The sequence below is a fragment of the Schistocerca piceifrons genome, chromosome 6 (genome assembly GCF_021461385.2).
Source record: "Schistocerca piceifrons isolate TAMUIC-IGC-003096 chromosome 6, iqSchPice1.1, whole genome shotgun sequence".
In the NCBI taxonomy this organism is placed as follows: domain Eukaryota; kingdom Metazoa; phylum Arthropoda; class Insecta; order Orthoptera; family Acrididae; genus Schistocerca; species Schistocerca piceifrons.
Genome location: NC_060143.1, coordinates 412,624,437 through 412,768,615, shown reverse-complemented (window position 1 = coordinate 412,768,615; position 144,179 = coordinate 412,624,437). Strand labels below are relative to the sequence as shown.

Genomic DNA, 144,179 nt, shown 5'->3' with positions numbered 1-144,179 from the left:
ATACTCAGTAAGGCATTCTTTTCATGAATTTTTTTATTTGACATTTCCATATTTGTGTGAGAGGAAGTTAGCAGTTGACTTATCCACTTCACAGATTTCACACTTTCCTGGATTTAATTGCTCCCATTTACTAAGACACTTTTTCATTTGTGTAAATCAAATCATAGGACTGACAGCTAAAACAGTTTAAAAATAAATTATGCACGTTCTCCATGTAATACAAACTCATTTTTCTATTCTAAATAAAAGTTTTCTTAAATAAATAAATCCCCTTCCTTGTTGCTGCACACTAGATACTTGTATGGATGAAAAATCTACGCTTTTAACTTTTTTACTGTCACTTGCATTTCTACTATGTTTTTTTCACTTCATTTATGAGCTTTTAGTACAATATACATTTCATGAAAAAGAAATTTGGATATATAACCACTTTTAGGAACACGTTTAAAAATATTACAAAATTAGATCTAAAGTTTTATATTAAATGGAGTGAAAAATGAGATATTAATTACTAGGATTTGTCAGTGGATGGAAAAATTTCCCACTGGATTTTAAAACAGTGAAAAGATAAAATAAACTATGGGAAAATTTCAATATTCACTTCGAATTTGCCTAAAAATATTTTATCTAATATATTTTTCTATACAAATAGAATTAATTGTAGATCTCATCAACTACAACATTACTTATAATGGTCTGAGTGCATATATGATTATTATAGAATGTAATAATCGTTGGCTCAAAACTACAGATGTTGCAAAACTTTCAGAATTTGCAAATACAAGAAACAGAATATAGATCATGTTAAAGAAAAATATAGTTTGAAGTATACGGATTTTTAGGGTAACAGTTTGTTACTCTTGCATTCAGACAAAAAATTTTATTAATGAACATGGTCTACATACATTAATCATGAAATCAAAAACGAGATAAGGAGAAGACTTTCAAGACTGGGTTCATGAAGAAGTTTTACCTTCAATTCGTAAATATAGGGAATACCAAATTTTTAAATAAATGAAATAAATGTACCAGAATCAACAAGACCAAATTACTCACTAGGAAAATTTAAATAAAATACGAGATCACATACGAAACTTGCATGGAATAACTGATAATGCTGAGTGAATAATACAGGGAAAAAACAAAGAAAGAGAAATAATTTTACCATGCGTTGTACTTGAGACAACCAATTGAAATTTAAGACCGTCTTTCGTTCATTTAAACTTAGTAGATGACACCTGGCAGTGTAATTATTATGTTATTAGAGTACAAAGAAGAAATTTGCAGAAACAGTTGAAGAATACTAGATGTAAACATACAAATTTTAAAGAAATGTTAAGACTTAATTATGATCCCAACTCAATAAACTTGTACCAGAGAATGAGAGAAAGATTGAATGCTATTTGTTACCACAATTATTTTAATCTTATGGATGGCTACACACAAGAAGAACTGATTAATGATATAACAGATTTTATATAATATTCGTAACAATTTTATATACATCTCATAAACCAAACATGTTAAAACTATCTGATACAATCAACTCAAATTTAAAATCCTCAAATAATTCTGAACTTATATCGTTTTTGTTGACTCTTGTTTTAATATCAAAATATACTTCATCTTCTATAATAAAACATAACTAGTATTTCAATCAATACCAAACAATTTCAAAATTTTTTAATACAAATTCCATTTTTATATAAAACAGTTTTTATATATTTATCTACCCAATGTGAATTATCAAACCCCAATCATTTAACACATGCCTTATCTTCATCCTTCCTCAGGACCTTCTCCACAAAACAGACAGCAGGATATTTTATCTTATGCAAGTCTTGCTAATAAAAATTTCCATTCACTATTTCTCCATACAGTGCCTTCAATTTATATGTGATTGGATAAAAACGAATAACACTTTCAATTTCAAAAATTTTTGTTGAAAAATACACTGTGTCTCCTTTTTCAAAAATTCATTTAAGTTTACTAATTCTGACTTCCTTTCCTTTTTTTAAGTTTTGGATTATCATTATCACAATTTGCTCATAACTTCTATCATTAACTTCTGTTGGCTTCATTTCTGTTGATGAATGTTTTGTGTTATTGTATTCATAACTAATTTTAGAACTATATCTATCCATTTATAATTTTCTTGTAACTCACATTTTTTCCACATTTTATCTTTCATTAGTGTGTTAAGTCCTTCTGCAAGAAATGCTTTTATTTCTGAAAAAGTTGGGTAATTTTAGTGTTATATTTTTTCATAATTTCTTTTAAATCTTTATTGTGTGGTTCTTTTCCATTATCTGTTTGCTGATATCTTGGTGTTCTTACTGTAAATATTTCTGATATTTCTTTCAAGTTCCCAGAATCCATTTTTGTTAGATCAGCTTGCCATACATCATCTACTGAATCAAACATTTCTTCTTTTAAAATTTTTTCTCATTGGTTTATGTAGTTCGTTTATAATTTCGTCATGAATATTCAGGCAGCGACTGCTTAAGCAGTCTCTGGACTGTGTCCCACAACTAACAAAAATTTTTAAATGAATTTGCTCTTTTTACTCTTGTACACTGTGCAAAGATCTTCAATACTCTGTCTGCAATTTTTAGCTGTTAGTCTGTGAGGATTATGTCTTTTGTTTCAGTAAATTTTCTGCACTTCAAGCACCAGATATTGAAATCCACTTACATAGATTAGAAATTTCATAAATTTTAAGTTTGTTGTCAAATATAGTTAACTCTACATCTAGTGGTACAGTTGTAACTCTATCTTTTATCTTAACTGGCAGAATATTTGATTTGTCTACTATTTTGATTGATTACTATTTCTCTACTTCATATTGTTTATCTGATACACTTAGTGTAATAACATAAAATTCAAATATCAGTCTTTGTTAATATTCTCACCCACAACAATAATTCTTTTAACCTTGATAACGTATACGAAATTGTGCATTTTTTGTTGATATCCAGTCATAAAAGTAAATACAATTATTTGTCTATCATTTACTGTATTTTCTAGTCTATTAGATCAATCTAAAGCTAATGTAAGACTTGTATTTACGCTATTTTATCTTTTTGTCTGGCTGCATTATAGTCGTTATTGTCATGAAAATGTTATGTAGTGCCATAATTAGTGAATTGTGTAAAAATACTTCAGTATTCAGTTTTGCTAACAAGATTGCCTAATTCATATTCTAAGTATTGTTTAAATCATAACCATTTGCAGGATATATTATATCTACCAGTCATCTAACTTTTACTCAGTAACACTTTTAAATGCTTTAAAAATGTTTTACAATTCGTTCTGAAATCGCTTAATGACATTCTCTATTTTTACATGGAGTAATGATTTTGATTCTGCATACATATCAAAAACATCACTTAGATTGTGGTTGAATGGATTATTTCTTTTTTTGATAATTCATTGAAAATCTTTGGTTTTTGATTCCAATTCTTTTCTATTTTTTCTAAGTTTACTTTTCAGTGTTTTTTACATTTATCTTGCGGCTGTATGGGTGCACCTTATTTTACAAATGAGCACATATTATTTCATTAAAATTTTGTATTCTCTTATCAGTGAAATACAAGTCATTTTTTCACAAATATTTAACTGGTTGTTTGCGTATAGTACCAGCAAATGTTCAATACAATTTTTTTTATTATTATTCTTATAATAGCATATACAATGAGTGATGACATAATCAGATGTATCTAAAGTATATTTTTTGGTTTATTAGGTAGTTCATCAATTATAAAAAATGCCACAGAAGTGTTTAATATTAAATTTCAGCAAATTTTTTGTATCAAAATTACTTGATGCATTAGGGTCCATATCGATTATTTTTGGGAAATTTCTCCATAACTAAAATGCAGCTAACAGTGATGGAAGAAAAACCACCTTCATGTTTTGTTACCCCTAAATTTTCTTTATGTTTTGTTAGATATTCAGCAATCTGTTTTACATTAGACATACCTAATGTTACAAGTAGATTACCACCAGTTTTTTTATCACCCTGATGAGCTTGTAAAACTTCATTTCTGTGTCTCTTTCTTTTTTCTGTATCAGTCAAAAAACCATCAGTACTGTGTAACTGATCATTATTGATGTAATTGTAATTATTTTTGTTTAGTTTTTCCACTAGTTAGCATTTATACAGATAAAAATTTTTATAAATCCCAGCCATTATCATCTATACCCATTCATAATTTTCTCTTTCCATACATTATTCCTCTATCTACAGTTGCAGCTAATTTCTTTCCTAATGTCGGATCAGAAGCATGGACTCTTTCTTTTGCAGATAGCTAAAATTCTTTATGTGCTTCAAGTCTTTTTTCTAAATCTTTATTATCTCTGTAAGCACCTTCACATCTATTGTAAGCTTCATCTAATGGATTTATGCCTTTGTCATCTTATGCTAACCTTTTATCTGCTTTAGTAAAAGATCCATATTATGCATAGCCTAGTAGATACTTCTCTGGCATTGGTATATTATTTAAAGTGCAGTTTACTAATCCTTTCCCATGCTTTTCACTTTTCAAATATGTCTGTGTTACATTGTTCAAATTTCTAATCAGGTATGGAATTCCTTTTGGATTATTGATTATAAAATCGTTAAATTTATTTATTAGGATAAGCATTATTTCAACTTTTCCATTATAATAATTTTCGATTTCTGTTACTTCTTTGTCACGAATTATTGATAATCTGGCAGTTAAATCTCTAACACCCCTCATCCAGATATACTCAAGTGGTATTTCTGTATTTCTTTTTTTATCTGGCATTCACCAAAACTTGATTCTAAATCTGCTTTTAATTTAGGGAAATAAATATCAACAATTTCCTTTATCAGTCTACTATATTTTGTACCTCTACTTGATTTGATTTGATTGTTGTTAAAAAAGCGAACTGGTCCTCATTCCAAAATTTATAACGTTTATCTTTAAAATCATCAAATTTAGGTTATCCCATACCAATTGTTATGATTTTTTAATATACCTGAGCTAAACATAAATGGTCTATTCATTTATGTCTAGCATTAGAAAAATATTCTCTAACTGCATCCTGATTTTCAAGAACGAAATCGTCAAATATAACAACTGAGTTATCTTCACATTCGTTGAGTGGTACAATTTCATCATTATTTTCAGTAAAAGTAGCAATTTTTATCTTTTTATATTCAGTTTTTTCATCTTTTTATAAATTCTGAGTATTTCGATTGACTAAAGCTTTTGAATAAAGACACAATCGATTTATCTTATTCCAGTTTAAGGATGCTGGAGCTAGAATATAATTCAATAATTAATGCTGTTTCTCCACAAGCTTTAGGTCCTAATAATTGCACATTGAACAGAATTTGGTAAAAGCTTACGATGTTTTCTTTTTATTTCTTCTCTTGGAATTCTTATTTTTGCTTCCCAATCAGTTGTCATTTAATGAAATAAACTTGTATTAATATTACATGAGTCACCTATTTCCACTAAGTGGTGAGTCATCTCTTTTAAAAAAAATATTGACTGTACCTATATGTGAAAGTTACATCGATAACTATTAAATTATTTTGCGCTAAAGAAACAATAGAAATTCCTGTTGGTCAATATAGTTTAAAAAGTTAAGAAAAATTTATTCATTCAAAAAAGCCAAATATTAACATTAAGTAGATGAAACTTTAAATGGAATTGTTATTGAGAGCGATGTTAAATTATGTTTGGCAATAAACGATAATATAAGAAGTGTGCTTTGTTTTATTGATCAAGCTATTGAAGCTAACAAAAAGCTGTTGCTAATTACTACCTAAATGTATTCCTTTCGAATTAATTAACACAATTTCTAATTTATCTGATTGAATGTCTGGTGAGTATACTGGTCATTTTCACTAAGAAATCAATATTATAGCTTCTTTCAAGTCTAATGCTGAATTTGGTGGACCACTAATTCATGAAACACGTTATCCTGTATTTACTCCAATTTTTGTTCCTGTTCAGGATTTATAAATAACTATAACCAATGAGCATGAGAATTTGATTGACTTCAATGGTGCTACTGTAATAGCTACTTTATAAGAGCTTAATAAATATTTATCTTTAGTAAATAATGAACAAAATAGATAGCTATTAATTTTACCGATTCCCTGTGAATGTGAAAATTAAGAATAACCTAAAAGCTTCCAACAAGATCACAGAGATTAATACAAATATTGGAGATGGTTGGTTTCATATGAGTCATGCTTAACTGTGGATGCTCATCTACAGTTAAATTATAGGAGTTGATGGTATGTATTGCCCTACATGTGATGGAAAAATCACTAAAAAATGTATTGACAAATTTGTGGCAATGCTGTTTGAAATTATCACCATGAAGAAACAACATTTTATCTACAATGGAACACCCTTTTATTTCTTCATCTGTCCTTATGCAATTGACTTCATCTCTAGCCAATGTGTTAACCATGGAAACACAAATCTTCAATAACTGTAAGATAAAAAGTAAGAAAAATTGAGTCCTTTATTCTTTATAAATATATTGGTGGATTTTTCAAAGATTATAAAGAAATTATTTTTTTGAAAGGAGATTTAAGAGTAGTTTTTACGTGGTCTTCAAGTGCTGAAGATTCCATTGATCGATGGGCTGACCATAATTGAGCTTGTGTTGAAAATGTAATCACAATTCCTATGGAAGGTACTGTTGTGTGTTCCTGTGATTAGATATGAACCAGAATAGCCACTCAAGCTAAAGTAAGAAAGACAAAAAATTTCGAAGATTCCCATAACTTCCATTGAACCAAAAAGCATAGAGATTGCTGAATTGAATGGAAAGAGAAATTTTGAACTAGATGTCACCAATTACTATAATTCTGTAGAATTTGATATGCCTCACTTCATCTTCATTGTTTTCCATACAAAAAGGAACAATAATTGACCCTTGTTCGATCATATCAAATTTCACAATATCTGTATAGAGAATAGAATAAATGAAGTTTTTCCTAAAGAAGTATGGAATCCACGTCCACCAAATAATTGTCTGAAAGCATATGAGGCTTTCCTACATTTTGAGAGAGTCACACTATTGAATACTAATGCCAATAAAAGTCCCTTCAATTTTATTGAAAATAATTGTATACATACAATAAACATGTCCAGGAGCATGAATGAATTAACTACTCAGAAAACGACAATAAAGCTGTGTCCCACATTCAGTAATAAAATTTCGAATGATACAATTGCTTACGTAGTCAAGTATGGCAACAAAAATTTCACGCATGGTGCTCAGCATAGAATTTCGTGTGAAAAATTTTAATCTTAATAAATTTTTAATCTATTTAAATGGAGGCCCTACTAATAAAGCTCAATAATGCAAACAGGTCTAATTCATTTAAAAAGATTAGTGAGTTAGAAATAAATAATTTATATTACATTACAGTCTGTGAATATTTAAAAATTAAATATGGTGAAAAAAATTGTCTCAAGCATGATAATAAATTTAAAATAATTTCGCCAAATAGATATTTGGAATTAATTAGTGGTTGCGAATTTCAATTTGTTTAATATGGAATTATTAAACTGAGATGTAAGGGAATGATTAAACACAAAAGTAATGATAATGAAATTCAAGATCCGAAATTTTCGGTTTAATTGCAATTGGCAGCCGCCATCTGTTTCTTTTACTATTTTTATAGTTTTTTAGCTATCCATTTTTAATATTTTTGGTCAATAATTAATCTTTTTGTTAATTTATGACAGTGTATGTAGTATATAGGATGTTGTTGATTCTTATGTAGGCGATATTGTTTGCTCAGTAATTTATGTCATAGTCCACTCTAGCTGCCCACTTAGTAGACAAAAGTAAAAGTCGATGAAGAAATTTAAGTGAGAAATTCAACTATAATAATGGATAAAAATACAGTTGTTTGTGACATTATTAGTCACATAACAAAAAAACGTAATGGGTATAAAAACAGACTCTACTTATTGGCTGATAGGTATTGTTTGATGTGTTTGTATACATACATTTTTGCTAGCCAATAAATGTTGATGTTCTGAAACATTGTTTCACTTCTGAGCATTTTACCACACAAAACTGATCAATAACATATGTTATGAAATTTGCTTCAATCATTAATAAACTTTATTGTTGTTAGTTCCTCAGTTCCAATGCTATACTTCAATTTTTTGTATCATGGATGGTACTCGTAGCCTCACTTTCACTGTTCAGTACTGTGCTAAGTGTACTGACATGACATGAGAGACATTGTGAATACACCCTGATGTGATTGTGCCTTTTGAATGCTCCAGTGAATTTTATAGTGTTGCTGTTTCTTTGGTTCATTACAAGTTCTGAGAAAACTATATAGTATCTTTCTTGTTCGACTTTTGGCAAGCATTCTGTTCTCATTTATTATATTTTAGCTATTTGTTAAAATTGTACTTGTAGCTATTAAAATAGAAATAATATTTCTTGTATGCATCTGTTAAATGTACAATTACACAGTCAGTAACACTACTTTGTTTTTGATGTGCAATGAGGCATCTATTCTAGAACTTTAGCCATAGATCTGACAGCTACCTCTTGTTACCGTGATGAAGGCTCTGGCTTGTTTAGAGCAGGCTACATTTTCTCACTAGAAGCATAGCCTGCTCTACACAAGCCAGAGCCTTCAAGATGACAACACCATGCAGTTGTCAAATAGGCCTCTGTATTCACAGAATGGACTTGTCACTGCACATTAAAAAAAGCTATTTTACCCTCTGATATATGTAAATGTACATTTAACACATGCACACAAGAACGAAATACTGATATCTTCATATTAAGATATCCACAAATGTCATTTTTACAAGTGTCGAAAATTATAAAACAAGAAAAAACATTGTCCAAAATGCAGAAATCAAGCACTGTGTATAACAGGATGCGCCATGTGCTCATACATGAACACAATTTCACGATTAACGAATGTGCACACGAATGAATCAATGATATTATTCTCATTTAAATGGGCAAGAATGGAATTTTAACAAATGATGAAAATTATGATACACAAAAGCTAAACACTGTGCTGCTGTCAAGTATAGTGAAGAATGTACGTATGATATGCATATATTTAATGCATCAAAAAATTTCTTTTCAATGGCAGCAAATGTAAACGATGATGATAAATTGTTTTCATATGTTAAAGGTAATGTGCAAAAAATCATATGTAATATTATTATACAATTGCTTAATTCAAAGGCCCAGGTGTTTGTATACCCAGAAACAATTACTGAAAAGGAAATCTAAAACATTTTGGAAAGCAGAGCAAATGTACAGTGTGAGCACAACTTTCATTTAAGTGGTAGGATAAGGTTTAGTGTGGAGTTGTTGAAAATGGTATATATTTCACCTTACGCTGGTTATTGCCACAGTTCTTTTGTCACAATAACCAACAGGTAAAAATTGGAACCATATGTACAATAACAAGGTACGAGATTAGTGGAATATATGTGTATTTGATTTACTTTCAACTCTACTATGTAAGGAAATAATTTTATTACTGTCAAAACTGGCTATAGTTTCAGTTTTTAAAATTTCTTTTACTGCTCTAGAAAAATAATGAATTGTTTATTACAATATGGTAAAGTTTTCTCTTCCTACAATCTTATGAAAATTTGCACAAATGCCCATAGGTCTTTTAATCACATTTTCTGCAACTGCATTTCATTTCTCTTATGACAATCTGGCCCTTGATTCAGTGTACTTTCATTAGGATCTTTCCCAAACTCAGATGTTTGTCGGTTTATTTAAATAATATGGCGGCTTGGGGAAAATTCTTCAAATCGCACCTTTACATAATTTTGATCAAGTTCTTGGGTAATACTACTTCTTGGTTAATACTACTCATTTACTTGAAAATCATCAAAGGTACTGTTATTAATGCACTTATCTTTGAAATGTTTTGCATAGACCATGGCTCTCTTGGAAATTATCCAACATTTCCTTGGAATTGGTGTGTGTATGTCTGTATCTGTTGAGAACCAGAATACTACAGTGTAGCTCTTATCGTCACTGTCTCAACATCCGTGTGTGCATACTGGGACAATTTATCTGTGTAGCATGAGAAAAATGTTATTTAATTCACAATAATACCCATTTACATTACGTAAAGCTGGGTCCCCACAGGTATGAATTTCTTATACATACATTCCCTTCCACGTCTCATATTAGTCAGCTTAAATGTGGAAACACTCAATTCAACTTCCACACTGTTATGCCAACTTACATGACGGATACAAAAGTTGAAAGGTGTTCTACTTTCTTGCATTATGTCGCTTCCGCCATCATCACATAAAGCTTCAGCATCTGCTGAATGGTGGGTTTGCCCTCATTTTGCTTTGATTTGTTCGATAGCACAGATCTAGAATCGTTCGTTTCTGTACATGAAAAGTTAGCATAGTACCAAAATAATGGGCTTACATGAGGGTTACGAAAGTTAAAAAGTGTTTTATTTCTTGCATTATGTCGCTTCTGCCATCATCACGTAAAGCTTCAGCATCTGCTGCTGGGTGGGTCTGCTCTCATTTTGCTTTGTTCGATGGCGCAGATCTACAATCGTTTATTTGTGTACATGAAAAGTTAGCATAATACCAAAATAATGGGCTTAGTCTTCAATTTAGTAAATAAATACTTTATAAAGTGACAAAATGTTCTTAGAAAGTGTGATAGGGAAGTCATTCAAGCATACAGCAACTCTTTATAATCACTTATTTGTAACGAAGTAGCACACCATCATTTGAAATGACAAAGTGGATTAAAAAGTATGTAACTGACAGTTGAACTTTAAGAGGCTGTATTATTGCACAACAATTAACACTGTAATGGTATTTTTATTTCAGTATAATGATCAAAATTTTTTGCTTGTCATTGAGTGTAAATATTATGGTGAAATGGAAAATTTTTGTGACTTAAGAGATTTACAACTGCTATTGATCTTCATTAAAATTCTATGTAAATATAACAGAGGTCGAATTGCAGCTATCATTGAATAATGATCGTTCTGCACAATAGTACAAAGTTTGTTTATGGACTTAAGTGCCAAACTGGTAAAAGAAATGTATAATTATAAGTGTCTGTGAGCTATCAGAACCTTGACTAACTCTAAAAATAAAAACAAAGCTGAACTGTTGAGACAAAAACCTTTCTGATATAAGTTCTGTGTATTGCAGATAACTTAAAAATTTAGAAATAGTGCTGTTTAGAATGTAATAATTCTATTGCAGTGCCTCCAATTGCCAGCTATTTCAATGTTGCATGTTATTTAATATGAGCTGACAGAGCATCTCACATGCATTGTTAGACTTTCCTACAGAGACAGAAATATGGCTCAAAAAGATTTCAGAATTGATTTTATTTATTCAGAAATGTTTTCTGTGTGTTACACAATACTTGACAGATAACTCCCTTATTAGCATATTGGATACTCCCAAACGATTCCTACAAGATACTCAATTCCATCTCTGGAATTTGTGGGTCGGTTTTTTCTTTGTCAGCGGCACTATAAGCTCTTCAGCTATGTGCTGCACAACTACTGTAAGAATAATATCCCTTGCCACCAGCTTCAAAGTCACCTAAGTAGCATATCCACCTTCGATGCGTGGAAACGCTAATCTGCCTGTAAATTTAGTGATGGGCAGATGCACATGTAAAAAACACATACCTGTGGAAACACAGTTTCTCTTACAACATTTTGCTAACATGTTGCAGCTATGCACTGTAGTCTGTCTTCACACTATCACAATATCTCTTACGTAGAGAGATCAGAGGTCTTTGGACGTCTAGGGGGAATTGCCTCAGTATATGTTGAAGTTGAAACGATAACAAATTGTATTTCCCTGAATAAAGTCTGCATCGTCAGCAAGCCGTCTTCGCAGCATTGCCACTTGTCATGCCTCCAGGTTGTGTCAGTTGTACCAGGAAGCTTCATATGTACTATGTTTACATGGGGCTCCCAAAATCGGACTTCGTAAATCGATTTCACAAACCATTTGTGGTTGGTCATGTAAACACTCCAGAATCGATTCTGGAAATCCGTTTGTAGCTGCTGGTTTTCCACTTTCACAACACATTTTGTTTCCCATGTACGAGTAAACACACAACCACTTTTGAATTGTGATTGGATTGTCAGGTATGCCTTATTTTCAAAATATTCGACTAATTCGAATGGGGTATCTTGCTTACCGTGCAGTAGAAGATTAGCAGATATACTGTAGTAGACTGAGTATGAAACTGACTACCTCCAACATTTAAGTGAAGAGAAACAGCGATTGTCCTGACTAAATCAGAAACTGGAACCGCTGTTTTTCAGACGCCATATTTAATTGGGCTAGCAAATTCGATTCAGATCTAAGTATGTAAACGCAACAGCGAAAAACGATTTTTGAAATACAGTTTCCATCTTTTGGAAGATTATCGCATGTAAATGTATTCATTCGATATGAGATCCTGTTGCAAACAGAAACAAGCAGGTTAGAATAAGCATCTCCTTGGTATGAAACATTTTTAAGGGCGCTCCACACTTTCAATACTTATTGACAACACTAGTTTTCAAACCTTCATTATGATGACGCAACCTCACACTAACAATAATACTGACAAAAACTGTCAGTTGACAGCACGGTTTTACAACGTTAAGATGTCGAAAACCCAAAGGGAAGTGTGTGCTGCAATTTCATTAGCTATCAACAGGAAATATGTCTGAATGGTTGAAAGAAGGAATTGCTGATCACTTTTTAATTTATTGACTGAAATCAGAACTGCTGACCCAAAACATTTCATAAATTATTTTCTAATGCACCCTGTATCACACACCAAATTATTAATGCTGATATGAGATAAAATAGGGAACCAAAGTATGTTAATGAGAGAGGCAGTGGCAGTCGACAAGAGATTAGGAGTAACTTTGAGATTTATGATGACAGTTGGGTCATTTTAATGCTTGAAGTTTAGTTATGTGATATCAGCAAACTCAATTAGCAACATTCGATGCAAATCTGTGATGCAATTATATCTGCCTAGGAAGGATATGTTCAAACAATAAAAATTAAACCTTTGTGATAATTGGGTGAAACTGACATGCATTTTTCAGACCTCTTACTAGTCATTGCCGATAGGTGTATAACGTATTTTTTCTGAGTCGAGGCGTTTCTCAAAATTGCTATGTAATTCAACAGTTTTCACTACATTTTCGAATTAAAAAAGTGAGCAGTGTCATAGAGCCTCCTCCATTAATAATCTTAATGTGGCACATATGGTACAATGGATATCCTTGCACATGTCTATAAATATTGTTTTGTCTTAGAAGACTACTCATAATGTGTAGGAGAGAAAGTATGCTGACTCCCCTAATTGACTGATTCTGCCCTGAGGTGTCAGTTCCTCTGCTTGTGACTCAAGGAATCACACCTTAAGGGATCCTCACAACTTCAACAATATTATCAAATCGTGAACATATTGACATTTTGAGGGAACATATTGATATATTGTCAGTACTAGAAATAGTTCTTCAAACTATTGTTAGTATTATTAATAGATACTGAGTGTGTGAGGTCAAGTATTGACGATTTTACAATATTCTCCGTTTAGATGTTGACAGAGTATCATTAACCAGCCACATGGTGTAATGGTACACTGTTTACATTTCCAATTCGGTGTTTCATCACACCTCAGATTCAGTTTTTAAATAGTCCATAGTGAGTAGAAGAGGAAGTGTACAGACTCCCTCCATATTATCACGGGTAGCATGAGACAGGTTGACTGTGAACTAGGAGTAGCACTATCGCTTCAGACTCAACTTGATGCGCTTCTGCTTTATGGGATAGAGTATTTCATATGCATATTTTGTGTGTTTGCTTATAGTGTTGTGTGTGAAACGTTGATAAGTTGTAGTCTGTGGTTACAAAATGGTGTTAGGACTTCTAATTACTTGTATTTAAATAAGAAAAAGAAGAGAAAAGCACACATGCAAGTTCCAGCATGCAGATCTGTTTGCACAGAAAATAAAGGCAAAGCACTCCAAGTGACAAGGAAGCGGTCACATGTGTTATAAGGATAATGTTTGTTTTTAATTATTTTCTACTTAATTAACAGAATAGTTGTTACTTTTGCATTCCGGGAGTTAGAAAAGTAGCAAGATCCATTAATTATCGTGAAAAACAGTCGAATAGCACTGATTCTATAACAAATCATTCCTGAAGCAATGCTTTCATATATGTTTATATTTTCAGCTTATTCCGCTGAAACAAGAGATTCCTGTGAACGGTCTCAACCCTAATTTTAAAAAGACCCAACACATTCAGTTATGCTCATCTAGAGGTACTACACCAATGATAAGTATAACACGTGGTGAGGAAATAAAAAATAGGCTGGAAACTTCAAAATTCTTAGGGGTCCATAATGGTAAGAATTTAAATTCGAGAATAACCCATTTTGGTACTCTTAAAACATCTTAGTTCAGTCACATTTACACATAGAATCATTGCAAATCTTGAGAAGAGACAAATGAGTAAGTTGACATATTTTGCATATTTTCTTTCAATAATATCATATAGGCTAATGTTCTGGGATAACTTATCTTTAAGAAAGAATGTCTTCATTACACAAATACGTGCTGTGAGTATAATATGTTGTGCTCACCCATGACCTTCTTGTAGACATCTGGTTAAGGAATTGGACATTCTGGCTACTGCTTCACAGTATATTTATTTCCTCATGAAGTTTGTTGTAAATAATCCACTACTGTTCAAGTGGAACAATGACATACATAATTAGACAACCAGAAGGAAAAATTACATTCATTACTCCACATTAAGGTTGTGTTTTGCACAAAAAGGGGTGCACAATGCTGCAACAAAAGTTTTTGATCATTTACACAGTGATATAAAATATCTGGATGACAGCAAAGTATAATTTATAAGAAACTGAAAAAGTTTCTCCTTGAAAACTGCTTCCATTCCGTAGAAGAATTTCTATTACTGTAATGTGTAAAAGGGTGGTGGGTAGAAACTACCGAAATTACTAACTCAAATCTGTATATCTTTTCTTTTCTTTCTGCAAAATAAATTAGAAATGTTCAAAATGTAACCATATGTACAAATTAATTTGCTATGTGAATTTATAATTATTTCTTCCACATCATTACCATCTGTTGTGCAAAATGATCCATGGAACATGTTACTAATTAACTAATTAACTCATACACTGTGAAAGTGTATTCGAAATATGGAGCAGAAGAGCATGATTTTCAAGTTTGTTCTTACAATAAATTGTATGGAGTATATTTCCCTAAATTAACTGAATCAGTAAGTTTCAACTAAGTGTAACTGAATTGCAGTTCTTGTTGGAATATTAGTTCGTGAAAAATCGGCACACATATGTGCGTATTTACTACTTGTAATAATTCTCAGTTGCTTCCACAGAACGCATATTTATTCCATAAGCTCATCTGATACATTTTAGCAAATTTCTGAGATGTTTCCAAAGGAAGTGACAGATCGTGCTGCATACAATACCTGCATCATTTGTGCGACTTCGTTTTAAGAGTAGGATGCCAATAACAAACACACTATAGTACTGCATTGCTTATCAGTTGTCATCTCCTTGATATTTTGTAAACTATGTACGTTTCTTACAGAGTTTAGAATGACATAGGCCTCTTTGAGTCGTCTTATGCTTTAAACTGCAGGCTGCTTTTGCAGTAGATTTATAGGTACCTCCTCATTCTGTGTTCTCAGTTTACACAATTTCCAGTTTCTTACACTTTTGTGTTCTTTTTACTGAAGGTACTGCTGTGTGCAGCATTGGTTTTTTTCTGTGTTTTCATGGACTGAAGCCACTTTGGCGCACGTCACAACTTCCTCTCGTTTACAGTATTATGTGCTACACCTGCTCTTTTGCGAGTGTTTTACTGGTAATTTTCTTTTGTGCAGAATTTTAGATCAGGCCTAGCAAGGCGTGGCTCGCGTGATAATCCCCTCCATTGAGCGCTTCCCCCTCTAAATACTACTCTGGCGGTGTCGTCACGGCCTTTGGCCGCAGTCTTCCGTTCGTTTGTTTATCAGCAATCGAGTGAGGCAGTGCCTCTTCGACTTCGAAGAGGCATCGCGGTTTCGTCATTGTGCTTGATCTAGGCGTAATGTTCAGATTTACTCTCTTTAACGCTATTGTACAAGTTGTTTTTGTGTTTATTACTGTGGCTACAATTCTAGTTTTGATTGTGGTTATTTCTCTGGCTAAAAACATCGAAAAAAATAATACTGGAAAGCTTGTTTTTCATGTGGAGTGCGAGATTAACATAATTCTGATGAAAAATCTCAATGTTTAATATGTAAAACATGCTTGAGTCAAAACAAAGGCAGAATACTTACTTGACATTTCTCTTCACACCATGCAGTAATATACTGGCGTTAGTGTTATGACATTAACTTCAAAAATGAGGTACAAGAGTTACCTGAACTATCGAATTTTAAAGAAAAAAATTCAACTACATTGTATGCCTTGTGCTTAAAATTAGCAAAACCTTGGAAATGCTTCAGCAACAACTTACACGTGAAATAATCTGCAAAAGAAATGGCAAAAGCGTTTGGTATTGATGATGCCACAATACATTTTAAAACAGGTGCAATGCCACGTAATACTGTGAATTCATGGTATGGGACATAACTTAAAAAATAAACAGAAATTTAGTTGCTAACTAATTTATTTTTTATGTTTGACAAGAGTACCAAACGAACAGATGATAGTCAATCATTAATTTATTGGCGTAATGAAGGATGACCTTTCTGTATATGAAAAGTTACTCGCTGTAGCTCCAATGCTCGGAAAAAAATGATTTGAACATTTTAACTGCAGTTAAAAAGTGTGCTGATAAAACTGGTGGTTTTAAAAAATTCCCTGCAATTTGTACCGATGGGGCACAAGCTGTGGTTGGTAGCGAAAATGATTTCGTTGGTCAATTAAGAATGGATGGAGTAGTTTAGTTTTTCATTGCATTATTCATAGGGAAGCACCATGTGCGAAAAGTCAGACTGATGTCTGCAAGGAAAGATGTAACGAAAATTACGAATATAATACGCTTTGGAAATTCATAACTATTTCATCGAAAATTTGAACACTTTTTCGAAAAAGTTAACGCAGAATGCCTAGACATACTTCTTCATTCCGAAATTCGTTGAATCAATACAGAAGGATGTTTAGCTCAGTTTTTTTTCACTTAGAATACAAATTTTCAAGTTTTTAAAGAGAACTAAAATCAAATACTAAAGAATTTGAAGATGAGCTGAATTATTTCACTTCTTTATCAGAATTAGCATTTCCAACAGATTTTAACATCATTTCAGTAATCTGAATCTACATTCGGAAATTTGGCCTTAGGTGTGAGTCTAAAATGGTTCTAATGACTCTGAGCACTATGGGACTTAACTTCTGAGGTCATCAGTCTCCTAGAACTTAGAACTACTTAAACCTAACTAACCTAAGGACATCACACACATCCATGCCCGAGGCAGGATTCGAACCTGCGACCGTAGCGGTCGCTCGGCTCCAGACTGTAGCGCCTAGAACCGCACGGCCACTCCGGCCGGCGCTTCGGTGTGTGCCCGAGGTCTCTCGGTGCCCTGGTTCTCTGGTGCTGACGTCGTGGCCGTTGCTGGTGCAGGAGTTGCTGTTGCTGGACCAGGCGGTGGTGCAGGAGTTGCTGTGTCCGGGCCAGGTGCTGCACGAGGCTGTGTATGTCGAGCGTCAGTGGCGGGAGGGGATGGATGGCGGCTCGTTGAAGACATATGCGCGGCTTGAACCTGTCTACTGTAACGGTAGTTTGCTTGCCATTGACCAGAATATTCAGAGTGCGATCTCCTCTCTTGACGACACGATACAGCGCAGTGTATAGTGGTTGTAGGGCCGGTCTAACGCCATCAGTATCCAAAATCATAAGTGTGCACATATTGAGGTCTTCGTGGACAAACGAGGCAACAGTTACGTGTCTGGACGGCTGTGGACGTTGAATCTTCTTGACATGACCTCTATGGCTATGGCGACGGTAGATCGGGCTGTGGAGACACATCTACAAATTCACCAGGCAGTCGTAGTGACTATCTATGCACCAGTTCTGCAGAGGAACTGACCAGTTCTGGTTTGTACATATTCCGTAAGCCAAGTAGAACCGTCGGAAGAGCTTCTTTCGACCCGGCGGCGTGGCACATTAGAACTGCTTTTAGTGTTCGGCCTAATGTTCTATCATTCTGTTGCTGGCCGGTTGGTAGTTGGTTGTTTTGTGCTGATTCATGCCACAGAATACTGCCAACTTGGCGAACAATTTCTATTCGAGCTGATTGCCATGGTCTGTTGTAAAGTGCAGAGGACAGCCAAAACGTGAAACTCAGTTTAGCACGAAGGCATACGCCAAAGTTTCTGTGGAGATGTCATCCACAGTTACCGCTTCTGGCCAATGGGTGAATCGGTCAGTCATTGTCAGCAGGTAGTGTTGACCATTCGAAGGCGGTAGTGGTCCCACGACGACCACGTGCAAGTGGGTGAATCAAGTAGTATTGTCGGAACAGTTGCCGATCGGCGCACATACGCGCTGACTGACCTTGCAGCACTGTCGTTGTAAGCAACATCACGTCCACTCAAGGCAGTCTTTCTTCATTCCTGGTCATACGAAGCGATCTGTGGCGAGGCGCAACGTACATCGCGCGCCAGGGTGACACAGATTGTGTAAAAATTCGAAGGCGTTCTTCCAGAATCTTGCTGGTGAAAACGGCCATGGTTTTGCTGTTGGGCCGCCACTGTGGCCGAGCGCTTCGAGGCGCTTCGGTCCCGAACCGCGCTTCTGCTACGGCCGCAGATTCGAATCTTGCCTCAGGTATGGATATGTGTGATGTCGTCAGGTTAGTTAGGTTTAAGTAGTTCTAAGTCTAAGGGGCTGATTACCTCAGATGTTAAGTCCCATAGCGCTTAGAGCCATTTGAAACATTTTGCTGTTGATACATCACAGTATAATTTGATGCCAGTGCCAGGAACGTCGAAGAATTGCAAGTCTAACGACGAAGTTCTTTCTTATAACAGCTCTCGCAGTTCCTGGTCGATGCATTGTGCTTTCGTGAGCTCTGAGTAGTCAATGGCGGAAATGCTACTGACTTGGGACAGACAGTCTATTATCACATACTCGATCCCGGATATGTGTTTAATGTCCATGTTGAACTGTGTGATAAACATAAGCTGGTTATGTTGCTGTGGCGAACTGTTGGCGTTGTTCTGCCGAAATGCATACATGAGCAGCTTGTGGTCAGTGAAGATTACAAACTCACTGGCTTCTAGTTAAGGTTGGAAGTACTTGATTGCATCGTACATCGCTAACAGTTCGCGGTCGTAAACGCTCCACTTCTGTTGCGATGTTGACAGTTTCTGTGATTTTTCTCACGTAGAGGCTGCCATGCATCATGCGATGCTGCAACACAGCACCCTCCGCCACCTGGATCGCATCTACCACCAATGCTGACGGTGCTCCTGGGTCAGCGTGCTCCAACAATGCAGCGTCCGCTATCGCTTATTTTGCTTGTTTGAACACAGCAGTTCATGCGGTCTCTCCCAGTTATATATATGCGTTCCCTTCTCATTTCGGATCTGCGAGCACAGTCGTTAATGGTTCTTGAATTGATGCTGGCCGTGGTAGATGCCGACGAAAAAAATTTAGCATCCATAGAAATCGTTGCAGCTCCTTAACTGTGGAAGGCTTGGGGATTCTCAAAATCGCTTCCGCTTTTTCAGATAACGGTATGGGGCCTGATTGGGCAATGCAGTGTGTAAAAAAATCGGTTTGTGGTTGACCAAAAATATACTTCACTGTGTTCAGAACAACGCCATATTCGTCCAGCCATTTGAAAACTTCTACTTGATGCTGGCGATGTTCTTCTGGTGAGGCTGAGAATACCAATACGTCGCCAAGGTAAGAGAAACAGAATGGCAACCCTTGAAACACTGAATCGATAAATCTCTGCCTTGTCTGTGCTGCGTTTCTGAGACCAAATGTCAAACAGCTCAAACAGTGTAATTATAGCCATTTTCAGGAAGGCTTCCTTGGTGACGGGTATCTGCATGTATGCTTCGGTGCAACCCAACATACTGTACAGGTGGACACCACTCAACACTTCGTTGAAATCGCAGAGTAACAGCAGTGGACGACGATCTGGCACTGTATGGGCTATAAGTGCTCCGTAGTCGCTGCAAGGGATCAATGCACCACACTTATTTGGCAGCAGATGCAGCGGTGAAGACCAAGGAGTTCTGGACAGTCTCGAATCATACTGTCGAATTCTACCTTTGCAATTTCTAAGCAATCCGGCAATAACCATCGCGGCCTACAAGATATAGGGGGTCCCACAGTGTGTTCAAAAAATGGGTTGAATCCTTTGAGAGGTGTCAGTACTCATCAAAACAAGAAAAATACGTCCAATAAATATGGGTCTGGAAATGCATACTTCTCGCGATACACAAGTATTTACAGGAGGTTTTCACCACAGCGTCCATCCATGACAATGCACTCCTCTGCCCTCTGGTATAAGAAGTGATGCGTCCTTTGAAATAGACCCAGCTGTTGTACCTGCTGGCACACACTGAAGATGCGACCCTGTAGTGCCTGCATGTCATTGATTGGTATGGTGTAGCCCAATTCCTTCAAGTGTCCCCAAGGTGTGAAGTGTAACCCGCCCCCCCTCCCCAACCAGTTCAGCAATCCTGAAATGTCTGTGTCAGATGTTTGTGCACATTTTGACGAAAGTGTGTTGGTGTGCCATCATGTATGAACCACATCTGTATTCTTTGCTGCAATGGCACAGCCTCCAGCAAGGTAGGCAACACATTAATGAGAAAGTCCAGATAATGCACCACAGTTAACCTTTGAGGTAGTATGTATAGCCCTGTTAATCTATCACCAAGTTTGCCTGTCCATTCATTGATTGAGAATCGGTGTTGATGCCCTCTTTCCTGAATTGCTCGGGAATTTACATCTGCCCATACATGCTGGTTATGGAAATTCACAAGACCATCTCTTGTGAACCGTGCCTCATTACTAAATAAAATCTTGAATGTGAACAGTGGATCTGTGGCACACTTCTGCAACAGCCATTGAAAGAACTGCCATCTACCATGATCATCCTGTGACCTTAGGGCCTGAACGTGCTGTAGATGATATGGGTACAAAAATTGTTCATAAAGTAACCTCCCCCTCCAGATAAGGGAGTGAGACAGCCCTTCTGCTGCTGCTAATCATCGCACACTGGTCCCAGGGGTTTCTTCCACCGAACGTAGCACACACCCCTCCATGTCAGGTGAGCAGACTGTGCAGGGCCTTCCATTGCAAGTCATGCGAGGTGTGAGGGTACCTGTGTCCCTCAGATGCTGGAAAACTCTGTCAAACAGCTTACCCGAGGGCACTCTGCGCTGTGGATATTTTTCAGTGCACAGGACATGGGCTCACAGGCTAGTCCATTTGATAAACCATATCAGAATGGCTCATCCGCCATTTCACTTGTCGAGTGGTGAGTTTCCATTGCTAACAAGTGGTGGGAGAGAAAAAATGTAAATGTACTACACCATTTACACGTACGAACAGCGCAGTAACAGTAAATATATAATTTAATCCGCATTTGGAAGAAGGTAAAACTCCACGATACGTACACAGCATTGACATCACTGTACAATAAGGCACACAAACACGACTCGAACCACACAATTGATGCAGTTCACCTAATGGTAGGTAGAATACTGTGAGTAAGACATCATAATATCCTGCCGACACATTTTTGAGTAAACTCAATCTTTTTTCGCTACCCATTTGAATTGCATCCTCTCCTTCATCATTGGCATCATCAGTGTCCTCTTCATATTCCATATTGTCTTTAATTTTACCAGAAGTTTGTCAGTGTTGGATAAATAGTAACAAGTGTTGGTAGTCATAAGTTTTCGTCCCACTATCTATACATAATATGTTGCAGGTTGCTCCTAACTCCGCTTCTGAGTATGGTGCTTCAATGAATGGTGCTTCACCAGACCGTGACTGAAAACTAAAACCAGAATTTCTCTCAAGCGTTTCCAATGTCTTCTGCCATCTGTAACTGTTCCAGAAAGTAATTTATGTGGATATTTGAAGGTTTTAACCGGGGCAGAGGTTATATTTTTATTTATTTTTCCGATTTCACCCAACGTTGCCATTTTTAGATTTTTTTCTCCTTTTTGTCGGCTGTTTCTCCTTCCGTCACGCTTAAAATTTCTCATTGAGTCGCTCTGCTACTGTAAATCGTCGTTAAAATGTGAATCATCGTCATAAACGCCAAATGACCAGAATTACATGTCGCTGCATCGTCGCAGGCGAAACGGCGCTCAGAAAAGTTCGTCGTAAATGTCGTAGATTAGGCAGGAAAAGTGCGTCGTCATGTCCCAGGCGTGCCCCTAAAATTTGTAGGAAAAACGTTGCTGATGTTCATGAAGAACTATTCATTAATCTCCAAATAACAAAATTTGGTACCGAACTATGAAAAGAAAAAAAATTAATCAACAAACTCGTTTTTTTACATGAGTATTGTTTCTCGATGAACATACAAAATAATTGTTCAGTATTGACCTTCTCTGGCGTGTCACCAATCTCGTCAGCAGGGAAAACATTAAACCGCGCATCTGGATCCCTCGTTAGTAATATGACCGTAGACTTTTTGTCTAATACAGGATGGAGCAAGGAATTATGCCTAATTTTAAATTGGTACTGCGGAGAAAGAGACAGTGATGGAAGAGCGGGGATGGACTTCAAGGTCAGGGTGGCAGTGGACTTACACGTTAGTACCGTTGACAGAACGGTATTACACTATCATATTTCTATCACAAATAAATATAATAAAATATTAGTCAAATTTCTTTGACAGAGATCTTTGACGTGGCACTAAAAAGGGATATTATACTGTCGTCATATTTTTTATGAAATTTTACGATGACGGATAATAACCTGTCATTATGCGCTGCAGTTGCTAGTATCACAATTGCATTATGTGTGTATTTGGAAGAAAAACGGCGGAAGAAAGGAAACATACTTGGATGTAGCCATAGGCATACATCGAGATAATAAAAGCAGCCAGCAAAATGTGATGTGAGAGCTGCAAGTGGAAGACATCAACTCTTATATATAAATTACTTACGAATGAATGAGAGTGTATTTCAGTATTTGCTCAGTAAAGCGGCTTCTCGTATTACAAAACAGAATACTCTCTTGAGAAATATTATATATGCAGGACACAGGCAAACTGTGACACCTGTATGTCTTGATACAGGAGAGAGCTACTCTAGTTAACAACACAGCACTCGAATATCACATTGCAGATTAACCAAAATAATTTCAGAAATGTGTGAAGCAATTTATGAAGCCCTGAAGGGGGGATATGTAAAGGTAAATAAATGTTTAGTACACTACATGGGCAATAAGAACTATTTTTATTTTTGAATAATTTAATTAATGGGGTTAGTGTTCCACCAACTACGACATTAATGAAAAGTACGAAACAGATGAAGCGCTTATTAACTTCTGGCTCCCAGAGTTCAAAAATAGACAAAGTAGAAAGGAAAGCTAGGAAAGAATTTTTTATTTTACAGAGTGACCGCGTCCTCTATTCTGGCTTGCTGAAAAGCTGACTGGATGTTTCCAGATGTGGAGTTGGATGGCAGTAACTGCTTGTGGATATATGTCGCCTGCAACATATTCCACCTGCCCATCAACACACAATTAATAGCATGCACTGTGCCCATTGCTCACCCTCTCCACCCTAGACGAAGCAAGTTTGAGTCGAAGGAGCACACCTACTTTGAAGCCATGTTTACGAACTCATTACAGAGGCCTCAGATAGCTGTATCGACACCAGCGCTCAAAGCGGTTGCATTTCACGTTGCAATGAACAGAAGACGAACGACTCTTATCATCAAATCTACGGCGAGGCCCTAGATTTGATCATATTTATTTGACAACAGGCGAGACCAGCGCTCCAAGCGGTTACATTTCACGTTGCAGTGAACAGAAGACGAACGACTTTTAACATCAAATCTGCGGCGAAGCCCTAGATTTGATCATATTTTTTGACAACAGGCGAAATTATACAACGTTCCCTATTACACCATCAGATTTATTTGACATATCAACTTTGACAGATATGCCAGTGTAATATTGGCCTTAGTAGCAAACATGGTGTTGTGGAACAGACACTGTGCTTTTACTGTTGAAATCTATTTATCCGAAAACTGGTCCATAGGGCAGTACAGCGTGCTATGAGTACTCTATATCAAATCCTCCCTTGAAACCGTGTTCCTTACCATAAATCGATTCTGTTATTGGTAGTGAATATTCGTTGATGTGGCTATGTTATGAAAAAGAGATCTGGAGCCCGCATGAACACAGAACTCCTGAAAACATGTCGTGTAATAAGGTCTGTATTTCAGTCCCCTAAACGTTCTGTTCGCAAGCGTCTGTCTTTGCTTGCACTTTCTAGTCGTACTGTGCGTCGGATTCTCTGCAAAGACCTCCAATTTCATCCGTATAAAATGGTGATCGCTTAAGAACTGTCACCACAGGACTGACAAAATTGACGTTCAGCCTGTGAAGATTTGACTGAAAACGTTCCTCAAGATGCGCAGATTTTCTTCAGTGATGAAGTACACTTTCACTTTCCTGGCTGTGTTAATAAACAGAATATGTGTTATTGGAGTTATGTTAATCCTGGGGAAATTCATGAGAGATCTCGTCACAGTGATGGGGTCACAATCTGGTGTGCAATTAGTGCGGAGGAAATCAGTGGACCTTATTTTTTTGAGGATAACAACCATGCTATTACCGTCAATAGTGGATAGTTTGCGAACTTGATCCAAAACATTTTTGAACCACAACTTCAACAAATGCATATGAAACTCGTTTCATTTCAGCAAGATGGTGCCACAGCCCATCTTTTGAAGAAGATTTTTTTTCAGTCATTTGATCTGTCTGTTTAGCGACATTCCATGTCCTTCAAGCTTGCCTGATTTAAGTCTGTAGTACTCTTTCCTTTCGGGTTATCTCGAAGCTGAAATTTATAAACACTGTCCAAGGACCCTGAGAACCTTGAAGGATGCTATACACAGGGGCCATGTTCCACAACAGACGCTCTACAGAATGATGCAGAAGCTTAGAAACCGTCTGCAGCTGTGTATTGACAACGAGGGACACAGTGGCAACTGATCAGAGGAGACAAGGGTCAGGCCTCCTCACTTCAAAAAAAATGTGTGTTTGTGAATTCATAAGGGACCAAACTGCTGAGGTCATCGGTCCCTAGACTTACACACTACTTAAACTAACTTAAAGCTAAGGACAAGACACACAACCATGCCCGAGGGAGGACTCAAACCTCCGGCGGGAGGTCCTCACTTCACTGTGGTAAAAATATGATAGTAGAAGTAGTAGTAGTAGCAGTAGCAATAATGATTTTACTGTAAAACTTTATGGCCTTTTGTCAATGAGCGCAAAAGACATTAGCTTGTGTTTTTTCTTCTAAACCACTAGCACAACAGAGTAAGTCAAAGTGCGAAAGCTTAACCCTAATCTAAAGCCGCCCATTCGTAGCCCGACTATTGCACCAACTTGCTCACTGACCCATTTGATTGTGTGTGGGCAACGGCGACTGCTTCGCGGACTCTAGGCCTGCCTGCTCTGATGGAGTGTGGGCTGGCAGGTAGAGCTTGGCCAAGGAGGCCAATCACATGCCGGGCCATCTGTGAATGCTCAGTTGCTGTGGTAACCTTGATGTCGTTACTAGTAACGGAAAAGGGGGAACAGACTGTCGCAGCTGTGTTATTGCGTAATTCCATGACAAAGGAGGCCAATAACTGTGGTGCCACTGCTGTAGGTTGTCTTGTGTGCAGTAGTTTTCTCATGTGCAGAGAATATGGATGGAGCCCAACCTTGTACAACTACTAATGTAACGCTTTCGAGCGACAAAATCGTTACTGCAGAAACTGACGTTTTCAAGGAGATATGAAATTGAATGACATGAAATTTTTAAGAAAGGACGTCCAACACCGGCACTGCACCTTCTTCCGAAAGATAAGTCCAAAAACATGTGCATTCCAAATTCCATGGTATGAGCAGGACAAGTGGTTATGTGCTAGCCACACAAAAGGAAAATTATTCTACTGGCCATGTTTGCTCTTAAGCACAAGAAAAACTGTATAGTACGCTCAAGATTTCGACGACCTGAAGGCTCTGTGTAGAGGTTTAGCATGGCATGCTTCTTCTACACCACATCTAAGTAGTTTCATTGCACATAGAAACTATCCAAATAACTGTTTAGTATTACAATGAAATGAATACCCCCAGCTGCATACAGGCGTTGATGTAAGTGAATGGGGACAGTTGAAAATGTGTGCCCCGATCGAGACTTGAACCCGGGATCTCCTACTTACGAGGCAGATGCTCTATCCATCTTTTTTTTTTTAATTGTTTATCTCATTTTGTTCTATATCATTCGTGGAATTTATTCGCGTCGGACGTTCGATAACATTCGCTTAGGTTCTTCGTTGATCCGTTCACTCAGTTTTTTTTTTTTTTTATTATTGTTACAGAGTGTAGCCAGCCCTCTGACCGAACACGCTGAGTTACCGTGCCGGCATCCATCTGAGCCACTGAGGACACAGAGAAAAGTGCGACTGCAGGGACTTATCTCTGGTACGCCTCCCGTGAGACCCACATTAGCAAGTTATCGTCCCGCACTATATTCATAGGGCCCCTGTCCATTATACTCATTACTCGCGGCTTTACTGCCGATTCCCATAAGAGTTCGGGCACTGTTTGTGCATCTGCACAGAAGAAGATGGTCAAATGGCTCGTCAGCCTTAACTATATATATATAGATTACGGATTCGAGTCCTGGTCAGGACATGCATTTTGAACTGTCCTCGTTGACTTACATCCACGCCTGTATGGAGCTATGGGTATTCATTTCATTGTAATTTCATTCTAACGAGCTGCTGGTCTGAAAGAACAGATACCATCTTCATATAGATATAGTTAAAGGCTCACCAACCACATGACCATCTTCTTCTGTGTGGATGCACAAACAGTGCCCTAACTCTTACGGGAATCGACAGTAAAGCCGTAAGTAATGAGTATAATGGGCAGGGGCCCTATGAATATAGTTCGGGACAATAAGTTGCGAATGTGGGTCTCACGGGAGGCGTGTCAGAGATAAGTCCCTGCAGTCGCACCATCCCCTGTGTTCTTGGTGGCTCAGATGGATGAACGTTCTGCCCTGTAAACAGGAGATCCCAGGTTCGAGTCCCGGTCAGGGCACACATTTTCAACCGTCCACGTTGACTTACATCAACGCCTGTATGGAGCTATGGGTATTCATTTCATTGTAATTTCATTCTAACGAGCTGCATGGTCACTGATGGTATTTGTTCTTTCGAACATGTCCGAAAGAATAGATACGGTACCATCTTCATATATATAACTGTTTAGTATTTCAAAATTACTTAATGAACATCACAAACTGATGAAAATCAGCCACAACAGTGAACTGAAAGCTAACAGAGACATCATGAAAATTCTGACTGGTGTCGCAAGTCTTTTCTGGTAGCTTTAACATGTCATGATGACAGAAGATTCCCTGAATCCCAGAAATTTCAGAGAAATTTTTATCCTCGTGTTAAACAGAGAAGACGAGTTGAAAGCACACTAACAGAAAATGGGATATTTCCATGGATTTTTCAAAAACTATACAGAATGTATTGATTGAATGTATACATGAGGAGATTTGTGAATATGCAGAGTGAGTCAAAAAGGACTTTCCAGCTTTGAATGACATAGAAATTTATTGAGATAACTCACAGAATCAGTAGATGTGTCATGTTGTAGGAAACAACCTCAAGTTTGATTCATGTAGTGTACTAATACCCTGTTCGGCCACCAGGAGCGCCAGAGTAGTCCACAGTTAAAATCGCTACTTTCACTGGTGTGGAGCGTGCTTGCTCTGCGTCGGTGTGTTTAGGTTTCATGAAAGGATCTCTTCATCAACTATTCGGCGTAAATTTCGCACCGAAGACACTAAAGAACCTGCAGACAGGCCTACAATTTACCTTTGGTTCAAGAACTTTGTTGAGATGGGTTTTTCACTGCGATTTAATAAATCACCAGGTCGCCCGTGTACTGATGATTATGTCGATCAGTTTAGAGAGAGCCTTGCCCACAGTCCACACTTTTTAATTCTGCAGATCGGTGAAGATGTCCTTAATGGGATGGTTCGCTACCAGTAAGATGGTGCACCGCCTCATTTCCTCACAGAAGTTCGAGGTGTCCTCGGTAATCGCTTTTCAGGTCGGTGGATTGGCCGTGAAGTGCCAATAGCATTGCCACATCGCTCCCTAGACTTGACACCACTGGATTCCTTCCTCTGGGATTTCATTAAAGACCGTTTGTCTGTTCCTCCCCTACCAAATAGTTTAGCCGACCAAAAAAAAATCGAGTCTATGCTGCCGTTGCACAAATTACGCCCGATTTGCTGCAACAAGTGTGGGAAGAAATTGATTACTGGTGGGATGTTGGCCGCATGACAAATGGTAGTCACGTTGAACCAAAATGACACTTGAAACTCTGACGTGAAACTTGCTGTTGTTTGCTACAGAATGACACATCTAATGATACTGTAAGTTATCTCAATAAATTTCTATATCGTTCCAAAGTTGTAAAGTCCTTTTTCCACCCTGTATACATTCAAATTTGGATAGAACCTTATTTTATGTCTGCATTGTGGACAAAGCAACAGACGCTTCAGACAAGTCCCATTTATTGCGGAACTAGTAGATTCCATCTGCGACATTTAAGAACATTTTCTTAGTTTTCATGATTTTAGTGAAATTACAGGGTTATTACAAATGATTGAAGAGATTTCACAGCTCTACAATAACTTTATTAGTTGAGATATTTTCACAACGCTTTGCACACACATACAAAAACTCAAAAAGTTTTTTTAGGCATTCACAAATGTTCTATATGTGCCCCTTTAGTGATTCGGCAGACATCAAGCCGATAATCAAGCTCCTCCCACACTTGGCGCAGCATGTCCCCATCAATGAATTCGAAAGCATCGTTGATGCGAGCTCGCAGTTCTGGCACGTTTCTTGGTAGAGGAGGTTTAAACACTGAATCTTTCACATAACCCCACAGAAAGAAATCGCATGGGGTTAAGTCGGGAGAGCGTGGAGGCCATGACATGAATTGCTGATCATGATCTCCACCACGACCGATCCATCGGTTTTCCAATCTCCTGTTTAAGAAATGCCGAACATCATGATGGAAGTGCGGTGGAGCACCATCCTGTTGAAAGATGAAGTCGGCGCTGTCGGTCTCCAGTTGTGGCATGAGCCAATTTTCCAGCATGTCCAGATACACGTTTTTTTCGCAGAAGAAAAAAGGGCCGTAAACTTTAAACCGTGAGATTGCACAAAACACGTTAACTTTTGGTGAATTGCGAATTTGCTGCACAAATGCGTGAGGATTCTCTACCGCCCATATTCGCACATTGTGTCTGTTCACTTCACCAGTAAGAAAAAATGTTGCTTCATCACTGAAAACAAGTTTCGCACTGAACGCATCCTCTTCCATGAGCTGTTGCAACCGCGCCGAAAATTCAGAGCGTTTGACTTTGTCATCGGGTGTCAGGGCTTGTAGCAATTGCAAACGGTAAGGCTTCTGCTTTAGCCTTTTCCGGAAGATTTTCTAAACTGTCAGCTGTGGTACGTTTAGCTCCCTGCTTGCTTTATTCGTCGACTTCCGCGGGCTACGCGTGAAACATGCCCGCACGCGTTCAACCGTTTCTTCGCTGACTGCAGGCCGACCCGTTGATTTCCCCTTACAGAGGCATCCAGAAGCTTTAAACTGCGCATACCATCGCCGAATGGAGTTAGCAGTTGGTGGGTCTTTGTTGAACTTCGTCCTGAAATGTCGTTGCACTGTTATGACTGACTGATGTGAGTGCATTTCAAGCACGACATACGCTTTCTCCGCTCCTGTCGCCATTTTGTCTCACTGCGCTCTCGAGCGCTCTGGCGGCAGAAACCTGAAGTGCGGCTTCAGCCGAACAAAACTTTATGAGTTTTTCTACGTATCTGTAGTGTATCGTGACCATATGTCAATGAATGGAGCTACAGTGAATTTATGAAATCGCTTCAATCATTTGTAATAGCCCTGTATAAGTGCTGCTGCGTTATTTACTGTGCTGAGTCACGTGTTTCGGAGTCATGATACGGAGAATAAACTTGTTGCCCACACCTATGATGGTGCTTCCGTACTGGTAAGAGAATTAAATGATCTGCAAGCTAAGATCGGTGAAATCGCCTTCCAAGCTCTTTTTACTTTTGTTTTCCACATCGTTTAAATTTACTTTTGCAGCAGAGCTGCTCATGTATAAAACCAATAAGGATTTCATTCTGCACATTTCGGGGTATTCCTGATTTCTTCCACGGTGTTCCAAACGTATACAGCATGTCTGGACAGTATTGTTGGTAAACGCATTCTGTCGAACAGAGGAAAGATATGAAACTGTAACGCCAGAATATTATCTAGCGTTCACGAAAACCGTTCGGGGCTAACTGAGATATCAAATGCAATAATTGACAGGCCAGACACTAGTGAAATGCCTACAAGAGAAGCCTGTGGTTTGAAAAATTGCGCCCTAGACTTTGACTTCGTTTTCCTTCTCTCTATTTTTCAAATAATATTATTAAAGAGTGAACTGCTTTGCAATATTCTTCAGAAAAAAAACAGTGATGTGTAGTTCAGCAACGATACTGTCTCAGAATGCATAGCTTACATGAAAAACTTAAATGAAGATAAATTGATCGACTTCTACACTACTGCCCATTAAAATTGCTACACCACGAAAATGACGTGCTACATAAGCGAAATTTAACTGACAGGAAGAAGATGCTGTGACATGAAAATGATTAGCTTTTCAGAGCATTCACACAAGGTTGGCGGCACCTACAACGTGCTGACATGAGGAAAGTTTCCAACCGATTTCTCATACACAAACAGCAGCTGACCGGCGTTGCCCGCTGAAACATTGTTGTGATGCCTCGTGTAAGGAGGAGAAATGCGTACCATCACGTTTCCAACTTTAATAAAGATCGGATTGTAGCCTATCGCGATTGCGGTTTATCGTATCGCGACATTGCTGCTCGCGTTGGTCGAGATCCAATGACTGTTAGCAGAATATGGAATCGATGGGTTCAGGAGGGTAATGCGGAACACCGTGCTGGATCCCAATGGCCTCGTATCACTAGCAGTCGAGATGAGAGGCTTCTTATCCGCGTGGATGTAACGGATAGTGCAGCCACGTCTCGATCCCTGAGTCAACAGATGGGGACGTTTGCAAGACAACAACCATCTACACGAACAGTTCGACGACATTTACAGCAGCATGGACTATCAGCTCGGAGACCATGGCTGCGGTTACCCTTGATGCAGCATCAAGGACCGGAGCACCTGCAATGGTATGCTCAACGACGAACCTGGGTGACGAATGGCAAAATATCATTCTGTCAGATGAATCCAGGTTCTGTTTACAACATCATGATGGTCGCATCCTTGACTGGCGACATGGCGGTGAACGCACATTGGAAGCGTGTATTCGTCATCGCCATACTGACGTATCACCCGCCGTGATGGCATGGGGTGCCATTGGTTACACGTCTCGGTCACCTCTTGTTCACATTGACTGCACTTTGAACAGTGGACGTTACATTTCAGATGTGTTACGACCCGTGGCTCTACCCTTCATTCCATCGCTGCGAAACCCTACATTTCAGCAGGATAATGCATAACCGCATGTTGCAGGTCCTGTACGGGCCTTTCTGGATACAGAAAATGTTCGACTGCTGCCCTGGCCAGCACATTCTCCAGATCTCTTATCAATTGAAAACATCTGGTCAATGGTGGCCGAGCAACTGGCTCATGACAATACGCCAGTCACTACTCTTGATGAACTGTGGTATCGTGTTGAAGCTGCATGGGCAGCTGCACCTGTACACGCCATCCAAGCTCTGTTTGACTCAATGCCCAGGTGTATCAAGGCCGTTATTACGGCCAGAGGTGGTTGTTCTGGGTACTGATTTCTCAGGATCTATGCACCCAAATTGCGTGAAAATGTAATCACGTCAGTTCTAGTATAATATATTTGCTCAATGAATACCTGTTTATCATCTGCATTTCTTCTTGGTGTAGCAATTTTAATGGCCAGTAGTGCAAATTTCAACTCATTTGCAAGCTGAAGGCTCCATGTATAGAACTGAAATGATGGCTGAATGCATTGGCAATCCATTGATGTCAAAATACTAACAGACATACTTCGAGGTATTGGATAATACAGGGTGTACATAAAGTCTGGGAACATTTTTAATTATTTATTGCACAAGAATTGAACATTGTACAGATGTCATACATATTGCACTTTGAACAAACATTCGATATGCGAACCATGAGTAACCCAGCAGATGTCAATAAGGTAATCGAATTCTTGCTATACCCGTCCCAGCAAGGTATCGTCGACTGTAGCAGTCGCTTCGCATATTCTCACCCGGAGCTCTGCAACATCACATGGTACATGCGGTACGTACACCAGATCTTTAATGTGTTTCCACAAAAAAAGTCACACGGAGTGAGATCTGGTGATTGGGGAGGCCATTTCATGAAACAGCTCACTCCGCACCTGAACTCGCCATGTTTGCGACTAGCACTGACAATCGGCAAATTACCGAACTACACTGTGGTGTTATATATTCTCTTCAAAGTGACTTATCTGTGATATCTGTACAATGTGTGGTTCTTGTACAGTAAATGATTGAAAGCGTTGCCAGACTTTATGTACACCAGGTATTGTAACACAACTGGAATCAAGATTTTCTCATTGTGAGAAACTTCTCATCCTTAAATTAGGCAATACTACTCAGTTCGCCCTTTATGGTCAGCATTTCCCTGTAAACAGGGTGGATTCATTATTAGAAACATATAGTGTCTCCTTCAGTAGCTCGCAGTTGAATGAAGAACTGAAGACTGTTTTATTCCCAACATATGCATTTCACTCCAATGGCATACCAATTATTTCCTTAGAAAAAGGGGGGGGGGTCAAGCAAAACCATTTACTGATTTCGTCTTTCAGCAAAACTTTTAGGAATACATGCACACCGATAGTGTGGGAAGGTGTGTTAGGTAACCAGCACTGTGTTGTTCTACAGAGAGAAACAACACATTAACACTAACATGGACCCAGTTTATAGATATTGCTCTTGAAAACTATTTCGTTGCTTTAATTTTTAAAAAGACTTCATTTATATGAGATGACATTTGTCCTGCTTTGTTTTGAAACCATCTACGAAAAGGAATTTATGTTTACCCATTTACTGATTTCGGCTTTCAGCAAAACCTTTAAGAATGCATGCACACCGATAGTGTGGAAAGGTGTGTTAGGTAACCAGCACTGTGTTGTCCTACAGAGAGAAACAACACGTTAACACTAACATGGACCCAGTTTATAGATATTGCTCTTGAAAACTATTTCGTTGCTTTAATTTTTTTAAAAAAAACTTCATTTATCTGAGATGACATTGGTCCTACTCTGTTTTGAGACGATCTACGAAATGGAGTCCATGTTTACTATAGACTGCAATATCAATCGGCCAGAGAGAGACCCTTTGTTAGCATTACTATTTTACAAACACTGTGCGTCACATCTTAATAAAAACAAAACATGATTTGTGTGAAAAAGAAGAAGACATTTTTTTTTGTATTTAAACTAAGAAATTTTACATACAGTTTCCAAATGTAGTTTTCCTTTTGGCAGTTCTGGAGACATATTCATTCATGACATCCATTAAGATAAATTTTTCTAGCCCTATATTGATGAATGCAGAGGAGGAGTAGATGGGTGAGTCTCAACTGAGTCAGTGTTGTTCTGAGGCAAGTTTCAAGTCGTCTCAAGGCGCTGAATGACCTCCCAGAGGATGCTGACGATACTGGAACTGTCAGAATCAAAATGCACCCCATACCATCACGCCGGGTGATACGCCAGTATGGCGATGACGAATACATGCTTCCAATGTGCGTTCACCGCGATGTCGCCAAACACGAATGCGACCATCATGATGCTGTAAACAGAACCTCGATTCAGCTGTAAACGTCGTCGAACTGTTCGTGCAGATGGTTGTTGTCTTGCAAACGTCCCCACATGTTGACTCAGGGATCGAGACGTGGCTGCACGATCCGTTACAGCCATGCAGATAAGATGCCTCTCATCTCGACTGCTAGGGATACGAGGCCGTTGGGATCCAGCACGACGATCCGTATTAACCTCCTGAACCCACCGATTCCACATTCTGCTAACAGTCATTAGATCTCGACCAACGCGAGCAGCAATGTCGCGATACGATAAACCGCAATCGCGATAGGCTACAATCCGATCTTTATCAAAGTTGGAAACGTGATGGTACGCATTTCTCCTCCTTACGCGAGGCATCACAACAACGTTTCAGCGGGCAACGCCGGTCAACTGCTGTTTGTGTATGAGAAATCGGTTAGAAACTTTCCTCATGTCAGCACGTTGTAGGTGTCTCCAACCTTGTGTGAATGCTCTGAAAAGCTAATCATTTTCATGTCACAGCATCTTCTTCCTGTCAGTTAAATTTCGCTTATGTAGCACGTCATTTTCGTGGTGTAGCAATTTTAATGTGGCCAGTAGTGTATTAAGCAGGTGCAGAGGATAACTGTTAACAACGTAAAGAGACAGCAAAACCAGTTTTTTACAGTTAAGATTTCTGCTTTAACTGTGGTGCTCCTCTCCTAAAATCGGCGCACTGGCTACTCTGTAGTTCGCCCGTACGACTTAGGCCTTACGCCTATACGGCCTGAGGACCCTATCATCTCAACTACTGTTCGAAAGTGATGTGCAGAATTTGCTACACATGCATACAGAGGTCCCATTAGGAGCCAGATTGAAAAATGGGACGAGGGGAGAGGACAGAATGTAGTAGACATTATAAGATGCTTCGTCAAAAGCAAAACTGGTGCCAACAAAAATAATGATCCTATGTTTCTTGACAGCAACAGTTTATTCACTGGCTCTGCCTGTAGATCTAAGAAAACTCCAAATTAATTTTGAGGGGGGGGGGGGGGCAGAAACCGTATCTCACCCTCCACACAGTTGAAGCAGTGGTGGGGGGGGGGGGGGCACTGACCCTCTTGCACCCTCCCTACCCCCCCCCCCCCCCCCCCCGATTGATACGGCGTGGTTTCACTCTCTCAGTTTGGGAAACACTATCAAAAGAATGATTGTGAATGAAATGGACTAAATTCTTCCAGAAGCTTTCAAACTATTTGCCTAATTGTTACTATTCCTGCAACAAGTGTTTCAGTTGAAAGGAGTTTTGCTTTCCTGAAACGTGTAAAAAACTTATTTGAGGAACAGTGTGGCCTATAATTGCTGATCAACTCTTGCGTGTACCTCTACTGGAAAGTCAGTTCTGAAATGCTTGAAGACCAAGACACATGGTATGACGATGTCATCAAAAGATTCGAGAAGAAGAAGGACTGTCGAGTTAACTTGTTTTACAAGTAACAGCGCTCAAACGCCCAATCTGCCAGTAGTAGTGGTGGTGGGGATGGTCGTTAGAAACGTTAGGTATGCACATTTCAAAAGAGAAAAAAGGGGATTTTCCAACTTGTTTCTCCAGAATGTAGGCCCATGATCCGCTACTAGAGGGACGTCACTTGCGGAATTTGGTCTCCAGAATCAAAACTTAATAAAATTAAACTTCCAGCTGAACTTTATTGAGGTAATAAATAAATTTTTCTAGAATTTTTCGTTTCTGTTTTACTAACTTTTAGCGCTAGGGGAAATTCCCTACCCTACCCTATATCTTGACGCTCAGGGCACCACACTTCATATTTTTATTCAAATAATCTTTAGAAGCGGCATTCCATATACTTTTATTAGTCTGTAATCATCTATAAAAGTCAGCGAGCTTCCTTTGGAGACAACAGTCTTTATTGCACATACATTGCTTCACAGCATAAATACGGTACACTGGAAAATCACACATGGGCCCCATCTGCCTGTCGTCTGCTAAAATGCGCAAAAATTTCCACCGACAGAGGGAAGCTAGGCGTTTCACGCATGGTCTCCCTTTCCAGTAAAGCACAAATGCGCATGTGTTGTTCCACTCCTGGAAATTTATGCGCATGTGCACAGTTAAACACGAAAGATGCGTCGTGCGGACGAACCTATGAACCGCTTACAAATTGAATGTGAGGTATGATACAAACAATGGTGAATTAAAAACTTAAACAATGCACAGCACACTAATGCCGTGTGGCTGGTTCATGAGAGTCTGTCAACATCTAAATGCAAAATATTGTCAGACCATCAATACTTGACTTCACACGTTCAGCATGAATGATTTGAGGGGTTATAATACTGCTCGTCAATATTTCTAGTATTGGCAACAAGTAAATTAAGCTCCATCCGACGGTCAGTACATTGACAGTTTTACAATATTATTGAAAGTGAGAGGACCCCTGATGTGTATTAGTTTCGACCATTTAGCATCTATGGTCGAAGTGTCCTAGCTATTTTTGAAGATCTTAGGACATTTGTTTGCACACTAAAACAGCAGGACCGCGTGTTGTTATGGTTCGGAGATGGCACCTGTGAACGTGAAGAGAGCGGTGTCAGCTTTTTCTGTTTACTCCAAAAAGAATGTAGGTTACTCAGATGAATGTGGAAGTCTGTTGTTTATATGACTGGATTTTTCAAGACAGTAGATAGTTCTGTAAATAATGTTGAAGCTTATAACTTTTCTGTTATGCGTTCAAGTGATCACAGAAATAATACCACAAATTTAGAACCAATGACAGTGCTATTAACGATCATTCAGTGGTAATTAAGCAAAACTTGTATCGTGAATGTATTTCAAAATTCTACCTTTCGTACAGAATAATTCCGCAGGGAACTCTGTGCTAGTTGTCAATCGTTCACCTCTCCAAGATTTTATTTAAATTTACAGTCAGCGCGCACATGATTTGAGTAGATATCAGGCTTGTTTACATAATCGTGTTACGCATTTATTGTCTCAGTTTCATTTCCCAGTACCTTTAATGAAGCACCATAATTCATATCCGTTTGCAATAGTGGCTGTTAGTGAATGATACAGTATGTGATTTCAAAGTGGAACTAGTTTATTCTATATATAATTAGTTGGAATAATTTTTTGAGAGGGGGAGACTACAAAGACAAACCTGGTGTTCTAGAAATGCCTCGAGAACAACTGTTTGCAGATAGATTACATATCATGGTTAGTTTCATTTTTCTTCACAAATATTTCTCATTTTTTAAAGAAATGTCTGCAGCGCCCTCAAGGGATTAACATTAAATGGGTACACATCTATTGAACAACTTTCCAGATGTGTTATAGTGATGTGATGAAACTTAAGACTAAAAGGACTTTGTTGGGCAACTCTAGTGAAGGGTATCTTCACAGGAACTCTCTTACTTTTAGTTTATTTTATAATAAAACTTAGCCCTGTAATACAGTTATGTGTTTTAATGTTAAGTTATTGCATCGCACATAAAGAATGCACATATTCAGATTTTTCCTCATTCCAGTGGCCCACTCCACAGAACCTGTGGAATATGATTGGTCTAATGTAAAATATTATCATGATCTTCTTCATAATGTGTTTTATTGACTGTAATGCAATAGTGTAATGTCAGCTAGGGTAGTGGAAAAGTCAGTTTTCATTGAAACATTCCCAGGATATGAATTCACCATTCTTACCTCATGATGTAACTGTATTACAGGCAATGGTATTGGCTTCACATGAACATCTATTTTCTTTGCTGTAATACCATCCCTTTAATGGGGTGCATGGGAAGGAGACATAGATTTACATCTTTGTGTATTCTCTCTTCCCTCAAATTTTTGCAAGGAACTTGGACTTGGTACAGGAAATAACGTATTTACGTGGGAACTTTTCTTTCATGACCTCATTTATACAGAATATAAATGTGGGATTTGTTGCTTTTCTTACAGGCACTTACTGCCAATTTCTATAAAACATATAAGTTTTCAAATTTCAGATTGTGAAAAAGAAGAAGAAACTAGATGTACTTAAGAAAGACAACAAAAGACTGGAAGTGCCAAATCAAGATACCTTGGAAGACATCTCTGTAGTAACTAAGAGGCAGTCCTCTGGTAGGTATGAAATACATTTGTGTATATTTAAGCGCCACCATGATTTGAATTTGAAGTTCTGATAGCACAGTAAATTGAAAAAGTGACTGCCAAGATTGCTCAAACCACAACAGTAAGCTACTTAGGCCGTATTAGGCGTGGTTCTGTGAGAGGTGGTATGCCCTTTCCTTCTCTGACATGAAAAATTAGCTGACACAGCCACTGTTTGTCTGAACTCTCTAACTTGGAACTTCAGTCACATGTTGAGCAAGCTAGTGCAGTAGTTGCCTCTGTATAAATCATAGAGGAGTGAGATTAAACCCTCTTCTAGTTATCTAGGTTTTTGTGGTTTACTGGACAAGACAGGAACCAATTTTCCATTCCAAGTTTGTGCTGTGATGACATCATCACTGAGACATTACAATCTTACTTACTTCCGTTGTGTCATTTAATATTTTTATAACTAAAGTTAAGAATAGTGGCTGTGCAGCCTGGGCACTTTTCTTGTATGTTACATAAGTCTGCAGTGTGTCAGTTTTGTGTAACTAATGTGAGGATAGTTTTAGGCAAGAAAGTGAGCAAGATATATTCTTTATGACTTGATGAAATGTAGCTGTAAACTTTTAATTGCTTCAGATTGTTATTGTTGAGCAATTTGCAGTGTAATGGGAATACAGTGGATTAATATATGCAGCCCGTATTTACCAGAAACAAGTGAAAGTGTGGCAAGTACACTGCAAACAGTTAACAGTCTGATGATATTTGTTGTTCTGTTTCACACAATGGAACTAAAAAATGGTACAAATGGGTGTGAGCACTATGGGACTTAACATCTGAGATCATTACTCCCCTAGAATTTAGAACTACTTAAACCTAAGGACATCACATACATCCATGCCCAAGGCAAGATTCGAACCTGCGACTGTAGCGGTTGCGTGGTTCCAGACTGAAGAGACTAGAATCGCTCGGCCACAGCGGCCGGCCACAATGGAACTGATATGTAGCATAGTGAAAGGTGGACTGAAAGGTGTGAGGTTAGTTGTGTATTGTTTAAGCTAGTCAATGTACTATCATGAGAAACAACTTCGCTATAGTTACTGAATAGTTCAGGTAGTGATTCAAAGGAAAGGGTTACACACATTTCTTATTGCTCTCCATTGCATGTTTGGCTTTATATACCATGTGACAAAATTATATTCAATGCAATGACAACATACACTATGTGATCAAAGGTATTCCGACACATGGCTGAAAATTTGTGGTGCCCTCCATCGGTAATTCTAGAGTTCGATATTTGTGTTGGCCAACCTTAGCCTTGATGACAGCTTCCACTCTCATAGTCATACGTTTAGTCAGGTTTCTTGGGGAAAACAGCCCTTTCTTCATGGAGTGCTGCACTGAGGAGAGGTATCAGTGTCAGTTGGTGAGGCCTGGCACAAAGTTGGCGTTTCAAAACTTCCCAAAGGTGTTCAGTAGGATTCAGGTCAGGACTCTGTGCAGACCAGTCCATTACAGGGATGTTATTGTCGTGCAACCACTCCACCACAGGCCGTGCATTATGAACAGATGCTTGATCGTGTTGAAAGATGCCGTAGCCATCCCCGAATTGTTCTTCAACAGTGGGAAGCAAGAAGGTGTTTAAAACGTCACTGTAGGCCTGTGCTGTGATAGTGCCATGCAAAACAACAAGGGGTGCAAGACCCCTCCACAAAAAAACATGACCACAACACCACCGCCTCAGAATTTTACTGTTGGCACTAAACACGCTAGCAGATGACGTTCACCAGGCATTCGCCATACCCAAAGCTGCCATTGGATCGCCACTTTGTGTACCATGATTCGTTACTCCATATAACGTTATTCCGTTGTTCAATCGTCCAATGTTTATGCTCCTTACACCAAGCGAGGCATTGTTTGGCATTTACCGCCCTGATGTGTGGCTTATGAGCAGCCGCTCAACCATGAAATCTAAGTTTTCTCATTTCCCACCTAACTGTCATAGTACTTGCGGTGGATTCTGATGCGGTTTGGAATTCCTATGTCATGGTCTGTACAGATGTCTGCCTATTACACATTACAACCCTCTTCAGATGTCGGCAGTCTCTGTCAGTCAACAGACAAGGCCGGCCTGTACGCTTTTGTGCTGTATGTGTCCCTTCACATTTCCACTGCACTATCACATCGGAAACAGTGGACCTAGGGATGTTAAGGAGTGTGGAAATCTCGCGTACAGACGTATAACACAAGTGACACCCAATCACCTGACCACATTCGAAGTCTGTGAATTCTGCAGAGCACCCCGTTCTGCTCTCTCACAATGTCTAATCACTACTGAGGTCTCTGATGTGGAGAACCTGGCAGTAGGTGGCAGCACAGTGCACCTAATATGACAAACGTATGTTTTTGGCGGTGTCCAAATGCTTTCGATCACATAGTGTATATCTTGTGAACTACTGGGATTTTGACTGCCATTTATTTGAATAAATTGTGCATTCCATGGTTATGGCCACTCCTAGACTACTTACAAGTTCTGGTTGACACACACCGTTGTTCATATCACATTTCATGTTGGGTGCTATCAACACTGCTGTGCAAAAAATGTGATAGAACTGTCCCCATTCTAGCGTCTTACTGTTATTAATTACGAAAAGTTCAGTCCAAGATGAAAGTCATTTTATAATTTGACAATGAGGTATGTGCCAGCCATCAGGGCAGGATTACGCTGTTGTGTAATGAAAGGAAACAACTGTAATAATCTGTGTGCACCATGAAGTTAAATGTGTAACAAAACAACATATATAACTACTTACTCGATATTCATTTCCACACAGAAGAAGGAAAATGAGAAAATAAAAATCAGAAATGCTCTGAATTTCCAAGATCTCATGTAGTTCCCCAGTGTACCATTGGACAGGATAAGGACTGATCCTCAAACCATTTGTGTGTTTGGATCAACTTTGTCCCACCAACTCACATCACTGAAATACTTTTGATGAAGTGCATAACAAGCACAATATTTTAAGTCGTCAAAAACAAATCTGCCATCAAACCACACTGATTTCTCTTTTGATTAGATTAGATTAATATTTGTTCCATAGATCATGAATACGAACTTCATAATGATGTGGAACACGTTAGTTTCTGTACATGTCACAATTCAATTTTTTCATTATTGCAAAATTATAAATTTGTATCAAAAAGTTTGTCTATTGAGTAGAAGGAGTTGCCATTCAGAAATTCTTTTAATTTGTTTTTAAATGCTGGTTGGTTATGTGACAGATTGGTAAATGAATATAAACTTTTGTGGCAGCATAATTCACCACTTTCTGTGCTGAAGGTAGATTGAACACAGACTAGTGAAGATCAGCCTTTCTCCTAGTTGTAGTTATGTACATTGCTATTGTTTTTGAACAAGGAGTGATCTCATAAGTGAATATTATATTTCAAAGCTCCTGTGAATACCCGTTGTATATGTTTGCAAGATGATCTTGGGTCAGCTCCAGCTGTTATTCTGATTATATGCTTTTGTGTAGTGGGTTACCCCAAGATATATTGCCATACAAAAGCAGCGAGGCATAATAAGCTAATTTACTGCTATGTTTATCACCAAAATTTGCAATAATCCTAAAAGTAGCTGAACTCAAATGTTTCAGTAAATCATCAGTGTTTCTTCCAGTTCAATCTCTCATCAGTACACACACTCAAAAATTTTGAATATTCTACCTTAGCTACAGACTCGTGTGCAAAGTTTATGTTTATTAATGGTGGTGTGCCATTTAATGTCATAACTGTATATGCTGTGTTTTATCAAAATTTAATGAAATATATTGCTTACAATTTCCTCAGTTATTTTTTTGTTGTTGGCTGTGGTCAATATATTTGTAACATCAGCAAAAAGAAGTAGCTTTGAATCTTTGTGTGGGGTTTCTCCAGGAACATCATGTAGAAAATTCCTCACACAGTTAGGAATACTGACAGCAAGAAGTCAGTACATATGCTCTCTGATGAATTTTGTCATTAAACTATGCTCATAATGAAATAAATTGTTCATACCACAACTATAACAGTAGGGGTAAAGATGATCTCCATTTTGAACTAAAAAATTGTCACTTATACAGAAGAGAGTAAAGAATGCTGCTATTAAGACTTTTAATGCACTGCCTAATTATATTAAATGTACAAGAGAAAAGGAAATGCTATTCAGATGTATGTTAAAAAATCCTCCTTAACCATCCACTGTACTCCTTAGGTGAATTCTTTTCCAGAAATAATTTAAAGTTCCCATATACAGTTTTAACGCAGTCCTTGAAGAAAAAGATATATCTTGTTATTCATGTGTTAGATGAAAGATACTATACTGTGTTAATCTCAGACAGTGAATTACAATACTAGATAAATGTTAGCTAGTAAATAAGAAAAAGTTATATTATCGTACTAAGTTGTTATTATTCTGTAGTATTAATTGTATTTTTATAATTGTATTAACATGCTCCACATCCAAGTGTATGACTTGCGTGTATGGATCCGTGGAATATGCATACTAATTACATAAATAAAATTATAATTTAGCAAGTCATTAATGTATGCACTGATGGGGAAAAACTCCCCAACATTAAAAAGTAATTAATGCTGTAATGAAACTCCAGGAATACAATTGACTAGATGACATATTTAAATGATCCATAAAATTTCTGGCATGCTGCCGCATAAATTTGACTTCTTCTTCTGCTTTTCATGCACCCACAGTTGGCTTCATTTGTAATGCCTAAGTGCTGTGGAGAGTACCTGTTGGCTTCAAAAACTCTTCTCAAGTGTAGAAGCTCTTCCTCCAAACCAGTCCCGTCAGCAATGATGTGTGCTCTGTGTACCAGAGTTTCGAGTACACTCATTGTCTGCAAAGGTTGGTGGCAGCTATTTGCACATAAATATAAATCCTCATGGATCGGTTTTCGATATACTGCGTGTCCCGAAGTGCCATCGTCTTTGCACCATACTAACACATCCTAAAATGGAAGGCACCCATCTTTTTCAATTTCCATCGTGAACTGAATTTGTCTGTGGATGGAATTCACCATGGGACCACCCTACAAATGTGTCATGAACGTACCTCCAAAACAGTGTGGGCTTCAAGCTAGCAGATTCCAGCATCTTCTCTTCAAAGTCCTCCCTAAGAAAGTTGGCTAGCAAAGGTGAAAAGGGACTACTCATGGCAACAATGTCAGTCTGTACATAAAATTCGTTATAGAATAAAAAAATATGTTGAGGTCAAAACACGTTCAACCAAAGCTGAAATCTCTTTATCGAGAGTTTTTTCAATGAGAAACAGTGATGCTACATTGAAACTGATGAACATATCAGAATTGCGCAGTTTGAGTGATTTCAGTTTGCCGATGAAATGAACGATTGCCAGGTGCAAGTCTTTTGAGGTGACGCCACTTTGGTGACTTGTGTGTCAGTGAGAATGAAAGAATGATGATGAACACTATATAAACACCTAGCCCCTGAGTGGAGAAAATTTCCAACCCAGCCGGGAATCAAACCCGGGCCCACTGGCATTAAAAGCTGGTGCGCTGTCCCCTCAGCTACAGTGGCAGACAGTTTTCCAATAATTCCACAGAGATATGTATGTCATGAATGCATTTTCGCACCAGGGGTCTTAATAATTATGCTAAGTGTTTGCACAATCGTAGGTAGGAGAGCCATTGTTACTCACTATCGGATGCAGAGGAACACCATTCTTGTGAATTTTTGGAAGTCCATAAAGTCTTGGAGGAACCACACAACTTGGTTTCAATCTTCGCACAACTTCTGGTGGAAGGGAGGTGGTGTTCAGAAACGAAGCAGTCTTGGTTGGTGGGGTCTTTACTAATCTTCCAGTATGTGCTGTCACCCAGAAAACTGTTCATTTTATCATGATAGTCATCATGTGACATTAAAACAGTGGCATTTCCTTTATCAACTGGAAGAACTACCATCATGGTATCCTGGCAAAGTTCACGTAGTGCAGCCCTCTCTGCCACAGATATGTTACTTCTTTGTGGGCGAGCCTTCGTAACTGCTCGACAAGATTTGCTTCTTATTTCTTATGCTGAATCCATAGAAAGAGGATGAACAGCTTCTTGAAAGGCACTGATGAAAGCTGGTATTGGTAAAACCTTCGATGTGAGTGCAAAGTTCAGTCCTTTATTTAAAACCATCATCTTATTGTCATCCAAATATTTATCCATTATACTAATGAGGGAGTGTCGAATAACGGTTTCTAGATGTGAAGACGTCTCAAACCGGCTAAATTTTTCCTTCTGTCTCGATGTGTGTACCTCACAAACCCAGTCTGACTTAGCCCACGTTGTGCCATCAATCCAGTGCCATGAATTGTAGGGTAACTCCTCAGATATCCTTAGATGTAGGTGATAGTTGTTCCAAAACCAGGTTCCGTTAAAGATGATTTGGTGCTTTGGAAGCCTGGGGTTTACAAGATCCCCTGTGAATGCAACCATTCATACATCGGACATACGACACGTACTGTCCAGGAGAGGTGCACAGAGCACTGCATGTACACCCGACTCTTACAACCTAATGAATCAGTGGTGGCAGAGCACTGTATTGATGCTGGGCGCACTATGGTGTACAGTACAGTACCATCACTATTTTAGCCTCAACTTCATCTTTCTGGGACTCAGTTGTGAAGGAAGCAATTGAAAATCGGTTGGCAATCAATTTAATTAATAGAGATAGTGGCTTCAGCTTGGAAAAATCATGGACTATGGCAATTTCTGTAATAAAATCACAAAGACGTCGTGACAGTTCAGCTCGCAGTGATACATCGGTGCCACCTTGCGGATCGACTGCGCAGCCGTAGATCTAATTCCATGCATATGTCATACCTCTGTGCCGCCAATCAATGTCTCTGGTGCCTTGTGCATGTTTGGCCGCATGCGTAGTGGTGCGGTCCGCTGGTTTAAAAGGATGGAGCAAGTGCTGGAGCGTCAGTCACCTCAGCTAACTCTGAAGGGGCTGGACGGTATTCAGCCAAAATATTAGAAGAAGAAGAAGTCGAATTTATGCAACTGCACACCCAAAATTTTATGGATCAGTCTTTGCAGCACGAAAATATGAAGACATATTTAAATGATCAACATTGCAAGATCGCAGGTTAATGTAAGAGCAAGATAAGCCATTGCAAATTTGAAATGTTGGTATACTAGTAACTGGTATAACCATTAGAATGTCGAATGCAAGCATGCAAATGTAGATGCATTATGTTGTACAGTTTTCAGATGCCAGCTTGTATAGTGGAGTTCAGCACCTGTTGCACTTGGTCGACCAATAAAGGGATGGTTAATGCAGTTTGTGGATGACACTGGAGTTGTCACCTCATGATGTCCCACATGTGCTCAACTGGAGCCAGATCTGGAGTTCGAGCAAGCCAAGGCAACATGTCGACACTTTAGAGCATGTTGGGTTACAATAGCGGAATGCGGGCAAGTGTTATTCTGTAGGAAAACAGCCCCTGGAATGCTGTTCATAAATGGCAGCACAACAGGTTGAACTACCAGACTGCTGTACAGATTTGCAGTGAGGGTGCATGGGATAACCATGAACATGCTTCTGCTTTCGTACAAAATTGCGCCCCTGACTGTAACTCCATGTGTAGGTCCAATATGTCTACCACGCAGACAGGCTGGTTGCAGACCCTCTGCTGACCTCCTTCCAACCAACACATGGCCATCACTGGCACCGAGGCAGAACCAGCTTTCATCAGAAAACACAATAGACCTTCACCTTGCCTTTCTATGAGCTCTCATTAGACACCACTGAATCACAAATAGCAGGGGTTTGGGGCCAGTGGAATGCACGTGACAGGGTGTTTGCCTCAGAGGTGACCTTGAAGTAACCAATTTGTGACAGTTCACTGTGTCACTGTGATGCCAACAGCTGCATAGTTGCTGCTGCAGATGTGATATGATGCACCAGAACGATATACCGAACACAGTGGTCTTCCCTCTCAGTATTGCCACATGGCCATCTGGAGCCTGCTCTTCTTGGGACTGTACATTCTCATAATCACCGCTGCCAGCAGTCATATTCAGTGGCTGCATTTCTGCCAAGTCTTTCTGCAGTATCACAGAATGAATATTGAGTGTCTCGTAGCCCTATTACACGACCTCATTCGAACTCAGTGAGGTGTTGATAATGGCATCTTTGTCCCCGTAAAGGCATTCTTGACTAATATCAACTCACCACATCCAATCTCAGAGGTAAGTAACACTCCCTACTGTTACAACGTGTATTTAAAGGGAACCTGATTTGCATCCTCAAAGTGGTGCTACTAGTGCCACTTATGCGACTGGCACAAAATTTGAACGATGTAGGAAAAGACAGATTGCTACTTACCATACAGAAGACATGTCAAGTTGCATACAGGCACAATTAAAAGACACTTGGCGTGTCTTATTTATGATATATAGCAAACTGTCTTTTCATACATTGTTGATATTCTCACCTGTAGTTTCCATGTTTCGATTGGCTTAAAATTTGAATGGATATCATCTTTCGGATGTAGAAACACACCTACCAACACAACTTTATCTTTGTGTTGCAATATAATTTATTTACTTTTCTGTCAGTCTGTTAAGAACAATAAGGGACCAAAGACTAATTCGTGTGGGACCCCATTCTTGATACCTCCCCAGCTTGAAGAATCTGCAGATCTTTGCACATTATATGAACTTTCTATTTCAATATTGTGCACTCTCCCAGTTAAATATGAATTATACTGTTTAGGCACTGTCCCAATTGGATCGCAATGTTTAAGCTTATCTAGCAGAATTTCATGATTTACACTATCAAAAGTTGTCGAGAGATCACAAAAAATCCCAATGAGCGATGTTCAGTTATTCAGAGCATTTAATTTTTGATCAGTGAGAGCATACATAGCATTTTCTATTAAAAGGCTTTTCTGAAAGCCAAATTGATATTTTGTTAGTAACTTATTTTTATGGATTTTTTAAACTAGTCTTGAATACATTACTTTTTCAAAAATTTTGGTTAAAGCTGTGAGAAGTGGGACTGAGTGGTAGTTGGCGTCAGTCCACTCCCACTTTTTATGCAATGGTTTCAAAATAGCATATTTCAGTCTATCAGGGAAAATGCCCTCTTTCAGTGAGCTATTATGTACACTGATTAACCAAACGTTATGATCACATACCTAATAGCTGGTATGCCCACCTTTGGCACGGATAACAGCTGTGACATGTCATGACATGGAAGCAGTGTGTCATTGGTAGGTACTTGGAGAGAGCTAGTACCACATCTGCACACGCAAGACACCTAATTCCTGTAAATTCAGTGGAGGGGGCAATGATCTCTGATTTCACATTCAATCATATCCCAGATGTATTTGGTTAGTTCCACATCTGGCGAATTGGGGAGCCAACACAACAATTGGAAGTCACCACTGTGTTCCTCGAACCCCACCATGTCACTCCTGGCCTTCTGACATGGCACATAATGTTGTTTAAAAATGCCACAGCCATCGGGAAACATGCTTGTCATGAAGGGGTGTATGTGGTCTGCAACTAGCATACAATACTCCTTTGCCATCATGGTGCCATGCGTGAGCTGGATGCCCACATGAATGTTTCCAAGAGCATAATGAAGCCGCTGCCAACTTGTCTCCGTCCTGCAGTACAGGTGTCAAGAAGCTGTTCCCCTGTAAGAAAACAGATTCGCATCCTCACATCAGCATGATGATGAAGTTATCAGGATCCATCAGACCTTGCAGCACTCTGCCAATGCACCAACATCCAGTGGCAACAGTCACATGCTCATTTCAGTCAAAGTTGCCAAGTAGTGTTAACATTGGCACAAGCATAGGTCATTGGCTGTGGAGGCCTATTGTTAGGAGTTTTCAGTGTATTGTGTGTTCAAACTCTTTTGTGCTCTGCCCAGCATTAAAGTCTGATGTTAGTTCTGTCACAGTTCGCCACCTGTCCTGTTTTACCAATCTGTCCAGCCAACAACATCTGACATCTGTAAAGAGGGGTGGCCGCCCAACCCCATGACCTCTGGACTTGATTTCAGCATGTGTTGAAGACACTCACCACAGCACTCTTCGAATACCCAACTTGCTGTGCACTTTCCAAAAATGGATGTTCCGAGCCTCCAGGCCATCACAATCTGCCCTCAGTCAAACTCAGATAGGTCACGCGCCGTCCGCATTCGAGACACGGACAGCATGCTCACTGATGTTGCCTGGACAGAGTTATATCGATAGTAGGTCAGTGGTCGTAATGCTCTGGCTGATCCGTGTATGTGGCTGAGAATGCTACTTGTCTGTTGGGAACAAGCTTTTGGTACTCTGTTGGAATAACTGTCAATTCCATGCAAGCTTTTGCTTTTGAATGAGTTTATTCAGTTTATTATTTTCCTAGATAATGAACATCTGTACCCCATTTTCTCCACGACATTTTAAAAATGATTATGAAAAATATTTTCAACTTTTGACTTTTTGTTGATAAACTTTTCATTCATTTTGTTGATAATACAATCTTCATGCACTTTTTGTTGCCCTATTTCCCTTTCAACAATGTTCCAGATTGTTTTAATTTTATCAGAGGTGATAATCTCAGACATAATATGCGTACATCTAGACGTAATACGCGTGCATCTGGCCATCTTAATGTAGTACAGAAGTTTTTATAATATTTGAGTCTTTCTGAGTCATTACACTTTTTTGCTATTAGATACATTTCCAGTTACAACATTATGTTTGTCCCTTTAGTAACCCATGGGTTTTACATGGTTCATTACAATTACATTTCACTGTTTTGTTAGAGAACCTGTTTCCAAATATACCCAAAAATGAGACATGAAATAAGTTTATTTAAAATTGGTGTCAGGCTCCTGGTACTCCTAATCCCAATCTTAACTGCTGCAAGCTCTTCTGAAAATTTGCAATAGTTAAATCATTAATTGAATGCAACATTTTAGGAACTGTTTCTCACTACTGTATGGAGCTACATCATGCACTGTAATTAGCTGTGTGTCGTGATCAGAAAGACCCTTCTTAATCCTAGTTGATTAAATTTATCTTGGTCTATGAAAGTATTATCTATCAGTGTGCTGCTTTTCTGTACTACTTAACTACAAAAATCAATAACTGACGTCAAATCTGAAGAACCGCCTAATACTTCAAGGTATCAGACTCGTTCAGAAAATCTGCACTGAAATCCCCACAAATAATAATTTGCTTCCCATGTCTGACAGATAGCACAACAAAGAATCCAAGTTTTCAGAAATAGCTAAAAATTTCCCAGTAGGGACCTGTATATAGTTACAATTATAAAAGTACCATTATTTTGTTTAAACTCACAGGCACCTGCTTCTAAATGTTGCTACACTTTTTTTTTTTTTTTTTTTTTTTTTTTTTTTAGTGTCTAAATATTTCACACTGTGATAACATTTAACATAATATATAACAAGTCATCCTTAATCCATATTCTCTCTTCTTATACCTATCGTATGATGATCATATAGACATAGTATATTTGTTACATCCTCAGTTTCTAAATCTTCTGAACAAACAAGAACCTCATCTACTTTGTTTTTTAAATCTCTTACAAGAGTCTTGTAATATTTTAAGATTACCTGCTTGCCTCAGCTTCTTATTAAGCTGAAATTCTTTTCAGTGTTGAATCTCTAAAAATTTTGCTATCACCCAGCCAATAAACCCTTTCCTTTCCTGTTGAGAAGCAGACCATGCCTAGGGAAATCCCATCTACCAATAGCATCAGCAGGAACCAAACCAATATCGGTTTATACATCTTAATTATTCCTTGAGTGCTGGCAGCCTAGACTTTAACTGGGTACTGAATTAATGATTAATTGCAGGTAGATATTCAGGAACATGTAAGAGGAGACCATCATAACTTTAATGAAGTTTGGGAAGGTAATAACTGTGTGTAAGGGGGCGGCGGGGGGGGGGGGGGGGATGCATCTGATCATCTGATCAAAATTAAATGTAGAGATTGTTAAATGCAGACATTGTTTTAAAAATGGCTCAGCTAATTTAATAAGCTGTTATTGTCCTACTCATGTTTGTGCTCCTTCTCTAATGACACCTTCATTGGCATTATGTTGAACTATAATCTTCTTTCAATTAAACAATGTGTATATCGTTTAGTTGTACACCATGATTTGGATTTCCTGTTATGCCACTAACAATGTAGCCATGGCCACTTCTATGCTCATAAAAACTTGGTGTTCAGAGTTATGCAATATTAACGTAGTCACCACCCCAAGCTTTCCTAGCCACTGTAGGAGACTAGAATTAGTTGATCCGAAGATCTCACTAAACGAGGGTGTGAGAAAATAACAATTGTCCAACCATAAAGAACATATGTTTCAGAGATGATTATCAGTTGATACTTGTGTCTGCTTGAATTTTAATTGACTGAGCGCAGCTGGCATCTGACCTCGCAGCATCCACTGCACATGTTGTAACAGGGCAAACTTTGTACAGAAGGCTTCGGCAGAGTGAGCTTTACTGTCAGAGACCTGCTGTATGTGTACCTCTGCCACATCTGCACAGAAGGCAATGTCTGGACAATTCAGCTGCACAGTTGAACAGTAGGCCAATGTTCTTTCAACTGATGAGTCCCAGTTTGGTCTGGGGAGTGGTTCTTGATGAATTTGCATCTGGAGGGAACATAGAACACAATTTTGGGACCCAAACATTGTGGAAAGAGACTGATATCAAGGAGGATCCTTAATAGTGTGTGCAGGGATTATGTTGACCACTCAAACACCTCTTTGTGAAATTGTACATGTCAATCAGCAAGGCTAAACTGCTGTAAGGTCTCAAGACTTCTTGGGAACTCACATGCAGTTGTTGTGAGGTACTGTGGGTCCAGTCTTAGAGCTGGTGGGCAGTAATGCTCAACCTCATAAAGCACAGGTGGTTGATGTTTTCTTGGAAACTAAAGATATTTGCACACATGGTGTGGCCTGATTGCTCTCCCGATTCAAATCCCATAGAGCATGTTGAGGGATGTACTAGGCAGACAGGTTGCATCTCGTCAGCATCCTCCACCTGCGCTTAAAGACTTGTGAGCAACTCTGCAGGAAGAATTGCTGTTATTGGCTCAACATGAGATTGATGACGTCATTCACAGCATGCCCTGTCGACGTAACGTCTGTATTGCCGCCAGAGGTGGTCACAGCCCATACTACTGAGCACATTAACCAGTTGTCAGTAAGTTGGGAAAAAGAACATTATTTTTGTGTACTATTATGCATGGCACAATTGCTTACATTCTGTGTTCTTCGTTTCTGCTTTACTATCACCCATTTATACTATTTTGTGGCAAAATAAATACAGCCTTCAAAATTTCTGTTTGTTGCTTTAGTATTGGACGCCAATGTATATTGATGACTGGCAAATCCATTTAAAAACAAAAACAGGCTATTCTTTCCTCTTAATAGAGCTCCCTACACAGCAACTCTATCCCCTCCACAGCACTGTAATACTTCTTGGCTGCCCCCTTTATGTAAAATGTTCCCATCATCTGCTGTGGCAGACTGATCAAGTCGTATCATCAACTACAAGGTGTGGTGTCGTGTCCTTGATAAGACACTACTGGCCATTAAAATTGCTACACCATGAAGATGATGTGCTACAGACACGAAATTTAACCAACAGGAACAAAATGCTGTGATATGCAAATGATTAGCTTTTCAGAGCATTCACACAAGGTTGGCGTAGGTGGCAACACCTACAACGCGCTAACATGAGGAAAGTTTCCAACCAATTTCTCACACACAAACAGCAGTTGACCAGCGTTGCCTAGTTAAACGTTGTTGTGATGCCTTGTGTAAGGAGGAAAAATGCGTGCCATCACGTTTCCTACTTTGATAAAGGTCGGATTGTAGCCTATCGCGATTGCGGTTTATCATATCGTGACATTGCTGCTCGCGTTGGTTGAGATCCAATGACTGTTAGCGGAATATGGAATCGGTGGGTTCAGGAGGGTAATATGGAACACCGTGCTGGATCCCAACGGCCTCGTATCACTGGCAGTCGAGATGACAGGCATCTTATCCACATGGCTGTAACGGATCGTGCAGCCACATCTCGATCCCTGAGTCAACAGATGGGGACATTTGCAAGACAGTAACCATCTGCACAAACAGTTCGACGAAGTTTGCAGCAGCATGGACTATCAGCTCGGAGACCATGGCTGCGGTTACCCTTGATGCTGCATCACAGACAGGAGCACCTGCGATGGTGTACTCAACGACGAACCTGGGTGCACGAATGGCAAAATGTCATTTTTTCAGATGAATCCAGGTTCTGTTTACAGCATCATGATGGTCGCATCCGTGTTTGGTGACATTGCGGTGAACGAACATTGGAAGCGTGTATTCGTCATCGCCATACTGGCGTATTACCCGGTGTGATGGTATGGGGTGCCATTGGTTACACGTCTTGGTCACTTCTTGTTCACATTGACAGTACTTTGAATAGTGGACGTTACATTTCAGATGTGTTACGACCCGTGGCTCTACCCTTCATTTGATCCCTGCTTAACCCTACATTTCAGCAGGATAATGCATAACTGCATGTTGCAGGTCCTGTACGGGCCTTTCTGGATACAGAAAATGTTAGACTGCTGCCCTGGCCAGCACATTCTCCAGATCTCTCACCAATTGAAAACGTCTGGCCAATGGTGGCCAAGCAACTGGCTCGTCACAATACTCCAGTCACTACTCTTGATGAACTGTGGTATCGTGTTGAAGTTGCATGAGCAGCTGTACCTCTACACGCCATCCAAGCTCTGTTTGACTCAATGCCCAGTCGTATCAAGGCCATTATTACAGCCAGTGGTGGTTGTTCTGGGTACTGATTTCTCGGGATCTATTCACCCAAATTGCATGAAAATGTAATCACATGTCAGTTCTAGTATAATATATTTGTCCAATGAATACCCGTTTATCATCTGCATTTCTTCTTGGTGTAGCAATTTTAATGGCCAGTAGTGTATATGGCTTGGTTGGGGATGCACAGTCATATGACCATAGACAGTGTTCCATCTCATGTAAAGTAAGTTTCACTGATTGATCAGGAATTAAGCAAACAGAACTTTTACAGGTTCCTCTTATTTAGCTTGTCATGTATGTTTCTTTTGTAACAGTTCTGCTCGCATTTATCACGTAAATTATGTCATACATTGCATTCTGCTGTGAGAGTTATCTGTAAAAGATACAAACACAGTTTTTTTTAACCAGGATATGACGCACTAATGTGCTAATATTTATCGTGATGTATTGAAGGTGTCCATGATCATTGATCAAGCTGTTGTTATTCTCATTTGCCACCCGCTCTGCAGGAAGTACAGTATCTGTCTTTATCCATCCACCTGACTGCGAGTGGCATGTGAATGTTAGATCTAGGCATCCCGGGGGACCAAGGAGGACTGAGGATATTGTACCGATCCCTGTAACCAAAGAGTTTGAGGTGCTGTCTTACTCACTTCAGCTATTCTGGGGAAACTTGTTTTGTCAGGAGGAGGGAAACGCAAAAGGGTCGGGGTCTATTAATCATCAGCAGGTCAAATGTATAGTGACTGTGCAACCCGTTAGGGAAATGGCAGAAAGGGACAGGAAAAGACACCGTGTGCACTCAGTATGTATGCCTGGAGACCTCATACAACTTGTTGAAGAGGCTGTTCTGGAAGCCACTAAGGGAACGGGGTGCATCCAACTGCAGTTTGTGGCAGATGTCAGAAAAAATGATGCCTGTCATGTGGTCTCCAAGGTCAGTCGTGCATCATTCCAGCGACTGGCAGAGAATGAGGAGACCAGTCTTGCATGTGGAGTTTCAACAAAGTTCACAATTTTCAGTATTGTCCCCAGAACTAATCATGGTCCTTTGGTTCCGAGTCAAGTGGAAGGACTGAACCAGAGGCTTCGAAGGTTCTGCGACATGCTAGACTGTGACTTTCTGGACTTGCACCATAGGGTTGAGAACTGTAGTGTCCCCCTAAATAGTTCAGGTGTGCGCTACACAGCAGAGGCTGCAACTCGGATAGCTAACTGTTTGTGGAGAGCACACAAGGTTTTTTATATTAGATGGCTCTCCATCCAATCCAGACAACAATAGCTGTAGGAAACCTAGAAGTATCAGTGTAAGATAGAAATAAATTCCTCCCACAGGTGAGAGTATTAAAATCCTAATGGTAAACTGTTGAAGCATTCGCAACAAAGTGCCAGAGTTTGAATCGCTCCCCAAAAGCAGTGAATACTAGGTACAGAAAGCTGGTTGAACCCTGAAATTGATAACTCTGGTACCACGCGCCGCAGAATTTGAATCCGCGCCAGACGTCATGGACGTCGAAGACCCATAGAGATCTCTGCACCATAAGCTTTGGCGGCGCGCGCCTCCTGGCCCACTTTTAGTGTGGGGGCGCCACAGTGGAACACGTCCCAGCGGCCAATAGCGGCGCCCCTGAGAGTGTACTTAAACGCCGGCCACTCGCTCATCCGGTCAGCCTAATCTCGCTTACGTCAGTTTACACCTCGGTTGCGCTAGACTGCTTTCTTCCTGGTTCATGTACGAGTTTGTTTCCTTGTGACTCTGTTGTTCGGTCTTGTCGTATTCGTTCTGTCCTACGTTGATCGTGTTCGTCCTTTTACGTTGTGTTGTTGTTCGCGGGTATCTCTGCGGGTCCCGCCATGCCTTCTGTCAGTGATACCCCGCGACCGTCCTGGTCGCAGTTACAACAATAACAGTGAGATTTTTTGGGAAAATTTAAGCATATATTGAAAGGACAGGCAAATGGGAAATGGAGGTGGTATTTTTGTCACAGTAGACAAGAAACTCAAATCCACAGAGGCAGAAATTGAAGCTGCATGTGAGATTGTTTAGGCAAGACTCAGTATTAGGTGTGGGCGCAAAGTGAAAATTGGATCCTTCTATCACCCACAAGACACCTATGTAACCGAAAACTTTAGAGAAAACCTCAGTTCACTTGTATGTAAGTTCCCCAATCACACTATAATCATTGTTGGAGACTTTAATCATGCAACAGTTTATTGGAAAAATTACAGTTTTGTTAGTGGTGAGCATGATAAGACAACTAAATGCCTTCTCAGAAAACTACATAGAACAGATAGTTGGGACCGTCACTCATGATGGAAATATATTGGATGATCTAATGGCAACAAACAGACCTTGACATCCTTGAAGATGGCCACATCAAAACTGGTATCAGTGACCATGACATCATTGTGGCAGCAATGATTACCAAAGGACAACTAAAACAAGCAGAAAGATGTATATGTTCAGTAAGCTAGATAAAAAATCAGTAATGTTATGTCTCTGTGAGGAACTTGAAACTTTCACCACAGGTTGGGAGCATGTACAACAACTCTGGCTCAAGTTTAAAAGAATAGTTGACCACATACTGGATACATTTGTACCAAGTAGAATAGTTAATAATGAGAGAGGACCTATATGGTATACACTCACTGTAAAGAAACTTCTAAAGAAATAGAGATTACTGTGTAACAGGTGTAAAATAAAGTGTAGGGCCATAGATAAAGAGATGATGGATAAAACACTTTTGGCTATCAAGGGAGCTATGCGTGATGCCTTCAGTGACTACCGTAGCAGAGTATTGTCGGTGATCTTTCGCAGAACCCAAAGATATTCTGGTCATATGTAAAGGCTATTGGTGGCATCAGAGTTAGTGTCCAGTCCCTGGTGAATGAGACAGGAACTGAAACTGAAAGTAGCACAGCAAAAGCTGAAATGCTTAACTCCATTTTCAAATGTTCATCTACAAAGGAAAACCCAGGAGACTTGCCTCCATTTAATCCTCGTACTGCTAAAAAGACAAACGAAATAAGTATTAGTGTCAGTGGCGTTGAGAAACAGTTGAAATCATTAATATTGAACAAAGCTGCAGGTCCCAATGGAATCTCACTCAGATTCTATACTGAATTTGCAACTGAGTTAATCCATCTTCTAACTATAATTTATTGTAGATCATTCTAACAAATAATTGTGCCCATTTCTTGGAAAAAGGACAGGCCACACCAGTCTGCAAGAAATGTAGTAGAAGTGATCAACAAAACTACCGTCCAATATCCTTGACAATCTATTTGTTATAGAATCTTGGAACATATTCTGACTCCAACATAATGAGGTATCTTGAACAGAATGACCTCCTCTGTGCCAGACAGTATGGATTTCGAAACCATTAATCATGTGAAACCCAACTTGCACTTTTCTCACATCACATACTAGAAGCTTTGGATCAAGGCAACCAGGTAGATGCAGTGTTTCTTTATTTTCATAAAACATTTGCTTCAGTACCCACTTATGCTTATTTTCAAAAGTACAGTCATATGGAGTATCAAGTGAGGACCTTTTGGTAGGGAGGACACAGCATGTTATCTGATGGAGAGTCCTCATCAGATGTAGAAGTAACTTTGGGTGTGCCCCAGGGAAGTGTGTTGGGACCCTTGCTGTTCGTATTGTATATTAATGACTATGCAGACAATATTAACAGTAAACTCAGGCCTCTTGCAGATGATGCAGTAGTCTAATAATCAAATTCTGTCGGAGAGAAGCTGCATAAATATTTAGTCAGATCTTGATAAGATTTCAACATGGTGCAGAAATTGGAAATTTGCTCTAAATGTTCAGAAATATAAAATTATACACTTCACAAAATGAAAAAAAAACGTGGTATCCTATGACTACAATATCAGTGAGTCACCGCTGGAATTGGCGACTCATACAAATGCCTGGGTGTAATGATTTGTAGGGATATAAAATGAAATGATCACATAAAATCAGTAGTGGGTAAAGCAGGTGGCAGACTTTGGTTTATTGGTAGAATACTGGGGAAGGGCAATCAGTCTAAAAAAGATATTTCTTACAAATCACTCGTGTGACTGATTCTAGAATATTGCTCAAGTGTGTGGGACCCATTCCAGGTAGAACTAACAGGGGATATTGAATGTATATGGAGAAGGGCAGCACGAATGGTCTCTGGTTTGTTTAGTCCATGGGAGGGAACTGCACTGGCAGATTCTTCAAGGCTGACAAACTATCCCTAGAAAGTCTGTTAATGAAGTTTCAAGAACCGGTTTTAAATGATTACTGTGGGGATGTACTACAACCCCCTAGGTATCGCTCACATAGAAACTGTGAGCATAAGATTAAAGTAATTACTGCACACAGGGAGACATTCAAGCAATCCATTTTTCCCAAACTCCATTCATGAATGGAACAGGAAGAAACTCTGATAACTGGTACAATGGGGCATACCATCTGCCATTCACCTCACAGTGGTTTGCAGTGTGTAGGTGTAATGCCCAAGGCTTGTATCTTTTTGGATTCTGCTTTATCCCTCTTTTTTTTTTTAAATGAAATTCCAAAACACATTACCTGTTAATTTGATCCTTTTGTTCATAAAACTTTGCCAAACCAGTAATAAACTGCAGATCCCCATAACAACTTCTTCCACCTGCACCTACAACAACTACTTAACAATTCTCTCTCTGTGATTAGCCCAACATAGTCCCTTATGTGTTTATTTACAATGTGTGCTTTCTGACAGTATAGTTGTAATAAAGACTTATCATAATTTACAGTGGATAGAAACTAGTTCAAATGAATTTATCTATGCAGCATGGTAAGCAGAAAGTACAAATATTTTACATAAATTGTTTTGTGAAATGCAGAGTTTTGCAATGCCAAACTTCTTAAGATTAATATTTTGACATTAATAGTGATCAATGTAATTGCAATAATGATGATTGTTAATGCTAAAGCTTTATCATTTTATATGAAATACACTGTTCCTGTGTGTATAAAAGTCTAGTAAATTGAAGATTGTTCACAGTGCAAACAAATAATGGCCTTTAATGTAATGTATAGAAGTTACTTTCCTTTTTAGCATGATTATTACTGTTCATGGCATACAGTGATAGGTGTAAATTGAAAATTATTACTTTATATGTAATGTAATTATTGTGTGTCATGATGTATGTTAGTCGTATTTTACTGGTCAACAGGCGAATCTCTATTTCATTACAATGTACACTTAATAACATTATCTGGACATGTGACTTTTCACATATTTAAGAATTATAAGCAGCGTTAATATGATACTGTTTGCAGCAAACACTGAGAGCCTTAAATCAAAGAGAAAAAAGAAGAAGAAAATCTCAAATCGTACTGTAGAGCTGGAAGAAAGAGATGGAGATGAAAACAATGAAGAAGATACGGCTGTCAGTGATCAGTATCTTGAAAAAACAAATGGGCATGAGGAGTCAGAAAACATGGGAAGCATTGAGGAAGGAAAAATAATGTTTGAATGGCTTGTTCATCCTCTCCGTTTTGATGAATTCATGAAGTACGTATGTATAAACACACTAGCAGTCTAATGTACATGATAGACCACTGTTTAATCAAAGCAAATTTCTTTTTGTCACTAGGGATCCATGGGAAAAGAGGCCATACCATGGACAACGGAATAATCCATCCTATTATTCAGCTGTGTTATCTACAGAGATGATAGATAAAATGTTACGTAAACACAATGTTAAGTTTACGAAGAATATTGATGTAACAACATATTCAGATGGAGTTAGAGAGACTTTGAATCCTCCAGGGAGGGCAACTGCAGAAAGAGTGTGGGCATACTATGAAAATGGATGCAGTGTTAGATTATTAAATCCTCAGTCATTCATTCCACAGGTTGGAATGATGGTTGCAACACTCCAGGAATTATTTGGATGTATGGTGGGTGCTAATGTGTATCTTACTCCTCCAGATTCACAAGGATTTGCACCTCACTATGATGACATAGAAGCATTTGTCATGCAGATAGAAGGCAAGAAACACTGGCGTGTCTACTCACCCCGGTTGGTTCTACAATCACTGTGGATTTTACAGAAAGTTCTGATGTACTGCCGAACATTTTCAGTCAATATTTTATGTTGCAGGTCTGAAAAAGAAGTACTTCCACGATTTTCAAGTCAAAATTTGACTCAGGAGGAACTGGGTGAACCTTTACTCGATGTGGTTCTGACTGCAGGGGACATTCTGTACTTCCCTCGTGGCTTCATCCATCAAGCAAATACTGTTCCAGGAGAACATTCATTGCATATCACATTATCAAGTTATCAGCGACATTCATGGGCTGATATTCTTGAAAAGGTACTTTTTTTAACTACCTCTGTTAATTTTTCTCCTTGTTTTGTACTGTATATTAACGGTGCAGAAATATTCACACATTCAAACTTCACAGTGTGATTCCTTCTCTGCTGGCTGTACAAAAATATCCGTGACAAAATTACATCCCTTGCATATTTTGAATAGAAGATGGGCATCAAAGAATAGTAATTTACCAGCAGTGTAATCACATGTATGTTAAGTATCTTAATTCATCTTAGGATGACAGCACTGCCCAGTTAGTGCAGTGGGTTAGAATACTCGAGGTGGAAAGATTGATTCCAGATATAGGTGTAATTTTTCCTCATCATTTGCTAATTTTAGACTCCACGGTATGGTATCTGGCTTATTAATAATTATGACACTTACAGCAAGTCTTCAATAGCCACAACACCCACTATTTCAACCAGCACAACTCCAAAAACTGTATACATCAGTTCTGCTTTAATGACAACATGTTTCCTGCATTAAAACGACACTTTGGTTGACAGTATTTTTGTAGCTTGTTTATTATACTCCATCGACAAATGTCGAAGAAACTGGTAGTGCCCTTGCTGATCCTGTAACTGTGGATGCATACATGTTGTGAGGAATTCAGAACAGCATGATGTAGCAAATTGCTACATGTTTAGAGATTAGGAAGTTTGTTTAGAGCATCTGTTTTGAAGTCAGTGTATGTCTTGTGAAGACATGGTGCCACTGATAGTGGATTTAAAATATTTTAGGAGATTTCTGATGTATTACATTTAGCCAATCATACTAAATATAGCAATGCAATGAAAAGGATGGTTGCTACTCACCATATAGTGAAGATGCTGAGGCACAGAAAGGCACAACAAAAAGACTGTGGAAAGTTTGCTTTCGACCAACAAGGTCTTTGTCAAAAAAATTCGACATACACTCATAGAACAAAGATACTTATATCTACCTTATGTTCAAAAGTTGGCATAATCACTCTGTTTAGATGCTACACAACTTTCAGAAGACTAAAAGCAAATTTGGGAAATCGTTTTTTAGTCCTCATGTTTACATGTTACAGACTGAAGTTGTTTTGCTAGACAGGTCAAATATGTATTTCCTTTGGAAATCAACTGTTATGATTTTTGATGTAGTCTGCACAAAGCTTGCACCTGTTCAGTGACATATTAGAGGTACACAGCTTCATATTCAGTCTAATGTTTCTACTTTTTCTTCATTGGACAAATAGTCACACCGTGCACATTAGCTGAAATTTTTAACAAGTCATAAGCACATAATCCAAGAATATTTCAAAGTTAGTTGTATGTTTACATGGGAGCAAAAATCGATTGTGGGAGTTGAAATCCAACAACTAGAACCACATTTCCAACATTGATATTGGAGTATTTACAGTTCATTATAGTAAAGATATCATGACCAATCACAAGTATTTTCAAACTGTCTGTACCACGCCGCTAGGTGGTAGTTGTGACTGTCATGATATCATTGCGTTACACAAACACATATTCTGTTTTTCATTGTCTGGCCACCTGCAGTGTGAACCTTCTTTTGATGCCATGATGGATTTCATTGTTTCGAAGCTAAAGTGCCACATTTGGTTATCAACATATTATAATTTGTATACTAAGAAAATATCATTAATAATGGCACTTACACATAAAAGATCTATCAAAATCACATGATCACATTATTTTTGGTGCAACATGTTGCAGTAAAAATGTGGAAATGCCATGTCGATTTATAAATGTGTTATCTTCATCTGCCAGATGAAGCTACTTTTAAAACTGTAAAGCCTGATTCCATATTTGCATGTGTACAGTAGTCATAGAATAGCTACAGAAAGCAGGTACAATTGCAGCACAGTTTTAACAGGTCAGAACAATGTTCAAATACACATTTTCTTTGTACTGCTATTTCTCTTTTGGTTCTCCAAATCGTTTTCCGAAAAGATATGCACACCTTGATGTACCCAAAGTGTGCGTATTAAGATATGACAGGTGTCACAATAGATGACAGTGATTTCATGTGATGATAAATCCATAATATTCATGGAGCAAATGAGATATCACATAATTATGTAAAAGGCAACAATTTGTTACATAACAGAAATTCACTCACATAGATTTTGTACAATTGCTTATATCTTTTATTCTTGCATTTGCTAATGTCATATTTCTTTGATCTTATATGTCAATAAAGATATATATTTTAAAAACAATTAACAAGCAAAAAGGCTTTAAGATTCTCACTAAAAAAAGAATGTATTTTATTTATTTTGAGAAGTTGTATATTTTTATTTTTGGTTGAAGAGGGCTATTTTTATAAAGATAAACATTTCTCTTGTGTAAACATGGAGATTCATTGTATATTTTATACTTTACTTTGGGCATTCAGTTGATTGTTATTATTTCCAACCACTTTAAATGTTCTCAGTATTTATACACAGCCAGGATATGAACTATGAGAGTATTGAATGAGAGATGCACTATGTATGTATGTATGTTGACCTTGTACTGGTAATTGCTCTCATATTTCTTTTATTAGTGAGGTGATTATCATCATGATAGAACACTATACACTGCCAATCCATAATTCATGAAACAATGACATTCTGTATATTTAAGATGTAAACAACTCTAATTAAGAAGTAACATGAGGCCTAGAAAATATAACATACAAGTATCAAAATGTGTCTCGTGAACAGGGTTTTATTCCATGTTGCTGACTAATTGTGACTGCTTGGTCACTTTCAAATAAACTTGCATCCATGTTCTTACATGCAGTAGTAACATCTTACATGTCATACAAGAAACAGAACTTGAGAGAATACTGCAAGAACAGTGGAATTTCAAGAACCACATTAAAAAGCACACCAGTAATTCAGGTTACAGTGTGCATACATATGGACAAATTCACAAGAAGGTGAGCTGTCTGATACTGTGCTTTACATTGTGGTTTTTGGAAATATTCTCTCATACTTCATTATTTATTACAACATCACAAATGACATGTTAATGCCATATGAATGAAGAAATGAAAATGGATACTTGAAACTGAATGAACTGTTGAAACTGAGGAATAGTGCAGAATGTAACATTGTATTTCAAATTGACAACCTGAATAGGCCATTTTAGTCGATTGATGAAGCCAAGTATGAGAAAAATCAAATTGGTAACAACACAATATCATTACCTGCTCTGGTTTTGGCTTTTGAGGAAGAATGGCCAGCCATTCCTCCATAGACATTCAGATACCTCACTGAAAAACTGTAGGGGGCCCACCATTCTCTGGTGAGTCTGTTCTTGGCTATCACTGGTCCTCAGATTTTGCAGCACCTCATCCCTTTCTGTTCTTTAAGTCTATCTTCATGCAGGAAAACATGTCCTGGGTATTTTTGGGAATACATTCAAAGTTTCGGTAGCCTGGCATCAAAACAGTCCTTCATCTGTATTTTCTTTCTTTCTTCATTCTCCATCTTTTCTCCTTCCTCCACCTTTCTGCTTGAGGTCTCTCTTTGTTTCTTCTTCCTCCTTGTGCACTCCGGAAGAATGGCCCATGCGTTTGATACATAACGGGTGACAGGGTAAGGCGTAATTCCCAGCTATGGGTTAACAGGTAGGGATCACATGTAACCGCTGGTATAGGCCAAGCCCAGGGAGGAGTTGTTACCTGAGCAGTTACCTTCCCAGTTGCCAATTGGTCCCTCTGTCTGGAGTTCAGAAGGTGTGAACAATTACCTAAGGTGAGTGGGGCCCCCCATATGAAGGGGATCCCCAGACAGAAGGTGCGTGCCATTGGAGATGCTGGCAATTGTGGGAGATTTTTTCACAGTGAGCCAATCATCTTCATCTCAATCCCATTGAACAAACGTAAATGGAATGAGGCTAAAGATTCAATTGTTCTCCCAGGTGCACCTCAATTCCTCTTTGTCACATACCGAAGGATGTCAGTCTTCCATTACAGTTAATCTGTTTTTATTTGGAAAGGTGTTGATACAAGTACAAGCTCTGTGAAGTCCTGCCCTCGCTTATGTATTGGGACTTTGCTTTTGGAGATCAGTTGTGATTTTCATGCACAACTACTGCTTATTTTGCTTCTCCATGTCTGTACTGTTCGTGTTGATGTCCATTGTATGCTGAATTCTCTTCATGTGGTGTTATTTATACTCGGGTGCTTGATGGTGTGACCGAGGGTGAAATTCAACATTATCTCTCTCATCAGGGCATCACTGCGGTCCATCAGGTAGCAAAAAAGGTTGATGCAAACTTAGTGCCTACAAGCACTCTTCTTCTCACATTTGATCAAGTAGTGCTTCCATTGAAGATTAAGGCAGGCTATGAAGTTCGCCCGTATATTCTGAATCTGATACATTGCTACCAACATTATAACAACACTTGTGTGTCCTGTCAAAATATGGCCAAATGTGTTAGTTATGCTAGAGATGCTCACGAGATGCGATTGCTCGCCCTCTCCTCCCAGCTGTATCAGTTTTAATGGCAAACATGCTGCTTCATCCCATGAGTCTCTCTCTATCTCAATGAGCGGGCCATTCAGAAGGTCTGAGTGAAGGAAAAAGTACCTTACCCTCTCACTTGCAAGTTGATGGCTAGTCGAAAGTCCTGCATTGTATCATCTGGCACTTAGTACTGTCATTGACATGCCTCAATCCACGAAGGAGCTCCAATTCAGTACTGCAGGTATGAAATCACCCAGTATCCTGGTAGCATTGCCGTCGTCTTCTCCAACAGCTGCACAACCAGCCCCCAAATCTTCACTCCCAATGGAAACATGAATATCATCCCAGATAGCCGAAAGAACCTTCCCAGTATTTCAAGAAAAAACAGACCTCAGCTGAAAGATGTCAACAACAAATTTACAGAAACTCTACACAGCAAACCAAATAAAACAGACTGCAACAGAATTAAAGAAGCCATGGTACAATCAGCCACTGAAACTATACTGACCAATAAAAAATACAAACACCCGTGGTGGAATGAAGATTGTAATGAAGCAATTGAAAAGCGAAGACAGGCTTGGATAAAATGGAATAGCAAGGAAACCTCCGAAAATCATGAAAACTTCTTGAAGGTTAGGAAAGATACATCAAAAGTATTGAGAACAACTGAGAGGCTATTCAACAAAAACCAAATCAATGAAATAGAAACGAATTTTAGAAGACATCACACTCGGGAATTTTATAAAGCCTTTAAATCGCAACTATTGCCGTTTAAACCTCCTACATTACATATAAGAGGACTTGATGGAAAACTAAATTTGAATGACAAATTATGTGCTGCAGCTTTTGGAAATTACTTTTCATCCCTACTGAATACTGAAAATACAAACAAAAAGCTTGATTTCTATCCTACAGTTCCTCCTGCAGATTGTCCTCCTCCCACATGAGATGAAATCATGAAATCTATACAGGGCTTGAAAAATAACAAATCTGGAGGTGAGGATCACATCTTGGCTGAAATGTGGAAATATGCAGCTCATGATACAATAAAACATCTCCATGATATCATAGTGAAGATTTGGGAAACTGAAACTCTACCTCCAGATTGGACCATAGCAATTATTCACCCACTTCATAAAAAAGGCGATACGAGTGATCTGAATAATTACCAAGGAATCTCTTTGCTACCAACGACGTACAAGATCTTTTCCAGACTGTTGTTAAACAGAGCTGAATCAGTCTTAGATCAACAGTTGGGCGAATATCAAGCTGGTTTCAGGACATCACGATCCTGTGCAGAGCAAATCCATAACCTGAAATCTGTTATATCATACGCCAAATTAAGATCAAAAACGTTTGTTGTGACCTTTGTCGGCTTTCAAAAAGCATATGACTCAATTGATCGAGAAACAAAAAAGAACACACTTGCCGAATTTGGTCTAGATAGGAAAACAATCAATCTGATAAGTGCCACTTTAAATAACACAGTGTCAAAGGTAAAGTTCAGAGGCGAACTATCAGAACCATTTGAAATCTGTACAGGGGTGAGACAAGGTGACCTGCTCTCTCCGTTGCTTTTCAACTGTGTCCTGGAAAAGATAGTCAGAGAGTGGAAGACAACCGTACCGCCAGGTTATGGGATTCAAATTGGACACAAAATAAATGGCCTCAGTGGAAACTGTTTGGCTTTTGCTGATGATCTGGCACTCATTGCAAATAATATTGACGAAGCTAAGGTTCAAGTGTCCAGCCTACAATCAATTGCTGCTAAGACTGGCCTAAAAATAGCATTTAACAAAACTGAATTCATCACAAACATCAAATACGCTCCTCCTCATATTGAAATACAACAAGAGAAAATCAAGCAGTCAAAGAAATTTAAATATCTTAGAGAAATAATTACACCTGATGGTTCAGAAAAAAGCAGCTGTAGAAAGTAGGTGTTCTAAACTAGAAGGTGCTTTTCATCTGTGCAAAGACTTATACAAAAGCAAAAGCCTGTCTTTAAATCTAAGACTGTCATTATAACACCGTAATTAGGCCGTCAGCTTTGTATGCATCAGAATGTTTAAATGTGACAAAGAAAGGACCACTATGAAAACTTGAAATAAAAAACCGAAAAATTTTGAGAAAAATCCTTGGCCCTATCAAAGAAAATGGAGAATTCTGCCAAAGACACAGCTGTGAATTATACAAACATACAGAAGACATTGTTACCAGCATGAGGAAGCAGAGAATGATGTTTTTTGGTCATCTGGAAAGAATGAACCCGCAAAGACTTACTCATTGCATCCATTCATCAATTTCAAAAACAAAATCGCATTCAAAATGGGCAAGCCAAGTTAAAAAGGATTTACAGGAAGCTAAAATTTCATTTGATGACATTCAGGATCGAGAAATTTTCAGAGAAAAAGTCAAAATTACTAAAAACCTTATTTTGCTTACTACACCAGTTCCACGTCCTGCCTGCAAATGGTCAAAACAGAGAAAAGAAGCACAGTCAGCCAAAATGAAAATCTACTGGCAAAGGAGTAAAACACAATCATCAGGGAAGAGAGAAAAATCTTCGTGGTCTGAAGCAGGCTGAAACGACAGCAAAAAAAAACCGAGCCAACAAACATCTGGGTCTTCGTCTGCCCACTGTAAGGATGTAAGAAATCAAATAAAGACAAACAGTATTCTTCTTTTCCACTTGTAGATTCTCTTCGCCGCATGATACCCTTCCCTGGCTGACCTGCATTTCACCGGTGCACACTGCGAACTGTTTTTCTGCCCTGGAATCTGCAATTCGACCAAGAGAGACTGCAAACACCTCTGTTGATTTCATGGAACAGGACCCTCCGGCCTCCTTGTGCCATAGCAGTGAGTCTTTGAAGGCTAGCACTTGGCAGCTGTCGAGGTGACTGCCCTACATTTGTTTCGATTAGATTAGATTAGTACTTGTTCCATAGATCATGAATACGACACTTCGTAATGATGTGGAACGTGTCAGGTTAATAAAAGGTGTCTATACAAGATATTACATTAAACAAAATATTACATGACACTCAATATTATTATTATTATTATTATTATTATTATTATAACGATTGTTCCCCTTTAGGAGAGCGATTGAACTTGAATTCATAATTTCATCTTCAGATGTTTTTCTTCTTTGCTTCCCAGAACCTCCTCATTCTCTCAGAATGCTCCTTCTTCCGTTCCTCTGTCCATTTTTTACCAGGCTGACGCGATGTTCTTTCCCCAAACTTCACACTTGCGATTTTATGCCGGCACTCAGTGCGATCTTCGAGATTTTTTATGTTGATCTGCTGTAGATCCCTCTGGACTTGTTTCAGCCATTCTGTGCCACATTTACTCCTTGTTATAATATTGAATAATTTCTTTGCTGTTCTGGAGTCTTCCATCCTGTAGATGTGTGTGTAAAATTTGGCTCGGCACTTTCTGATTTCATCTGTCACTATGTTGATCTTTTTAAGGAGTTCGTTTTGTGGTCTCTTCATCCAAATGCCATTTTTGTTGATTGGACCATAAATCTTCCTGAGAATTTTTCTTTCCTGCTTTTCTGTTTCCTTAATTTTTGAATGACCATCAATCACCATTGTTTCAGCTGCGTAGATTGCTTCTGGAAGAATCACTGTTGTATAGTGCCTTAATTTTGCGTCTGTCGAAATGCACTTCTTGTTGTAATGCGTCCATGTTAGCTTGTAGGCCTTCTGGAGCTTGGTGATTCTTTGTTCATTGGCAATTCGGTTTAATCCTGAGGACTGTATAGTTTCACCGAGGTATTTAAAATGGCAGACTTGTGCAATTTTACCATATTTTGTTATTAAAGGGGATTTTTTTTTCTGGCTGCCTTTCCGTATATTGGGTTTTTTCATAAGATATCTGTAGTCCGTTTTTTTTGTGAAATTTCATGTAGTTTTTCCACTGCGTGAATCACTTCTGTTCTGTTATTGGTGATAATTGCAATATCGTCAGCGAAAGCAAGGCACTTAATTCGGTTCTCTTTCTTGATACCAATTTGGATACCCTTTACGTGAGGTTCCCATTCCCTGATTATCTTTTCTAGAACAATATTGAAAAGGATTGGGGATAGTCCGTCCCCCTGTCGGACTCCAGATTTGATTTCGAAGGGTTCTGATACTTCGCCCATGAATTTCACTTTGGCCGTTGTTCCTGTAAGTGTCTGTTCTGTGATTTTTCGTGTCTTTCGGTCGATCCCAAATTCTTCCATGATTTTTATATATATAAAATAGAGGGAAACATTCCACGCGGGAAAAATATATTTAAAAACAAAGATGATGTGACTTACCATACGAAAGCGCTGGCAGGTCGATAGAAACACAAACAGACGCATACATACACACAAAATTCGAGCTTTCGCAACAAACTGTTGCCTCATCAGGAAAGAGGGAAGGAAGTGGGTTTTAAGGGAGAGGGTAAGGAGTCATTCCAATCCCGGGAGTGGAAAGACTTACCTTAGGGGGGAAAAAGGACGGGTGTACACTCGCGCGCGCGCGCGCACACACACACACACACACACACACACACACACACACACACACACACACACACACACATCCATCCACACATATACAGACACAAGCAGACATATTTAAAGACAAAGAGTTTGGCAGAGATGTCAGTCGAGGCGGAAGTGCAGAGGCAAAGATGATGTTGAATGACAGGTGAGGTGTGAGTGGCGGCAACTTAAAATTAGCGGAGATGAAGCCACATGTGAAAGCACCCACGTGATTTACCAACTGACCTGCCTACTCTGTGATGCATTCTATGTGGGAATGACCAGCAACAAACTGTCCATTCGCATGAATGGACACAGGCAGACAGTGTCTGTTGGTAATGAGGATCACCGTGTGGCTAAACATGCCTTGGTGCACGGCCAGCACATCTTGGCACAGTGTTACACCGTCCGGGTTATCTGGATACTTCCCACCAACACCAACCTATCCGAACTCCGGAGATGGGAACTTGCTCTTCAATATATCCTCTCTTCCTGTTACCCACCAGGCCTCAATCTCCGCTAATTTCAAGTTGCCGCCACTCACACCTCACCTGTCATTCAACATAATCTTTGCCTCTGCACTTCCGCCTCAACTGACATCTCTGCCCAAACTCTTTGTCTTTAAATATGTCTGCTTGTGTCTGTATATGTGTGGATGGATATGTGTGTGTGCGCGCGAGTGTAAACCCGTCCTTTTTTCCCCCTAAGGTAAGTCTTTCCGCTCCCGGGATTGAATGACTCCTTACCCTCTCCCTTAAAACCCACATCCTTTCGTCTTTCCCTCTCATTCCCTCTTTCCTGATGAGGCAACAGTTTGTTGCGAAAGCTTGAATTTTGTGTGTATGTTTGTGTTTGTTTGTGTGTCTATCGACCTGCCAGCACTTTCATTTGGTAAGTCACATCATCTTTGTTTTTAGATATATTTTTCCCACCTGGAATGTTTCCCTCAGGTCGATAGACACACAAACAAACACAAACATACACACGAAATTCAAGCTTTCGCAACAAACTGTTGCCTCATCAGGAAAGAGGGAAGGAGAGGGCAAGACGAAAGGATGTGGATTTTAAGGGAGAGGGTAAGGAGTCCTTCCAATCCCGGGAGCGAAAAGACTTACCTTAGGGGGAAAAAAGGACAGGTATACACTCGCATACACACGCATACCCATCCACACATACACAGATACAAGCAGACATTTATAAAGGCAAAGAGTTTGGGCAGAGATGTCAGTCGAGGCGGAAGTACATAGGCAAAGATGTTGTTGAATGACAGGTGAGGTATGAGCGGCAGCAACTTGAAATTAGCGGAGGTTGAGGCCTGGCGGGTAACGAGAAGAGAGGATATACTGAAGGGCAAGTTCCCATCTCCGGAGTTCTGACAGGTTGGTGTTAGTGGGAAGTATCCAGATAACCCAGACGGTGTAACACTGTGTCAAGATGTGCTGGTCATACACCAAGGCATATTTAGCCACAGGGTGATCCTCATTACCAACAAACACTGTCTGCCTGTGTCCATTCATGCGAATGGACAGTTTGTTGCTGGTCATTCCCACATAGAAAGCTTCACAGTGTAGGCAGGTCAGTTGGTAAATCACGTGGGTCCTTTCACACGTGGCTCTGCCTTTGATCGTGTACACCTTCCGGGTTACAGGACTGGAGTAGGTGGTTGTGGGAGGTTGCATGGGACAGGTTTTACACCGGGGGCGGTTACAAGGGTAGGAGCCAGAGGGTAGGGAAGGTGGTTTGGGGATTTCATAGAGATGAACTAAGAGGTTACGAAGGTTAGGTGGACGGCGGAAAGACACTCTTGGTGGAGTGGGGAGGATTTCATGAAGGATGGCTCTCATTTCAGGGCAGGATTTGAGGAAGTCGTATCCCTGCTGGAGAGCCACATTCAGAATCTGATCCAGTCCCTGAAAGTATCCTATCACAAGTGGGGCACCCTTGGGGTTCGTGTGGGAGGTTCTGGGTTTGAGGGGATGAGGAAGTGGCTCTGGTTATTTGCTTCTGTACCATGTCGGGAGGGTAGTTGCGGGATGCGAAAGCTGTTTCAGGTTATTGGTGTAATGGTTCAGGGCTTCCGGACTGGAGCAGATTCGTTTGCCATGAAGACCTAGGCCGTAGGGAAGGGACCGTTTGATTTGGAATGGGTGGCAGCTGTCATAATGGAGGTACTGTTGTTTGTTGGTGGGTTTGATGTGGACGGACATGTGAAGCTGGCCATTGGACAGGTGGAGGTCAACTTCAAGGAAAGTGGCATGGGATTTGGAGTAGGACCAGGTGAATCTGATGGAACCAAAGGAGTTGAGGTTTGAGAGGAAATTCTGGAGTTCTTATTCACTGTGGGTCCAGATCATGAAGATGTCATCAGTAAATCTGTACCAAACTTTGGGTTGGCAGGCCTGGGTATCCAAGAAGGCTTCCTCTAAGCGACCCATAAATAGGTTGGCGTATGAGGGGCCCATCCTGGTACCCATGGCTGTTCCCTTTAGTTGTTGGTATGTCTGGCCTTCGATTTGTGTGTCTATCGACCTGCCAGCGCTTTTGTTTGGTAAGTCTCATCATCTTTGTTTTTAGATGTATTTTTCCCACATGGAATGTTTCCCTTTTTTTTGTGGGAGGTTGGGAAATTACCCACTTTCTATATCCAGAAATTCATCTAATGAGTAGAAGGAGTTGCCATTAAGAAATTCTTTTAATTTCTTTTTAAATACTATATGGCTATCTGTCAGACTTTTGATGCTATTAGGTAAGTGACCAAAGACTTTTGTGGCAGCATAATTTACCCCCTTCTGAGCCAAAGTTAGATTTAACCTTGAGTAGTGAAAATCATCCTTTCTTCTAGTGTTGTAGCCATGTACACTGCTATTACTTTTGAATTCATTCGGATTGTTAATAACAAATTTCATATGTGAATATATATATTGTGAGGCTACAGTGAAGATTTCTAGCTCTTTAAATAAGTGTCTGCACGATGATCTTGGATGAGCTCCAGCAATTATTCTGATTACGCACTTTCGTGCAATTAACACTCTTTTACTCAATGATGAGTTACCCCAGAATATGATGCCATACGAAAGCAGAGAATGAAAATAGGCATGGTAAGCTAATTTACTCAGATGTATATCACCAAAATTTGCAATGACCCTAATAGCATAAGTAGCTGAACTCAAACGTTTCAGCAGATCCTCAGTGTGTTTTTTCCAGTTCAACTCCTCATCAATGCATACACCTAGAAATTTTGAATATTCTACCTTAGCTACCGATTTCTGATTGAAGTCTGTATTTATTAATGGGGTCATTCCATTTACTGTGTGGAACTGTATATACTGTGTTTTGTCAAAGTTTAATGAGAGCCCATTTGCAGAGAACCACTTAATGATTTTCTGAAAAACATCGTTTACAATTTCACCAGTTAATTCTTGTCTGTCGGGTGTGATAGCTATACTTATATCATCGGCAAAAAGTACCAGCTTTGCATCTTTGTGAATATAGAATGGCAAGTCATTCATATATATTAAGAACAGCAGAGGACCCAAGACCAAACCTTGCGGCACCCCATTCTTAATTGTTCCCCAGTTTGAGAAATCACCAGTTTTTTGCATATTATGTGAACTGCTTACTTCAACTTTCTGCACTCTTCCAGTTAGGTACGATTTAAACCATTCATACCACAGCACTTGAGCTTATCTAGAAGTATTCCATGATTTACACAATCAAAAGCCTTTGATAGATCACAAAAAATCCCAACGGGTGACTTCCTACTCCCATTCCCCATTATGACTCTTCTCCAGTGGGAACATTTGTGGCATTAGATTCAACAAGGAGGAACTACAGTTGCTCTTGGAATCATATTGTCCAGTTGTTTTCTGCTTCCAGGAAATGAAGCTGCATTCTCACAACTGCTTTAACCTCTTGCATTTCCTTCCAGTATGCTTTGACCTCCCCCCTGCCCCCCACTGCCTCCCCCCCACCCCCACCCCCACCCCCACCCCACCCCCCGCCCCACTTTCCCCATCATATGTACAGTCGCAAATGGCACTTTTCCCTGATGCAGGCATGAAGCCACTGTCGTACACATACCTAAGCCCTGTAAAGACAAACCCCTTCCTTCTAGCTATCACCCCATTTCCCTCATCAGCTGTTTCGCGAGATGATGGAACATATGATTCACTGTCGGCTGGTATGGTGGCTTCAGTATCACAGTGTATCAACCACTGCACAATGCACATCTTATGCGCGTCGTTCTGCAGTTCACCATCTCATCACTTTGTAAATCCATGTCATGAATGGTTCTCTGCGGAAATACCAGACTGTGACCATATTCTTTGATTTGCAGAAAGCCTAAGACAACTGCTCAAGGACTGATGTCCTCTGTACTCTATACACAAAATATCCTCTGTACTCTGTACACAGAGGAATTCCAAAGCCACCTGCCCATTACCTTCACAAACTTTTAAAAGACCAGCCTTATCGCACATCTTTTTCCAAGGGAATGGAATGCCTCAAGACTCTGTACTGGAACATTGTTCTCTTTACTACAGCCATTGACCCTACTATGGCCTCTACGCCGCCAGGCATTGCTGGCTCCCATTTTGTGGACAACTTTGCAATCTATTGCAGTTCTCCACGGACTTGTCTTTGAATGGTACCTTCAGCGAAGTCTCGATCTACTTTACTTGTGGAGAATCAACAATGGCTTTCGCTTTTCCACTGACAGAACAGGAAATGAAGCTGCTGTCCTGCTGCCAAGGTTGTAGTGCTCCTCCCTCAGCCTGCTAGTTTTTCCATTCCTTCAGATGATCACCGTGTTGCCATCTGTTGGCAGATGGTGTCACTTTGGCATCACTACTGGTCTTCTCTTCATGGGAACGCGCTACGGGGGATTAAACCTCTCCCAATGGCTTGGCTGACCTCCTCTCAGCCCTCAAGTCACAAGGAGATCATTTTAGTTAATTTGCGTATTGGGCAGTCTTTTCAGCCATAACAATTTAAGTGGTGATCCCCCACCACTTTGTGCTCATTGTCATCAATATTTCACAGTTCGCCGTATCCTGACCCAGTGCTCTTTTTTTATCCACTTACATTTCAGTGTGTGTTTGTCGGCTGAGTTGCCTGCTGTTTCAGTGATCAACATGCAGGCTGTCTATTGCATTTTACTTTTTATCCATTCTAGCAATATGGCAAAGGACATTTAATTTTTGGTTTTACTTATTGGCATTGTAAGGTTATAACATAGGTGCTTACGGCCTCAGTTGCCTAAAAGAAAAAAGAAAAATGTATTTTCCCCATCACGACATTCGTCCACCATGTCACCAATGGCATTCAGTCTAGTGGTGGGAAATGGTCATAATGTTTTGGCTCATCCGTGTGTCTCCAATGACAATATCCTTGTTTATTTATTCCCCCTGTACATTACAAAGTGTAAGGTCACAAGTGTTCCTATGACTGTTTACGTTGAATAAAGTGGAACTAATTGCAGTGCAATCCCTTGTCGAAATTTTTATAATATTGTGATCATCATGCTCGTCCAGTACTTTCCGTATTTTCTGGCCTTGTGTTTCAGTTTTGGGGGAATGCTTTTCTGAAAATGGTTCCTGTCTTGTTTTGCAGGTTAAGATCATGAGAGTCACTTTATGTACCAGTGTCCAGTAATTTTAATAACACTGATGCTAATTTAATTCGCTCACTTTTGCTGACTTCTTTTGGCTCAGATCATTACATTCTCTTCCAGACTTTGACCATTTTATTGAATCACTGTTTCTTCCATGTAAATGTCCTTTTCCTCTAGCAAGCTTTCATGGTAGCTCACCGCAGTCCTACAGACTTTTGGTGTGCTAGTGCTAATTGCCTCAGACTCCAGTGTCTATGCTGAACAGAGGTTTTCTGTCTAGTTTAACACCTTTAAATTAATTTTTGAGAAACAGTTTGTGTACATTGTTAATTCTGTCAATTACAATATCTGTTTCAATTTCTTTACAGCTCCCTGAAAACTATTCCAGCTATGTTTATTTCTGATTCCTGTTGATCTCATTCCCAAGTAATCTGTGCTGCAGGATTTAGATTGTGTACTTTGCTTTCTTCTAGTTTCTTATAAAATTGAGAATGGAATATCCATGATTTCTTTCTGTCCTCCTGTGGTTTCTGTACCAATGGATCTATTTGACCTAAATTGTTCCCATCTGTATTATATTCCACTCTTCTGCTATGGTTTTACTTGACTCATTGGTCATTGCCTCAAAGAATTTCCACTTCATCGCAATCCATTTTGAGTTTAAAATATAACTCTTTGTAATGATGTTAAAGTTTGGGTGGAATTCAAGTAATCAAAAAAGTAGTCCAAATTGAGATATGAAGTTCCCATATAAGTGAGCATTGTGCTGAAATTGAGGAACAGCCACAAACCGGCCATTGTCATGGTGCAACATGATACATATAAGACCTGGTCAGCCCCAGTCCTCAACTGCCAATCTCTTTTCTAGACAGTCAGTAGAACACCCATCTCGAATGCATAAAAAAGGACTTTGTCTGGAAGCTAAAAATGTTTCTAGTGCTCTTTTTCTTTGTACCTTTCTGTGACTCAACTACTCCTCTGTGGTGTGCAGCCTTTCCATAATGTTGTTATTCCCTTATGGACTTTCCAGTGCAAGAAACCAATGAGGCAGTTTAAAGTTCAGTCCCGGGAATAAGACATCTGTGTTTGACAAAGCTGAATTTTCAAGATAGAATTGGAACAAATATCCATTTTTCCTACTAGTGAGTTGAAGGTTGTTTCTGACCTTGGCCAAGTGCAAGCAACCTTATATGCCAGGCTATTATCTTTAAACAAGGCTGTGTAGACGTTTCAGAACAGAAGTACATGATGAATAGCAGAATTAAGTCCATGCAACTGGGGACTCAGATGGAGCATTCCTCTTGTGCTGTCTGTTGAGTTCTCAGTTGATAAATAGACAAAGGCACTCGTATTGAGAGAGGGGAGCTGTGAGAGAAAGTAGTGATGTCCAAATAAGTGGCCCAAGAGGTATCACAGATAGGGCTTAAGATTGGAACTGATACCTAACTTCAAGCCACTGTCCTGTTTTCCTTTCTCAAAGTTGATAATGACAACCAGTTCTGTTGCCTATCCTACAGAATCAGAGGCCAGTTGAATATGAGGTTGTTTGCATGCTTGAGGCCCCCACCTACGCCCAGAGCATGTCCTCTTGTGATAGTGAGGGGCAGCACCAGAGTGGCAGGTATGCGAATATGTGATACCATGTCTCCCATATTCAATCCTGCAATGACCAAGAATGTAGGGTAACCTGGGCACGACTTCGGGCTGATAGTAGAGCTGATAGTGGGTGGGCAAGGCCAACTCAAATCCTGTGGGTTCTTTGATAGTGCTACATCCTCAGGGTACCCCATGCTCATCTGTTAGCAGTTTTATGATTACTAGGTGTGACTAAACATGCTCCTCTTTTGAATATGGATTTTTTGTAAGTGACAGGCAACAGACAATTACCCAAGATGAGCTATTTATAAAACTATTTAAATTGTTTGGACTATTCTCTCATATGACATTCAGGGGGAGGGAGGGGAAAAATCGGTTGTTTCTGTTTAAAATTCTATCTACATTCTCTAATTGTGCTTGAATCCATATTAAGTCTTTGTTCCCCATGAAAAAGTCCAAAGAAACTGTGTACAAGTGTTTAAGCAAGTTTTTAAAATCACAGTATTGTCTTTACTGTGTATAGTTTTCATCTCCAAAGTGAGCAATGGTGACTGATTAAATTGAATGCTATTGAGGCCAGGTGAAACAGTTCCTGATATGGCACTGTAAGGTTTTGATAGCAATGCAATTTTGTTTTTGTTTTAAGTATGTTGCAAAATGTAAATAGTGTGAGTGTGATCTTGATAATAAGATTCCTTTTAGAACATTGTAAAGTAGCTGTGGAATGCAGTACCATGGCAACATTCTTCCTTTGGGTAATATATCACTAGGGACCTGAAAAAATCTCATTTGCAATAAACTTGAATATAGATGCAAGTTCTGCCTCAAAATGTAAGAATGCGAGTTTACCTAATAAATAATCAAAAAATCGATGATGGAATGTAACAATGTAATTCAATCTATATCTGATAAAATAATTCATCTGGATACAGTCTGCTATGAAATAGCATTTACTATGTAAAGGATAGTTGTTACCATATAGCGGAGATGCTGAGTCGCAGACAGGCACAACAAAAAGACTGTCGGAAAGTGAGCTTTCAACCAAAAAGGTGTTTGTTGAAAATAGACACACACCCCCCTCCCCCCCCCCCCCCCCACACACACACACACACTCTCTCTCTCTCTCTCTATCTCTCTCTCTCTCTATCTCTCTCTCTCTCTCTATCTCTCTCTCTCTCTCTATCTCTCTCTCTCTCTCTCTCTCTCTCTCTCTCTCTCTCTCTCTCTCTCTCTCTCTGTCTGTCTGGTCACGTGTGTGTGTGTGTGTGTGTGTGTGTGTGTGTGTGTGTGTGTGTGTGTGTGTTTTATATTTTCAAGAAAGGCATTGTTCACCAAAAGTTCACTTTCAGACAGTCTTTTTGTTATGCCTATTTGCGACAGCATCTCCACTATATGGTGAGTAACTATCCTTTACATAATAAATGCTATTTCATAGCAGACTCTATCCAGATGAATTATTTTATCAAAGATAGTTTGAAATACTTCTATTCTCTGTGTATAAATATCAAAAAAGTAACCAGTTTTCAGATACTTGTTTTGACACATCGTCTACCAAAGCTCAATTCTGATAGAAAATGTGTGTAAGATTGCAAAATAAAGAGCACACCTGTACATAAACACAGTGATGTATTACTGAGTCATTAAATTATGCTCTGATGCCATATCAGCTGTGCCCATTGAATCATCAATATAGGCACCCTTGCATGCTCAATAATTACTACACAATATACTGTACCATGTGAGGGCAATATTGTGCAATACATGTCACTTGCATCACCGAGGGAAATTCTGTTTGCTCTGAACACATTTTCGCAAAGAACTGAGAAAAGGAAATGACAGAAGATTAGAAAGTGGACTGGAAAATGTATAGAAAAGCACCAGGTCATGCTGTGGATAGATTAAGTTCGCGATTAATCTGAAAATGACGGATACCTCATTGTCCGCAACAGCAGAGGAAACTGTAGATCATGATGTTATGACAGTTAGCAGAAATGTCTGCTTTCTTGAAACTGTTGTTACAGCACAGGCATAAGATCATGTAAGTTATCAATCAGCACAGTTGTTACAACAGAGAGCAATACATAGAAAATGGTATACATGCAGAATAATTTATACAGTTCACTTGTTTAATTTTTAATTAGTTTTTGGGGTTATGATTCTTTGCTGCCTTGAGAGAGTTCCTGGTCCATTGAAACGTTCACAGAAAGCTTCTCAGACTTGTTCATTCATTCTGCATAATTTCTCCTGCGTATTGCAAGGCATAATATTATGCCCTTCTTTGCCTTGTAATTTCACAAGATACATTGACACAGCATTATCATGTCAATAATTTGAGGCTGCAAGGGCCCTTAAGATACATGTCAAGTATGGCTATGTGGGGCTCAGCTGTGGGATTTCTGCCTGTGTGAGAATAACAACATGACTGACAACTAGCCATGAAAAAGGACAGTGATTATGATTCACTGTTATCCTACGCCAAAATGGTCACGGTAGCAGCAGATGTAAAATTTAGTGCTGAAGTCCACTGAAAGTTTACCGTTAATCAGCAGTGATAAGTTTCCCTTGGCAGATCTTAATAGCCTAATCACTCTGCTTCTCATTTTGGCTATTAGCTGCAGACATTCTTGTGCATATTATAAAGAAGTTAACAAATAGAAGCAAAGCACAGATGAAAGCTAATCACCACAGTTACTGTGCATTAGCAGCCATAATTGTCATCCACAGAGTGATATTACAAGGGCGAAGCTTACTGGGAAGTGATGTCCAAAACATTGTGTATCTCTCCAACTCATTTGTAGACTACTACCGAGTTTTGTGGTCTTGTAGAGTTTTACAAAAGTAAGTTGTGTGAGTGGTCCCTCAGAAATTGTGGCATTTTCAGGGAAAAAATAAAGATAAATGCTTGTGACAAGCAAGGATGTAATTATCATTGTTGCACATTTCAATCACATTTTGATCTTTCATTTTTTAATCAGACTAAAGTTACAAAATAGAACAAATACTCTCCTGAGAGAGAACGATCTTGTATGTAAACAACATTGAATATTGCAGGATATACCTGTGTTACAAAAATAAGAAAGTCCTAGAATCTTTCAGAAATGTAAAGATGTATGAAAAAATATTTGAGTATAGCACAACACACAACTACATCTTGCGGCTTCGTAATTCCATATCTCTAATCGCACACCACTGTGAACACACACAGCACCCATCAACAATGTCTTTCATCATAGAATATCCAGAAGGTTTTTGGTGCTGATGTGTCATTAACTGACATCTGATTAGAAGAAATAGTACCACGAGTGACATGTTTGTGATAAATCTACAATGTATAGCTACCTTGAAATGGCACACTGTAATAGCACACCAGTTATAACATGAAAATAATGATATCCAATAAGATGTCTCCAAGGTTCTTCATTACTTGAGTGCTATGGATTTTAATGTTTGTATTTAGTTTTATGGAAGCATGTCATTTTAACATCACTTCACAGGAAGCATTAAGTGGCACTAGTTTCCTCTGCTACAGCAATGAGGAACAAATAGATAATGCGACCAAGCTCATACTCTGACCGATTGTTGCTGTGATAGCTGTGTAAACAACTAGCTGCCTAATTGAGGTATAGCATTTTAAAACAAATGAATACATATCTTCGCTAGTATGCATGAAAACATGGCAGGTTTAGGGTGGGAGAGGGATATTTTGAACTATGATTCTGAAAGATACTATTACCATGGAAGTAGAAAAGGACAAAAAACTACCACTTCTAGGTGTGCTGGTCACAAGGGATGGTGAAAACCTGGGGCACAATGTGTATCAAAAACCGACATACACAGACCAATACCTGCATAAACTATCAAATCACCACCTGAGCCAGAAAAAGAGTCAAATTAATACACTCGTAACATGAGCAAGGCGAATAGGTGAGCCGCAGCACCTCTGATGCGAAATACAACACTTGGAAAATGGTCTGAGGTGCTGTGAGTATGCCACAAGTTATATTAGAAGTATAACAACCAAACACTTGGTGAAGTGAGAAAATAGAAGAAAAAAAAGTCAGGTATGGCCTTTCTGCCATACATTCCCAGAGTGACAGATGGAATCAGCCATATATTGCACGAACATGGCATAAAGACTATGCCCAAATCAACAAAGATCAAAGAGTGTCTCAGATCAGCAAAGGAGAAAAGAGACCCACTTCCAGTGTTGGGAATACAGGGTGATTCAAAAAGAATACCGCAACTTTAGGAATTTAAAACTCTGCAACGACAAAAGGCAGAGCTAAGCACTATCTGTCGGGGAATTAAGGGAGCTATAAAGTTTCATTTAGTTGTACATTTGTTCGCCAATAAAGTTTTTGGTCCCTTTTTCTTCGAAGGTGCTACTGTAACTGGACTACAGTATCTGGAGATGTTAGAGGATTGGCTGTTCCCTCAGCTCGAACAAGAAGCACAACAATTCATATTTCAGCAGGATGGAGCGCCACCACATTGGCACTTATCTGTTCGTAACTACCTGAATGTCAACTACCTGAGGCGATGGATTGGTCGCCAGGCAGCCTGTGACAGAGCACTTCATCACTGGCCTCCAAGAAGCCCTGATCTTACCCCCTGCGATTTTTTCTTATGGGGGTATGTTAAGGATATGGTGTTTCGGCCACCTCTCCCAGCCACCATTGATGATTTGAAACGAGAAATAACAGCAGCTATCCAAACTGTTACGCCTGATATGCTACAGAGAGTGTGGAACGAGTTGGAGTATTGGGTTGATATTGCTCGTGTGTCTGGAGGGGGCCATATTGAACTTCTCTGAACTTGTTTTTGAGTGAAAAAAAACCTTTTTAAATACTCTTTGTAATGATGTATAACAGAAGATTATATTATGTTTCTTTCATTAAATACACATTTTTAAAGTTGTGGTATTCTTTTTGAATCACCCTGTATATTGCATACCATGCACATGTGGAAAAGTTTGTTGGAATGACTAGACGATCAGTTAACACCAGAATCATGGAACATAAGTGACACTGGTGATTGGGGCAGGTGGGAATATCAGCTGAAGCAGGGCACCGACCACATAATAAAATTCACTGAGATGGAAGTTCTGTCTGTAGAGAAGAACTATCACACCTGCTTGTTCAGAGAAGCTATAGAAATACACGAACACTAGAAAAGCTTCAATAAGAAAGTAGAAAGCCTCAAGGTAAACGGATCCTGGCCCCCTGTGCTGCAGCGTATGACCATTACAGGTAGGAAGAGAACCACGCCGGAAATGACAGAGAAACACTTGGACCTGGCGTGCCAGATGCATATAGTCTGCGGCTGCTAGCTCGACTCCAGTCCACAACCAGAAATGGAAAGTGAAACTTCGACAATGCCAGCCACTCATGCTGTAAAAATGTCGGAAAAATGATTAGACAAACGTCGACTGAAGAACCCGAGATAGAAGCCAACAGGCAGTTTGTCAACAAGTGGCCACGAAAGCCTTAACAATTTTGTATACCAGTAGAGGTCGTGTCTGAACTATGTCATTTATGTCACAGCCAACCTCAGCAAGCAGTCAACCTGTAACCGTTACCAAGTGCTTTGTGCACTCCATTTTGCCGTGGGTTGTGCATTGCTTGTTGTTTTGTTATTTCAAGTTCAATGCCCATGGCACCAGAAGGGATCAGTTATCCCTATGGCAATGTACCAGCTCTGCTTTCACAGAAAAATAGAATGTGATTTTAGGCTAGCCGGCCTGCGAGAGGGAGGCTGGATTTGTTCTCCCGCGCTGCTCCTCTCACTTCAGCCGATCAAAATACTCATTTGTTTACATTTGTGGCTGACTGCCATGTTATAGTGTCTGCACTTAAAGCGACCAGAAAACAAAATTAGTCAACATTCTTCAACCAGCTGAGGATAAAAGTCTGCTTCTCAACAGGAACAATCAGTTGTCAAAATCTTAAATAGAGCCAAAAGTAGAGGAAAAGCAAAGACCATTTTGGAAAAAGCTCTTGAAGTTTTAACAAAAGCAAACAATCCACTTATTATAAAGATGAGAACTGTTTATCCTCTTTCATTGTTATTTTTTTACCTCCAATCGTTTTTCATGGCCAGTTTCATCTTCAGGCACATAGAATGACAATTTTTTGAATTTATACCCTCAGTTATTTACAAAAAAATGCTAATTTTGCCAAAAACAGATGCTATATTTTCAGGTCCCTATATCACCAGTTGAAATTATTCCTAATTGGAAAAGGTTTATAAGGAGTCAGTTCTGTCATGTTCATCATTGAAAAATTGGGCAGCTGAATTCATCTTGGCTGTATACGTCTTCAAGATATTCACCTGATAAATGTCCCATAATGGTAACCAGAGATGGAAATATCAACACAGTGCACAATATTCTGTTGGAAAATGGGCAATTAAAGTTTTATGCAGTAGACGACATCACATGCGTATCGAGATAAAGATTACAATACATTTTGCATTGTGGATTAACTAAGAGGAAGTATCATGCAAGGTGGGCACTGCAAATGTTTATGCTAGTTGTAGAAGAATCCAGTTGTATTTGTAATTTAAAATGTTACTGTGGTAGATATGCTGGTCTACTGCTTCACGTTAAAAGGAACTTGTGATACTAACGGTTCATGAAAGCCAGTCGCTCTGTGCCAGAAAATGAGTAGTAGATTTCATTTGTCAAAAAAGATGGCTGGTGTTTTCTGGGATGCTTTAGAATCTTTGTTGTTTACCTTGCAGTGCCTAAAACAAGTGGCAGATACTATAAAAATGTTTCCAACTAACTATGTTCATTAAAAAGTTCAATGGATGGCATCTGCATTGCATTAGAAAGAACACAAAAATCATCTTTCATGATAGCAGTTAAGATACCTCACCATTGAAAATACTCAGAATTTGAAATAAAAGTTGTTGGGGACATTCAGTCTATTCACTTGACTTGGCACTTATTGCTTTCCAGCTATTATTAAGCTGAAGAACTTGTCAGCTGTATGTGGGTATTTTACATAAGTAAACAGCTTTAATACAAGTGTAGCAAGTACAATTTATTTGATGTTGTATGTTCCTTAGATTCATAGTAAATTCAGACAGTGTCCTAAAAACAAACTACTTTTTGTGTTCGCAAAATACTACTAATAATGTAGAGTCATTCTTAGTGCCAGCCTATGTAATCTATGAAAATCTATTCAGGGTGATGTGGGTGGTATGTGCCCAAGTGACCCAGCCCAAATTGGCTGCTTCCGCTCATTTCACTTATGGTTTACTTGTGAAAATATGGGCTACTTAGAATCTTTCCTTAGTAGAAAAGTGCTTGTAAGGGGATAATGACAAGCTACATGTGTGTTTGGATTCATGGCAAACACAAAGAACCTCACAGAGTTCAATCATTGTTATCCTTATTCAGGTTTGGAAAAATTGGGCTTTCTGTGTATGCCACCAGTCCATCATTATCACAAACTCTGGACATGCTTCAGTGATCACTGCATATCTGACACAGTCATGTAATATTTTGTCACAGGAAAGCTAGATGTATGCTTACATTGTAAGTATATTACAAACCTTTAAGAAAGTATTATTTTAAAAAAGGAATTCAACCTCAGAATAAGCTTTATTCTGATATAGTGCCATACGTGACCCATCATAGTGTCAAATGTTGCATCCTTGTTGGTTTAGGCTTACTCAAGTATGCATGGATTTACCATTGGTAGCTTACATATCTCTCATTTCTGTAACATCAACAGAGTCTACTGTTCCAAACAGTAACATACCAAAAGTGTTTACTATTATTACATGAGAGTAGAGTTTTTGGGAGAAAAAGCAATCTTTCTACATTGGGAAAGTGTTAGTGGCACATGCTCACTCGGAGGTTGTATAAAAGTACATAATAAAGAAAGTTTTCAAGTTATATGAGATTGTCTCCTCCTGCCACAGCAACAGGGCAAGGATGTGTGATTCTACTGGATATAGGACCATATAAGAATTTTTGAAAATCATTGGGAGGAGTGGCAACCAAATGACCATTCAAGTTGGTTTGTAGAATCTGCAAGTATGGAGACATATCATCAGGTTTTTGAAAAAAATCCACAAAATCTCGAAGATAGCGAGGACCTTATATAGTCAATAACCTCTTGTCATGGAATGAAAGATGAAAATTTTTTATCTTACTTCGATAGGCACAGAACTCATATTCAGCAAGTTTTCTCTTCAGATTGCATGGAAAATCCTCTGTAGAAGGGATAACTGCACCTGTTAGATGAAACTTCATTTTGTACAATTCCCGAGCAAGTTGAGGGCTTTTGTAGAACCTGTTGGGGGAAAATATGATAGTGTGACCCACCTGCACAGGCTTGCAATTAATGTGCCAAATGAGCTACTATTCACTTTGCAAAATATAAATAGGATGAATTAAACTTTCTGTAATTGTCTTTCCATAATATGGAATGTGACAAAAAACATAAACCTTTCCTGAATCATACAGACATTCTATATAGGCAGGTGATGGTGAAGAAACTTGTAAATGATATCTGGGAATAATTTCTGTAAATAAGTGTGAGTGAATCAGCAGGAGGTGTAATTTGTTATAATAGGCCAGTAGAGCAAAATTAAAAAAGTAGATGAGTCAGAAGTAATTGCTACCAAAGGTTTTATTGTTTTAATGCCTTCATTTGCGGTCCAATATGACTATGCGGGTTTTCACCCTTGGCAGAGTTGTGCTTAAGTGGTAGAGGGTAAAAATGTTTCCCCAGAAGGGATTTTTTTTTGCGGTTTTACAGTTATATCTTGTAAAGAACTCAAAATATCGAAAGCATGGTCCTGTTAAAATTGGTAGGGCATTAAATTCTGCATTGAGTGAGACCAGGCACGTATTTTGTGGATCTCCTGTTCCCATGCTAATGCTCATCAAAGTTGGACAAATATTACATATTTATGAAAAATTTTCATTTTAACTTCTGCTCTTTGGTAATATCATCTGAACTAACCCTCCTATCAGTGGTCTTTACAAAAGTTATAGAGAAATAAATTCTGTGTTCAATGAGGCCAAAATTGAATTTTTCGGACAACCTGTTTTTGTACAGCACCACCTTAAACTTGGACCATTTCATATCATTAATGAAGACTGTTTAAACTGTAGTTCTTCAATAAGTGTTATTTACCGTATATTAAGCATAGCTGTAACACTCCATGGTACTTGCATTGTACTTAGTAAATATAATAATACAATAAAGTATTAAAATTTTAGCATACATGAAAAGATAATATTAAAAAATGGTTTCGTATAGAATGTGATGAGATCTATTCAATTGATGTGAAGATGGAGGCAGAGAAAGAAACACAATTATTGAAATCGATTAGTGATTGTATTTCATAGTAACAAAAATTGTAGTTAAAGATATGAAGATGAAAAGGGGAAAAAATAGGTAAGTACACAAATTTCACAGATGTCGATGTTTGACTGTCGTTGCACCACTGGACTCCTCAAAGTCTGTAATTTCCTATTCGGAGTCTGTCGCCCAATCACTCAGCTCCTGAAGGTCTGTAATTTTCGCTGCTCCATACATGCAGTCCAATGTCTGGTTCATCAATTTCATCTGGTTTGGAGGGGATTTGTACAGGAATTCTGCCAGCCGCAGTGGCCGTGCGGTTCTAGGCGCTACGGTCTGGAGCCGAGCGACCGCTACAGTCGCAGGTTCGAATCATGCCTTGGGCATGGATGTGTGTGATGTCCTTAGGTTAGTTAGGTTTAATTAGTTCTAAGTTCTAGGCGACTGATGACCTCAGAAGTTAAGTCGCATAGTGCTCAAAGCCATTTTTGAACAGGAATTCTCATTGTAGTTGGTACAAATCAGTGAGCACTTAATCCCAGCCTTCCAACTTCCACAACCACCTGCACGCCCTTGTTGCATTTGCAGAAATTTGTGGAGAGAAGAGACTGTGGAGAGAAGAGACTGTGGAGCTGGCACCTTGTAGGTAGGAAAGGGTTAAAGACCAAACTCTGACGCCTCCCATCTGCAGAGGAATGAATTCATATGGTGTCCTAACCACATGTGCACTTGTGGGTCAGTTCTCAAGCAATGTTGGCGGGCTGCTTCTGATGTTGGTGGTAGGGACACCAGGTTAAATTTGGATTTCTCGAGATCTTTGGAAAACAGGTTGAATCGCAATTTATCTAAAATACCTCCTGCCCTACCTCCGTAGGGGTTGTTAGTCTTAGCCCAGCTTTGGCAATAGCTTCAGATCAAGCGTCGAGCTCAAAGAAAGGTTTGATTTCTTTTGGAAGACATTTATTTTCAACCAACAGCTTGACCAACTTCTTTGCCCTACTTGAAGAATGCTGAGGTCATACCACACACACTCATGGTGTGGAGAAATATAAGTGGCCTTCTGATGTCGTCTGCCAATTTGAAGCGTTTGCGACCAAATACTTGTTGTACCTCTTTCAAGTTTTGCGAAATATTTTTGTTGATGGTGTGACTAGGGCATTGAGCATGATGAGAAGTCTGCATCCTCATCAACTGTCACAACTGTCTCATGCTCCTGTGATACCTCAAGGGCTGTGGCAGAGTTAGGTGGTCTGTATCTTCATTGGCTTGCTTTACTGAGAAGCCTTCACCTTCAGGCCTCTCGGTAAGCAAGTTAATGAGAAGCACTTTATTTCTATCATTGGAAAGGAATTGCTTCTGCGTCATGGTCAGCATCATTAACTCGATAAAGATGATCCCAGGAGCAGTGTGTCTTTGGCTTCGACAGAGATGCTCAGCTTATTTGATGCTCTTGGTGGGCAGGTCTTCTGGGTAGCCCTCAAACACCACACTTGTCACACTTCGTTTGTAGTATCTTTTTAGGTAGTCAACATATTTAACTGGAATGTTTCACCATTCTTCCACACAACTCTGTGGAGAAGAAATCCATCATTGATGACAAAAGCTGCTCCTTCCACGTTTACCTCATTCAGTGGTGTCATATAACACTAACTTGGGAGTGTTACTCAGTCCCACTGCATCAAACAGAGAGAGGGAATAGGGTGTTAGCTCATGATGGAAGAATTCTTTAAGCTATTCATTGGTTTTCTTGAGGAGTACTATCTAATGGAATACTGTTTCAGTGTTCGCTGGTACATTCCCCAATCAATGGTCACCTGAGATTTGAATCATTGTGGGGTTTTTTTTTTTTTTTTTTTTTTTTTTTTTTTTTTTTTTTTTTTTTTTTTTTTTTTTAAAAATATACAAACTTGTCAAAGGTTTGTCGAACCAGGTTGAACATTGACGAATTACCAATTTCAAAGGCTCTTCGGCAGTTGATTGAGTCATCTCTGATAATTCCTGTACTGATGGACATAACAAAATTAGTAACAGGGGAAGGATCCTGGGATTGAAACCACTCAATAAACTTCTGGAGGTCTGCATTATCACTCTGCACTCTAGCATTCCTCACATCAACATGTTGCTCTGAAGTAGTGAGTTATACGCCACAAAACTCTTCCACCTGCCGAGTCACAGTAATAACAGTTGGCATGGTCAGGATCCATCTACTCTGTCTGAAATGCTGCGACCATGGCTGGGCCCTCTAGAACGTTACAGTGAGTGCGTTAGGGTCTGCCAGTCATAATGTCAGACCATAACCCACTCCAAAACTTACCAGACCTTCTGACTGAAACCACCTGTTTAGTGCAAACTGTGTATAGTCTTCCTGAGATATTTACTTTTCAAGGCCCACCATGTCTTATGAATAGAGTTTCGCAAATTTAGCATACAGAAAAAGCCCACTAGCCTGAAAATAGGGTAGCATTTTCTTATCAGTGGTGAAGTGCAGTTCCCAGTTGCCACTCCACTCAGCCTGGATGAATTGCTTCATCAGAGTAGTCATGTCAATGCAGAGTGTCCATTCAGCTCCAGCTCTTAAAGTTTCTGTGCAAATATCTGCTTCAAAGTTTCATGATCAAGGGCTTCCAAGGGACTTGTTGAGGTAGACCCCTCTTCAAGGTGCTGATCTCTTCTCTCATTGTCACTCATTCTTGTGAGTATGACACGTTTTACCCTTTGCTTGACTTCAGTATGAAACAGGCTGCAACAAAACAATACCCTATTCTTCATTACAACCTATACAATCAATGTGAGTTGGTCCAAATTTAAGGTGGAGCTATGCAGAAACAAGCAGTCCAAAAAAATTCCCTTTTTGTCTAGTTGAATGCAGAATTTACTCCTCTGTAACTTTATAAGAACCACTTTATTGATAGGTGGGTTAGTTCAGATGATGTTACCAAAAAGCAGAAAATAAAACGAAAATTTTTCATAAATGTATAAAATTTGTACAACTATGTTGAGCACTAGTGTGGGAACAGTGGTCCAAAAAATATACATCTGGTCTCATTCAATGCAGAATTTAATGTCCTACCACTTTTAATGTATTCTATATAATAGAGGGAAACATTCCACGTGGGAAAAATATATCTAAAAACAAAGATGATGTGACTTACCGAACGAAAGCACTGGCAGGTCGATAGACACACAAACAAACACAAACATACACACAAAATTATAGCTTTCGCAACAAACGGTTGCTTCGTTAGGAAAGAGGGAAGGAGAGGGAAAGACGAAAGGAAGTGGGTTTTAAGGGAGAGGGTAAGGAGTCATTCCAATCCCGGGAGTGGAAAGACTTACCTTAGGGGGAAAAAAGGACAGGTATACACTCACGCACACACACATATCCATCCACACATTTGGTGTGTCTTAAATGTGTGGATGGATATGTGTGTGTGCGCGAGTGTATACCTGTCCTTTTTTCCCCCTAAGGTAAGTCTTTCCACTCCCGGGATTGGAATGACTCCTTACCCTCTCCCTTAAAACCCACTTCCTTTCGTCTTTCCCTCTCCTTCCCTCTTTCCTGACGAAGCAACAGTTTGTTGCGAAAGCTAGAATTTTGTGTGTATGTTTGTGTTTGTTTGTGTGAATAACGACCTGCCAGCGCTTTCGTTCGGTAAGTCACATCATCTTTGTTTTTAGATATATTTTAATGTATTCTTCATGAGATAAACTATAAAACCTCAAAAATACCCCTTTTGAGGGTATATTTTTACCCCCCCCCCCCCTTTTTCCCATCCCCACCATTTAAACACATCTCTGCCAGGGAGGAAACCTAGGATAGTCATATTGGGCCAAAAATGCAGCCATTAAAACAATAAAACCCTTTGTAGCAATTATTTCTGATTTGTACTTTAAGCCTACTGGCCTATTAGTGCATTTTTTAAGTGACTGATTCTCTTGTGACAATGTGTAACATGAAATGCTCCATATCCCTGAAATTTCTCCTTCATGATGAGATTTATATGTTGATATTGCAGATGCTGCCTGCAGCACTTAGCGTTGCTACTGAGGAAACTGTAGATTTTCGGCGAGGCTTACCAGTTGATTATCTGCAGTATATGGGAGTTGCACACAGCGATAAAACTGGAGATCAACGTAGAGAAGCTTTCATAACACAGCTGCATCAGCTGTTTGATAAGTTGTGGGAACATTTGCCCATTGATGCAGCTGTTGATCAGATGGCAAAGGAGTTCATGCATGATGCATTTCCTCCTGTTCTAACAGAAGGTGAAGTTCTAGCCCACACATCATTGATGATTCATTCATTCATTCATTCATTCATTCATTGCGCTTTTCTTGCAGTGTGGTCTATTACCAGATCACAAGATATAATGTTAAGTCAGCTCTGTACTGTCGTGAATACAGTTTATCAGCTGTTAACATAACTTTTCTCTATAAATACTTCTATTGCAAAGTGTTTTAGTAAGTAAACAAATATCTTGTTGCCATTTTTTATGTTTTCCGCTGTAGCTAAGTTGCTTCTGTACTCTTGGAATGTGATTCATCTAATGCACCTAAATAAAGGCAGTTTTTATTTTGCGGTACTCATTTTACATCATTTTATCTGTGAAGCATCTGCAGGTGCTTGTAATACAGTTTGTTAATGTGTATAATATTTGTTACATAATTATTATAGATTTGTTACTACATTACAGTTTTTTGTTATTCTATTGTAGTTAGGTGAGAAACAACTTTTTGTAGCACAAGTTTCGTTCTGTTAAATTAATATTTGTTTCATAAAATGCTGAAAATTGGACATCTTGGGTACACAGACCACCTAAGTACAAATCCAGGTGACACATATGTACTAATAAGATCAGAGCTATTGTAAGAAGATATAAATATTAATTTAATTTCACAAAACTTGTGCAACAAAAAGTTGTTTTTCACCTAATAACAAAAGAATAAGGAAAAACTGTAATCAAGTGACAAGTCTGTAATTATTACGGAACACAAATATTATATATAAACTATATTACAGGTTACAGAAGATGCTTCATAAATAAAAAGAAGTGAAACATGTATGGCACAATAAAAACAGCTTTTCATTTAGTTGCATTAGATGAACCACATTCCAAAAATATCTTCTGTCCACAAAAAATTACTAGATTTCATTTTATAACAAACTGAAATACTCAGTGGTAAGCTGATCAGTATTTGTAGTTAGACTTGCCTTGCACTTACAAACTACTTTCAATTTGTTAACATGCTACTATTTTGCATACTTTCAATCCTTGCTCTTTCACAGAATAATTAAGTGTCTTCAAGAACATTGTGATTTGAAAATGACATGCTTATTGTTTATGTTTTAATACAATTTGTTGCTAATAGTGAGTTAGTATCATATAATCTGTTACATACAATCACAACATTCTTTATAAAAATAATTATAACAATATGTACTGTAGAAGAGAGGCAGCTACACGTCAAATGTCATGAAAGGAACTGTGGAAATTGTGCTGAGCAACAAAAGTGTAAAAAGTAATTGAAATTGTTTTTTTACCTCCAGCTTCAAGAATAATGTAGCAAACAAGAAGGAAAAAGATAATATCTGCAGACACCAAAGGAAGAAAGTCAGTCACAAAGTTTAGCAGTTACAAACAGTCTTAATTGGCAGCAACTTCTATTTTCATGCATAATGTTTAACGTAACAGCCAGGGTACTTCATAAACCATTAAAATCATTTGGGCCTGCTCCCAGTATTGTGCTTCCCTACTCAAGAGATTTGTACTCTCTCTCCAGTTATATTTTGCTACTACAATTGACATAAGTTCAATTTACTCTAGTTTGATTTACTCCATTCTCTTCCAAAGGCTTCATTCCTCTAATTTTCTGTTTGCATTCTACATACTTTTCCCCATCTCTTCACCATTGTTACGTTCCTGTTTGATATGTTTGTATCTTATGTACAAATTGTAATTTCCATAGCTTCTTCTTTGTATATTTTTTCGTTATAGCAACCACGAATATAAAGAAGTCATTCATAAGCCATGTAAAACTTACATACTCAAGTTACCAAGGATCATAATATTGTTTTCATCAAAAAAAGATAGAAATCAGAATACCAGTATGTGCATTGTAAGACTTCCTTAAATTCACAGAGGCCATTGCTACTATCATAACATTATCACCAGTTGTAAAAGGTCATACAAAATTTTTTAACTGGGGCTTGTCAGTGATGATTAGCAGTCACTTCAACCACTGAATAAAACTAAGACAGTTTGAGAAGTGTGCTGTCTCAGAAAACAACATGACAAAGGAACACAGAATAGTGTTTAATAGCACTAAACTCCTGTGATGCACATGTACCTAATATCAGCAAAATTTAGTAATTGCATTAGAGTGCCAGACTAGAAATACATCTATACCAGCAACCCCAAAAGAGATAGTCTGCTTGTGTTACATGGAACGAATTGCTTCGTGTAGTAGAGCATCAGAGGGGGCAACATGAGACTAAAATGATCCTGGTGGTTGTGGCCCTGATACTGCGTCTCTATGAGAACTAAGCCATATTTTTCCAGCTTGAGTACCTGCCTGTGGGCACATTTGGCCAGTCAGGAAACTAGGCCATAGCCTGTAAGATTGTATGTACCAGCTATGTGCCCACTGGCAGGTATGGGCAAATGGCCCATACACACAACAGAACAAGATGTGAACATCATTCAGTAGGGCGATGTGGAAGATAGTCTGTCTTCTGCACCTGCCCTCTGAGTGAGCTGTGGGTGCTTGCAGACATCTCTGCCTCATGGGGTAGAGTTGAAACAGCCTGGAGTGAGATGTGGGCATACTTATATGGATATGCTGTCTGTTCTTTCGGACATGTCCGACACCATATCCATATAAGTATATAGTTCTGGCAATACCGGCCATGACCTCCTTCTTCTGTGCGGATGCACACACATTCCCGAACTCTTACGGGACTTGGTAAGAATGTCTTCCATGAGTAGTGAGTGTGTTGGGGTGGGACACTACGAATGTAGTGTGTGGACATACAAGGTGAGAATGTGGGTCTCACGGGAGGTGTGCATGAAATAGTCCCTGCAGTTGCTCTATCCTTGGTGGCTCAGATGGATAGTGTGTCTGCCATGTAAGCAGGAGATCCAGGGTTCGAATCCCGTTTGGAGCACACATTTTCACCTGTCCCTGTCAGTAGCTGAAGGTATTAATATAATTCTAATTTTGAGCCGTGGGTGGTCATATATGATCAATCACAGTGTAAACAGGCAGCAGAAATTTGAATTTGGGAAGTCTATGATTTCTGTGGAGTCTCTCTCAAACATTGAGTTTTAAATTTGACTTGTATTATATTCAGAGTTTATCCTGCCCCATCCCCCCTCCTTTCTCAGTTGACTGTGCCTCCATGTATTTTTTATTTTTCTGCATTTAATTATGATTTGTTTCTGTTTGCAATTCATTATTTCTTTAGCATGTCATTTATCATCTTTTGACCTATCCGCTAAAAGCATCTTGTCATGTGTAATACTTAATATTTACTGTCAGTTCATTCTCACACGCTTATTGTTTCTTATGTTAGTCCCTGTCCTGATCAGTAATTTTGGGGCAATTTCATCCCTCTCGTAAGCACTTATGCAGTTCAGAGTTCAGCTTTACTATGTTTATGGTATGCCTCATTAGTTTGTTTATACAGCTCACATGTTGTCCCCCCTCCTCTCTCTCTCTCTCTCTCTCTCTCTCTCTCTCTCTCTCTGTGTGTGTGTGTGTGTGTGTGTGTGTGTGTGTGTGTGTGTGTGTGTGTGTGCGCGTCACAAATCTTGGAAATCATCACCCTTTACTTTAATTTCAAATGAAACTATTTCCCTCCCTCAATGTTGGTCATGGTGTAAAGTTAAGAATAGAATTCACTGTTGTGATGAAATAAAACGCCTACAGCCATCCTTATGATTTTATTTTATTTTGTTGCAACCAGTTTCAATCCATCCAGTAATGCTGGCAACTGATGTGATGTATATAGGGATCGTATCAACCTGTACAGCTTCAACAACGGCTTGAAGATGACGCATTGAAGCATTGAAACTGGTTGCAACAAAATAAAGTAAAATCATAAGGACGGCTGTAGGTATTTTATTTTGTCAAAATAGTAAACGGCCATCAACAAAATAAAATAAAATCATAAGGATGGCTCTAGGTGCTTTATTTTGTCACAATAGGAAATGGCCATCGTCCCAGAGATCTCCTGCCAAAAGGATGGACATACAAAGAATTCACTGTTGTTATATCTCTCCAAATAAAAGTAGAAAAGTATTTCTATTAATTGATCATTTCACACATAACTTACTTAAGCTTATGTGAAATGGTTTGTACTCTTTATAAATAACACTGACTGATACCAGTGATAATTGATCGTTTATGTAGAATTCAGATACAGTTGATGGTAGCTTGAGTCGTATTTATTTTGCCCATAAAGGGCAACGTCATTACAACAGCAATGATAATTGAATATAAATAATACAGTTTATTGCTTCACACACTTGTGAACCATCAGAACTTGTAGGCATTTTAATGATTCACTCAATTGTCTCCAGGTAGAGAATTGTGGACCCCCGGGACAAACTCCCGGGCGGCCAGCTGCTCAGCTGTAGTTGACGCAGTCTGCAGCTCGTGGTCTAGTGACTAGCATTGCTATCTCTGGATCATGAGGTCCCGGGTTCGATTCCGAGCCAGGTTAGGGGATTTTCTCTGCCCGGGGACTGGGTGTTTGTGTTGTCCTCATCATTCCATCATCATTCGTGAAAGTGACTAGATTGGACTGTGTACATATTAGGAATCATCATCATCATCATGTGTGGTTTCATTCCTGATGTTAGTGCAGAATACACACACCTGCTACTGTGACTTCAGTGCTGTGCACTAATCCCGAAAGTGTAACCAAACAGTTCTCCATATGAAGATGATTGTGTGGACCAATGAAACATTTACCTGTACAATAAACAAGTAAAAGACACAGTAACTGTTCCATTTGTAGCTTGTCACATCCTATATCTGCATTTTGTGAAACATATTGTATGATGTTAAGAGTGTCAAGGAATCAGCTACTACTGTTGCAGTTGGACTGTTGTTCGTTTTCCAGAGTACCATATCTTGCTGGCATCGGAAAGTGGATTCACGTGTGAGAGGAGCAGGTTTACAATTCTTACATTGATATCGTGATTTAAATTTTTTCTCTTCAGGAAGACCACAAAAGATTCCTTCCACCACCTCTCTCAATAATAGTTATTGATTTATGGCAAGTTTTCTATTCATTTTTATATATACAGTAACTTCCAATATCTTGCTGGTAGTTAAAAGCTGAACTTATTCTAGAACTTAGAATAGTGATAGTAGAATAGTAAATATCATTATTGTAGTTGTAGGACGGCCAAGAATTTGGCACACGAGCGGTGCTCCTGTTTACATCCTGTAGCACTCTCACCTGGGTGCACACTTCCCCCACCTCTACACTGCACTATCTGAGTGTGAGGAAGGGAAGACAGGAAAACTGCAAAAGCACCACATTTAAATGGCAGTGGGTTCACGCTGTGTAAGACTGGTTTTATATATCTCAGCAACATAGATCCAAAGCAAAACAGATTTTCAGTATTATTTATTTTGTTTACATGGAAGACAAAATAATTTTTATCTGCTACAGACTGTGAGCATACAGACAGACGAAGACAATTTAACCATTTTTCGCACTCAGGTTCTGCACTAATCATGACTTTTTTAGTTTCATAGTCAAACAAAGCCTTTCATATGCATAATTTGACTGAAATATTTTATCACATTTGCAACCTCATCATTTGGACAGTTTTAATGTAAAAGACTTTGTCTTGTAAGCAGGAATTACCCTGTAAATCAATCAGTTCCAGCTGCAGATCACAGGGTCTCTTTCAGCTAAATGGGCTTGAAAACAGCTTGAAAACAAATGTAGCATTGGCAGTGTCCTAAAACATTTAGAAAAATATTCTTGTAATTCTTTCAGGACCACAATGAATTCTTCAAACTTGTGTTAATGCCGTTGAGCTTAGAGAAGTGGACAGTGTTCATTTTCAGAATTTATTCCTTCCACTGTACGATTTTTGTTTTAAATGTATCCCCTTCAAATAAGAAATAAGTTGTTTCCCACCTTGCAATGTCTGTGGGCTGTGTAGTCAAGTCTATTTAAAATTCGAAGCCTGCAATCCATTCCAGATGTCCTAATTTTCATACCTGCTCTCCTTTTACCTTTATAAATTAAACTACTGGGTTTAAAATTGAAAAATCATTCCACGTGTGCCACTTGACTTAACCAATGCACTTCACAGAAATATATAAAGTCTCCTTTCTCCATACTTGATCAGTGCCTCCGAAAAGTTTTGCAACTAGCAGTGGAACAATGTGTGCAACCACAGAAAATGTGCTATCTGTTTCACCAATTTGATCATGTGCCTCATACCTGCAAATTTAGCACAAAGTGCTTCTTGATGTTCATAACAGTGTGAAGGATTTACAGTTCTGTGTCTTCTTGTCAATCTTGGCTGATGCCTCGTGCCAGTGACATGGTGAAATTCCTCTGACTCCCACTGTCAGCTCGACTGACAAGACTGCTACTCCAAGTAATCCAGTTGAACTATTGCAGGATGACATCTGCAGTCTGCAGGCAAAGCCATAGCAAGAGATTATCCCCCCACACTGCATTAGAAAGTCCTCTATCCTGCTCCTGAAGAAGAAGAAGAAGAAGAAGAAGATGATGATGATGATGATGATGATGATGATGATGATGATGATGACTGTGGTGAACCGTCAGGAAGTACTGTGTTGTCGGAAGTTATGTAGTCAGCTGATCCTGGTCCCACTGGACAGGTAGGATCCGCTTGATCGCTCAAGATCTCTGGCTTTCTGAGACAGCATGCAGATTAAGCAGCAAACTGCTGTTCCTGCAGGGACCTAATATTGGAACTAGGGACCTCTCTCATTGGATTGGCCTGTGGGAATGTCAAGAGACATTTCTTTGCATTGCCTCTTTGCTGCAGGAGGCCTTCTTCCCGCAACAGGTCAGGCCAACGTCTGGTCAACCTGTGGAGAGCCTGGTGGCCCAGCTCCCTGAATAGGTAGGTGTCAGTGTGTTCAGCCATGGCATAGAACACCCTGGCAGTCTGTCATAAGTGGTCCCACAAGAATGGGATTCCAGCCTCCTCATGTAGCAGCTTCGTTGGTAGTGAGGCAGCTTATACACAACGTGAGTCGCTGTAGTGTGCGATGTGTGAGGCAGCAGCATTACTACCCCACAACATGGCTGCATACTCGCGTGCCAGCTTGAAATGGGGCCAGGTACGTGGAGAGGCCATGCTGTGGGGGGGGGGATTGAGCAGCAGTTAGAGCACACAAAGACATCCTGTTGCCCTCCCCGATTTCTCTAATGCGTGGCATCTGTCGAGTATCACCTCTAGGTATTTGCCTGTCCACAACAGCGGCAGGTCGGGAGCCAGACTCTTCCACGAGGAGGTAACCACCTGACTCTTTGCTGCACTGAATGTAAGGTGCTATCTGGTGGATCAGTCACAAGGACATCACAGTCAAGCCGTGGAAGTGGCATTGAATCGTGACCACATTCATGCTGCCGGTGAACAATTCTGTGTTATCAGCATAGAGTGTAAACTACACGTGTGCCACCCATGGTGCATTGACCATGTACAGGGAGTAAAGCAAGGGGCCAAGAATGGAACCTTGTGACATCCTCGCATGTACTGGCGGATCGGTGGAAGTCCTTCCATCTGCTCAGTCATGGAAAGTGCATTCTGAAAGGAATGAGCACAGCAAGACCACAAGCAACATTGGTACCCCCGTGCACAAAGAGTTTGTACACGATGCTGTCTTGCCACATGGAGTCGAAAGCCTTGGAGATGTTGAGGAGCAACACCCCTAGGTACTCCCTCATCTCCAAGGCTTGCATCACCTGCTCCAGCAGGTGCAGCAGCTGTTATGTTATAGAATAGCCACTCCAGAAACCGAAGTGCTCCTCTAGATTGAGCTGTTCAACCATGGCATGGCAGAGCAGCCACCCTGCATACATCTTCTCAAAGACTTTGGAGAAGGGCGCAAGCAGGCTGATCGACCAGTAGTGTTCTGCCTGTCAGGGGTCCTTGCCGCTTTTGGTGATGGCAACCACTTCCGCATGTTTTCACATGGAATGAAAGACTCTGGAGCTCAGAATACTGTTGAAGATGTCCACCAGGGGCTGATAGACCTCTGGTGGCAGTATCTGCAACAGACAGTTGCCAATACTTTTGGTGCCACCCACATTCTTCACGACGAGGCGGCAAAGTTGTCGATCACAGTCCATGGCTGTTACGGGTACGATCATGTCATCATCGCACCTGCCTGCAAGGAAGACCAGCAGTCAGTTCTTGACAAGATGGACGTGATCGACATCAATCACATCCACGGCTGGCTGGAAGTTTTTGGCAAATACGTTTGCAAGGATGCTGGTCTTAGCATCAGGCTTGCAGGTGGTGTTGCCCCCCGCATGGAGAGGCAGGACTTGGTGATGGCAACAGAGGAAACACTTAGCAATCGGCCAGGCACTGCTGTCAGTTATCTGTGGGGTAGCCACAAGGCCGCTAAGTCATGGTTTCAGTGGTCATCAATGGTGGCCCAAAACTCGCACCATGCCCTGTTTAGGCAGTGCTTCATCACAGGGAGGCAGAAGAGGCGATTCTTGTCAGTAATCATCTGTAAGGTGTGCCATGGAAGCTGGCATGACATCTCACCTCCAGGGAGTGACCACCTGTGCAGCACCGATCAACTGCCAGGCGAAGAAGGGCAACACTTCATCTGTCCCCGCCAGGTCAGGATCAGGCACATCATTAAGTCAGCCGAGCACTTTGGCTCCGAGTTGAGACAGCCAGCTGGCATGGATGCATGCACCAATTACCTCCATGTCGAAGACCACCAGGAGATGGTTGGATGACAGGGCGCATTGGGCCATGGCCAACATAATTGTCTGACACCTTTGAATATGGTGATGTTGAGCACATGGATTGGCCTCGAGCGAGGAGTACTACGTGGTCATAAGTCCCTAAAACCATTGCATAGAGCAGCATGAAGCAGGTTGACACCCATTGGTGTTGGTGAGGCAGGAGTTCCATTGCATGCCTTTAACATTGAAATCACCCGCAGTGAAATGTTTCCTTCACAGTGATAGCAGGATGTCGAGGTCTGCTTCCTGTAGCAATATCTTCAGTGGCCTTAGGGTCCAACGAAGTTGATTACTCCCGCTGTGGTGGTATCAGCCAACCCAGTAGCCTCCATCACGGCAAGAGGCGGCAGCTGGACCTTGTAGTAGGCAGCAGTCCCTCCACCGGCAATCAGTTAGTCTCTGCGATAGCACTGATAATTGGCTACCCTTACCCGTATTCCAGGTTTCAGGAAGGTCTCGCACATGAAGCAGGTGTTAGGTGTCTCATCCCACAAGAACTCCCCAAATTCCCTTTGCTAGGACACCAAACGGTTTGCATTGAATGCACAAATGGTAAGACCATTCATATGTAAATTATCAATGTTGCGTCTTGGAAGCAGTCGCGGTTACATATGGAGGCCACACGCGCCCCACTTGTGGAGCTGCCCACATTACCACCTGCACCACCCCCGGCAGTCAGCCCACACGCTATTCGTTCATTTCTTTCGTCAGTCAATTTGACTGAATTGAGTTATCAAGTAGTTGTACTTTTCTATGTAGCATGCATGTCCATGTCATTGTATTTTATACGTTTCCTTCTAATTCATCATTTAAGGAAGAGAACCACAATTAACTTTTTTATATCATAAGAAGGCACTGTCTTGTATATTAGTATAATCAGTTTAGATAAAACTTTCTTAAACTTTACCTGTACGTGATTATCATTATGGTGAAAGTGAAGGTAGCTTAAGATATCTTTAGCGCCCCTCCTTGAGGTTTTTCTGCACCTGCCACTGCTCGGAAGTCACAACGCAGGCCTGCAGGACCATCCTAGCAGAGATGACTAGTGCCAGAAGCTGTTGGAGCAACTGGCTCAATGATCACAAGACTGATCAGAGCTCAGCTGTGGAGGCCGCTTGGGTGGCCTGCACCATGGAGGCAGCTGGTTGTGGCCGCTCAGCATGCGGTAGCTGCTGCACGGCCTCAGATGCTGGCTGTGGCACATCTCGTGGAATGGGCTGCTACCACAGCAGCACATCAGTTTCAGGCTGCCATGGGTGTGGCTTGCATTGCGTGACAGTGGCACCTGCGGGGAGCGGCAGTCTTGGCTGCGGGAGTAGCCGCTGCCTCAGGTGTAGCCACAGACGCTGCAGGTGGCTGCCGTGACTCATGCCTCTGGGTGGAGGGTCAGGCGCCCCACCCTTAGTAGCAGCAGCGAAGCTAGTGTGAAGCTACACCCTTCTGTAAGATGCATCCGTGCCTCGCTGTTGTGTTCACAGCCTCTGCAGAAGGGCAAGCACCCTCTTTAGCTGGCAACATGTGCATTTCTGCCATCACAGCAAGTCAGCTGCTTCTTGCGAAAAAGCCCACGGGCCTGAGCACTTGATGCAGTAGGCCAGGATAGACCTGTACCTCTGGATGTAGTTAAGCTGCTGGCAAGAATAGCATTGCACTGTCTCACCTTTGGCCCAGAGTGACTTTACTGTCACATTGACACGTCCAACATATTGCACCCATAAAATTTTGCGATTTTTCCAGGTTGTCAACGAGGACAACCTGGCACAGCGGCATGTCTTGGTGTTCATGCAGTGACTTCATCAAGCTGGTGGACCTCATGCTAAAGTCCATGTCCTCAAATTTGTCTTGGAGACAGATAGACTCCTGGCACCCAGAAGTAGTACCTGTAGTGATGGTCAGGAACAGGGCACTGGATGGCCTCTCATCCAGCAGTGATGATGATAGTACAGAGAGCACCACAAGACATATTGGTGTTACAAGGCCCTCAGTCTCCCCCTCAGCATCGTGTTAAGAGGCTAGTGTGAAGTTCCACAAGCAGCAGATAGTGGTTACTTGGATGTTGTTATCTCAGGAATGGCAAGCAGTGTGATCACGAGAAGTGCTGGAACACCTAATACATGGATGTCACTACATTGTAAAAATCATTGAATTGTGTGCTTTGGTATGAGTGCCATCAGTCCTAATGACAAATTGAAATGAGAGCTAGAGAACTGTGGTATTTATGGAGACAGGTAGAAGGCATTTAGGTGATGCTCTGTTAATTATCTCCAAATGTGGTATGCTTTTTTACTAGTGGTCAGTGACTCTCATTCTGCTGTGTTTGCTTAACAATTTGTTACAGTCTCTTAACCGCTCTCTCAAGTCTCTGGTAGGTGTTATTGCATCTGAGATATAGCTTGTTTCTCCACATTACACATTAATAGAGCTAATGAATCTCTCTCTCTCTCTCTCTCTCTCTCTCTCTCTCTCTCTCTCTCTCTCTCTCTGAGTCAAGGTTCTACTGAACGTGTAGCTCGTGCCTGGGAATTAGTGCAGATGTAGCAACGTTTGCTCACGTCCGCAATTGATCTACAGTGTTGATTGTTTCTTTCTGCTGCATTGTTAAGTCACCACCTCTGCCTAGTGTTGCCTGTGGCAGTACCAGCGTGAGCTTTATAAAAAATTTGATTCCTTCCCCTTTTCTACTCTGTGGTGTAACAAATGGTCTCATCTCTCAATAGTTGCGGTACCCATCAATTATGCAACTGTATAAAACACAATAGATGTTGAAAATTCTTATTGTTCTCTTCTGTCAGTCCAGTTCATTTTTAAAGGCTTGTAACAATAGTTCACCAGACTGACACTTTTTGTGCAAACAGTCACTTGACCTGTGAAATTGATTTATACCATGAAAAAGTAGCGAAGCATAAACAGCGGTGACACGATGATTGTGCCAAAACAAACAAGGTCATAGCGATAGAACAATGCCGCACTGCAGTGTTAAATAAAATGTCATGCTGTACTGTGTACTTCATAGATGTACCAAGCAAAGACAAGACAGGCTGAGCCTTAGCCTGCACATCATACTCGTGTCCAGTTTGGTGCATTGTGAACTATCCTGTTGTAGCTTGTTATGCTGTGTATTGCAGAACTTGCCCAAAAATTATTAGGTTGGCAAACACAGCATACACTGTTGCAAGATGTTTGTTTCAATCTGTACAGTGTCTACTTTAGTGTACTAACAATGTATATAATTATAGCTCATTTCTTCGGTTTCACAGAACAATATCCTGTAAAACAACAGGAAATGGGGAAACATTTTTTATGTCCCATTGTAAAATATTTCATGTTACAGATCAGTCTAAATATCATTTATGGAGTATAGTTTCACCTATGGTTACCATTTTTGTTTTAAAGAATACAGAAATGCAAAGTATTAATTCAGTGCCTGTATGTTTTCACCAGTTTTTGTGCTGGTAATCATTATTTAATTTTTGAGGTTAAAGCTTCAAAAAATCAATGAATACACAGCTGCTGTTATAGTAAGGTGCTTTGAAAATTCCTGCTTTTGCACTATTGAAACTAAGGTTGCACATTCTATTTCTTGAAACCTGCTTGTTCCTTGTGGTTGCTCCCAAAGGCCTAGCATTGAAAGCCTCTGTTTCTGGATGTAATCCTACTCTACACCAGCCTCTTTTACAGTTTCAAATACAGTTATCTTTTGCACATAACCAGCTAATCTGTGATATATATGCTCTGTCTGCCAATTTCCACTCCGCCAGACTAATCTCATTCTACAAAATCCTCTAATTGTGTGCCCCTCTTGTTTCCTGCCAAGCCAATTTCAAACTGCAACAACATGCCTGACTTCTACTCAGTAAGCTATCTCACCTTCTCCTAAACTACCTGAACAGTGGTGTTTCCCTTCCTGTCCCTCTGCAGCTCCATAAACTGCCACATCACCAGTCACCACCCCTCTCCTACAAACTGAGCTAGGCCAGCCTCCATAACATCCCTCAGCCTTCACCACTGCTTCCCAAAAACTCATAATCATAACAACAAGTCATAACAGTACAGTGTTCTTAACCTCTCACCTAAAGCACTCTCCCCTTATGAATTATCTCTGTTACCCAAGGGTCTCACTTTCAGCCCTAAACCTGCGTTTAATCATGCTACTTTGGTGAAGGACCAACTTTCATTTAAATATAATGTCAACTGAAAATATCACTTTCCAACCCAATTCCAAAACCATTCCCACAGCAAACCTGACATTGAACGCCTACAATCCCAACTTAATCCACCATCAGTACCTCAGAATCATCCATTACTAACCTTCCAAGAATTCCTAACATCTAGCATTGCTTCACAGCCCTTCAAGTTCCTGCAACATGACCCTAACCTGTCCTATCCAGAACTACAGGCTCTTCAGTCCCTAAGAGCTGACTCTATCCCTATCCTCACTGCAGACAAGGATCTACTGCTGTGGTACTTGACCAATGGGGGTATGTAAGTGAAAGTCTCTGCCAAATGTCTGACACATCTATGTACTGCTCTTGCCATCAGGGTCCCATTCCCGTGGTTGAAACTGATCTGCATCCCTCCCCTCCCCCCCCCCCACCCCCCCTTAAAAACTCAGGACCTTCACAAGGACTTACACCTCAATCTATTCTTCTTACCCCATCCAAACCATGTATCCCCACCTTTTACCTTCTTCCTAAGATCCATAAACTCAATTACCCTTGCCGTCCTATAGTTGCTGGCTTCAAAGCACCTACCAACTATATATCTACCTTAGTTGATAAACACCTGCAACACTACTCCAAAGATTTCCCTCCTATACTGAAGACACCAACCATTTTGTAGATCATCACAACTCTGTGCCCATCCCACTTCCACCACACACCTTGCTTGTCACCAGTGATGCCACCTCCCTCTGTACCAACATCCCCCATGTATGCAGTCTGTCTGCTGCTGAGCATTTCCTCAGTCAGTACACACTCGATTCAGAACCCATGACATACTTCCCGCTCATGTTAATCAACTTTATGCTTACCGACAAATACTTCCCCTGTGAGGGGCAGACGTACAAACAGACAGAGGCACAGCTGTGGAAACTAAGGTGTCCCCTTCTATGCTAACCTTTTCATGGGTCACTTGGAGTGGGCTTTCCTGGGATCTATAAGCCTTCAGCCCCTGGTTTGGTTTAGATACATTGATGACATGTTTGCCATGTGGATTCAAGGCAAGGCTGACCTATTATAATTCCTGGAATCTCTAAATAATTCTCCCAGCTAAATTTCGCATGGTCTTATTCCAGATCCCATGCCACTTTCCTTGGCATTGATCTCATCCTCACCGAAGGTCAGATACACACTCCTGTTCACGTTAAACCTATTAAAAAACAACAGTACTTACATTTTGACAGTTGCTATCCTTTCCATGTCAAACATTTCCTTTGTACACCCTTGGAATTCTAGGCAAACATATTGGTTCAGATGCAAACTCTTTACAACAATACACCACCATTCTCACCCAAACGTTCTGGACTATCACATACAATCCTGATACTGCTGATCCCTCCAAGAAACAACTTACGAGTACACAACTTATCACTCAGTATTATTGTGGTCTTGAATGTATTAATCAGCTACTTAAACAAGGCTTATCCTAAAAAATGAGGTTCGTTGTGTCAGAGATTATGCCCACCACATCTAGAATAGCTTTTTGTCGCCCTCCCAGTCTCCGCAATATCTTTGTCAGACTGTTTGCTCCATCTACACCCATCTTCCCTGCCCTATGGCTCCACCCATGTGACCGTACCCATTGCAAGGCTTGCCCTATACACCCCCCTACCACCACTTATCATGTTATCAAATTGAGTGAATGGGCATAGGCAGAGTGTGCATGCAGGCAGCACACAATATTCTGTTGCAGAGCATGCTATACAGTATGACAGTCATGACGTCGATGCGTGTTTCACCACACGTGTCATCTGGGTTCTTCCCCCCCCCCACCCCCCTCCCCTCCCCAGGCCACCAGTTTCTCAGAACTCCACAAGTGGGAACTGGTGCTGCAACATTTCCTTGGTTCTTGCCACCCATCTGGCCATAATTTAGATTAATTTCTTTGTCAGAGCATTTCGTCACAGTGACTATTCCTTTCTTCCATCCCATTTAGTTTTCTGCTGTAATCTCTGTCCTGCATATTGCCCCGTCTTCCACCTTTAAGCTCTCAGGTTTCCAAATCTCTTCCTGTGCAGTCCCCAACAATCAGTCTTTCCTATTCATCCCATCCAGTAAGTCTCCCAGAATCCGGGCTTCTGAACAACTTTTCCAAGCTCTACCCCTTTTCCCAAAACTCACCAGTCCGTTTACTTCACCCCTCTTCCTTTCCCTTCAGCTCGTCTGCCAGGAGGAGAAGCAGCCACTGGCTCTGAAAGCTTGCAAACTGTAATATCTTTTATGCGTGTGTTCTCCTGCTGCCACATGGTGAGTAGACTCTGTCTGTCCAGTTACATTATTAGTTCCTTTTTGGTAGATAAATTAGTTTAAAGGAGCAAAATGGTTTGCTGATTGTTTTAAAGTGGTCTTAAAGTTTTTGTCTTTGGATAAGATTCTAACCATGTGAAGTAAATATGCCATTAATTCCATAATGTTTGGTCACATGGGCGTCGTCATCTTCTTCAGTCCAAAAATTGGTTTGATACTGTTCTCCACACTAGTCTGTTCTGTCTCAATATCTTCTTTGTTGCGTACCTACTGCAACCAGCATTCAGTTGAACTGCACTGCAATCATATTTCATTTTATCTTCAATGATTTCATCCCTATTGATCCATTGTTTTCATTTCAGTGCATTTAATCCATGTGGTATATACCCCTTGTCACAGGGAAAGTCACAGTCTTCTACTAACTCCGTTCTCACAATGAACTCCTGAAGAACCTCTGGTAGTAGTGTTCAAAAACCATTGTGGAAACATCACTTACAATGAAAGTTTAAATAGGGTCTGGGGCATACTCAGATAGCTTAATGGTTAAGGCAGCTGCTCGCAGTAAGAAGGAAATCCAATTGCAAGCCTGTTTGGCACAAATTTTCAGCTGTCACAGTAGGTTTATTGTTAGGATTAAATATGCAGTTGTCAGTGTGTGTCAGTAGATAAAACCACCATATTGCGAAAAGGGTCCCCATTACAACACTGATTTTCATGATTAGAGAACTGTGTTTTTCGGGTGTCATTAACATATGCAATTCCCAAGACCTAAAACAAGCTATCTTCTGTTAACCTTTTATTGAGTTTGTGATCCCTGATTCTGACTATATTTGTCATCTGCTTATTCCCCCTTTGTTGTTGCCCGTGGTGTGTCTTCTCTGCCCCTCTTTGCCCTTTTCCATACATGATATTATTCAACATCTGATGAATCATAAACATGTTTTCTCATTGTTTCTTACTTACAGTACCCTACATATAAGCTTATGTATTTTGTATTCAGTTTGTTAATTGTGTCTGCTAGACATCGATTTGCCAAAGAACACTGTATTGCCTTATAGTACAAAATCTGACAAAATAACCAGTCTGCTTACCTTACCTTACCTAGGAATTGTTTGTTGTTTGATATTTGCACATGTTGCATTTCTGATATACTGAATCCTTTCACTGTGGATATGTTTGGGCTCAGATTGGCTTCACTTTGAAGATAATGACCCTGAATTGAACATATTTTGTAAGTAAACATGATCAGTTTAAATTTCTGGGTCAGACCTCAAACACATTTTCTTTTAGAATGCAAGAACACAATTGCTTTTATGCTGCTGCTGTGATGGTAAACCAAAGTGAAACTTGTCATAGCACGAAGACACAGTTCAAAGTTGAAAAAGTCATACTCCAATGCTCGAAGACAAACAGATTCGACTAATGTACGTAGTCTCATTTCTGTTTTGTCAGACCTCACATCATTATATTTAACTGGTATTGTTAGTATTGTGTGTTTATGAATTATTTGTCAGTATGATACTGGGTGTTCATAATTAAACTGAGGGTTTTGAGAGTGTGACAGTGCAGACACTGAAACATTGTAGGTATGTTTGTTAATCAGTGCACTCATGGAGTATGTAGGAGAAAAAATAATATTTCCACTTTCTGTCACAAGATGAAAATATGGCACTGTAAGCAGTCAGAATACAAAATGTTTGGGTTTTGATGTGTCTATGCAAAAAGGTGGGAATTTAAGGAGATGGGACCTGGATAAACTAAAAGAACCAGAGGTTGTACAGAGATTCAGGGAGAGCATAAGGGAGCAATTGACAGGAATGGGGGAAATAAATACAGTAGAAGAAGAATGGGTAGCTTTGAGGGACGAAGTAGTGAAGGCAACAGTGGATCAAGTAGGTAAAAAGACGAGGGCTAGTAGAAATCCTTGGGTAACAGAAGAAATATTGAATTTAATTGATGAAAGGAGAAAATATAAAAATGCATTAAGTGAAACAGGCAAAAAGGAATACGAACGTCTCAAAAATGAGATCGACAGGAAGTGCAAAATGGCTAAGCAGGGATGGCTAGAGGACAAATGTAAGGATGTAGAGGCCTATCTCACTAGGGGTAAGAGAGATACCGCCTACAGGAAAATTAAAGAGACCTTTGGAGATAAGAGAACGACTTGTATGAATATCAAGAGCTCAGATGGAAACCCAGTTCTAAGCAAAGAAGGGAAAGCAGAAAGGTGGAAGGAGTATATAGAGGGTCTATACAAGGGCGATGTACTTGAGGACAATATTATGGAAATGGAAGAGGATGTAGATGAAGATGAAATGGGAGATATGATACTGCGTGAAGAGTTTGACAGAGCACTGAAAGACCTGTGTCGAAACAAGGCCCCCGGAGTAGACAATATTCCATTGGAACTACTGATGGCCGTGGGAGAGCCAGTCCTGACAAAACTCTACCATCTGGTGAGCAAGATGTATGAAACAGGCGAAATACCCACAGACTTCAAGAAGAATATAATAATTCCAATCCCAAAGAAAGCAGGTGTTGACAGATGTGAAAATTACCGAACTATCAGCTTAATAAGTCACAGCTGCAAAATACTAACACGAATTCTTTACAGACGAATGGAAAAACTAGTAGAAGCCGACCTCGGGGAAGATCAGTTTGGATTCCGTAGAAACACTGGAACACGTGAGGCAATACTGACCTTACGACTTATCTTAGAAGAAAGATTAAGGAAAGGCAAACCTACGTTTCTAGCATTTGTAGACTTAGAGAAAGCTTTTGACAATGTTGACTGGAATACTCTCTTTCAAATTCTAAAGGTGGCAGGGGTAAAATACAGGGAGCGAAAGGCTATTTACAATTTGTACAGAAACCAGATGGCAGTTATAAGAATCGAGGGACATGAAAGGGAAGCAGTGGTTGGGAAGGGAGTAAGACAGGGTTGTAGCCTCTCCCCGATGTTGTTCAATCTGTATATTGAGCAAGCAGTAAAGGAAACAAAAGAAAAATTCGGAGTAGGTATTAAAATTCATGGAGAAGAAATAAAAACTTTGAGGTTCGCCGATGACATTGTAATTCTGTCAGAGACAGCAAAGGACTTGGAAGAGCAGTTGAATGGAATGGACAGTGTCTTGAAAGGAGGATATAAGATGAACATCAACAAAAGCAAAATAAGGATAATGGAACATAGTCTAATTAAGTCGGGTGATGCTGAGGGAATTAGATTAGGAAATGAGGCACTTAAAGTAGTAAAGGAGTTTTGCTATTTGGGGAGCAAAATGACTGATGATGGTCGAAGTAGAGAGGATATAAAATGTAGGCTGGCAATGGCAAGGAAAGCGTTTCTGAAGAAGAGAAATTTGTTAACATCCAGTATTGATTTAAGTGTCAGGAAGTCATTTCTGAAAGTATTCGTATGGAGTGTAGCCATGTATGGAAGTGAAACATGGACGATAAATAGTTTGGACAAGAAGAGAATAGAAGCTTTCAAAATGTGGTGCTACAGAAGAATGCTTAAGATTAGATGGGTAGATCACATAACTAATGAGGAAGTATTGAATTGGATTGGGGAGAAGAGAAGTTTGTGGCACAACTTGACCAGAAGAAGGGATCGGTTGGTAGGACATGTTCTGAGGCATCAAGGGATCACCAATTTAGTGTTGGAGGGCAGCGTGGAGGGTAAAAATCGTAGAGGGAGACCAAGAGATGAATACACTAAGCAGATTCAGAAGGATGTAGGTTGCAGTAGGTACTGGGAGATGAAAAAGCTTGCACAGGATAGAGTAGCATGGAGAGCTGCATCAAACCAGTCTCAGGACTGAAGACCACAACAACAACAACATGTTCTTTTTCACTTGGTGATGTTTGTTGATTTCTTTTGTGAAATGTCTGTCAGTGAAAAGGTTTAAGGAGGTTGAAATTTTCCATACGAATGTAATGGCTGTTGAGAAGAAAGACCGTGCACTCCTGATAAAGTTGTTTTATAAGAACGGCAGCAATAGCAAATTTACATTGCAGGAACATCACCGAAAGAAACAGCTGCAAAGAGTCCCCATGTCAGTAAATGAGCTAAATAATATGATCAAGAAGTTGGGAAAAACAGGTGAATTAAGTTGTGCAGCAGGGAGAGGGAGACAACTCATTCCCATGACAGTTGTTGACAAACTTTCTGTAGCTGTGGACAACGGTGCAGCGCATGCCTCAGATTCAGATGCCAGTGCTTGAACTGTGTCACAGGAAATCTCTCTGCCCTGGTCAACAGTTCAAAAGATTTTGTGGCACATTTTACTCTGGTATCCCCCCCATGAATACTCTGCCACATGTTGTGCAGGAACATCCACTTCAGTCAGTGTATGTGACTGTGTGGTGTGGTTTCACAAGCTCCTTCATTCTTAATCTGTATTTCTTCAAGGAGATGACATCTCTTGGGCCTGTTAGGTGTACAGTGACATGTGCATGTTATAAGTATCTCCTTATGCAATGCATGATTCCAGGTTTGCAAGAACACAACCATGTTTGCACCACTATTTTCATGTAAGCTGGGGCAACAGCACATGCTGTGACAGGTGAAAGATTTGCTTCAAGAAACATTCTGAAATGACCACATCATCTCTAGAGAATTTCAAGATGTGTGGCCCTCCAAATCCCCTGACCTAAATCCATATGATTTCTGCTTGTGGGGATATCGTGTCCATTAGGGATGTATCTGTACTATTTCTGATCAGAAGGAAAGCACACAACATATTGCTCTGATTACACCAGATATGCTGCGAGCAACTGTCAACCACACCATCTTATGGATGCAGCATGTTGCCGAGTCAGGAGGCCGTATTGAACATATGTTATAACTTGTGACCATATCCTGACAAATGTTTAAGAACCACCGTTATCATGTGTTTATTTCTCCCCTTTTCCTGCAACCACAGCACATTATGATTTCTTACAGTGCCATATGTTCACCTGGTGGCAGAAAGTGGAACTATTCCCCCACCCAACATACTCTGGGAGTGCACTGATTTATGAACATACCTAGGATATTTAGGGTTAAGAATTTGGCAGCAATTTCAAGGAAAAAAGGAAACATATTACCTCTTCTCTACACTCAGAATATTGTTTTCCTGTTAATGAAAGACAACACTGTTATAACAGAGTATTAGATTTCAAATCATGTTTCTTTAAGTTTTCTTTGTAATGCTCTGTTCACAATGAATCACACATTCATTACAATAATAAAAGTGAAGCACTCTCTAGTATTTGTATAAATTAATTTTATTTCTGAATCATATTTACAGAGGAAGTGAAACAGACTGTAACAGGTGGAGGGTTAAGAATGTTAAGTGATGGGAAGATATCGAAGGACACCAAACTACAGCTTACAACAAAAATAAAACTGCTCCGTGCACACATACTAAGGTAATATAAGTTTAGAATATGGCAGTACTGATAATAAAGTACTGGTTGAACCTGTGAGAGGCACTGAAAGTTTTATTTGCAAATTGACTCAGTCAAATCATTATTCTGGCAGGCTAGTAATGGAAGATGACAATGATGAGGATAATGATGATGAAGATACTGTCGACATTTTTCATTATGCTGATAATTCTATGGAGTACCATGGAGAAGATCCACAATCATTCAAAATTTCAGCAGACTTAGCGCCAGGTGTTGAATTTCTCATCAGCTGTTACCCACAGTTTGTCAGTATTTCAGACATACCACTGGATACTGACAGTGAGAAGGTATGCAGTTGCTCTCAAGGGCATAAAATTGTGTTGTATTTGTGATTCACTTATTTTATACTGCATAATAATTAAATTATATGCTTTTTTTTCCTTTAGATAAGCCTGGCTTCAGACCTTTGGCAGCGTGGGCTCCTCCTCAAGTCTGATTAGAGTTCCCAACTGGTTACTTGTAAAACATTTCTGATCTGTGTATTTGACTGAGTATCTTAGAAAGTGTGGCAGATTGTGACATCCTACTCCACCTCAGCTTGTGATGCTTGTCCTTTCTGTAGCCAGATTAAACTTTTAATAAACTGACTTCACTTTGTTGCTGAATTATTATCTAGGTGAATTTGTCATCATTACATTTTTCCAGCCTGTTTACTTTATCCTGTAATTATTTTATGATAGCATCAGCATGTATCTTCTGAGAAAGAAATTTAACATAACAACTTGATCATCATCATCCTGTTGTGGTAAGGAACTTTCTTGAAAGAACTCACAAGCACTGCAGAATGTTAGAATCATTCAGGAAACAAACCTTAATCTGTGACCATTACCCCAGTCAGGTATGAAGCTGAACTGCTCAGAAGTTTCAAAACTAGAAGAGAGATATTGGCGGAAACTGTAGGACGACAGATTGTCCATTTAACGTGGATACTTGGTTGCTTAGACATTGTCCAGGAGATGTAAGAGTGTGGGCTGAAGTCCCATTCCAGCGTACAGTTTTAATCTGTTAGAAAGTTTCACTACAACGCCCACACAGCTTTAGTGAAAGGTTCATCCTGAAATTTGGTGGGAACGTAAAACTGTCTCTAGCAACAGTATAGTAAGAGATGTGGCAAAACAATGAGAATTTTTATGACAAATAATGAGTCAGTGAAAGAGAATATGATTATTTTTTCTAATTCTTTTGCAATAAAACTTATTGTCATACATATAGTTTTGGTTGTTACAACTAAAAGAATTCCAGGGTCATTTCTCTTCTTGACTTACTTTTGCTATGGCTGCTCATATGCCTGATTGATACTATGTTAGTAAATTATTGTACTTTGATAATTGGTTGTGGGGCAATGTTTGTGGTTGGCCGTTGTGCTAATTTTGAACTTGATGTGAAGAAGTTTATTACTCTTCCTATATTAAGACAGTTTAGTTTAATGATAATAATTTTTGCTGTAGATATGATAGTGGGAAGTTCTTGATGGAATATAAATATTGAAAGGAAGACACTGAACCGTCAAAAGGCACATTACACATCAACACCTACATAAACACTCCGCAAGCCACCATATGATGCATGGAGGAAGGTACCCTGTACCACTACTAGTCATTTCCTTTCCTGTTCCATTCGCAAAAAGTGTAAGGGAAAAAAGACTTTCTATATGCCTCCATATGAGCCCTAGTTTCTCATGTCTTATCTGTGTGGTCCTTACAAGCAATGTATGTTGTAGGCAGTAGAATCATCCTGCAGTCAGCTTCAAATGTTGATTCTCTCAATTTTCTCAGTAGTGTTCCTCGAAAAGAACATCGATTTCCCTCCAGGAACTCCTTTGCGTTCTCGAAACATCTGTGTAACACTAGCATGTTGTTGGAACCTACCGGTAACATATCTGGCTGCCCCCTCTGAATTGCTTCAATGTCTTTCTTTTGTAGTTGTAAATTCTGCCACAGAATGTATCAGGATGACCAAATGTAGCGGGAAGATGTAGAAGGCACCATATTAAGACTCATCCGAACTTTCCAAATGATTGACTTGTTTCCACTACAGTGCCACATTCACCTCGGTCCACGTTGCAGGTCCCCAATGCTGAGGCCACCGACCCAGTGCAACGCACTGCTGTGTGTCGGCCTTGTAGGGCTGCGTCGTCAGGGCTGCACTGGCAGCTGGCTCAGCGGTCTTCTTCCCCGCTGACTCAGCACTGCTCCGCTGGGAGCCGCTGAGCGGCCCGCTGCTTCCTTCCTTGCTGGCGTAGCTGAGATCACAGTGACCACAGGCGCCTGCGATCCGGCACCCTAATTTGCAACCCTCGCCTTGGGATGCCTCCGGCGTGTGTTGGAAACCACGACGACTGCCCGCGGTAACAAACCATGGAGTGGCCTGCCGCTGGCTGGCTACATACCCCGTGTCGGCCTCAGAGGGTCAAACCAGCAACCCATCGTCGACTGGCGCCCCATCTGCTGCTGTGTGTAGCTGGTGGTGTGACACGCTCTGCCGCCTAGGAGAGCTGCCACACTTGAATGAATCTCGTTACAAACCCGCACCTATTTATACGGGGCTGTATGTGTCTGTTTTGCTAAAGCGCCGCTCTGAGTCATGTACTCACGACACCTAGGTTGCAGCAGTGGGGTCCCTTCTGCCTGTAACTTGCGACATGCATACCACTGCGTTTACTCTTTTCTACTTCGCAACCACTGGTCAGCATCACTTACTTTCAACAGGCCAACGCCTGGCTGTAACTTATGCAGTCAGAAATGTTGCACCGAATCTAACTTTCCTATCTTAAACTGTGGTGCCGCTACATTATTCCCCTCTTCGGAAAGTGCTGGTCCCCGGGTCGACACTTAACTAGCTCTTAACTTGTTGGGGTCGGCACCCGTGGTATATTTCCTTACTATTGGAAAACTTAAATGTGGTCTAGTGCCCCTTAAAACCATGACATGAAACAAAATGTAAAAATTCCGTACTGGACAACTACTGCTCAATCAACCCCTTACTTGCTCGTCTCATGCCCTCGGTATCCAATCCACTGGGACTTTGACTACCCTTGGTTCCCTCTTGGAATTAGTTCTCCGCCTGATTAGAAAGAAAACAACATATAACAAAGTTAAGGCTGCGATGACACTTGGCACAGAGGTGCTCCAAATGATCGTTCTTTGCCGTTGCCTTTCCCCTATACTGAGCAACATGTTGCACAAGCTGTTCGGCTGATATGTGCCCTCTTGCTCTAAAATGAACTGGTTTATGGATCTCAACAGACATGGCTCCAGAGTATGTTTTAACAAGGTCAGAGTCTGCTGTGGAAAAACTCTAAAGTGGCATCTGGCCAGTACAGCTGTGGCTACGTAACATTCAATTGTGTGACACCTGAAATTGACGCTGGCAGGTAGAGGGTTGGTCCTATTATGTCACACTTAGTTCCATAGATTAAAATTCTGCTCCCCTCAAGCTCTGTACGTTTCACTTCTGCAAATACTCCCCACTCAAAACACTTTGCTACTACTACCAAATTCTCGTAGGTGGAGAAGATCCAATGCATCCCGACCCGTTGCAAGCTCAATTTTTGCTCCATGATGTCCCTTGGACAGTCTATTACTTTTCCCCTGGCTAAAAATAACTGCACCATGAATGTGTCCCATATTTGTAGCTTCACAGATTTTCCTCCAACATTCATTATTTTTTATCCAAACTCAACACCGATTGTGAGACTAATTTCATCCTTAAATTTACATTATACGAAATGGTGCAATAAACACGACTTTCCTGACCCAGCACTGTCAATAACTAAAAATTTAAACTGGAAATCATACAACTCTGACATCGTTCAACACATATTTATTACAACTTTGCGGCAAAATGTACTGCGACGCATTTATTTCTCCAGACCCGCGTTTGATTTCGCCTCCAACAACACTCCACATATGTCAGATGCTACACTTCCCTTTTCAGTGACATGAGGTCAGGGATCACCATCACCCTTCCTCCCTCTCCAAAAAGACTGCTGCCCCTATTAGGCTCACAAAACTCGAAAACTCATACAACATATGAAAATACAATGCCTAATTACTCTACACAAACCCAATGATACATGACAAGAAAACAAAACAAAACTACAATTATCCTACTACTTTCTGGATCGCAAAGCATACGGTACTTCATGCAGTACTCTATCTTCCTGGTTTTCTCTGTGCTTAGCACCTCTCTTCACTCTCTCTTTCTTCCTCTTTCCTTCCTGTGACACGCCTGGAATCACATCCTGGCAACCCTCAAATGGCCGTAATCGCCCAATGTGTACTACTGCCGTTCTAGTTGGCAGCTGAAGCTTAACATTAGTGGGAGATGTGGTTTCAACAACTCGGTATGGCCCTGGATACCTCGTGAGGAACTTCTTTGTTTTCCCTTTTTGCGTACGGGGGCTGGACAGCATTACCCATTGTCCCACTCAATACTGCGGTAAACTTCCTTTCTGCTTTACTGCATCTTCCTGCCTTTCCAAAGCCTTTGTATTCGCCTTTTGTATCCGTTTCCAAATATCCCGAATTGTCCTTGTGAATTGACGTACAGATTCACCAGTCCTTCCTTTCTGTAGCCTCACCAAATGAAACAATGACGGCATTATTCGGCCGTACACTACCTCATATGGAGATAAACCAGTATTTGTATCGACTTCTGTATTATATGAGCATACAACATGCTTCAAATACTCCTCCCACTGATTGTGGTGAGAATCCACATAAAAACTCAGCATCTTCCCAATTGTTCTGTGTACTCGTTCTGTCCTTCTGTTGGCCTGTGGATGCAATGCGCTCGTCCTCAACTTCTTTACGTTCAACAATTTACACAGTTCCTTCATTAAATCCGACACGAAGTTGGTCCCTTGGTCAGTAATTATTGTCTACGGTACACCAAACTTCAATATCCAGTTGTTTACTAACGCTTGTGCGAGCATTGCTGCCTGTTGATTTGGTATAACCACCATCTCCATATACCTTGAAAAATGTTCTATTATTGTCAGGACGAATCTGTTCCCCGATGGTGTTCACGTAAAAGGTCATGAGACATTAATCCCCAACAAAGAAAATGGACATGTCGCTTCTGACAATTGTTGAAGCTGTATCTGTTTCTGACTCAAATCTGCTCTCTGTGCACATGGTATACAATTCTTAACATACTGATCCACATCTCCTTTCCTACCTCTTCACCAATACCTCTCCGCTACTCTCCTATTCGTCGCTCTACACTCTCCATGACTGGATAAGACGTGATCATGTGTTTCCTTTAAAACCTCATCTCTCAGCTTCCCTGGCACTACTACCCTTGGCCCCAACTTCATTTCCCTGCACAGAAGACAGTCATACATATTAAATTGTGGCTGTGTCCGATACAGTTTACAATCATTGTCCACGTCCTGTAATTCTTGCCATATGGCTAGGTCATAACTATGACTTCTACTTTTGCCACCTTCCTACTTAGTGCATTAGCATTACTATGCTTCTTCCCAGGCTTGTGCACCAACTCATAGTCAAATTCACTAAGCCTCACAGCCCATCTAGCGAGTCTAGTGGACGGATCCTTCAACCCTAACAACCACTTCAACGCAACATCCGAAATCTTCTCCCATATAAATAATATTTAAAATATGTGATTCTGTAGATTATGCTAAGCATCTCCCTCTCTGTTGTTGAGTAATTCCTTTCTGCTGCATTCAACTGCCTAGACGCATAGGCTACCGGATGCTCTTTCCCACCAATTTCCTGACTAAGAACACACCGTAATGCTTGATTCGATGCATTGCATGCTTGTATAAACTCCTTTTCAAAATCTGGAAATGCAAGAACCGGACTTGACGTTAACACTTCTTTCAGTTTGTCAAATGCTTTCTGACACTATTCTGTCCACTCAAATTTCCCACCCTTCCGCAACAATCACGTCAACGGCTGTACTAAATCTGCAAAACACTTCATGAACGTTCGATAGAAATTGCAAATTTCGATGAATGATTGCACTTCCTTAACTGTTTTCGGTTCCCGAAAATCCCTTACAGCCTGTACCAATCTCGGATCTGTTCGCACTCCGTCCTTACTGATAATATGACCCAAATATTTTACTTCTAATACAAAATTACACTTCTCCCAGCTCAACACCAAATAAGCTGCTCTTAATCTCATAAAGACTTTCCTTAACTGCTGTGTATGTTACTGCATACTACTTGAAAACAATATAATGTCATCCAAATAGACAAGACACTGCTGTTGTTTCAAACCCCTCAAGACACTGTCTAGCAACCTCTGAAACGTTGCCGGAGCATTTTTCAAACCAAATGGCATTCTAATGTACTGGTAATGGTCTCCAGGCGTAGAGAAAGCAGTGTTTGGACGATCCTCTGGAGCCACCTCTAACTGATGATAACTACTTGTCAAATCCATTGTAGAAAAGTACTGGCACTGTCCTAAGTGATCCAAAGTGCCCAATATGTTTGGAATGGGGTATGCGTCTGTTACTGTCTTATTATTGAGGTATCGGTAGTCACAACAGAACCTGTATTTCTTAGTTCCATCTGTAGTTTTTTAGGCACAAAGACAATGCCCGCTCCCCAGTAACTATTATTATGCTCTATAATACTGTCCGCAAGCTGCAGATCAATGAAATCCTCCACAATCGGCTGCAAATACCTCGGTATTCTGTATGGTTTATGGTAAACAGGTGCTTCATTCCCTGTTGGTATCTTGTGTTGAACTAATGGAGTTTCTGATAACGACCCTTGTGAGAAAAACAAATCCTTAAATTCCCACAATAATTCTTCCATATGCTCTCTTTCTCCTCCTTTCAAATGCTTAATTTTGTCACACAATGCAGTTCTATCGGCAGTTAATGGTTGATCACTTCGTCTACCTCTCGAACACCAGTCTTTGTCATCTGGCACATCCAAATTTGCTACTAAAACTCCTTTTCTCAAATTTGCGTGTACAGTGCTAAAATTATCCACATTCACGAGAACTACTTGCCCATCGTTCCCCTCCTGTACGCGTACAACACTACGTTTCACAATACAACCTAATGGATCCAAAAATTCGTTATCCTCCAATGGTTCAATAACACATACTGTACCCACAGGTAGATTTGACTCCACTCTTACCCAAAGCGACTTCCTGGTGCCACTAGACACACACTAATGCGAATTAAGCCATTATGCTGATGTACGCGGTTCAATTGGTTTGTTCATTACGTTGAATGCCCCTCGCGACAGCTCTGCATTGACAATGGTTTCTCCTAGCTGGAACAAGTTCCACAGTTTGTCGTCTAGGGTCAATTTTGGCATGATGTTGATGCAAGAAATCTACTCCTAGGACCATGTCGTGGCCCTCGCTTACCCATGGTACTACCTCTATGCATGCATTAAATCAGACATTCTCTGTTCCAAAGTCAACTGTACCAACTCCAAAGGCATGACCTCCTTATCCCCCACTCCACACAACCTATAACATGGTGGGTCTAGCTTCCTTCGTCCCATTATATTCCTAGTAGCCACTGACACGTGCGCCCATGTATCCAACAAAATCTTAAACTTCTTAGTTCCTACGGATCCTACCACTGAACATTGCACCTTTGCATACTTATTCGTAGCATTGAAATTAAATGGGAGCTCCCTTAGGTGGGTCTTGGCTTCCTCTGCCGTTTAACGATTGCCCACCTCTCCTATCCCCACTTCTCCATCTTCGCTGCTGCCAATTTCCACCCTTTCCATTATTCCTTGGTGACTGGGTGCTTTGCCTCTGCACATGTCCCGTACGACCACACTTAAAACATTTCACTCCAGCTGTAAACACTGTTTGCCTCTCGTGTACCCCTGTTGCCACGTCTATTTCATTGAATTGCCAGCTGAATGGCCGAATACAAAACTTTCGGAGTCCATTCACTTTCCGTGACATATGCGCCAGTAATCCTTTCAAAAATACATCAAGCGCCCTTTGCTCGTCCTCCTGCCTGACTTCCTACAGCTCCGTATCATCACACTCAGTGTCATTATGCTAACACTTACTCTGATAACAAAAAATACTGTGCCAGCATAAAACATCTAAAATGTGGCTTGCCAGGAGCCATGCTCGAAAAAAACAAAAAAAAGGTAAGAAAAGTCCAATACTCAAAAGAAAAATGGTCAAAACTCAGCACATCTTGTGACTGTAATGCAGGCGGTGAGCTCGAACGTCGTACTGTACAGACGACGTCCACTATTCTGACACCAAATGTAGTGGTGTCGGACACCAAATGTAGTGGAATGAGGCAGAAGGCACCGCATTAAGACTCGTACGAGCTTTCTAAATTATTTATTTGTTTCAACTACAGAGCCCTATTCACGTCAGTCCACATCGCAGAGTCCCACAATGCTGAGGCCAGCGACCCAGTGCAACTCGCTGCTGTGTGTCAGCCTTGTAGGGCCGCATCGTCAGGGCTGCGCCAACAGCCAGCTCAGCAGTCTTCTTCCCCATTGACTCAGTGCTACTTCGCTGGGAGCCACCGAGCGGCCCGCTGTTGCTTCCTCGCTGGTGGCCTGTTTGCCGTATTTTGGTGCCATGTCATCAAGAAACCGAAGAGTCCTCGGAAGATACGGAATTAAGTGTGTTTTTCAACCATCTGCAAAACAGAAACCTGTTGGGTTTGGTTAAGGATGACTTTGGACTGAGGATATGTGGTGTGTACAAGATTCCTTGTCAGTGTGGGGCAGCGTATATATGCCAGACATGCCGCACAGTACAAGAACACTGCGATGAACATCGTCATACACGCCTTTGTCAACCAGAAAAGTCGGCAACTGCGAAGCACTGCCTGATTACAGGATATTGTATGATTTATGAAAAGACGGAAGTTTTAACCCCAGCATCATCTTTCTGGGACTGCGTCATTAAGGAAGAAATACATGTCCGTACAGCCGATAATCTCATCAACAAGGATACGGGATTTCAGCTGACTACAGCCTGGAACCCTGCATTGGCTACCATTAAATCACAATGCAAAAATCAAGATTCTTCGATAACAGGCCCGTCATAACACTGGCCTAGTATGGCAGTTGGTGAGTAATGTCTGGCTACACTGTTGACAAACGCAGTGTGCAGTGCACGTGCGGGAGAGCCGCTCTGCAATTTTGGGCATAGGAAGTTTGAATAGGGCAAATCACTGCATGCACAATTTCCACAGCTGCGCGTTCTTCGCGCTCGTGTTATAAAAACGGGACATCGGTGTGCGGATACCATCAGTCATACCTAGCCTCGAGCAAGGTTGAACCACCTGAAGTTGTCGGACAGTTGCTCCGAGGAAATATTGTGGAATTTGCACAACGTGATCCGGCGGCAAACCCGTGAAGAATATTTACAAGATCTGACCTATTTGTAGCTACAAGGTCTAAGATATTTCCAATATGTGTGGATAGCTGAACTAGCTGCTCAAGACATCTTTCAGAAAACTTCTTCAAAAGCACTCCACACGACTGTCTGTTGTGGGATGGCAGCTCGCTGAGATTGAGGTAAGGACTATGGGTTGAAGGAAATGTGTTTCAAGGAAAATTTAAAAAAGCTGATACTGGAGGAAGTATCCAAAGGGCACAGGATGTGAAGCAACCATTGAAGTTGAGAATGCTGTGCTCAGCACTATGTTCCACTGCTGGCTGGACAACTCTGATCTTGCCCACAGGTGGTTGATGGTGGCCATGCCCACATAAAATGTGCAGAAGTTATAGCAGATCTGGTGTATGATATGAAGTAATATGGCAGCCAAGTCAGTCACAGGGTGCTGTAGCTCCGTATTCAGACGTCATATTCATAAGTTGAAACTAATTACAGAAAGTTCCAGTATTTATGTTTGTGACTGCTGGGAATGTTTTGTGGCTTACTGCGTTTCTTGTTTATCCCATAAGTAGTGTAATTTATAAATAGTATAATTTACACAAAGTGAATGATTAAAGTTTTGCAAAGCATTCATCCGTCGGCACTTGTACGACATGTGTTGCTCTTGCATTCAGCATCTCAGGTCATGTCAGTTCTTGTGTCTGTATGTAGCACAGCACTACACTCCCATCAGCAGTGGTAGCCAATGTAGCAGGAGCCATCGTTCATTACCCCTAGTGGCCGTGCCCACCTTGACAGCTACCTCAACAGACAGAGGCAACCTTTGGTCTTCCAAACAGTGCAGCTTCGTACTGCTGCTTTACTAATGAAGAGCCCCACAGAAGATGAGTGGACCTTCAATCTGTAAGCATGGCCACTATGGAAGTGTCAAGTGCTCTCTACCACAGATCTGAGGAAAGACTGTCATAGGCAGAATAGTTGAGGAAGTGTCCAGGGAACTTTAATAGAGAAACATGAGAAAATTGAGCATGATACTTACCACAAAAATTAAGAATCATCTACCCTATGCACTTGAAAGAGCCAAACTCGAAGGTAATAATGAGGAACTCTGAGCTGAGAGTCAGAGGTTGAGGAACATGCATGCATAAGTAAATGTTCCAGATGTGGTCAAAAAATGTGAAATCTACAAGCCGAAACTGACAGATGTGTAGGAAATGAAACATTGCAGACATTAGTAAGCAAGCAGGTTCTCTCCTTTGCTTTTATAGCAACAGAAGAAAAGAGCAAAGAACAGACTAAACAGGATGTGAATGTTTTGCAGCTGAAGGCCCATCTGGAAACCATCCTCTTTATAAAATTTGTTGAGGATAGGGTCACAAAGACAATGAGAAAGAGGTTTTAGGTAGGGTGGCAGGTGATCGGCGTGAAAGGAAGTGCTCCATCGCAGCGAGGCCCTGGACGTGCGGGATATTTGTGTATAAGGAAGTGGCACCAATGGTTACAAGGATGGTTTCCGGGGGTAACGGATTGGGTAAGGATTCCAGGCGTTCGAGGAAGTGGTTGGTGTCTTTGATGAAGGATCGGAGACTGCATGTAATGGGTTGAAGGTGTTGATCTACGTAGGCGGAGATACGTTCTGTGGGGGCTTGGTAACCAGCTACAATGGGGCGGCCGGGATGATTGGGTTTGTGAATTTTAGGAAGAAGGTAGAAGGTAGGGGTGCGGGGTGTCGGTAGGGTCAGGAGGTTGATGGAGTCAGGTGAAAGGTTTTGTAGGGGGCCTAAGGTTCTGAGGATTCCTTGGAGCTCCGCCTGGACATCAGGAATGGGATTACCTTGGCAAACTTTGTATGTAGTGTTGTCTGAAGGCTGACACAGTCCCTCTGCCACATACTCCCGACGATCAAGTACCACGGTCATGGAACCCTTGTCCGCCGGAAGAATGCCGATGGATCGGTCAGCCTTCAGATCACGAATAGCCTGGGCTTCAGCAGTGGTGATGTTGGGAGTAGGATTAAGGTTTTTTAGGAAGGATTGAGAAGCAAGGCTGGAAGTGAGAAATTCCTGGAAGGTTTCGAGAGGGTGATTTTGAGGAAGAGGCGGTGGGTCCCGCTGTGACAGAGGACGGAAGTGTTCCAGGCAGGGTTCTATTTGGATAGTGTCTTGGGGAGTTGGATCATTAGGAGTAGGATTAGGATCATTTTTCTTCGTGGCAAAGTGATATTTCCAGCAGAGAGTACGAGTGTAGGACAGTAAGTCTTTGACGAGGGCTGTTTGGTTGAATCTGGGAGTAGGGCTGTAGGTGAGGCCTTTGGATAGGACAGAGGTTTCGGACTGGGAGAGAGGTTTGGAGGAAAGGTTAACTACTGAATGAGGGTGTTGTGGTTCCAGATTGTTATTTATCCTGCACACCCAAAATAAGGTTTATCTAATGCGTTATATGACCCATTGTGCCTGTCGCGCAGGGCCTGGCTACTGCCACAGTTACCACTTCGCCTTGTTTATGGTTTGCGACCCATGCAAACTCCTGTACTCCACCACCCTCAGAGCATCCCATTTGTTGTTGCCTTGGTGTGCAGTACACCGCTTGCTAGTGTAGTCGTGCTTCAGAGTAATCTAGTGACAGCACGGAGGTAGTACACATTGTGAATAAACGTTGTGTTGTGGAACTTATACTGTACAGTATAATGTACACACATGAAGATATGGTAGAAATGCTGCTGATCTATGGAGAATGTACATTGACGGCAAATACGTTATGAGATTGCTTGTTAGTTGATAGTACTGTTAGCGAACATTATGATTATTAAGTTAATATATCTGTTTTCTACCCCACTCTACATACCTGTACTGTACCCTGTTGTAGGTGGACAAAATGCTGTTCAGGCAGAACGACTGTACAGAAGATGATTCCCTGACAAGCCATCGCCTTCGCGCCGGATGTTTGGTCGTCTCACATCTTGTGATTGGTCCACAGACAATCCAAAATGGCTCCGTCAGGTAGAGCATCAACGTCCGTGGAAAGTTAATGTTTGGTGTGGGATTATTGGAGATACCATTATCGGACCTTTCTTTATAAATGGCATCTAAAATGGTAGACAATACTCCAGATTTATATGACACAATCTCCCTGTTCTCTTGGACACCGTACCTCTGAACCGGAGAATGGTCACGTGGTATCAGCATGACGGATGCCCTGCACATAATGCCTTACGAGCAGAACGACTTCTGAACCGTAAGTTCCCTGGTAGGTGGATTGGATAGGTGGCCCAGTTAGGTGGCCTGCCCGATCTCCGGACCTTACACCGCTGGATTATTTTCTTTGGGGACCTGTGAAGGATGCTGTGTACCAACATGAACCAACAACACCAGAGGACATGAAGCAATGCATTATTGATGCTTGTACAGCCATCAAAGAGGAAACAGTTGCACGAAGTAGGGCATCCTTTATCCACAGAGTGACCCTATGTAAGCAAGCCAATGAGCATCACTTTGAGCATGAGATGTGAACGCTATGTTTAGTATGTAGTGCTGGTATCACAGTGGAAGTTTCTACAAAGGGCCATTTTACCCAGTGATGTTAAGAAACATTTGTTTGCAACAATTTGTCATTTAACGCATTAGATAAACATAACATTGATAATTATGTGATAATAAAACTAATTGGTTAAACATGTTTACATTCATCTTCTATGCCCTACCTGAACTTCCCAAATCAAAACATTTTTACCTAAACAACGGTAAAACTTTAAATGAAACAACAAGTTTACAGTTACCACTTTTAGTCCACTTGCTCGTTTCACTAAAACCATCAACATGAATTTTACTATTACGAGTGAATGATTAACTGCCACTTGCACTAGATCTACAGTAAAGTAAAGTTTTAACGTTGAACGGCATTACGTTTTTAGTAATGGATTAACGATAAGCGAAGTTAACTTTGTGACTAACGTTGCGGTACACAGATATGTTACATAACCGCATCACCCATAGCCTATGGGATAAATACCTGCTGGAATGTACGACGTTAATGCAGGATGGCAGCAGACCGTATTATTCGTTTCAGACCTCTTGATAAGTATGGAAGTGTGATTACGCATGTCAATCGCATCGCAATTACGGGCAGCATGGGGTTCATGCCTGAGCCTCAAGACGTGTGCTAGCAGCGCATGTCGGGTGTTTCAAGCGTCAACTTCGCATCTTAATATCTCGGGATGTAATGGGAATATTGCGATGCAATTAACGGCATTGTGTATGTGCTTTGTGATGCTATGGATTGCTGAAGAAAAAATATAGGAGGACCATTTAAAAAAACATAAGTTTGTGTTAAAAAACACATATGCTTTCATTTTAGAATGTTTCCAAATATGTACATTCATGGGCCCCAGCCCTACATTGATACCAGTGAAAGTCGTTTTCCAATAGCTGTTATTGTTCCAGAGATATTTTGGGTGGACAAGATAGCTGGGACACTCTGTATATATACATACACACACGGGGGGAAAAAAGGACAGGTATGCACTCGTGCACACACACACACACACACACACACACACACACACATACAGACACAGACAGACATATGTAAATGGTATAAGAATTCAGTTGCTACGGTGACCATTGTGGATACTGGAAAGGTAATAGATTGCCAGATTTTAACCAAACATTGTTATAAGTATAAATCAGGGAATGAAGATGGCACATCTGTGACAGAAATTATGAAGGAACAAGTGGTGGTAGAGACACCTCTGCAGCTATTGAAATTTTTAGTCTATCTGTGAATGAAAGGGGGAGTGTGTTACAGTAAGTTCTTAGGTGATGGAGACTCTTAAGCATATGACAGTGTAATAGCCATTCAGCCTTATGATGAGAAGATTATCACAAAACTGGAATGTGTTGATCATGTCCAGAAGATGATGGGCGCCAGGTGGAGGAAGTTGAAACAAAGTTTGAGAAACAAGAAACTTTCTGATGGTAAAAACCCTAAGGGGCAGGCTGACAGAGATATTTTGGGTGGACAAGATAGCTGGGGAACTACAGCAGTGAAAACACCTTTAAAATTATGAAACAGTTGTACAAAAATGGATGCATAATGTACCACTGTATTATGTCCATTAGAAATAACACTGAGGATTTGTTGAAAATGAAGGAGGTAGTATGGGCTACCTTCTTCCACAGACTGTCAACTGATGAAAAACCAGTACACCATCTTTACGTTCCTGGACCTGATTCATGGTGCAATTACCGCAATGCCCAGTACTCGAACAGTTCATACAGCCATAAACATTCCATTCCAGCAGCAGTCATGGATATCATAAAACCTATTTACAGAGAGCTGGCAAATCCTGAATTACTGAAAAAGTGTCTGCATGGTCAGACTCAAAATCCCAATGAGTCGTTCAATAATCTTACACGGACTCGCTTACCAAAAAATGTTTTTGTTGGAATGAAGACACTAAAGTGGGCGGTCAGTGATGCTGTTATTGCTTTTAATGATGGCAACATTGGTAGGGTGAAAGTGCTACAGCATATGGGAATTAATCCTGGAGCAAACTGCATCAGAGAACTTGAACAGATGGACAGGGTTCGCATTGATTAAAGCAGAGTCTGCAACACAGTTGGCCACTAAGGACTCGAGAAAGAAGAAAAGAAGAAAAACTCCAAAAAAGATCAAGAGGATGATATACAGTATGGTGCAGGGTGCTACTGAGTGACTAAAAATAAAAAAATAAGCATATATTGAGTGAGTTACAGTCTTTTGAAACTTAAGAAGCTGTTCCAAGAAATTTACATTTTCTGTTGCATTTTTCCCTAAATCTCAGAAATCACGTTGAGTAGAGTATTCAAATTTTCAGGGAGTAATGACATACATATCCTGAGTCTACTGAACTAAAAGAAGAACATAATGTTGTGTTTAATTAAAATTATTTAAGATAACATACAAAAAAAGTGCACAAAATTTTAACTGTGTAATTAAAAAACTGCATTTCCAAAAGCAGTGGCTGAAAAGCAATTATCGTAGTTCAGCAGACTCAGAACATACAGTTTAATGTCAATGGCTACAGTGGTTCCTGAAATACAGGTAAGCTAAGTCACTAAATTTAACACTTTCGCTGCGGTTGACGCTTATAAGCGTCACAACAAGCCATGAGCCAGTGCGGCTGACGCTTATAAGCGGCCGCGCTCACTATCGGATTACTCAGTCTAGTTGCAGTGTCTAAGCTAGCATCATAGCGTGTAAACGTTTGTTTCCTGTGATCAGTTATCGAATGTATATTGTTCGTAATGGCGGCTAATGAACATTTGAATGACGCCTGTGTGACCCGTATAGGTGTCAGACAGCAAACAGACTTTAAAACAAGACCACAATACAGTCGAAGCTTATTTGAAGTAATGCATCTAAGGTGTCATCATTAAGTCGGTATATAACATGACCCTACAGATCTTACAAGGTCTTTACGTCAGCCTGTAACTCAGGTGTGCTTAGGAGCGTCGGTTACGAGCGGTACCTGCACTTTCGGAGTGTTACCGGCCCGCACTCGCAGGTTGCCGGGCCGCACTGGAGAGTTGCGCGCCTGCACCGATGCCGCAGCGAAAGTGTTAACATTGTTGGGAAAGAGTGTTCCAACTCCCCTGAACCAGTTAACTGCTCTGGACGTGTTAATGCGTACGCCTTTGTACCTGTCCCTGTGTACTCTGAACATGTTTACGCGTGCCACCAGTCCCTTCTATCTGGTACTTTGACGTGTCTGCGTGTAGACACGTTCAGAGTACCAGGTAGGACGACTAGTGGGGTGCGTAAACACGTTCAGAGCACACAGGGACAGGTACAAAGGCACGCACGTTAACACGTCCAGAGCAGTTAAACGGGTTGATGTTAATATCACAGTTGAAGGCTGCTCCACTCATGTTTTTGCATCATTGCAGAATTAATGGTTTTGCTGCCTCTGGATGTTACATGCTGCATCACATGTGGCACTGGGAGGTGACGGAGGGACTCACCCACAGGAATTACAGTTGATCCTAATAGATATAAATTCTTATACAGAAATTCAGATAACATCTGAGCTACATGTTCATCTGTGCGAGGCAGATGGGGCAAAGCTCCATGACGTAATATCCTCTTTCCCAATGCATGAAATAGAAGATAGTGTAGAGTAACAGCAACACATTTTCAGAGGTGACAGAAAACACATTTAATGTTTTGTTGAGCCAAAATTCTGCTGATTTTGTTTGATACAAAGGGCTGAGAACACTGCTTTACTGAGCCCATGATACTGAACCGAATCAGCAGAATCCTGGCTTGATGTAACATTAAATGCAATTTCCGTCCATCTCTGAAAACATGTGCATTGTTAGGTATGGTGAAAGTTGACATGCGGCTCCATGAAAAAGATGTCTACGATATCCAGTGCAAGTATGGTACGGCTTACTTAGAGCTGACTGTAAGTCATAAAACATATGGCATCATTAAGAGGCATTTAGAGACGTTTACAAAATCACATTGTAGACACATGAAGCAGCTGTACATAATACAGTGGTACATTATGCATCCATTTTTGTACAACTGTTTCATAATTTTAAAGGTGTTTTCACAAATGCATGGAAATGAAATACAAACTTCACATGTTGTACTCAACTGCTGTAGTATGTACAAACATGCCCAAACAAGAAATGACTGGGATTAACCCAGGACACCTTGGAGACCATTATTCAAGTCTGCCTGAAGGTCAAACAATGTGTATTTGAGTAATGAAGGTAACATGTGGTATGCTAGCTTCACATTAAGGATGTAAAATAGGTAGTTATTTTGGATTGTCACTCAATACATACTTATAATAAAATAGTATACTGATAACAGTATTTCATAAAACTAATGTACATTCAGATTACTAATATTAAAACATGAACTTTCTATACAAAAATTAATTTCAGTCCTAAAACAGCATGTGTATGTGTTATGTCATTTAAATCTTGTTGTTTCATACAACATAGTAAAATATTGTACAATACCCATATGTAACCACAATACTGGAGTTTAGTTACAGATATGTAATGACTTCCAAACAGAATTGATTGCAGAATAAATCAAACACTAGACATTCATTAAACACTTGCTAGGTGCACTTTATACAGCACGCGTACAAGAAATTAAACTTGGTAGCAGAGATCCCACCCTACACTCTTAACAATTGATGTTTTGATTGCCAAAGTAGCTACACCAGCTCCCCCCTCCTTGAAACCTGGAGCACCAGGAATGGAAGAGAACTGGTAACTTGATGGTCTTGCCAGTCCATGTGACAGCGAATGCTCAAAGCATTATCCCGTTCTTCGGAGTTTGTAGGCATTTGGGGTTTAGAAAGACGTGATCTCTCAGTGTTTGGAGGAGTCTGCACTAAGACAATGGGTGTTTGGTGTGTGGCTTTTGTTTCTACATGTGCCGGTTTGAGGCTTTCAGTTGATACTATCTTTTCTCTACAGTTTACTCTATTTTGGTGGAGCTCTTTGTAAGGTCCTATCTAATATGGCTGCAAGAGCTGTCGTACACTGTTTTCTCTCACTCAGACTTGCAGTGTCGACTGCAGCTCTTTGTGTACAAAAACCCGTTTAGTCCCCATGATTCTGCAGCTTATGCCCTTCTTTTCTGTAGCAGTTAACTGAATTCCATTGTGGCTTCTGGGGTTGGGAGTTGCTGGGACTTAGTGGAGACAGACTTGGCTGGAAGTCATAATTTTTTCACCATGCACTAGTTCTGATGGCTGCCATTGCACATTAAAGCCTCTATGATAGCTTTGTGGAACCATTCTATCATCCCATTACTAATGGAATTGTAGCTGGTGGTTCAGAACATTTGTGGAAAAACACCATTCCTCTGACTTGCTGCTGCAATGGCTTTCTTGCTGGTGTCTACAATTAATGCCAGTGGTGTGTCATGATGTAAGTGCGTAAGAAGCACAGCATGAGTTTATGGAGTCCATGTAATGGCACCTGTGTCACTTCACTGTCCTCCTTCCAGATGAATGTTTTCCTTCTAAAATGTCTATCAGTGGTGCTTGCAGGTCAGTGGCTTTGGGCATGTACCAATGGTAATAGATCAGCATTTCTAAAAAAAAGTCTCAGTTGCTTGTATGTTTATGGAACTGATGTGTTTCAAATGCTTTGCACTCTCTGTGGCAGTGGCAAGATACCTGCAGCTGGCACTTTGAGACTGAGATAGTCCACTTCTTCTTTGCTCAGAGAGCATTTTCTTTGTTTATGACTATTCTGTAGTGTTTTAGTTGCTTGAAAATTTGTGTGAGGTGCTTTTCACATTGCTCTGGTGAGACTGAGAACATTAAGCTGTCAAAATACAAAGTCCAAACCTCTAAGAACTTTGTGGAAAAATAGTTGACAATATTTGCCACATACTTAAATCCATTTTGCATGAATTGGTAGTCGAACAAGCCAAATGGCATTACAATGGCTGTTTTCTTGACATCTAGGGCCACTGGTATTTATTTAGTAAACTTTCTCACAGTCGATGATGCTAAATATCCAGACATCTGCAATTGTGTTATTGAAGTGTGCTGTGTGCAGAATCAGGTTGTGTCCAGCACAATCTTTGCAGTAAATGCTCTGGAGTCACCGCATATGTGCCATGTGATGCAAAAAGAAAGGTACGAAGTGGAAAGGTCCCTGAGGTGCCCTTATACGGTCCTGTATTTGATGACTTATGTCCGCACCTAGAATTGGCTCCATGATTTCAGCTACTAGGAAGTTCCATTGAAATAAACAGCGTGTGAATTTTGAGTTCAGTCCCATTAATTCCTTCCGTACATGGAAATAGAAGAGTTGTTAGCTGCTGTTGGCATCTGTGTTGTTGTATCCTCTGTGTTAAAACTGTGTTGAAGCAATTCATTGAAGTGTCACCCCTTGTGACCAGAAATGTGGTTCCTGATAAGCTTTCTGTCACAAAAAATCAGTATGAGATGCCCTCGGCTGCTTGCTTGAAACTGACACACTGTTAGTTGTTTGCTGTCAGGAGTTTTGTGACTGAGCAGTAGCCATATCCTCCATCACGGCGGCTTGGGCGTTGGTGAGCTTTAGTTGCGATGAAAGCACGAGTTACTGAACACGGTTCCTCATCATTTCATTTCCTTGATGGTTTACCACACCCTGTGCAGCCTACCCCTGATGCTGCTTATTGCGAGTGTTTTAGGGCTGTTAACTATTATGCTCACCTCATGCACACAGGTTGTCAGCTGATCTTGTGTTGGCATTAGCTACAAACTGTGATACACTGTAGAAACTTTAAGAGAATCTGTGCAGTTAGATAACAAAATGGCATGGGCATACATATACTCTGTATTAACAGCAATAAAAAAATAAATATATATTTATAAATTTATAATACTGAAACAGAAATGTCTTACATCCCATTGAGTAGTGAAATGCTGGAGAGGGGAAAGGTATGGGGCGGGTTTTCTAAACACAGTACCACTCATTCACTATGTCATACTTCTAACGTAATAGGGGGAGGGAGGGGTACATATTGCATACTTCAGTGCATCAAGTTTGGCCATAGGTTATAGGAAACTTCATTTCAGTTGTTGGCCTATGTGTTTGTAAGGCTTTATTATTAACAGGTGCAAATCTATAATAATTTAAAGGACTGTCATGGTATTTGTTTCAATCAATAAATTGTTGTTGTTGTATGTTTAACTTCTGTTTGTTTTCACATTCAGTTTTCTCACTGTGAAGTTTAACTTGGCTGGGTTTTATTAAAATGGTTCAATTCTTGAAATTGTTTATTTTATTGAAATTTGGATGAATAGAATTTTTATCCTTGTAAGACAGCTGAAGATACCTAAAACAATTGAGTGAAATACATCTGCATAGAAACTAAAATAAGAATTAAACTGCAAATGATTATTAGTAGTTAATTTTATGGTTCTTCAGTTTCTTTTTGTGTACTTGATGGCAAAATAATTCATGGGATTATTTGCAGTGTAGTGATAGTGACAGAGCTAGTCATCATTAAGGCATATAAACAAACTGTGAAGAAACAGCTATATGCAAAGAGATATTTTCTGAATGTTTACCCCAGTATGCATGTTACTTTGACAAGTGTGAACTTAACTTAGCTCGGAGCTCTCCAAAGACTAACAAAACTGCTGGAGGGCATTCAGATTTCCTTAAAGCTTTAGGCCCCTGCACAAAACAATGGCTCCTTGAATTTTTCAGTGAAATTTTGCGAACTCAAAATTACCTAAGATGTGTAAGAGAACTGAAGTAATTGCAATTCTGAAATAAGGGGGAAAAAAGAAACTGATGTGGCTAGCTGTTGGCCATCTTTACTGATCATGACATATAAATTATTGGGAAGTCTAATTTTCAGTGCATCCAAGAGGTCACTGATAAAATAATACCTCAAGCAAAGAGTGTAAAAAAAAACTGGAGTTGCTGCAATCAAGTGCTAATACTTACAACTTTGGCTGAATCTGGATTTCAGAAAGGTGTCAAATTGACTGCAGCATACCAAGATGTGAAAGCAGCTTCTGTCAGAGAGAGGGAGCCTCATGCTCAAGTTTGTTGTAATAACTTACTTAACAATATGTGCTCTGATCAGCTGGTTTCAGTCATTCTACATGTAAAGTCCAATTGATGGAGAACTCTGAAAATGTACATATGAATGTAAATAAAGAGTCAGTTTGAAGAGGCACGGACTAAAACAGCTGACAGAAAAATTTTGCGGTCTCTGAGGGCAGAGACTACAAAATTTTCCCTCGTGGAGGGAGGTGTCACAAATGAGTAGTGTGAAGTATTGAGAGAGTATAGCTAAGAGTGTAATGTTGCACAAGGGGTGCCAGTAAAGGAGTAACCTAATATCAGCAGGGATGCTAGGTAGCAGGAGGAACTGTATGTTTGTGATAAGGGTACTGTGGGCTACATGACCAGATGATAGAAGCTTCTGAAAGGAGCTGAGGTCAAGAGGACAGAGCATGATCAAGTGGGAGGCACATCATGTGAGCCTATATAAGCGGCATTGCCAGTTCTGATAGGGATTCTGATTCCGATCTCAATCTGCCTCAGATGCTGGACTTGCATTACTCTGCCCTCAGGACAGGACTTCATTTCTCATGGCACTTAACTGCACAGTGTGAACACACGATTGCACAACATAGTCAGTTTGGAAGTACCTTGTAGGATTCGACAGTAGTTTCCAATCCTACTTTGTTGAACTGTCTCAATTATTATTCAGAGTTCCTAGTCCTTTTCCCAATGAGTTTCCTTATCTGAAATAATTCAGCTTGTATTCTCAGGCACCAAATCTACAAGTTGGATGAGCCACTTCATGACTGGAGACAGCATCAGCTCCTGTTCTGATTCACTCACAGGACACTACAGATGTGACAAATTAATTTTTGGTGCCAGGTGTGGCGTTGGCAAAAATAGGCACCCTGTTCTGTGCTTTTAGCATGCATTAGGCATCCCTTCTGTCACACTGTGGTTACAGATAGCCAAAGCCTTACTGTGTTTCTGCACAGTATTGCAGTTGGCCAGGCCACAGATTTGAGAAATAGGTGTAGAATGTTGCCGACTTCTGACGGTACTCAGCCCGAAGTCAGGAAAAGATTGACAGCTTTGATAACTAAAACTGAGACGAGGTGTAGCAGGCGTCTTGAGGTGAAGAAAGAATAGAGAACAATGAAGAAAATGATTCTGATGACCAGGGAGGTCCATTATGGTGCGGGTTCGACTACGTGAGAGGCTGGTTGATGACGAGACGTAATAGCACACCAATCTAGAGAGGTAGCCTTGCACAAGACCTTCGGATGGGCCAGGGAGGTCCACCATAATGTGGGTTTGACTTCACAGGAGGCATGGGAGAATACTGTTCCAGAGAGAGAGGTGGTAACGTCACTAAGCAGACAAGCCAGAAGGGTCCTCCAGCAGCAAGAAAGTGGGTAACGTAATTGGAGGTGCATGGCAGACAGGTCTGGGCCGACAGTGTTAACAACATGGCTGGGAGGTGATGTGACAAGAGAGGTGAGGCAGAAGGCAGTGCAGACTCCAGAAAAAATCAAATAAGGTAAGAAAAATTGTTGGTGCAGCATGCAGTCACGCGAACAGACAGAAGTAAGTGGTAGTAATGTTGCACAATCATCACCAGTTAGTCAGTACATTAGTTTAAGTGGTGCTCTGAAATTATTGCCTTAGTGTTTTGATGGTATTAAAGTGCAGTTACATGAATTTCTAGATAACTGCATCAGTGGATTTGAGTTAGTGGCCCCTGATCAACATGATGTATTGCTCAAATTCATTAAGATACAAATAATTGGAATTGCCAGGAGTAAATTGTTATTCAGGGATCGGACAACCACTGTGACAGGTGTATGTGCTATTTTGGTGGAAAACTAGGGTTGCAAACAGGTTTTAGATTATTATGCTTTTAAACTGTTTGCAAGCAGACACGAACATGGCGAAAGCATTGCACAGCGGGTTTCACACATAGATGCCTTGCAGCATCATTTTAGAAAGGCAATTGGAGATGTAATGACCAAAACTGAGTTCGCTGGTGGTATTGCTCTGGTTCTGAAATTGGACAGGGCAGTATTCATACAAGAACTTTATGAGGACAATTAAAACAATAGTAATGGCTAGAGGACAGATGGTAACACTCTCCGAGGCCATTGATATTGCCTCTACGGAGGAAATTGCTATTGCATCAGCAAAAGAAAAGCCGATGAGGAGAACTGTTGTTAGGATACCAAGGATAGACAGACCTAAAAACCTGTCTTGCTTTAACTGTGGTAAGCCAAGTCACATGGTGAAAGATTGTCAACTACGAAAACAAGTAAGAGTAATTGAGACAGAAGTGGAAAGAAAACATAAAGCGGAAAAAGAAAAGGCAGAGAAGCTAGCAAAATTAGAATGATAAAATGCAGAAAGGCTAGCAGAAATTGAATGAGAATTCAAAGGGCATTGTAGAGAAACAGGGTCTAAAGCCAGTAAAGTGTTCCCAGTGTAAGTTGTCGGGACACAGCACTCCATGTGCACAATCAAGCAATGTAACATCCTTTAAGTGCAACCAGAGAGGCCATTATGCCAGGCATTGCAATGAATGTGCATGGTTAGCAAAGAGAAGGAAAAAGGGGCTGAAAACTGAAAAGGGCACAATAAGGCAGTCGCTTTGCACCTTATCATGCAAGATATTTACAGTCAACTGCACAAATAAGAATAATTTTGTAGAATTGCTGTGTATGAAAGAAAAATGGAATCCGATGAGGTTTTTATGAGATAGTGGCACACAGACCAGTTTAGTTAAAAAGGAAAGTTTGTGAAATGTTGGAATGTGTAATCCAGAGACAGGTATTAGGATCAGAGGGATGGTTAATACCATTGCTAAGATGGAAAGTACCGGTACTACAATCACTGAATTACAAGTCGCAAGAGATCTGTTAGTAAGGCACACAGTTCATGTTACAGGGGCAGAGGTAGATCTTCCATTTGAAGGCCTGTTAGGAAGGGATTTCCTAATCAGACAGAATGCTATGATAAATTATGGTACAAAAAAACGTATGGACTTGTGGGAAACAAATTGAGTTGTGAACTGCAAGGAAACAACAGTTCCCGAAGAGAGAATTTCAAAGGAAAAACATAAATTATAGGGTACAGAACCCAAGAGAAACAGTTACTATAGTGCAGGTGTGGTATGAGCCACTAGTCAGTGATGTGTTTGTTCATTTGTGATTGGAACCACAGAAAAACTTAAAGGTGTGTCGAACATAATAGGTGCCTGCTCAATGGCGGTTCGGAGCCACAGAGAGAGAAAAAGGTTTGTCGAATGTGGTTGGGGCTGGTTTTATGGTGGCAGGCACCACAGAAAAGTGAAAACTTAACATAAAAGAGCAATGCGTTAGTCCAATTGTGGCTGGAGCCACAAGACGGAGAAGTAAGTGCTGAGGAAAACTGTGAGGGGCGGGAAAAACCCACCGTGGTTCAACAACAAAGTTAGGAAACTACTGCAAAAGCAAAGAGAGCTTCACTCCAAGTGTAAACACAGCCAAAACCTCTCAGACAAACAGAAGCTAAACAATGTCAAAGTTAGCGTAAGGAGGGCTATGCGTGAAGCGTTCAGTGAATTCGAAAGTAAAATTCTATGTACCGACTTGACAGAAAATCCTAGGAAGTTCTGGTCTTATGTTAAATCAGTAAGTGGCTCAAAACAGCATATCCAGACACTCCAGGATGTTGGTGGCATTGAAACAGAGGATGACAGGCATAAAGCTGAAATACTAAACACCTTTTTCCAAAACTGTTTCACAGAGGAAGACCACACTGCAGTTCCTTCTCTAAATCCTCGCACAAACGAAAAAATGGCTGACATCGAAATAATTGTCCAGGGAATAGAAAAGCAACTGGGATCACTCAACAAAGGAAAGTCCACTGGACCTGATGGGATACCAATTCGAATCTACACAGAGTACGCGAAAGAACTTGCCCCCCTCCTAACAGCCGTGTACCGCAAGTCTCTAGAGGAACGGAAGGTTCCAAATGATTGGAAAAGAGCACAGGTAGTCCCAGTCTTCAAGAAGGGTCGTCGAGCAGATGCGCAAAACTATAGACCTATATCTCTGACGTCGATCTGTTGTAGAATTTTAGAACATGTTTTTTGCTCCAGTATCATGTCGTTTTTGGAAACCCAGAATCTACTCTGTAGGAATCAACATGGATTCCAGAAACAGCGATTGTGTGAGACCCAACTCGCTTTATTTGTTCATGAGACCCAGAAAATATTAGATACAGGCTCCCAGGTAGATGCTATTTCCCTTGACTTCTGGAATGCGTTCGATACAGTTCCACACTGTCGCCTGATAAACAAAGTAAGAGCCTACGGAATATCAGACCAGCTGTGTGGCTGGATTGAAGAGTTTTTAGCAAACAGAACACAGCATGTTGTTATCAATGGACAGACGTTAAAGTAACCTCTGGCGGGCCACAGGGGAGTGTTATGGGACCATTGCTTTTCACAATATATATAAATGACCTAGTAGATAGTGTCAGAAGTTCCATGCGGCTTTTCGTGGGTGATGCTGTAGTATACAGAGAAGTTGTAGCATTAGAAAATTGTAGTGAAGTGCAGGAAGATCTGCAGTGGATAGGCACTTGGTGCAGGGAGTGGCAACTGACCCTTAAGATAGACAAATGTAATGTATTGCGAATACATAGAAAGAAGGATCCTTTATTGTATGATTATATGATAGCGGAACAAACACTGGTAGCAGTTACTTCTGTAAAATATCTGGGAGTATGCATGCAGAATGATTTGAAGTGGAATGATCATGTAAAATTAATTGTTGGTAAGGCAGGTACCAGGTTGAGATTCATTGGGAGAGTCCTTAGAAAATGTAGTCCATCAACAAAGGAGGTGGCTTACAAAACACTCGTTCGACCTATACTTGAGTATTGCTCATCAGTGTGGGATCCGTGCCAGATCGGGATGACGGAGGAGATAGAGAAGATCCAAAGAAGAGCGGCGCGTTTTGTCACTGGGCTATTTGGTAAGCATGATAGCGATACGTAGATGTTTAGCAAACTCAAGTGGCAGACTCTGCAAGAGAGGCGCTCTGCATCGCGGTGTAGCTTGCTGTCCAGGTTTCGAGAGGGTGCGTTTCTGGATGAGGTATCGAATATATTGCTTCCCACTACTTATACCTCCCGAGGAGATCACGAACATAAAATTAGAGAGATTAGAGCGCGCACGGAGGCTTTCAGACAGTCGTTCTTCCCGCGAACCATACGCGACTGGAACAGGAAAGGGAGGTAATGACAGTGGCACGTAAAGTGCCCTCCGCCACACACCGTTGGGTGGCTTGCGGAGTATAAATGTAGATGTAGATGTAGAATAGTGTTATCGAGTATGGTTGGAGCCAGTTTGATGACAGCAGAAGCTGCGAAACTAGGTGATGATTCAGCTGCAGTTGGAGCCTCCGAAGTAGGGAAATGTCGGTGCAAGAGAAAATCCACAAGAATAGAGATGAAAAAAGGGAGAAGAATAATAATGGGACCAAGAGAAGAGCGAATCTTTAAATTGAATGTAGACTTAAGGAATATGTCAGAAGTGATCATCCCTATGCTAGAAATTAGACCAGGAGTGTACGTACAAGAAGCACTGGTATCAGTAAATGACAGCACATGTGTAACAAATGTGCTAAACACTGCAGAGGAGAGCTTATCAATGAAGTGTCCAGTACTGATGGCTGAGGACCACCTGAAGAGGCATTTAGAGTAAGGCAAGTGAAAAGAGTAAGGCCAGAGATAAAATCCAGGGCAAGTAAGTTAAAAGAGAATCTTAGAGTAGAGCACTTAAATAGTGAAGAAAGAAATTCCATAATGGAAATATATATATAGCGTATAATGATATATTTCACTTGCCAGGAGACCAGTTGATGTAAACAGAAGTGCTAAGGCGTGAAATAAAGTTAACACCAGAAGCAGAAGATCAGATAATATGTTCAATGTCATATAGAATACCCCCAACTGCAAAAACAGTTCTTGCAAAGGAAACTAATAAAATGTTATAAGATGGTATTATAGTTCCAAGTAGCAGTGGTGGAGTTTTCCCCTTATAATGATTCCAAAGAAAATGGGTGCTAGCAGGAAACAAAAATGACAGATTTTAGAAGACTGTAGATGCCTGAATGAGATATCTGTTAATAATGTGTATCCTCTTCCTAGGATAGATGAAATTTTAGATGGGCTACAAAAAGCCAAGTATTTCTCAACATTTGATTTAGCCAAGCAGTATAATCAACTGCTATTACACGAGAAACACCAGGAGAAAACAGCATTTAGTGTGCCATATGGGCATTATGAGTACAGTACAGTGCCAAGGGGTTTGAAAACAGCTGCTAGTACATTCCAGAAGCTAATGAATACCATTCTAATGGGATTGCAAGGAGAAAAGGTATTCATTTATCTATGACATGTAGTATTTGGCTCCTCACTAGAAGAGCATAATAGTCATCTTGAGGAGGTCTTTGAAAGATTATGATGTTACAGTTTAAAGTTAGAAGCAGATAAACGTGAATTTTTGTGTAAAGAGATTACTTTCTTGGGGGCATGTTCTTACAGCAGAGGGGTTAAAGTCTGATCCAAAGAAGGTTAAAGTAGTATAGCATTACCCCCAACCAGAGATGACTGCGCAATTAAAAGCCTTTTTAGAGTTAAGTTGTAATATCTCTTTATATTCGATGAATTATTCTGATACAATTCTACCCTTGAATGAAGTTTACTAATTTTCTATCTTCATACTCGCAGAATCCACATGCAAAGTAGTTTCATACAATAGCTATGCCATGAGCGCATAATTATTCTTTGTAGTACTCTCTCTGATGGTTGTTAGGAAAAAGCTTCCGAGATTGTCTTCGTGCTGATTAGCCTGAGCATTGTTTGAAGAATTGTAATCTGAATATTGAGGTTTATGACGAAAGATAACTAATAGTAAATTGTACGATTAAAAGCGAAAAATATGTATGGATGGATATGTGTGTGTGTGCGAGTGTACACCTGTCCATTTTTCCCCCTAAGGTAAGTCTTTCCGCTCCTGGGATTGGAATAACTCCTTACCCTCTCCTTTAAAACCCACATCCTTTTGTCTTCCCCTCTCCTTCCCTCTTTCCTGGTGAAGCAACCGTTTGTTGCGAAAGCTTGAATTTTGTGTGTATGTTTGTGTTTGTTTGTGTGTCTATCGACCTGCCAGCACTTTCGTTTGGTAAGTCGCATCATCTTTGTTTTTATATATATATATCTATATAATAGAGGGAAACATTCCACGTGGGAAAAAAACGGTTGCTTCATCAGGAAAGAGGGAAAGACGAAAGGATGTGGGTTTTAAGGGAGAGGATAAGGAGTCATTCCAATCCCGGGAGCGGAAAGACTTACCTTAGGGGGAAAAAAGGACAGGTATACACTCGCGCACACACACATATCCATCTGCACATACACAGTCACAAGCAGACATTTGTAAACGCAAAGAGTTTGGGCAGAGATGTCAGTCGAGGCGGAAGTACAGAGGCAAAGATGTCGTTGAATGACAGGTGAGGTATGAGCGGCGGCAACTTGAAATTAGCAGAGGTTGAGGCCTGGTGGATAACGAGAAGAGAGGATATACTGAAGGGCAAGTTCCCATCTCTGGAGTTCTGACAGGTTGGTGTTAGTGGGAAGTATCCAGATAACCAAGACGGTGTAACACTGTGCCAAGATGTGCTGGTCATACACCAAGGCATATTTAGCCACAGGGTGATCCTCATTACCAACAAACACTGTCTGCCTGTGTCCATTCATGCGAAGGGACAGTTTGTTGCTGGTCATTCCCACATAGAAAGCTTCACAGTGTAGGCAGGTCAGTTGGTAAAACACGTGGGTGCTTTCACATGTGGCTCTGCCTTTGATCGTGTACACCTTCCGGGTTACAGGACTGGAGTAGGTGGTTGTGGGAGGGTGCATGGAACAGGTTTTACACCGGGGGCGGTTACAAGGGTAGGAGCCAGAGGGTAGGGAAGGTGGTTTGGGGATTTCATAGGGATGAACCAAGAGGTTACGAAGGTTAGGTGGACGGCGGAAAGACACTCTTGGTGGAGTGGGGAGGATTTCATGAAGGATGGATCTCATTTCAGGGCAGGATTTGAGGAAGTCGTATCCCTGCTGGAGAGCCACATTCAGAGTCTGATCCAGTCCCGGAAAGTATCCTGTCACAAGTGGGGCACTTTTGTGTTTCTTCTGTGGGGGGTTCTGGGTTTGAGAGGATGAGGAAGTGGCTCTGGTTATTTGCTTCTGTACCAGGTCGAGAGGGTAGTTGCGGGATGCGAAAGCTGTTTTCAGGTTGTTGGTGTAATGGTTCAGGGATTCCGGACTGGAGCAGATTCGTTTGCCATGAATACCTAGGCTGTAAGAAGGGACTGTTTGATGTGGAATGGGTGGCAGCTGTCATAGTGGAGGTACTGTTGCTTGTTGGTGGGTTTAATGTGGACGGACGTGTGAAGCTGGCCATTGGACAGATGGAGGTCAACGTCAAGGAAAGTGGCATGGGATTTGGAGTAGGACCAGGTGAATCTGATGGAACCAAAGGAGTTAAGGTTGGAGAGGAAATTCTGGAGTTCTTCACTGTGAGTCCAGATCATGAAGATGTCATCAATAAATCTGTACCAAACTTTGGGTTGGCAGGCTTGGGTAACCAAGAAGGCTTCCTCTAAGCGACCCATGAATAGGTTGGCGTACGAGGGGGCCATCCTGGTATCCATGGCTGTTCCCTTTAATTGTTGGTATGTCTGGCCTTCGAAAGTGAAGTAGTTGTGGGTCAGGATGAAGTTGGCTAAGGTAATGAGAAAAGATGTTTTAGGTAGGGTCGCAGGTGATCGGCGTGAAAGGAAGTGCTCCATCGCAGCGAGGCCCTGGACGTGCAGAATATTTGTGTATAAGCAAGTGGCATCAATGGTTACTGTGGTGTCACCGCCAGACACCACACTTGCTAGGTGGTAGCTTAAATCGGCCGCGGTCCATTTAGTACATGTCGGACCCGCGTGTCGCCACTGTGTGATCGCAGACCGAGCGCCACCACAAGGCAGGTCTTGAGATACGGACTAGCACTTGACCCCAGTTGTACGACGACTTTGCTAGCGACTATACTGACGAAGCCTTTCTCTCATTTGCCGAGAGACAGTTAGAATAGCCTTCAGCTAAGTCCATGGCTACGACCTAGCAAGGCGCCATTAGCCTTACATAGTTTGAAAGTTATCGTATGAAATGTCTCATCAAGAATGCTGTAAACAACAAAGGATATATAAAAGTTAAGTATTCGAGGAGCTGCATACTTTTCTTGCTACCATTCACTACTTATCCTGTTCCAGAATTCACGCCCGTCTGCGTTAGATAGCGTGCATTTCGGCCTCCTATATCTACAAGGTGTTGGCACATTTACCAACACATCAGTTACAAGGATGGTTTCCGGGGGTAACAGATTGGGTAAGGATTCCAGGTGTTCGAGAAAGTGGTTGGTGTCTTTGATGAAGGATGGGAGACTGCATGTAATGGGTTGAAGGTGTTGATCTACGTAGGCAGAGATACGTTCTGTGGGGGCTTGGTAACCAGCTACAATGAGGCGGCCGGGATGATTGGGTTTGTGAATTTCAGGAAGACGGTAGAAGGTAGGGGTGCAGGGTGTCGGTGGGGTCAGGAGGTTGATGGAGTCAGGTGAAAGGTTTTGTAGGGGGCCTAAGGTTCTGAGGATTCCTTGAAGCTCTGCCTGGACATCAGGAATGGGATTACCTTGGCAAACTTTGTATGTAGTGTTGTCTGAAAGCTGACGAAGTCCCTCAGCCACATACTCCCGACAATCAAGTACCACGGTCGTGGAACACTTGGCCGCCGGAAAAATGACGATGGATCGGTCAGCCTTCAGATCACGGATAGCTTGGGCTTCAGCAGTGGTGATGTTGGGAGTAGGATTAAGGTTTTTTAAGAAGGATTGAGAGGCAAGGCTGGAAGTGAGAAATTCCTGGAAGGTTTCGAGAGGGTGATTTTGAGGAAGAGGAGGTGGGTCCCGCTGTGACGGAGGACGGAACTGTTCCAGGCAGCGTTCAATTTGGATAGTGTCTTGGGGAGTTGGATCATTAGGAGTAGGATTAGGATCATTTTTCTTCATGGCAAAGTGATATTTCCAGCAGAGAGTACGAGTGTAGGACAGTAAATCTTTGACGAGGGCTGTTTGGTTGAATCTGGGAGTGGGGCTGAAGGTGAGGCCTTTGGATAGGACAGAGGTTTCGGATTGAGAGAGAGGTTTGGAGGAAAGGTTAACTACTGAATTAGGGTGTTGTGGTTCCAGATTGTGTTGATTGGAATTTTGAGGTTTTGGGGGGAGTGGAGCTGGAAGTGGGAGATTGAGTAGATGGGAGAGACTGGGTCTGTGTGCAATGAGAGGAGGTTGAGGTTTGCTGGAAAGGTTGTGAAGGGTGAGTGAGTTGCCTTTCCGGAGGTGACTTACCAAACGAAAGTGCTGGCAGGTTGATAGACACACAAACATACACACAAAATTCAAGCTTTCGCAACCAACGGTTGCTTCATCAGGAAAGAGGGAACAAGAGGGACAGACGAAAGGATGTGGGTTTTAAGGGAGAGGGTAAGGAGTCATTCCAATCCCGGGAGCGGAAAGACTTACCTTAGGGGGATAAAAGGACAGGTATACACTCGCACACACACACACACACATATCCATCCGCACATACACAGACACAAGCAGACATTAGTAAAGGCAAAGAGTCTGGGCAGAGATGTCAGTCGAGGCGGAAGTACAGAGGCAAAGATGTTGTTGAATGACAGGTGAGGTATGAGCGGCGGCAACTTGAAATTAGCGGAGGTTGAGACCTGGCGGGTAATGAGAAGAGAGGATATACTGAAGGGCAAGTTCCCATCTCCGGAGTTCTGACAGGTTGGTGTTAGTGGGAAGTATCCAGATAACCCGGACGGTGTAACACTGGGCCAAGATGTGCTGGCCATGCACCAAGGCATGTTTAGCCACAGCATGATCCTCATTACCAACAAACACTGTCTGCCTGTATCCATTCATGTGAATGGACAGTTTGTTGCTGGTCATTCCCACAAAGAAAGCTTCACAGTGTAGGCAGGTCAGTTGGTAAATCACATGGGTGCTTTCACACGTGGCTCTGCCTTTGATCGTGTACACCTTCCGAGTTACAGGACTGGAGTAGGTGGTGGTGGGAGGTTGCATGGGACAGGTTTTACACCGGGGGCGGTTACAAGGGTAGGAGCCAGAGGGTAGGGAAGGTGGTTTGGGGATTTCATAGGGATGAACTAAGAGGTTACGAAGGTTAGGTGGACGGCGGAAAGACACTCTTGGTGGAGTGGGGAGGATTTCATGAAGGATGGATCTCATTTCAGGGCAGGATTTGAGGAAGTCGTATCCCTGCTGGAGAGCCACATTCAGAGTCTGATCCAGTCCCGGAAAGTATCCTGTCACTTTTGGCGTTCTTCTGTGGGCGGTTCTGGGTTTGAGGGGATGGGCTCCATTACTTCTTTCGAAGGTCAAACTTCATCAAACCCAAATATCCACTTGATCTCAGGTTTCCCAACTGATTATACAACGCTCACAAAATTATGAGGCATTTTATTTGTACAGATTAGCAGACTGCTGCAAAGCACGAGCCTGCAGAGAAGAAGAATCATCGCCTGATTTCATTCTAACAAGTAAAATTTCTGAATCATTTTGAGTGACTGAGTTATGATTGTATTTCCTATTATGAATGATTGATTGCTCGAACGAATTGAGAACTACATAATTACATAGATAGGAGGAAAAATTACAAAGTGGGTACTACCATCATTTTATAAGCAATTATAGAAAAGTGCAAAGCCCCTGTATGATTTGCTGAAGAAAGGAGTAGCTTACAATTGGGGAATGGAACAGGGGGAAGCATTTCAACAGTTGAAGGAAAAACTGTAGTGCAGTATCCTGATTTTAGTCAAGAGTTCGTTGTTATGACTGATGCTAATCAGAGAGAGCCACACTGAGCCAAAGAAAACTGAGCAGTGCTCTACCCGCTGCTTACACATCCAGAACTTTAAAAAAGGCAGAAAGTCATACAGCACCATAGAATGGGAAATGTTAGCCATATGTCGGGAAGTTAAACATTAACATGGAATGTAGTGTTTCAGATCCATCATCTCGATTGTTAAAATTTAGATTAAAACTGGAAGAGTGTGATCATCAAATTCCTTATGGTACAGGCAAGTGGCAGGTGAAATCAGGTTGCAGACACCCTCTCTAGAATCAGCAATCTGAGAATGGATACTTATGAGAAGGAAGGCAATAATAGCAACTTGGGAAAGGCAACCGAAACAGGCGAGACAGATGCAGGGGATGAGAGTTTAAAAAGCCCATATGGAGAAGGGGAGATAAGAGGGCCCAGCACCCCAGGCCATGTGGAAGATAAATGTATGCAGGTAATGGGAGGGGACATAGCTGAGAAGGAGCCAGCTGCTAGACTTGAGTTCAGAGGAAAGAAAGTGATTCTAAAAGATTTTTTGTGATTCACCAGCTGGTGTCCATCAGGGAATAGTTAGAACATATGAGAGGATAATATGAAAGCAAATATAGAGCAGTATATTTGCCAATGTGAAAGCTGCCAAAAGAATAAGATTATCCTTGGAAATAACAACACCCGAGTGTGTTTTTGAAAGATGTGATGTCACCCTTGTACACCCCCTTCCACAAAGGTAATAAGTACATCCTTACCATCAGGATGCACTGACGAAATTCGTAGTTGCAGAACATATTGAAAAGCAATATACTGAAATGGCAGCAAGAGCTCTAGTGGAAAAGATTATTTTAAAGTTTGGCATACCATCCATACTACTAAGTGATATGGATAGTTACTTTATTAGTGAAACAAAGCAAAGAGTATGCAAACTACTGCGTATAGAGAAGATCCAGATGTCTTGGTACCATCCACAGAATAATGGCGTGTTAGAGAAAATGCACAGAACCTTAACTGAAATGCTCAGACACCTTATAGACAGAGCACAGATGAACTGGGAGTCTTGGATTCCATATGCGGTATTCATATTTAATACAACACCACATAGTGCAATGGACTACACACCTCATGAGTTGTTCCTTGGGAGAGTGTGTAATAGACCAGAAATTTTGCAAAAGAACTCATCAGAGGTAATTTATAATTACAGTGATTATGTTCCTGAATTAAAAGAGAGAATGAGAGTTATGCACCTCATTCTAAATTAAAGAATGAGAAATACTATGACAAGACCCAACACCCAAAAGAATTTCAACCAGGGAATAAAGCTCCGCTATAGGAAGATCGAAGAAATTAGATAGTCA

At 40.4% G+C, this 144,179-nt stretch overlaps 1 protein-coding gene across 1 annotated transcript; it reads left to right on the top strand.

Annotated features, from left to right (window-relative positions):
• The first annotated feature begins 36,706 nt into the window (after positions 1-36,706).
• On the top strand, positions 36,707-110,564 carry LOC124802580 (ribosomal oxygenase 1). The gene is made up of 9 exons (XM_047263451.1): positions 36,707-36,838; positions 38,217-38,331; positions 58,505-58,739; positions 58,822-59,250; positions 59,332-59,545; positions 89,067-89,316; positions 109,800-109,920; positions 110,033-110,246; positions 110,346-110,564. The coding sequence occupies exons 1-9, from the start codon at positions 36,779-36,781 to the stop codon at positions 110,397-110,399; spliced, it is 1,692 nt and encodes a 563-aa protein (XP_047119407.1). The 5' UTR covers positions 36,707-36,778; the 3' UTR covers positions 110,400-110,564.
• Positions 110,565-144,179: the final 33,615 nt, after the last annotated feature.

Excerpts from the sequence above, each read along its gene's own strand:
- LOC124802580 (XM_047263451.1), top strand. The coding sequence starts at position 36,779 with ATGGCACCTGTGAACGTGAAGAGAGCGGTGTCAGCTTTTTCTGTTTAC. Across the intron at positions 36,839-38,216 it reads CTGTTTACTCCAAAAAGAAT|ATTGTGAAAAAGAAGAAGAA; the intron begins GTAGGTTACTCA and ends TTCAAATTTCAG. Across the intron at positions 59,546-89,066 it reads GGGCTGATATTCTTGAAAAG|ATGCTGCCTGCAGCACTTAG; the intron begins GTACTTTTTTTA and ends TTGATATTGCAG.